Here is a 144,179-nt window from a genome sequence, read left to right on the forward strand (position 1 = left end):
GACATTCTTTGCCTCCAAGAGACCCATTCTCAAGCAAAGAACATTATCTATCTTATCTGGGGATCAAGTTAATGGTCAATATGATGACTGTTCAAATGGAATTACACTCCATTGATTCAGGGTTTTCAAGCCAATCTAAATAGATGGTCATCCTTGAAGCTATCTTGGCTCGGTAGGTTGCATGCAATAAAATTGGTGTCATTACCTCGCTTTCTTTATCTCTTTAGATCCCTTCCGGTTATGATACCAACCAGAACGTTTTCCCATATACACTCGATGGTGCCCAAATTCCTATGGCAAGGAGAAAAAAAAACAATTGCACAAAAAAACCACGTTCCTTCACAGGAAAGAAGGGAGAATATCCCTGCCTAATTTTGCACTTTACTATAAGTCTGCACAGATTGCTCAATTAATCAATACTTGATCATACAGCAATAAACCCAGAGAGGTTCTCTTAAGGGGGTTTTACTCATAGCGACATAGCGATATCGCTATAACATCACCGATTTTTTGACGTTATAGCGATATCGCTATGTGTGATACCTCCGACCGGCTCCCCCCGCTGTCCATCGCTGATCGCGCAAGATCGGCCGGCTCCATTTCTCATCGGGCGCTTCCTGCTGGCGCCGATGAGCGACTCGTGGACACGGACGGGAGGACGTCAGGATCGCCGCGTCTGAAAGGTAAGTATCATCCGCTGTATCGCTGTGAGATCTGCCTGTGTGACAGCTCACTAGCGATCATTTAGTGATGCACCAGCGATCCTGACCGGGTCGTATCGTGGTCTGGATCGCTGGTGCATCGCTAAATGTAAAAGGGCCTTTAAAATCCTTTCTAGGCCATCATCGCTATCAGGCCTAATGTGGTCTACAGAATGGCTTCTGCAGGGTCTGGTAGCTGTGGCGCCCTTTACAGTTCACTCATTACACCTCTGGTGGAAAGTGCGGTTTAAATATAAACGGAAATCTAATCCCTCCCCACTGACTACTATATTGCACAATCCTATGTTTCAACCGGGCCTCGAATCACAATTTTTTTTCATGGTGGACGCTGAAAAGAATTCTCAGCTCCCCATTTAATGTCTTACTTGATAGACAGGAATTTGTTCAAAAATATGAGTCCCCAGTCAAAGAAGCCATGCGTATAAATCAGATATTCCACTTTGCCAAGCAAATTCTCCCAAACAAAACCCCTCTCCAGGCAACGAGCTTTGGGAAAAAAAAGTGTTTGTTCCCCTTCCCAACGGGTCGTTTAATCTCACTGATTTATTCTATCATTAGCCCACCACATGCTGATAGGAAATTAAAATACATGTTACAATGGGAAGGGGATCTAGGATTTAACATGTCAATAGATGAATGGTACCGCAGTTGTGATACACTGTCAAAAGGAAGTCACCAAACGTCCCATGTAGAGACCTCCTTGAATTTTCTTCATGCAGCATACTACATTCCAGATAAAATTCATGGCATCTATGCAAGTGTTTCTGGTGAATGCTTTAGAGGACGCAGGGTACCTGGTGACATGAAACACATCTGGTGGTCTTGTACAGTTGTATCTGACCTATGGCATAAGAGCAAATGTTTGGTAGATAGATTGACTTAGAACCCTCTGCCTTTCTGTTGGGAACTAGACTGGCGATTTTCAAAAAACTCTCACAAACTTGTAAATTATTTGTGTATGGCCACCAAGATCCATATTGCGGCGAAGTGGAAAACTCCCACACTATCGATATCTTTAGTAAAGGAAAGAATGAACACTATCATGTTATATGAGCGAATAGAAGCAACTAGAACTGATATGTGGGACCCTTGGATTGGACTAAATTTAAACGCTCAATTGGACCTGGCTTTGCGGCTATCCCCTTAGCGATTCGAGGTCTGGAGATGGGTACACTCTGGATTAATATACAACCCCTTGCAAAAATTATGGAATCACCGGCCTTGGAGGATGTTCATTCAGTTGTTTAATTTTGTAGTAAAAAAAGCCGATCACAGACCTGGCACAAAACTAAAGTCAATTCAAACGGCAACTTTCTGGCTTTAAGAAACACTAAAAGAAATCAAGAACAACAATGTGGTAGTCAGTAATGGTTACTTTTTTAAACCAAGAATAGGGAAATATTATGGAATCCCTCAATTCTGAGTAAAAAATTATGGAATCATGAAAAGCAAACAAGCAAAAAAACGCTCCCAACACATCACTAGTATTTTGTTGCACCACCTCTGGCTTTTCTAACAGCTTGCAGTCTCTGAGGCATGGACTTAATGAGTGTCACACAGCACTCGTCATCAATATGGCTCCAACTTTCTCTGCTGTTGCCAGATCAGCTTTGTGGGTTGGAGCCTTGTCATGGACCATTTTCTTCAACTTCCACCAAAGACTTTCAATTGGATTGAGATCCAGACTATTTGGAGGCCATGACATTGACCTTATGTGTCTTTTTTCAAGGAAAGTCTTCACAGTTTTTGCTCTATGGCAGGATGCATTATCATCTTGAAAAATGATTTCATCATCCCCAAACAGCCTTTCAATTGATGGGATAAGAAAAGTGTCCAAAATATCAATCTACACTGTGTGCAGAATTATTAGGCAAATTAGTATTTTGATCACATCATCTTTTTTATACATGTTGTCCTACTCCAAGCTGTATAGGCTTGAAATCCAACTGCCAATTATGTAAATCAGGTGATTTGCAACTCTGTAATGAGGAGGGGTGTGGTCTAATGACATCAAAACCCTATATAAGGTGTGCTTAATTATTAGGCAACTTCCTTTCCTTTGGTAAAATGGGTCCAAAGAAAGATTTGACGGACTCTGAAAAGTCAAAAATTGTGAGATGTCTTGCAGAGGGATGCAGATGTCTTGCAGAGGGATGCAGCAGTCTTGAAATTGCCAAACTTTTGAAGTGTGATCACCAAACAATCAAGCGTTTCATGGCAAATATCTAACAGGGTCGCAAGAAGCGGGTTGATAAAAAAAGGCGCAAAATAACTGCCCATTAATTGAGGAAAATCAAGCGTGAAGCTGCCAAGATGTCATTTGCCACCAGTTTTGCCATATTTCAGAGCTGCAACATTACTGGAGTATCAAAAATCTCAAGGTGTGCCATACTCAGGGCCATGGCCAAGGTAAGGAAGGCTGAAAAACGACCACCTTTCAACAAGAAACATAAGATAAAACGTCAAGACTGGGCCAAGAAATATCTTAAGACTGATTTTTCTAAGGTTTTATGGACTGATGAAATGAGAGCGACTCTTGATTGGCCAGAAGGATGGGCCCGAGGCCGAATCAGTAAAGGGCAGAGAGCTCCACTCCGACTCGGACGCCAGCAAGGTGGAGGTGGGGTACTGGTATGGGCTGGTATCATCAAAGATGAACTTGTGGGACCTTTTCGGGTTGATTATGGAGTGAAGCTCAACTCCCAGACCTACTGCCAGTTTCTGGAAGACATCTTCTTCAAGCAGTGTTACAGGAAGAAGTCGGTATCGTTCAAGAAAAACATGATTTTCATGCAGGACAATGCTCCATTACATGCATCCAAATACTCCACAGCGTGGCTGCCCAGTAAAGGTCTAAAAGAAGAAAAAATAATGACATGGCCCCCTTGTTCACCTGATCTGAACCCCATAGAGAACTTGTGGTCCCTCATAAAATGTGAGATCTACAGGGAGGGAAAACAGCAAATAAAGGGGATATAGTGGGAAATTAGTCAATTTTAGTATAGTATGTTGCATATACCACCCAAGACTATATTATAGTAACTAAAGGACAGTCATAAACCAAAACTGGAATAAAACAAAAACACATGACCATAGTCCTATCATTAAAAATATTTTATTGATATACCATAATAATATAAAACCAAGGTTTAATTAAAAAAGCAGCAAAACATCAAATATATATATGATAATATGCATAAAAATTGACATAGAAATTGAAGGGTCAGCTAACCATAATCATAAGAGAAGGTTACACATATGTGTAGGGTCCCATGCCACAGAAAAATATGCAAATAGTGTTACATAACGAATATAAAAATATATGTAATAGCAGAAGAGCACAATATTCTCGAGAGTGACATCATTCCAGCTTCTATTAAGCCAAAATCTAAGAAATTTCCAGCTCTATCAACATGCCCCAATGTAGACTTATTTGTTAAGCTCGTATCTAAGGATTTGGAGTCTATACCAAGATATGCTAAAATGGATAACCTATCAGGTGAGGAACGTAGATCAATAGAGAAGATCCGGAGTTGGGATGATGTGGTGATCAAACCCTCAGACAAAGGTGGTAATATTGTCATCTGGCCATCTGAACAGTATGAGCAAGAGGTCTTTCGACAACTAAAGAACCAACAATATTATAAAAAATTAACATACAATCCTTCTAATAGTTTTGAAGCAGAATTGGAGAGAATATTGAAACAAGCTCACAGTGATGGGGTGATATCTAAAGAACTATATATGGCACTGAGGGTTTCTGAACCCATCATCCCCACTCTATATCTATTACCAAAAATCCATAAAGATAAAACATCACCACCTGGTAGACCCATTGTATCAGGGACAGGGAACTATTTGGAACTAATAAATCGGTTCATTGATGCCAAACTCCAGACATTGGTTGAATCCCTCCCATCATATGTAAAGGATACATCTGATATTTTGAAAAAGGTAGACGGGTTACACATTGGGAAAGATACCTTATTAGTGACATGTGACATTGAATCACTGTATACTAATATACGACATGATGATGGCATACGAGCAGTACAATTTTTTCTTGAGACCTCCAACTATGAAAATGGGATGGTAAAATTTATCCTACAGCTGTTGGAATTTTCTTTATCACATAACTTTTTTACATTTAAGGGGTCCTTCTTCCTGCAGCTCCAGGGCACTGCGATGGGCGCGGCCTTCGCGCCGGCCTACGCTAATTTGTTCCTGGGGCTGTGGGAGAGGGACCTGTTTTTGTCGGATCGTTTGTCGTCAATGGACCGCGTCCCTTTTTGGGCGCGGTACATTGACGACATCCTTTTGATCTGGCAGGGTACTCAGAACACCTTAGATTCCTTTATGCTAAGCCTTAATGATAATATGGTCAATATACATTTGACGTATTCAGCCCGAGTCGATTGTGTTGACTTTTTGGATGTCTCTATCACACGTGATTGTAATGATGTCTTACAAACAGACATCTTTCGTAAACCAACCGCAGTAAATTCCCTACTACATGCCACTTCAGCTCACCCACGATCTGTTATTAGATCAGTCCCCATTGGCCAATTCCTCCGTTTAAGGAGGATCTGTTCCTCAGATGCAGTCTTTGAAGATAGGGCACGAGATCTTAAGAGCAGATTCTATGCTAGAGGATATAGCCACCGGATGGTCAAAAAAGCTTATTTAAGAGCTAAACATTCAACAAGGAATTCGTTATTATATAATAGTAAAAAGGAGAATACATCTAACAAAGTGAGATTCTTCACAAAATTTAATGCCCAATCTGAGGCAATTAGAAGATGTTTGGAGAAGTCATGGCCAGTGTTATGTGCTGATCCGATATTAGCTAACTATTTGCAAGAAAAACCGCAGATTACATTTAGACGCTCTGACAATTTACGTGATATGCTGGTTAAGAGCCATTATGTACCTGTCCCTAAAAAAACCTTTTTAGACAATTTCCCAAGAAGTAATGTTGGCTGCTTTCCGTGTGGGGAATGTGTGGCCTGTACCAACATTGAACGTACAAATACGTTCTTTAATCAGGCGGGGGATCGTATATTTAAGATCAGACACCATATAACCTGTGCATCTAAAGCGGTGGTGTATTTTGCTGTATGTCCGTGTCAAAAAATATATGTAGGGATGACAACGAGACAACTTAAAGTCAGAGTTCGAGAACATGTTCTTGGCATTAGGGCAGCTGAGAAAGAGGATAATTTGAAAACTATTCCTCGACATTTTAAAATATACCACAACTGTGATAGTACACTATTAAGAGTTCGTGGTATAGATACTCTGATCACCAATATCAGAGGTTCGAAGGTTAGTCAGAAACTTGCACAATGTGAGACCAAATGGATATGGACACTCAACACAGTCCAGCCATTTGGTCTCAATGAGCATAACAGTTTTGCTCCATTTCTCTGAATTGTTTTTCTAATAATAGATCTTTTACTATATTTTATGTTTATGTACCAATATGACAATAATTGCTTTTTATCTTACATTTTTATTTATTTTTACAGTTTTTTTAGCACGTGGTTGTTTCTATATGAAATATTTGCCTGGAGGCTGGAACTATACATATATTATATAATATGAAGAATTCCATATAATCCAAATATTCACAACTGTCAACATGGACCTTGAGAACATCCTTGAAGTTTCTCAAGATGAATGAAATTTTTCTTTTTCCTTTATATTTTTTCTTTATATATAAGATGCAATCAACATGAATACCATTGTTTGTGTACTGCATATACATCAGTTGTGTCAGGTACGCGCGTGCTGCAATTGGGCATGCATGGGCCTCCGGTGTGTCGCGTCTTTCACCTCCCTTCTGCAACACGCTTTCAGTGGGGAGGCTGACGTGGCTCGTTGGCGTGTCCTGCTGTTCTTTGCGCCATGTGCGTCGATTACTGCCATCTACTGAGTAATGCAATATTTAATCCATGCTATGTCTGTGATTGACATTTTTACATGCATGTTTAGACTAGATGACTTTGGTTTCATAATAATCTCCTTTGGTATATGGTATTAAGAAATAAATGTATCAATTTAGCTAGGGTTGAGATATCCAGACACTGCGGTTTTGTATAGATATGCAATAACAGTTGGCCATTAAGTCTGTTTATACATATATATACATAATAATTTTTTTTTTTTTTTTAATACATCAATACAACTATTGATGCTTATTATAAGTTGATGTCTCTTCTATTGTGTGTCTACAGAAACTAAATTATTTCCATTGAGTATAACGGATACAGCTACTTGAAATGTGACAGGTTTCTTTCTGGGGGAGAGAAGTAGACATCCTATAGTATGACTTTATTGTGGCCTTTTTGTTTGAGCTCTGCACGATTTAAGTTATCATATAATGGCGGCGTTTATAAATTGCGTAGTTATATGCTATGTTGCGTCATTTGTGACTTTCATCCGCTGGCTGCAGTGACCATTAAATATTTATATGTGGCAGTTGTGGTATTATTTAAGCAATAAGTATCAATATAGTTTGGGATATGATATTTAGACACTGCGGCTTTGTAAAAATATGTAACAACCGCTGGTTATTAAGTCTATCCAGTCCTATACACTGCACATTATAACTATCGGTGTTAATTACCAACTAGATGGCGGTTTCTGTAAATTTCATAGCCTTGTATTATGTGGTGTCATTGTGATATTCATCTGCTGGTTGTTGTGATTATTAAGTATTTACGTATGCATCCGCATTTTTGTTCCAATGGAGACATCGTTCGTAGCGTCACGCCCTCTAGACTATGATTGGTCCATTTTTTGTTTGAAGGTCTATGATTGGCTGTCTGATACGCTACCAGTTATTGGTGCAATTTTGTACAGACTGAGTGACTATTTGAAGCACCACACCTCCTGGATGCTGATTGGCCCAATTTTTGTTTTACGGGCTATGATTGGCTGTTTGATACACAATGTCAGCCACCACATAAACTGCGATCTGTGCAGTGTCTTATACTTGATGGTTTTACATTATACCAGTATTTAATGTCTTAATGCTAGATGTGGCAGTTTCATTCAATTCAGGTCATGTGCATTATATGCATATGCTTTAATAATAATTGAAACACCACGCCTTTCTGACTGTGATTGGTCTAAATTTTGTTTAATGATTCTTGATTGGTTCTTTGGTACATAAATACCTATTGGCTTCTGCTAGTATCCACCCCCTGACGAAGGCAATTGGCCGAAACGCGCGTTGGGGAAGGGCAGCTACCTCTGGCGTGTAGGAGCATTTATAAATCCACAGGTATAACTATTTAACACTATAGTCTGGTTGTTGGCAGCAACCATTTCACTTTTCTGATTGGTTTACTACTACCTGTGGTGATTGTTTATCTCCTAACTGCGCCTTCATACACTCTCATTCGTTAAGAGATATACGTTCGTGGTCACAAAATCGCAATTTTATCTATGTGTAGCAACCCCTGCTGGACACTATTGCACTTTGCACTTTAGTGTTTATTATTCACACAAATTGTGTTTTTTGTTAGCACATATTTTGCACTTTAATCTAATTGTATGTCGTTTTGTTAATATATGTTTTTTATCACATACCTTTACGGCACTATTACATATATTTTTATATTCGTTATGTAACACTATTTGCATATTTTTCTGTGGCATGGGACCCTACACATATGTGTAACCTTCTCTTATGATTATGGTTAGCTGACCCTTCAATTTCTATGTCAATTTTTATGCATATTATCATATATATATATTTGATGTTTTGCTGCTTTTTTAATTAAACCTTGGTTTTATATTATTATGGTATATCAATAAAATATTTTTAATGATAGGACTATGGTCATGTGTTTTTGTTTTATTCCAGTTTTGGTTTATGACTGTCCTTTAGTTACTATAATATAGTCTTGGGTGGTATATGCAACATACTATACTAAAATTGACTAATTTCCCACTATATCCCCTTTATTTGCTAATTATTTGCTGTGTTTTGCACAGGTGTTTTGAAGGAGATGGACTATAAAGCCAGTGAACAAGCCTGGCTTGGAAAGATTAATCAGGTTTTTAATAATGGAGCAAATGCTCAATGTAATACAATTCAGAGAAATGTGGATTTTGGTAATTCTATTAAACAAATATTATCTAATAGAACACGACTCTGGTGGAATAAGACTTTTTTGGAAAATTATATTATTAAACAGATAATTCCCAGAGGTCTTCGGATTAAAGTAATTCCATCTTATCCTGTGGATGACGAAACCTTCATAAAAAATTGGGAGGAACTATGTAACAATACGTCGAAACGATTTATGGAGATGTTGATTGAGTCCAACAACAAAACATTGGTAGATTTGGATAATAAATTGCATGATCTACTTAAACAAGCAAAATCCGAGCTATCTGTGGAGCATTTTCAAGAAATGAATATACAAATTGATAAACATATTGAATTATTAGTCAAGAATATACAAGAATCCCAAACTACTAAATATAATCGTGATAGTAGAGACTTTCAAACAAATAATGTCTATAGATGGAGGAAACATAGAGTTGATTTTAAAAATCAGAGGAATCCGTCAGTATCATCTGGGACCTCAATGAGTGATGTCTCTGCCAATTCTTCAGCCTCTTTTAATATGATGACACGGTTTGGAGCAAGACCAAAACGCAATCGGGAACAGAGACACTTTTCATTCAAACGTAGGAATGAGGAGTCCCCTAATAAGGGGAAAAGAGATATGAAGGTAATCAACTTGAGTACACATGTATTGTCTGAAACAGATTTATGTGTCTTGTCTAAAGGGTTATCGTTTTCACCTAAAACTGACTTTCAACTATTTACTGTAATTAAAGATTTACACATTTTTGCCAGAGCATTAATATATAAAAAATATTTTCATGACCAAACCTTGTGCAATATGTTCCCTACAGAAAAGGAGCAGGAGGCTTTAAGGAATCTTGAAGAATTGGCAGAAGAGCACAATATTCTCGAGAGTGACATCATTCCAGCTTCTATTAAGCCAAAATCTAAGAAATTTCCAGCTCTATCAACATGCCCCAATGTAGACTTATTTGTTAAGCTCGTATCTAAGGATTTGGAGTCTATACCAAGATATGCTAAAATGGATAACCTATCAGGTGAGGAACGTAGATCAATAGAGAAGATCCGGAGTTGGGATGATGTGGTGATCAAACCCTCAGACAAAGGTGGTAATATTGTCATCTGGCCATCTGAACAGTATGAGCAAGAGGTCTTTCGACAACTAAAGAAGCAACAATATTATAAAAAATTAACATACAATCCTTCTAATAGTTTTGAAGCAGAATTGGAGAGAATATTGAAACAAGCTCACAGTGATGGGGTGATATCTAAAGAACTATATATGGCACTGAGGGTTTCTGAACCCATCATCCCCACTCTATATCTATTACCAAAAATCCATAAAGATAAAACATCACCACCTGGTAGACCCATTGTATCAGGGACAGGGAACTATTTGGAACTAATAAATCGGTTCATTGATGCCAAACTCCAGACATTGGTTGAATCCCTCCCATCATATGTAAAGGATACATCTGATATTTTGAAAAAGGTAGACGGGTTACACATTGGGAAAGATACCTTATTAGTGACATGTGACATTGAATCACTGTATACTAATATACGACATGTTGATGGCATACGAGCAGTACAATTTTTTCTTGAGACCTCCAACTATGAAAATGGGATGGTAAAATTTATCCTACAGCTGTTGGAATTTTCTTTATCACATAACTTTTTTACATTTAAGGGGTCCTTCTTCCTGTGGCATGGGACCCTACACATATGTGTAACCTTCTCTTATGATTATGGTTAGCTGACCCTTCAATTTCTATGTCAATTTTTATGCATATTATCATATATATATTTGATGTTTTGCTGCTTTTTTAATTAAACCTTGGTTTTATATTATTATGGTATATCAATAAAATATTTTTAATGATAGGACTATGGTCATGTGTTTTTGTTTTATTCCAGGGAGGGAAAACAGTACACCTCTCCGAACAGTGCCTGGGAGGCTGTGGTGGCTGCAGCACGCGATGTTGATCGTAAAGAGATCAAGCAACTGACAGAATCTATGGAAAGAAGGCTTTTGAGTGTCATCGTAAAGAAAGGTGGCTATATTGGTCACTTTTTTTTGTTTTGTTTTTAAATGTCAGAAATGTTTATTTCTACATTTTGTGTTGCTATATTGGTTTACCTGGTGAAAATAAACAAGTGAGATGGGTATATATTTGGTTTTAAGTTGCCTAATAATTATGCACAGTAATAGTTACATGCACAAACTGATATCCTCCTAAGATAGCCAAATCTAAAAAAAAACCCACTTCCAAAAATTTTAAGCTTTGATATCTAGGAGTCTTTTGGCTTGATTGAGAACATAGTTGTTATTCAATAATAAAAAGAATCCTCTCAAATACAACTTGCCTAATAATTCTGCACATGGTGCATTTATTGAAGATGTAATGACAGCCATCTCCCCAGTGCCTTTACTGACCTGCAGCCCCCATATCATCAATGACTGGAAATTTCCATGTTCCCTTCAGGCAGTCATCTTTATAAATCTCATTGAAACTGCACCAAACAAAAGTTCCAGCATCACCTTGCCCAATGCAGATTTGCGAGTCATCACTGAATATGACTTTCATCCAGTCATCCAGTGTCTACGATTGCTTTTCCTTAGCCCATTGTAACCTTGTTTTTTTTCTGTTTAGGTGTTACACTTAGCTTTTCTGTATGTAAATCCCATTTCCTTTAGGCGGTTTCTTACAGTTCAGTCACAGACATTGACTCCAGCTTCTTCCCATTTGTTCCTCATTTGTTTTGTTGTGCATTTCCTGTTTTGGAGACATATTGCTTTAAGTTTCCGGTCTTGACGCTTTGTCTTCCTTGGTCTACCAGTATGTTTCCCTTTAACAACCTTCCCATGTTGTTTGTATTTGGTCCAGATTTTAGACACAGCTGACTGTGAACAACCAACATCTTTTGCAACATTGCGTGATAATTTACCCTCTTTTAAGATTGATAATCCCCTCCTTTGTTTCAATTGACATCTCTCATGTTGGAGCCATGATTCATGTCAGTCCACTTGGTGCAACAGCTCTCCAAGGTGTGCTCACTCCTTTTTAGATGCAGACTAACGAGCAGTTCTAATTTGATGCAGGTGTTAGTTTTGGGAATTAAAATTTACAGGGTGATTCCATAATTTTTTCCCTATGCTTGATTTAAAAAAAAAAAAAGTAACCATTACTGACTACCACATTTTTTGCTCTTGATTTCTTTTAGTGTTTCCTAAAGCCAGAAAGTTGCCATTTGAATTGACTTTAGTTTTGTGCCATGTCTGTGATCTGCTTTTTTTTCTACAAAATTAAACAACTGAATTAACATTCTCTAAGGCCAGTGATTCCATAATTTTTTGCCAGGGGTTGTATATTAATCCAGAGTGTACCCATCTCCAGACCTCGAATCGCTAAGGTGATAGCCGCAAAGCCAGGTCCAATAGAGCGTTTAAATTTAGTCCAATCCAAGAATTGCCTATTCATATTCCTTGTGTCCTACCCTCCCTCTACCTTGGTCTTATCTTCCCTTTTGATAAACCGTGATTGATATTAGATCGCTGTGATAATATTATGTGCTCTGTTATGATGAGTCACCGAAGGAGGAAAAAACAAAATACCAGCTAAGTTCAGAAAAACCAGAGAGGTTGGCAGCTATCGGATTGCAGACCCCTGGACCTAACCACAACAACTAGCAGTAGCCGTGGGGGGTTCCTATGGTGCCCTAGACCCCTCGATCACAGCCGGAGAACTACATAGCCTAAAGACAGGGGAAAAACTAAACTGCCCCAGAGCAGACCCCAAAGCAATAGGCAGCCCCCAACATATAATGACGGTGAAGCAAGATGAAAACACTAACACAGATAGAAAGATAGGATGAGCAAATGATGGGGCCCAAGCTAACTACATAGGACAGGATAGGAAAGCTGCTGTCTGCCATCCGCAAAAACCCTATCAAAATGAGCCAACCGACTGATAGGAAAAACAGGCCCTGAAGTCGCTAGGCTTCAAAAGACTACATCAGCACTCAGGTATATTCTGAAGACAGAGCAAAAGATCAACAGATCAGAGACAAAAATGGAATTCAGCTCACCCCCGGCCGGGGATGGCAGAACTCCCAAAAAACAAGGCAAAACAAAAACAAAACTGAAGAGTACAAAGCAGAGCAGAAAAACTTAGCTTTGAGATGCAGAAATCAAACTGGTCTCCAAGAATCCAGCAGGAAATCACCAGCCAGGAAGAAGGGCGTCGGCAGCCTTATATCCAGTCCTCAATTCCAGCCACCCAGTCATCATCTAGCTGCCCAGGTGTTTGGTAATCAGCCTCACTACCTTCCTTCACCAGAGGAGGGAGTTCATCAGACCTCAATGGTGAAGGGAAAAATGAACTCACAACAGTGCTCCCTTGTATGGGAGAGTTATATTTCAAAAAAACTAAAAAAATGAAAACAAGATTTTATGCAACTGAGGACAGAGCTGGAGCCCTACTGACATGCAGAGTTAAAAAATACAAACCAGGATTGATCACCTTATAGACCCTCATGGAAAGCATGTTCGGAACCTCACTGAGAAAGCAGGCCTATTCGCCCTATACTATACCTAACTTTATAATTTACATAGAGACCCTCAAACTCCTCAACCATCTCAGTTGGAGATTGATCAATATTTACAAAATATTAATTTACCCCGAGTATCCCAAAACCAGCTAAACTGTCTTAACGCTCCCTTCACTGAGGAGGACATTGAGACTGCTATTAAATTGACGAAGAGTACTAAAGCCCCCGGACCAGACGGGTTGCCAAATGAATATTATCGCCATTTCCAAAATTTATCCCTATTTCTTTTGCGACTTTGTAAGCATTGGCAGGTAAAAGAATATGTGTCCACTTATAATCTGGAGGCTACGATTATGTGGCACCCCAGGAGTCCAGTTGCCGCAGTGGTATAGCCTCTCTCACAAGGTGTAATGTCATGGCCGGTGGCAATGAGAGGTCCCCTGACCAGATAGAACCAGCATCAAACACTTGTTCTAACTCCAGACCAAAAGGGGCAGAGCTTAAGGTAGTGACGGTGGGAGGAGTTAGTGCTGGGGTTGGGAGATTGTTCTGGAAGGAGTCAGTCAGAGAGGAGTGAGTGCTGATAGAGTCTGAGGAGAGTTGGGGAGGAAAGGAGAAATTTGGGGAATCTGGGAAGAGGAGCTGAGAGAAAGATCACCTAAACGCTGGAAAGAGGACGCCGGAGTCCGTGGCTGTGCGGGTAAAGAGATGCCAGATTTTAATCCTGAGGGCATGGGACTGCAGGCCTCCTGGCCCCATAAAACACTCAGCGGCACAGCAGCATAAGAGAGCCCGGAGCCGCCATGAAGGAGCGACATCTGTAAAAACGGCTCAAGCTGCCTGCCATACGGGCAAGTGCTTAAAGAAAAGCAGGAATAGAGGTCCAAGCACAGCTTTAGGCAGCAAGGACCTCAGAGGATAGCACAGTAGGGAGGCCTCCATATCCATCTGGCTCAGTGAATCCTAAACTGCTTCTAGGCTAACCGGATCTCCCTCACCATCTATGATCCCCTGGTCTGCACCCTGGACTGTCAAGTAAAGGTAAAAGGAAATTGCAACCCTGCTGTGTCTTCAGCTTTATTACTGCATCATCTACTCTGAATTACAACCATCACCACCATTTTTAAATAAAACAACTGCCCTGGGGCCTAGTTCTACCCGTGGAGAGCTGTAACATCTATGCTGCGTCACCAACTGCCCCAGTAGACTTGAACTGCAGCATCGGCCATCTTCTCATTGCTGAGTACCACTGGTGGCGTCACAAATTAATCCCCCATATTAACTATTCCCTTCATTATTTGATTGCTCGCCCAGGGCCACGGACCGGGTCACTGCTGCCGTGACACCCCCTGAAGTAATAGAACCGGCCCGGTACCGGGTACCCCGCGGGGTGCAGCAATTTTGGCATCACGAACAGGATTTCGTAGCCCGACATTATTGGGTACTATGTGCCAGAGAGTTTATTGAACTTTCAAATCGCCGCCATAACTGCGTCACACGGCGCACATGAGAAGAGAGGGGCGTGCAGTCATGGGCGGAGCCTGAAAAAGAGTGCAAAGGTTACCGCAGTACTCAGGGGAGCCCTACAAATTACATACCAGTAAGAGGCAGCATCCTTTCCCCAGACCCCTATTGAGACTGATACGCCAGCCCAAGAGGATGACTGCTGCAGACCTACGTCTCCAAGTCAAGGAACTGACAAAGTGTGGCTGCACTCACAAAAACTGTGCAGTCCATGTAAGTGGCTCCAAAGAAAAAGATCCAGCTAGCTTCCAGTTCCGATGACGTCCCATGGCGATGGCAGAGGAGAATCCCACCGACCAGAGGGAGAGACAGCGATCGTTATGACAAGGACGGACAGCCCATCTGTTGCCGCTGCAAAACAAAAGGATAGAAGAGTCCTTCATCAGGTTGAAATTGGCCCTCACGGGAGATGAGGTCCTGGCTTACCCTATGACCAACCATTTGTACTTTACACTGACGCCAGCAACATGGGATTGGGAGCAGTGCTGTCACAAATGCAGAAAGGCAGAGAGAGAGTGATTGCCTACGCCAGCAGGGAGCTTCGTCCCACTGTAAGGAACCCCGACAACTACAGTTCCTTTACACTGGAGTTCCTCGCCATAGTCTGGGCGGTAACAGAGCGCTTCAAGCACTACCTGGCTTCAGCGAAATCTCCCGTCTACACGGACAATAATCCGCTAACCCACCTTTTAACAGCAAAGCTGGGTGAATTAGAGCAGTGATGGATGGCCCGGCTGTCCAACTACGAGTTTACCATCAAGTACCGAGCAGGACATAAGAACGCTAATGCTGATGCGCTGTCCATGATGCCCAATTCACCAGATGGGGGAGAAGATCCTGGAGAACTAGAATAAATTGAGTTACCAGCCTTCCACCGCCCAATTGTGGCCCAGCGCTCCCAAGGGGTGAGGAACAAGCGCTATATCATACGAGAGGCCACATTGAACCCATTGCCCCATCATGAGTGGGCAGAGATGCAAGATAGCGACCCAGCTGGGTGACAACACTATGGAGGGTCGCTGCTCTCCGGCCTCCATGATAATTTGGAACAGCTAGCCTCTTCGTCCTTTGTTTAGGTAAGTAAAAATACATGTATGTATAGTCTAAGTAGCTGTCATGACACGTGTACCTACAAGTATGTGTATACATGTATATACAGTCAGCTGTCATGACACTTGGGGAAGTCATACCAGGGGGCTGTGTGGCTCTGTAGCCCTATAGCCCCTACAGCCCCACACAGCATGCAACAACCCCCACACAGGGCCCTACAGGGACCCACAGCCTCCTGCAGCCCCCTCCAGTGAGCCACAGCCTCCTCCAGCAGTAATGTAACCTTACATCAGGGGCTGTGCTGTTGTTATCGGCCAATTCCCTCGAGTCTGATATGAACAATAATAGAATTAATAGGATTTAGAATAAAAACAATTTTAAAATGCAAGAATGTCCTTATTAATTTTTTTTTTTAAATTATGTAAGAAAGCTTCGTGGAGACAATGAATCCTTGGGGCTTGGACTACAAGTTTCCCTAATGGGCAAAGTCACTATGGAGGGACGCTGCTCTCCGGCCTCCATGATAACGCGGCAAGGCCGGCCCCTTCATCCTTGACTTGGGTAACTAAAAATACTTGTATGTACAGTCTAAGGAGATGGGGGAATGCAAGAGCTTAGCCTATGGGGAGATGGGGCAAGGGCACAAGAGCTTACAGCGTGTAGGGAGATTGTAGTCATACACTGCAACAATGACCTCAGCCAGCTGACTGTGCCGTCATGGCACTTGGGGAAGTCACACCAGCTCGCTGTGTCTGTAGGGGGCTGTGTGGCTGTGCTACGAAAACACGTTCACGGATGAAGGTATATTTAGGCTACATTCACACACAGGATTATTGCTGCGTTTTTGAGGATCTGTTTTTGGTGCAGAAACTGCACCAAGAACTGATCCTCACAAAGGGCAGCTTTCTGTGTATGAATGCTGCTGCATTATTCTGCTGCGCTTACTCACCTCGCCGCTCTCCCCCAGTGATCTCCAGCGGTGTCCTGTCATCCCCAGCGGTGTCCTGTCATCCCCGGAGGCTGCAGCGAGCGCTGCCTCTGGGACCCTGCAGCCTGCGCATGTGACCGTTTGATGTCACTCAGTCACAGGGTGCAGTGCCAGGTGTTCCCGCTGTTCCTATGGCCTCGGTATGAAGGGAGAGATCACTGGGGGAGCATGGCCAGGTGAGTAAATAGCGCAGCTAAATAATGCCCAAGAATTGACATGTCAATTCTTTTTACGGATCTGCTTTTGAGCCCAAAAGTGGATCCGTACAAAACGCAGCATGTGAATTCCAAATAGTGAAATGCATTGATCTGGCTGGGACAGCAAATAGTGGATCCGAACAAAACTCTACATTAGCGGTTCATTAACGCACCGTGTGAATGTAGCCTAAATGTAATATAAATTTATGAGCTTATTGGCAGCAAAGGTGTCACTCAAATGAGCGATTTCTGAGAGTTGGGTAGTCCACTCAGAGTGTGTGTGTGTATACTTGTACGTGCTGTGCGGTTATCATATGATATACAGTCATATGTAAAAGTTTGGGCACCCCTATTAATGTTAACCTTTTTTCTTTATAACAATTTTGTTTTTTGCAACAGCTATTTCAGTTTCATATATCTAATAACTGATGGACTCAGTTATATTTCTGGATTCAAATGAGGTTTATTGTACTAACAGAAAATGTGCAATCTGCATTTAAACAAAATTTGACCGGTGCAAAAGTATGGGCACCCTTATTTTCTTGATTTGAACACTCCTAACTACTTTTTACTGACTTCCTGAAGCACTAAATTGGTTTTGTAACCTCATTGAGCTTTGAACTTCACAGCCAGGTGTATCAAATCATGAGAAAAGGTATTTAAGGTGGCCACTTGCAAGTAGTTCTCCTATTTGATTCTCCTATGAAGAGTGGCATCATGGGCTCCTCAAAACAACTCTCAAATGATCTGAAAACAAAGATTATTCAACATAGCTTTTCAGGGGAAGGATACAAAAAGTTGTCTCAGAGATTTAACCTGTCAGTTTCCACTGTGAGGAACATAGTAAGGAAATGGAAGAACACAGGTACAGTTCTTGTGAAGCCCAGAAGTGGCAGGCCAAGAAAAATATCAGAAAGGCAGAGAAGAAGAATGGTGAGAACAGTCAAGGACAATCCACAGACCACCTCCAAAGACCTGCAGCATCATCTTGCTGCAGATGGTGTCACTGTGCATCGGTCAACAATAGAGCGCATGCATAACGCCTTTTTGTATGACCAAACAACTCAATCTTTGTTTCATCAGTCCACAGGACCTTCTTCCAAAATGTAACTGGCTTGTCCCAATGTGCTTTTGCATACCTCAGGCGACTCTGTTTGTGGCGTGCTTGCAGAAACGGCTTCTTTCGCATCACTCTCCCATACAGCTTCTCCTTGTGCAAAGTGCGCTGTATTGTTGACCGATGCACAGTGACACCATCTGCAGCAAGATGATGCTGCAGGTCTTTGGAGGTGGTCTGTGGATTGTCCTTGACTGTTCTCACCATTCTTCTTCTCTGCCTTTCTGATATTTTTCTTGGCCTGCCACTTCTGGGCTTAACAAGAACTGTACCTGTGTTCTTCCATTTCCTTACTATGTTCCTCACAGTGGAAACTGACAGGTTAAATCTCTGAGACAACTTTTTGTATCCTTCCCCTGAAAAGCTATGTTGAATAATCTTTGTTTTCAGATCATTTGAGAGTTGTTTTGAGGAGCCCATGATGCCACTCTTCATAGGAGAATCTAATAGGAGAACTACTTGCAAGTGGCCACTTTAAATACCTTTTCTCATGATTTGATACACCTGGCTATGAAGTTCAAAGCTCAATGAGGTTACAAAACCAATTTAGTGCTTCAGGAAGTCAGTAAAAAGTAGTTAGGAGTGTTCAAATCAAGAAAATGATAAGGGTGCCCATACTTTTGCACCGGTCAAATTTTGTTTAAAAGCAGATTGCACATTTTCTGTTAGTACAATAAACCTCATTTGAATCCAGAAATATAACTGAGTCCATCAGTTATTAGATATATGAAACTGAAATAGCTGTTGCAAAAACCAAAATTGTTATAAAGAAAAAAGGTTAACATTAATAGGGGTGCCCAAACTTTTACATATGACTGTAGATATGCAGCAGTAATGTAAGTTTGCATCAGGGGCTGTTCTGTTATCAACCAACTCCCACTTGTCTGATATGAACACTAATAGAATAGGACTTGGAATAAAAACAAATTTTAAAATACAATAGTTTGTTTATTTTATTATTTTTTTTCCCAAATAGGTAACTAAGGTTCATGAAGACTTCAATGAGTCCTTGGGGCATGAACCATATGTTCCCCTAATGGAGGAAGTCACTAGGAGGGACGCTGCTCTCCGACCTCCATGATAAGGAAGATGGAAGAGGGGGATGGGGGGGTTGATGCAAGAGGTAAGGCACTGTCACACTTAGCGATGCACCAGTGATCCCGACCAGCGATATGACGCGGTCAGGATCGCTGGTGCATCGCTAAGTGGTCGCTAGTGAGCTGCCACTCAGGCAGATCTCACCAGCGACATCGCTGGGGACGGGGGTCGCTACTTACCTGTCAGACGAGGCGATCCAGACGTCCTCCCGCCCGGCTCCACAGGAAGCTGACGACGAGAAACAGTCCTGAACGTTCACGCGCGATCAGCGATAACCAGCGGGGGAGCGGGTTGTAGGTATCAGACACAGCGATATCGCTATAACGTCACAAGTTATAGCGATATTGCTAGCGATATCGCTTAGTGTGACAGGCCCTTTAGTCTGTGAGACATTAGCCAGTTTTAGTTTGTGCCCACTGGGCTTTTTTGTTGTAGAAATCGCCTGCATTTTTTTTTAGTGTCCTTGCAATTATCATGTGCTTTTTGGTGGGGGCCGCGTTTTTCCAGTTGACAGTCATTCTAATGAGCTGAAAAATGAAGCACAAAAAAAAAAAAAAACGCACCAGAAATGCATGGGTGCATTTTTGAAACATTTGTGTTTTTGTGGCTGAAAAAAATGCAGCGCAAAAAAATATGCACAGTGGGCACATAGTACAGAGGGGAGAGTGTAGACCGCTCTGCAGTCTTTATAAATTGCAATAGTTAAATGGAGTTAATTTATTTTGCCTATTAAGGGTTAACTTCTGTGACTCCACAGTCAGATGAGCTGCTGCTGGGTGTGTCAGGTGACCAGGCACCCAGCCTTTAAATATTCGCATTAACCCTCATCTGTTGACGGTGAAAGAGTTAATGCTCTGCAAAGACTGTGCTATGTAGACGCCATGTGCTGTTCTGCTGAAGCCGTGCTTGTAGCTTCATGGAGTTTGCCATCTGACTAGAGTTGCTGTGCCTATCCCGGGTCCCTGTGGGGAGTTTAGGGGGTTATAGACTAGGGCTGGTCAGCAGCAGGGGAAGGGTGGGCGGCCCAGACGTCCTCACCTTTAGAGGCAATTCTGGGAACAGGGTCAGCCAGGGAATCCCAGTCTACTGGGTCAGACTGGCTTCCCAGTCTTCCTTAGCCCACCACTGCCATCCTGTTACAAGTTTGTTCTCCAAAACTGGCTAATGGGACATTAGATGGGTATTAGCTAGTTATACACTCTCCCCTATGTACAGTTTTTCTCCAAAACTGTGTAATGGAACATTACATGGGACAGCTCATAGAATCTCATGGCTTTCTGTATCATCTCTACGCTGATGACACACAGATCTACATCTCTGGACCAGATATCACCTCCCTACTAACCAGAATCCCTCAATGTCTGTCCACTATTTCATCCTTCTTCTCCGCTAGATTTCTGAAACTCAACATGGACAAAACAGAATTCATCATCTTTCCCCCATCTCATGTGACCCCCCCTACGAACCTATCAATTACAGTAAATGACTGCCCACTCTCCCCTGTCCCACAAGCTCGCTGCCTCAGAGTAATCCTTGACGCTGATCTCTCCTTCAAACCACATATCCAAGCCCTTTCCACTTCCTGCCGACTTCAACTCAAAAATATTTCACGAATCCGTTCATTCCTCACCCAAGAATCTGCAAAAACCCTAGTCCATGCCCTCATCATCTCTCGCCTTGACTACTGCAACGTCCTGCTCTGTGGCCTCCCCTCAAACACTCTCGCACACCTCCAATCTATTCTAAACTCTGCTGCCCGACTAATCCACCTGTCCCCCCGCTATTCCCCAGCTTCTCCCCTCTGTCAATCCCTTCACTGGCTCCCCATTGCCCAGAGACTCCAGTACAAAACCCTAACCATGACATACAAAGCCATCCACAACCTGTCTCCTCCATACATCTGTGACCTCGTCTCCCGGTACTTTCCCGCACGCAACCTCCGATCCTCACAAGATCTCCTTCTCTACTCCCCTCTTATCTCCTCTTCCCACAATCGCATACAAGATTTCTCTCGCGCATCACCCCTACTCTGGAACTCTCTACCACAACATATCAAACTCTCACGTACCATCAACCTTCAAAAAGAGCCTGAAGACCCACCTCTTCCGACAAGCCTATAACCTGCAGTAACCACTGATCGACCAAACCGCTGCACGACCAGCTCTACCCTCGCCTACTGTATTCTCACCCGTCCCTTGTAGATTGTGAGCCCTCGCGGGCAGGGTCCTCTCTCCTCCTGTACCAGTTATGACTTGTATTAAGATTATTGTACTTGTTTTTATTATGTATACCCCTCCTTACATGTAAAGCGCCATGGAATAAATGGCGCTATAACAATAAATAATAATAATAATTACTCCAGCTAGAAGATGTGTCTGTGCGCGTGTGTGTGTTCTCCCTATATGTGTAGGTGACAGTATGAACGGACAACCCTGCTGTCACGGGTCCCTAACCAAAGTATGTGACTGCTCTAGGCAATTACTGGCTATGGAAGAAGGTCCCTTCTCTGGCCTGGATTGGCTGTGGCAGTCACGTGTTCTGGTCAGAAGCAACGAGGATGGGCAGATTAAGTTGAGAAGAAATTAAGTGTTAGTACAAACACTTATACAGTAAAATAACAGCTTTATTATAGAAAAAAAAAAAAAAACAGTGGATCAGAGGCATGAATAGAGCCCATGTAAAAAATTAAGTGTGAAGCCATGAACAATCCCCCTTTATTGAAAATCGTTTCTTCGGACTCTGTAATTAAAACACAGTTCTGTCCCTGGCTTCAGATCTCTCTTGGCAAAAAAGAGAATTGTTGGGGTCTCTCCACAATCCAGAACCTTTGGCTTGAGATTGTCAATCGTCCCCAAATGATTAATCATCCGTCCGAAAGTGGATGGCATGTCTGGGTGGCAATCACACGGTGCTTTGGTTGCATTAATGCACAATTTTTGTCCTTTATGTTCAAAAAAGTAGATATGTGACATTCCTGTCAGTGACCTGTGCAGTTCTTCCCCTTTTTTACAGCCCATAAGTTCTCCGTGATAATCACAGACCACCTCTCCTTTTTTAAAAGCGTGGGTGGTCTTCACGGTATGACCGCCTTTACTGTTGTCCTCTATTATAACTAGTCCTTTCCACTTCTGCGTCCTCACAAGATCTTTGATCTCCTCTGAAAAGTCGTTCTGTTTCCTTTTCCTGGGGGGTTTCCAAGCACGCGTCACTTCTACTATGGTCGGTACATTTGTTTTCCATCTCTGCCCTTTAACATAGTTTGACAACTGTTTTCTGCTGGGGGGGTTCCTGAAAGATTCTAAATAAAAAAAGAAAAAATTTAATCAGCACACATACCGTATTTTTCACTTTATAAGACGCACCCCAAGTTTGGTGAAAAAAGAAATTTTTTAATGTTAAATGGGGCCCATCTTATAATGCCAGTGTCTGGCTTATCAGTATATATGACCCTCATCCTTGTACATGACCCCCCCCATCCTGGTATATATGTCTGCTGTCCTGGTATATATGGCTACTGTCCTGGTATATATGACCCCCATCCTGGCATACATGGCTACTGTCCTGGCATACATGGCTACTGTCCTGGCATACATGGCCCCCGTCCTGGTATATATGTCTGCTGTCCTGGTATATATGGCTACTGTCCTGGCATATATGGCTACTGTCCTGGCATACATGGCCCCCATCCTGGTATATATGTCTGCTGTAAAGGTATATATGGCTACTGTCCTGGCATATATGGCTACTGTCCTGGCATATATGGCTACTGTCCTGGCATATATGGCTACTGTCCTGGCATATATGGCTATGACCTTAAAAAAGTCAACTACAAGAGACCAAAAGAAAAACAGATCAATGGATGGTTTGACAGAGAATGTAAAGTCGTACGGAAGACTCTGAGAACAGCCTCAAACAAGAAACACAGAGACCCCAACCACCCGGGTCTAAGGGAAGCCTATGAAACCATACAAAGGCAGTACAAAACCATCCTCAGGAGGAAGAAGCAGAGTTACATCTCCACCAAGCTTAACCAACTCCAAGACGCCCTCCAAGACAACTCCTTCTGGGAACTATGGAACCACATGGGCACAAAAGACAAGAACAACAACATCCACATCCAAAATGGCAGCATCTGGCTCCAGTACTTCAGAGACCTCTATAAAGACATTCCAAAGGAAGAACTAAGCCAAGAACAGGAAAGCATAATGGCAAAACTAAAAGCAATGGAGGAAAAAGTAAAAATTTCCAAAACCCGTGGATGCACCTATTACATTACAGGAAGTAGCAGAGAGAATCTCTTCCATAAGATGTAGAAAAGCCTGTGGCCTGGACGGAATCCTACCAGAAATGCAGGCTGCAATGGTTAAACTCTTCAATATTGTACTAAGTGCCGGCTACTTCCCTCGTACCTGGAATCAAGGCCTCATCACACCCATCCACAAGAATGGGGACAGGTATGACCCAGCCAACTACAAAGGCATGTGTCAGCAGCAACCTGGGAAAACTGTTCAACAGCATCCTGAACAAGAGGATCCTCAGTTTCCTCACCGAGCACAACGTCCTCAGCAAGAGCCAAGCAGGGTTCATGCCAAACCACCGCACTACTGACCACATCTACACCCTGCACAGCCTCATTCAGAGCCATGTGCACAATACAAAGAACGGGAATATATACCCCTGTTTCGCGGACTTTAAAAAGGCCTTTGATTCAGTGTGGCACCCAGGTTTATTCCTGAAACTGCTGGAGAGCGGAATAGGAGGAAAGACCTATGATATCAAAAGCTCCTACACCGAGAACCTCTGCAGTGTGAGTGTGAACGGCAGAAGAACGGCCTATTTCCAGCAGAGCCGGGGAGTCAGACAAGGCTGCAGCCTAAGCCCAACGCTCTTCAACATTTACATCAACGAGCTGGCTACCGCTTTGAATCTTCCACAGCACCAGGTCTCACCCTCCACGACGCGCAGGTGAAATTCCTGCTGTACACAGATGACCTGCTGCTTCTGTCACCAACCGAGAAAGGCCTCCAAGACAACCTGAAAATCTTAGAGAAATTCAGCTCCACCTGGGCATTTCCGGTAAACCTAAAGAAAACCAACATCATGGTGTTCCAGAAGAGAAAGAGAAAATCAGACCAGCACCCTTCATTTGTCCTCAACAACTGCGCCCTTACAGGAACGGACAAATATACCTATCTGGGCCTAGAGATTCACCGATCAGGGAGCTTCAAACAAGCCATAGAGACCCTGAAAGACAAGGCCTGCAAAACCTTCTATGCCATCCAAAGGAAACTACCATCTGAAGCCACCAGTGAGGGTCTGGTTAAAAATCTTCGATTCTATCATCGCCCCAATCCTCCTGAATGGCAGCGAAGTCTGAGGTCCTCACACCTACTAGGACTGGTCAAGGTGGGATTCAAGCCCAACAGAAATATTCCACCTGGAATTCTGCAAGCACCTTCTCCAAGTCCATCGGAGCACCTCCAACAGTGCTTGCCGGGCCGAGCTGGGCAGATTCCCTCTACACCTAACGGTTCTAAAGAGGGCACTGTCATTCCGGGCTCACCTAAATAGGAGCAATCCAAGCTCCCATCACCATAAAGCCCTGACACATGTAGGTGAAACAGAAAAACCAGGACCCTCGGAACAGCTCACCCAAACCCAACCTGACCAGAACACCAATCACAACAACCTGACAAAAGCCGGAATCAGGAAGATGGTAGACGAAAGCCAGGAGAGGTACGTAAGTGACTGGAAGAACGACATCATCAGCTCACAGAAACTGACAATGTACCAGAGTCTACATAGAGACTACAGACTGGCCCCATACCTGGAGAAACTCCCGGACCCCGAAGACAGCAAGATCCTGAGCCGGTATAGACTCAGTGCCCACAGTCTGGCCATCGAATCCGGCCGACACAGGCAGAGCTACAATCCCAAGGAGGAAAGACTGCCAATACTGTGACCAGGAGGCCCTGGAGGATGAGACCCACTTCCGGCTACACTGCTCCAAATACTCAGCAGTGAGGGACACTCACTTCAGGAGACTCCCACATCTCTTCCCGGATTTCATCACCATGAAGGAGGAAGAGAAAACATATATCCTGCTGGGGGAAGACGAGAGAGCAGTGGAGATAGCAGCGCAATATGTGAGCGAATGTCATAGACTGCGAGAAAGACAGTCATGATATGCCATGGAGTTCTATGGCCCCACCCTGGATCTGCCCCATCCCCCCATCCACCTTCCCTATGCCATGGACTTCTATGGCCCCATGCTGGATCTGCCCCATCCACCTTTCCTACAACCCCTACCCAACATCCCTACAGTCCCTAACCCCATTCCCTTCTGTACACTTGCTTTGGCAAAACTAATGTGTATTTAGTCCTGCCAATAAAGCTTCTTTGAATTGAATTGACTGTCCTGGTATATATATAGCTACTGTCCTGGCATATGTGGCTACTGTCCTGGCATATGTGGCCCCCTTCCTGGTATATATGTCTACTGTCCTGGTATATAAGGCTACTGTCCTGGTATATATATATATATATATATATATATATATATATATATGGCCGCCGTCCTGGCATATATGGCCACTGTCCTGGCATATATGGCCCCCATCCTGGCATATATGTCTACTGTCCTGGCATATATGGCCCCCATCCTGGCATATATGTCTACTGTCCTGGTACATAAATGGCTACTGTCCTGGCATATTTGGCCCCCATCCTGGCATACATGTCTACCGTCCTGGCATATATGGCCCCCATCCTGGCATACATGTCTACCGTCCTGGCATACATGTCTACCGTCCTGGCATATATGATCCCCCTCCTGATATATATGTCCCCATTCTGTTGTCTGTCCCCCATCCTGGTACATATATCCCCCATCCATGCACATAGCCCCCTATGGCTTACCAAGGGGGGTGTTGAGGGGGTGCATGCAGTGGCTTCTCGAGTCCACAGGGGGTGGGGGCAAAGCCCGGAGCTGCGTGGGGAGTTGCGGCACTTTCTGGTGGGTGCCGCCATTATCCATATCCTCTCGGCAATGCATGCTCTTGTGTTCAGACTGCCAGAAAATGGCCGCGGAGGCGGCGCATGCACAGTTTGCGATACGTGGCCATTTTTCCCCCCGTTTTCCCCCCCAATTTGGGCAAAACAAAAAAGTGCGTCTTAAAATACAAAAAAAAAATGTGAAGTTTCTCTATGCATAGGCCTGGAACACAGAGCTAGCTACTGCACACAGACTGGAAAAGAAAAGAAAGAAAGGGGGAAAAATCCCTTAAACTTACCAGCAGCATCTTTTACTCTTAATGTTTTCTGCATACCGATCCATTTATTTCGCAGATACTTGGCATGTTTCAGGTTTACTTCTTTACATAGCTTTATTGATGGTGGTGAAGTATTGATCCGTACAGGGCACTTATCCGTCAGCCTCTGGTACAAGAAATTACGTGGACCTTCCCTCTCCTCGTCGCTGCTGCTCTCTCCCTCGTCATTTTGGCGCTCTCTGCTCGGACAGTCACTGCTGGTCCTCGCCCTCTTGGCGACATTTCTGTGAAAATGAGAGGCAAGTTAAAGGGTTTTTCAAGGACTTTTAGGCTTGATGACCTACTTGAATGCCTCTCTCGGCATTAGCATATGGTGTATTTTCAAAATGAGCATGGTGGACATGTCCGGGAAATCACTGGAATGAACTCGAATACAGTTACTGCTCTAATCTGGTCCTATGGCAGGCGGTTGGTGGCGCTGTCTGTGCATTTGGTCAGTACTCTTACCCAGATGTTTCTCCTTCCTTGTTTGCCTTTATTTTCATCAATTTTTTCATTCCCTCAACCAAATCTGGGGTGGAAATCTCATGCTTAAGGTCCACATAATACACATATTTATCCGTGATGGATCTACTGTCCCTTGCCATCTCATCTGCCCAATGCTCATACGCAGACATTGCCATCTTCCATGTCACGAGGGGCAGGTTGAACCTGAGAAGAAGGAAATTGTTAGTGTGGGTAAAGGCCCCTTTACATGCAGAGAGAATTGTTCCAAGATTGTTCGGCAGATCTCTGGTCGCAGTGAAATCATGAACATATCGTTCCATTTGTACCTGGCCACAAACCTGGCACTGATGGTCCACAATTTATTGCACTCACAGATCTGCCCAACACGCTTTGAACAATGACCGGGCCAATGTTTACAACTCTGACCACTGTCCCTTTATGAGGTAATAACTCTGGAGCTTCCATGGATCCCGGTGATTGACGTTTTCTCGTGACATATTGTACTTCATGTTAGTGGTAACATTTCTTCGATATAACTTGCATTTATTTGTGAAAAAATGGAAATTTGGCAAGAATTTAGAAAATGTCGCAATTTTCCAACTTTGAATTTTCATGCCCTTAAATCAGAGATATGGCACCCAAAAGACTTAATAAGTAACATTTCCCACATGTTTACTTTACATCAGCACAATTTGGGAACCAAAATTTTTTTTGTTAGGAAGTTATAAGGCTTAAAATTTGACCAGCGATTTCTCATTTTTACAACACCATTTTATTTTTAGGGACCACATCACATTTGAAGTCACTTTGAGGGGTCTATATGATAGAAAATACCCAAAAGTGACACCATTCTAAAAACTGCACCCCTCAAGGTGCTCAAAACCACATTCAAGAAGTTTATTAACCCTTCAGGTGCTTCACAGGAATTTTTTGAAAGGTTAAACAATAAAATGAATATTTCACTTTTTCTCACCAAAAATTTACTCCAGATCCAATTTGTTTTATTTTCCCAAGGGTAACAGGAGAAACTGGACCCCAAAAATTATTGTGCAATTTGTCCTGAGTAGGCTGATACCCCATATGTGCAGGTAAACCACTATTTCGGCGCATGACAGAGCTCAGAAGGGAAGGAGCGCTGTTTGACTTTTTCAACACAGAATTGGCTGGAATTGAGATTGGACGTCATGTTGTGTTTGGAGAGCCCCTGATGTGCCTAAACAGTGGAAACCCCCCACAAGTGACCCCATTTTGGAAAGAGTCGGCAGAGCAGGGGAGAATGACGAAAGCTGTGTTCAGCACCTGGCGCCGGGTAAAAGCGCTTCCTTCAATGCTTCTTCCCTGGCGCCCGTCCTTGTGGTACTGATGTGGCAAAAACATGCCTCAGGTGTGCCGCAAGTATTACACACACGGACACTGACATCTCCAGTACCGGAAACATCAGGACGTGTGAAAGAGGCATTATAGCGGGTTTTTATGTTTGGCAGCTGTCACACTCTAAAGACGCTTTTTATTGCAAAAAATAGTTTTTCCATCACCACATTTTGAGAGCTATAATTTTTCCATATTTTGACTCAGTCATGTGAGGTCTTGTTTTTTTGCGGGACGAGTTGACGTTTTTATTGTTACCATTTTCAGGCACATGACATTTTTTTATTCCGATTTTTGTGACGCAGAATGAACAAAAACCAGCATTTCATGAATTTCTTTTGAAGGGGGTGCGTTTACACCGTTCGGCGCGTGGTAAAATTGATAAAGTGGTTTTATTCTTCGGATCAGTACGATTACAGCGATGCCTCATTTATCTTTTTTTATGTTTTGGCGCTTTTATACAATAAAAACTATTTTATATAAAAAAATTATTTTTGCATCGCTTTATTCTGAGAGCTATAACTTTATTTTTTCAATGCTGACGCTGTGTGGCGGCTCGTTTTTGGCGGGACTAGCTTAGTTACCAATAACGGTGTTTCTCTGAACCCATAACAGCACCACGGAGAGAGGGGATCCGCCCTTCAGGGACAAGAACCTACAGATAAAAAGGGCGGTACCTCTCCTCCGCCTTCAGTTGGTTATAGAGCATCAGAGGGTCTCCAGGTTCGTTAGATAACAGAAATATATACACAATGTTATAATACTGCTTATTTATCAAGAAGCACCGTGCCTAAACGGAAACACTCTACTAACAGTAAAAACGTGCTCACCACACTCGTGAAGGGGAGGGGAATAAGCGGGTGCTGTCATGGGTTCCGAGAAAACTGTTATCGGTAAGTAACTAAGCTATTCTCTCTCACCCATGACAGCACCACGGAGAGAATTACAGAGATTGGTAGCTTAGGGAGGGACCACCGCCTGAAGGACCCTTCTCCCGAAGGTCAGGTCAGACGTAGAGGCTAGATCTAATCTGTAGTGCCTGAAAGAGGTCGAACGTGATGACCAGGTGGCCGCCTTACAGATTTGTTCTATCGATACCTCAGATCTTTCAGCCCATGAGGTCGCCATTGCCCTTGTGGAATGGGCTCTCAGCCCTTCCGGGATGGTATTTCCACTGGATGAATATGCCAGGGCAATCGCATCCCTTATCCACCTTGCCAGGGTACTCTTGGATGCCTTGAGCCCCTTCCGAGGACCCTGGAAACACACAAAGAGAGCCTTCCTTCCTACATTTTTTGGTGGCCTCTAAGTACTGTACTAGGCACCTTTTTACATCTAAAGTGTGGAATCTGTCTTCTCCCTTATTTTTTGGATTTGGGCAGAAGGAAGGAAGGACTACCTCTTGGGACCTGTGGAAATGTGATGATACTTTAGGTAGATAGGCCGGGTCAGGTTTTAGGATGACTATACTCTAGAATTTTTGTAAAAGGTGGCCCTGCTGATAAGGCTTGAATATCGCTCACTCTTCGAGCTGACGTTAGTGCCACCAGAAGCACCGTTTTAAATGATAGGATTTTTAGGGATCCCGAGTGAATTGGTTCGAACGGAGAGCCTGTCAGTGTTGAAAGTACAAGATTCAGGTCCCATGACGGTAACCTTTGACTAGCTATTGGCCTAGATCTGGTTGCGGCCTTAATATACCGTGCTACCCAAGGGTCACCTGCCACATCATGGTTATAGAGGGCGCCTAACGCCGCTATTTGTACTTTTAATGTGTTTACCGCCGGACCCTGTTCTAGGCCCTTTTGTAGAAATTCTAGGATCTTATCAATCTGAACCCCGTCCTGAACCTTTGCCCTAGAAGCGGATAGGAATTTTTTCCATGTTCTGCCATAAGCTCTCATCGTAACCAGTTTCCTACTTTTTTGTAATGTAGTTATCAGGTTCTCTGAAAATCCCGTCCCTCATCAGCACCCTCTCAAATTCCATGCTGTTAAATGGAGGTTCGGTGCCCGAGGGTGTAACACTGGGCCATGCGATAGCAGGTCCGGGAGATCCGGTAGGATCCATGGGTCGGTTACTGAGAGCATTCTTAGCCAGGAAAACCAGGTTCTTTTGGGCCAGAAAGGGGCTATCAGTATCATTCTTGCCCCGTCCTCCCTGACTTTCCTTAGGACCGCTGGGGTGAGCATGATCGGGGGAAAGGCATATGTTAGACTCTGTGTCCATGGGAGCATAAACGCGTCCAGAGTTAAAGAATTCCCCCTGGGATCTAGGGAGCAGAAGGTTTTTACTTTTTTGTTTTTGAAATCGGCAAAACAGATCTATGTCCAGGGTCCCCCACATTTTTACAATCTGCCGAAAAATGGACCACTTTAGTACCCATTCCCCTTGTCGTAATAGGGTGCGGCTCACAAAGTCTGCCCTTTGATTCTCTGTACCCCGGATGTGTAGGGCTGATAGAGATAGCAGGTTTGCCTCCGCTAGTTTGAGGACTCTGGCGGATGTGTCCATTAGGGCTTGGGACCTGGTTCCCCCGATGATTTATATAGGCCACTGTGACTCGATTGTACGAAAGTATGCGGACATGGTGATTCTGGAGCAGGGGTAGGAAGTGTGTTAGTGCATAGCCTACCGCTAGAAGCTCTTTTTGGTTTGAGGAGGCTTTTAGTTCTTGACCTCCCCACACGTCCTGAGCCACCTCGTTGTTCATGTGTGCTCCCCATCCCGTGGGACTGGCATCCGTTGTCACTATGTGTGTTATCTTTGTTACCCAGGGGATCCCTTTGGACAGATTTTCCTGGTTTCCCCACCAAGCTAGGGAATGAATAGTTCTTGAATTTAGGGTAATACAACGCTCTAGGTGTCCCCCTATTGCTGCCTGGTTGGCTAATACGTCCCACTGGAGATCTCTTGTGTGTAACTGAGCCCATTGGACTGCTGGTAGGCAGGCGGATAGGGAACCCAGCAGTGACATAGCTTTCCTTAATGTCATAGAGGGATTTTGGATTGCTCTTGCTGTAATTTGAGCGATTTTCTCCTTCTTGTGGTCTGGGAGGCAAAACTCCTGAATGCCCTTATTGAGACGGCTAATCAGATATTTTCTGGAGTCTTTGCGGATAGGGACGTGATAATAGGCGTCGCTGAGATCTAAGCCCGTCATGTAGCAGTTTGGGAACAGGATTTTGGTGGTGGACCTGATCGACTCCATTTTGAAGCTCTGATTCCTGACGTATTCATTTAACTTTTTCAGATTTATGATCGTTCGAAAGGTGCCGTCCGGTTTGGTTACTAGAAAAAGAGAGGAGTAGAACCTGCCTATATCCTGCAGGGGAACCTCCTGGAGGACTCCTCTTTTTTACTAGGCCTAGGACCTCGCTTTCCAGAGCTTCCTGTTCTTGCGTACTGGATCTTAGCGGCGTTATTACATACTTTTGAGGTGGAAGAGAGAGAAAGTCTATTCTTAGGCCCTCCTGGATTAGGTTTACTATCCATGGGTTGTTTGAGAGTCTCCCCCAACGTGGGCGAACTGTCACTTGGAGGGCTTTTTGTCTCGGGATGAGTTACTAAAGAACCCTCTATCTCTTCTTTTGTCATCCCACTTTTGTTCCCTCGGTGGTCTCCTCTGAAAAAACCTCCTATTCCGAAAGGGCCTTTAAATGCTGCCGGCCCCAAATTTGGGAACCTTTTCTTCTTGTCCCCTGCTTTCTGGTGGATGTCATCTAACGTCTCCCCAAAAAGGAATTTTCCTTCACAGGGGATTGAACATAATTTCATTTTGGTCTGTAGGTCCCCTGGCCAACTTTTAAGCCATAGTGTTCTTCGGGCTGCAGTGCTGCTGTTTTGGACGATAGCTGGACTGAATCGGCCGATGAGTCCGCTAAGAAGGCAGCCGCTCCCCTTATTACTGGGATAGAATCTAAGATCTTATCCCTTGGTGTCCCTTCCCTCAGCTGTTTTTCAAGTTGGTCCACCCATACCATTAGGGCTCTTGAAGTACATGTCGCCGCTATGGCTCGCCTGAGGTTACCGCCTGCTGACTCCCATGCCCCTTTTAGAAAGGTATCTGCCTTTTTATCTAGGGGATCCCTGAGGGTGCCCATGTCCTCAAAAAGGAAGGGCGAATTTCTTTGAGGCCTTTGCGACTGCTACGTCGAGCTTCGGGGCTTTATCCCAAGACGTAGATGCCTCCTCCTCAAAAGGGATATTTTCTTTTAAGGGAAGGGACAGTAGTATTTTTCCTGTCTGGCTTGTCCCATTCTTTTTTGATTAGGCCCTTCGTTAAGCGGAAATACGCTCCGTTTTTTCTGGCCTAGTCCCCCGAACATTATGTCCTGGACTGTTTTATCCGGTTTAGGGTCCAATACCCCCATGGTATACCTTACAGCTTTTACTAGTCTGTCTACCTCATCTAGGGGAAAACAGTGACGCCTCCCCGTTTCCTCGTCTGAGGAACCGGATTCCAAGGTTCTAGACGTGATTTCTCCTGACGTGGAAGAGTCTGACTGGGAGGTTCCTATCGTGTCTTTCTTCCTCGCTTTGCCCCTATGCTTAAGGGATACAAGGGCACTCTGAACCTCTGATTTGATTGCGGCCCTTAGGTCAGATGCGAAATCCAGAGTCTCCTGACAAAGAATTTCTTTTGTGCAAGACTCACATAGTTTTTTCTCCCATGATACAGGTAGGGGTCTAGTGCAAGTGGGGCATTCCCTGTTCTTTTTCCCCTTCTTTCCCTAATAAGGGAGAGGAATTGTATTACAAGGGTGAACATTCACGAAGATCACTTACCCCCAAAGGTGCGCGGCTGCAGGTACCTGTTGTGAGTTCATTTTCCCCTTCACCATTGAGGTCTGAGGAACTCCCTCTTCTGGTGAAGGAAGGTAGTGAGGCTGATTACCAAGCACCTGGGCAGGATGATGATGACTGGGTGACGGGAATTACTGACTGGATATAAGGCAGCCGACGCCCTTCTGCCTTGCTGGTGATTAGAGTTGAGCGACTTTTGGTTTTTTGTTTTTTTAGGGTCGAGTTTCGTTTCGTGAAACCCGACTTTTCCAAAAGTCGGGTCGAGCAAGATCGGCCGATTATAGGGAAAAAAGTCGGGGTCGTCCCGAAACACGAAACCCAATGTAAGTCAATGGGGAATAAAAGTCGGCAGTGAGAGGAGGACAGGAAACACACCTACAGTGCCCATTTGAATGCCAAAAGCATCAATTCTTATTACTTAAGCTTGTCAACCTTAATTTACTTCATAATACTAGTTACGCACTGAAAAATGGGGGTTATTTGGCTAAAGTTGTGGGGGGGTAGGGCTGGCTCCAGATTTTCATGTGCCCTGGGCGAAAGAGCGCCCCTTTAACACATACCACAACTCATGATGCTCCGATACGGCAGAGAAATAGCGGTATAGTACAATGACAAATACTTCACTTTTTACATCTCATGACGAGGCCCATCTATTTCTCCATACAGAATCATTGGTCCCATATAATGTTTGAAACAGTATATGATGCGCTCCACATAATGCTACAGTATATGTTGGTCCCCATGGATGAAGCTCCACTGTCTTATGGGCCCAAATAATGCTCCAAACATAATGGGCCCCATTTCTAATGCTCTAGTGTATAATGGGCCCTGTAAATGTTGCTCCAGTGTCTGATGTCCACCTTTGGAATGTTCCAGTGTATGGTGGGCCCCATCTATCATTCTCCAGAGTATAGTGCTCCCCAAAAATTGCTGTCCCAACATTGAAAACAATCAAATAAGTCTCCTCGCTAGGGAATCCCTGTACTAGTCTGGACTCCTCGTCGTCCCCATCTTCCATCTCACTGCACAGTATTTCAACCTTGCAAGTGCTGTGATCCTGAGCAAGCAGGGGGGGCCCACTCATTGGCGACGGCACTGGCACAGGGCCCCTGATAGTACACTGGTGTGTCTGATGGCGGGTGGGCCGAACCTGCACTTTCATCTGCAGCTTCCTCTTTGTCACCGTGTAAGATGGAACTGTATATGGGAAGGGTAACCTGAGTTTCATCAGGGTCAGATTCAGGCCGGGTAGCGTGCGAGGGGAATGTAGTGGTCTGGGTCAATGTACCAGCAGATTCATTGAGCAGTGGCTGGGCATCAGTGCACTTGTGTCGCCCCCAGGAGTACGGTCGCCACAGTGGCATTACCTTCCTCCTAGGGAGTGTGATGTCATGCTTGGGAGCAACGAAGGATCTCTCTAGCAGGTTAACTGATTGGGTGGCGTTATTCCCACGAGTCATGACCCTCCAAACAGCGTTCATGAAGGCAAAGTGTTTGTTTTACGTGGGCAGTATGGTTGCAAAGCTGAACCTTAAAGGAATGTCCAGAAGGGCACCACCAGGAGTGGAGCCTACGGCGTAATTTGACTCAACACGGGCAACCTCAACCATGCCAGCTACAGAACAGATGCACACATTGCAAGCTTAATTCCGTTAACGAACGAGACTCCGTCATGCCCCGCGGTCCGAGTTCGGCTTACTAGAGGGACACGTGAGGCTCTGGCACATGAGATTGGCCAATAACTGGTGTGTCATGCCCTTACATGTCCGTGGCTGCATGTGCGCTACACTGAAAAGGCCAGCGTTTGTCGCTTACAGGTGCAGATAACCCGCTGAACAACGTTAGTGATGGGGATCTGTGATTACAATTATTACCCGCGAACGATGATTTCCCAGTAAGTGCAGGTCAAGGTTCCGGAATTAGGCCTAACCGTCATTCCTGAAAAAATGAAAAACTTACGTGTGCAAACCACAGGTGCTGTAGCTTGCTTAACAGCTCGCCAGCCGTTCTCATGCCCAGTATGGATTGCACGTGATTGCACAAAGGTTAGAAAGGGTACCGTATCCCCGGATAACATGTATGGATAGCGTACACATTCAAAATATATGTCTATACATCAGGAGGCAGGCTCAGACGGTGTTAGGCCCAGTATGGATTGCACGTGATTGCACAAAGGTTAGAAAGGGTACCGTATCCCCGGATAACATGTATGGATAGCGTACACATTCAAAATATATGTCTATACATCAGGAGGCAGGCTCAGAGGGTGTTAGGCCCAGTATGGATTGCACGTGATTGCACAAAGGTTAGAAAGGGTACCGTATCCCCGGACAACATGTATGGATAGCGTACACATTCAAAATATATGTCTATACATCAGGAGGCAGGCTCAGACGGTGTCAGGCACAGTATGGATTTGACGGCCCAGACTACACAGCGAAGGAGCAGGGAGAGGTAAAGATTGCAAATGCTGGGGCCCTGCCCAAGCAAGGGGGGCCCACTCGTGGGCGTCGGTACTGGCACTGGGCCCCTCATAGTACGGCGGTGTGTCTGACGGCGGGTGTGCACCACCACCGTCAGAGACACTTGATTGCACTATGAGGGACCCTGTGCCAGTGCCCGCGCCCAAGAGTCGGCCTACCCACCTGTCCAGGGCAACGGCACTCGCACGGTATCGTGCGCTAGGTGGTGACCCCGGCCATGGGGGGGGGGGGTCAGCACAGTTAGGGAGTTTTAAAAAGTGGCATATGTTGATGTTGGACAGCTGATGCAAAAGGTGAAATAGGTCAAGTCCCAGGAAGAGGTGGACCAAAGCAAGCCATTTTTCTGTCACCCTATGTGTCATCAGGGGAAGGTGGGACAAAATCCTTGGAAACCCATGCGTGGTTCATTTTAATGAAGGTTAGATCATCCACAGTTTGGGTTGACAGACGGGTCCTTTTTTCTGTCAGGATTGATCCAGCTGCACTGAAGACTCTTTCCGATAGCACACTTGCAGCTGGGCAAGCGAGCTCCTGTAAAGGCATATTGTGCCAATTCAGGCCAGGTGTCCAGTTTAGCGGCCCAATAGTCAAAGGGGAATGACCTGTGTGGTAGAACATCGATATGGGAGGGAAAGTAGTTTGTAACCATAGTTGACAACTGCTGTCTCCTGTCACTTTCCATCGATGCAGTATTACCAGTTGTGTGAGCGGTACTTGAAAAATCAGTCCACAACATTGTCATGAAACCCCTGTCTCCAACGCCACTTCTGCTGTGTGCACCACGAACACCTCTGCCAAGCTGCCCCCGGCCCGTACGGCTCGTGTGAGAACCATCACCGCTGCTGTGTGCTGGGAATGCCTCAAGCAACCGATTTACCAGAGTTGCTTGTTTATTAGCCAATATTAGGTCAAGGTTGTCCTGTGGCATGATGTTTTGTAATTTGCCTTTATAGCGTGGATCCAGGATGCTGGCCAACCAGTAGTCGTCATCGTTCATCATTTTGGCAATGTGGGGGTCCCTTTTTAGGATCTGCAAGGCATAATCTGACATGTGGGCCAATGTTCCCGGTGTCAATGATGCACTGTGAGTGCTGGTTGGAGGAGCACTTTCTGGCAAATCCACATCCCTCCAGTCACGCACAAACCCTGTACCAGACCTTGGCACACCAACATTTTCACTTGCCCCACGAGATGCATCCTCCTCCCCTAAGTAATCATCCCCATCATCCTCCTCCTCCTCCTCTTCTTCCTCCACCTCGTCCAGGAGAGGTCCCTGAGCAGACAATGGCTGAATGTCATCAAGGATTCCCTCCTCCTCTTCCTCCTCATCAACATTGGCTGCAGAAGCCTGCTCCTTAAGGTGCGTCAAAGTTTACATGAGCAGACGCATAAGTGGGATGCTCATGCTTAGGATGGCGTCGTCTGCGCTTACCAGCCGTGTGCATTCCTCAAAACACTGAAGGACTTAACAGAGGTCTTTCAGCTTCGACCACTGCACACCTGTCAACTCCATGTCTGCTTTCAAAGTGCCTGGCCGTGTATCCTCCCACAAATGCATTATGGCCTGCCTCTGCTCGCACAGCCGCTCCACCATGTGCAGGGTGGAGTTCCACCTTGTTGCAATGTCGATAATGAGGCGGTGGTTGGGAAGGTGGAGCAATCGCTGCAGCTTCTGCATACGAACGGAGTGTACAGGCGACTGGCGGATGCGCGCGCACAGTCTTCGCACTTTAGGGAGCAGGGCTGTTAACTCCGGATAATTTTTGAGGAAGCACTGCACCACCAGGTTCAAGGTGTGAGCCAAGCAAGGTATGTGGCTGAGTTTTGAAAGGGCTATGGCTGCCACAAAATTACGGCCGTTATCACTAACTACCTTGCCTGCCTCAAGATGTACACTGCCCAGCCATGACTCAGTTTGTCGCTTCAAGTACTCGGCCAGCACCTCGGCGGTGTGTCTGTCGCCCAAACACATCATCTGCAACACAGCCTGCTGACGCTCTCCACTAGCTGCTCAATAGGGGGACACATCGTGTGCAACAGTGGCAGCTGCAGATGGAGTGCTCGTACAACTGCGCTCTGTGGACGAGCTTTCGCTTCTGGAGGAGGAGGAGGGTCGAACGCCTACAGCCAACTGTTTCCTATACCGTGGGCTAGGCAGCACTGTCCCACCACCGCTGTCCCCTGTGGACCCTGCATCCACCACATTAACCCAGTGCGCAGTGATGGACATGTAACGGCCCTGGCCATGCCGACTGGACCATGCATCAGTTGTGAGGTGCACCTTTCCGCTCACTGACTGCTTGAGTGCATGGACAATGCGGTCTTTCACATGATGGTGGAGGGCTGGGATGGCTTTGCGAGAGAAGAAGTGGGGACTGGGTAGGTCATAGCGTGGTACTGCATAGGCCATGAGTTCGCGGAAAGCTGCGCTTTCCACCAACCGAAAGGGCATCATCTCAAACGAGATTAGTTTGGCAATGTGGGCGTTCAAACCCAGTGTACGAGGATGAGAGACTGAGTACTTTCTTGACCTACTCAGTGTCTGGGAGGGTGAGCTGGACTTGAGAGCTGCATATGGTGGAAGTAGCGGTGGACAGGGCGGACTGAGAGAGGGTTGATGATGGTGATGGAGTTGGTGTTGTTTCTGATGGCCTAGAATCAGTCTTTCGTTGATATAACAGTGGGATTCCCTGACTGCTGTGGCCTTGCAACGACACCTCAACATTTGCTGCTGTGCTAACCGGTGGGCTTACAGTGGGGGAAACAATGTAGCGTTGCTGACCACCTTCGTTGTGATCAGTTGCACATGAGGTTTGGTGTTGTGTCCACGCTTGCAAGTGCATGGTGGTTAAATGTCTAAGCATGCAACTGGTATTCAAATTTTTCAGATTTTTCCCTCGGCTAAAGGTCTTTGCGCACTTCTTACAGATAACCTTGGCCTGATCATGAGGATTTTGTTCAAAAAAGTGCCACACTGCACTCTTCCTACTTTGGCAGACATTTTGCGGCCTAGCACGCTGTGATCTTTTGACACTCTGGACAAGCTGTCCAGCAACTCTTTTGATTTTTGGAACCTGTCTTTGGAGTGCTTCAGGCCTGCCAGATAACAGCTGATGCGATGTAGATGTCTGCTGTGGATGCTCCTCATCTGAGCTATTGTAAGCAGCACCCTCTTCCCCCAATGGATGCCAATCTGGGTCAACAACTGGGTCATCCATCACCTCCTCTTCAATGTCATGTGCACCTTCCTCTGTGTCACAGTGTATGGTGGTATAGTGTGCGGGAAGGGGCACCTGAGTCTCATCAGGGTCAGAATCTGGCTCTGTACACTGCGAGGACAATGTAGTGCTCTGAGTGAATGTACCAGCAGAATCATCCATCAGCGGCTGTGCATCAGTGCACTCCATATCAGATTCATCTTGGCCTGGGTAATTCACCATTTCACTTGATAATCCAGGCATGGTATGTGAAAACAGCTCCATGGAGTAATCAGTAGTATGGCCTGTGTCATCCTTCAATCTTGGTTGGGGTGAAGGACACAAGGAAAGGTGTGGTTCATGAACATGAGCCTCCAATGACGACTCAGTGCTTTTACTTTTTACAACTGAAGAAGAGGAGGCGATAGAGCTGGAGGCTGAGTCAGCAATGTAAGACAAAACTTTTTCCTGATGCTCTGGCTTTAAAAGCGGTTTGCCAACTCCTAGAAAACTAAGCCTTCGAAGCCTTATGGAGCCAGACGATGACGCAGGCTCAACACCTCCTGCATTCGTTCCTATTTTGCTCTTGCCACTACCATCAGATCCACCACCAACACCATCATTACCAGCTGCCAACCCCCGCCCAATTCCACGGCCTCTTCCACCAGACTTCCTCATTTTTTGTAGAAATGTAGACAAAATCCAACAAACTATATAGTAATGTAAAACAAGGTACAAGGTGTCTATAGGACAGGGGAGATTTTGAATTTCTGCAGACACTTGTGGACACTGGACACTTTTGGATTGTGTGAGGCCCACTGATATCTGAGCGCTATGTCACAGGCTCGATGGCACAGCTGTGACAAAAGTGACTAGAGGATAAGGGAGATTTTGAATTTCTGCAGACACTTGTGGACACTGGACACTTTTGGATTGTGTGAGGCCCACTGATATCTGAGCGCTATGTCACAGGCTCGATGGCACAGCTGTGACAAAAGTGACGAGAGGATAAGGGAGATTTTGAATTTCTGCAGACACTTGTGGACACTGGACACTTTTGGATTGTGTGAGGCCCACTGATATCTGAGCGCTATGTCACAGGCTCGATGGCACAGCTGTGACAAAAGTGACTAGAGGATAAGGGAGATTTTGAATTTCTGCAGACACTTGTGGACACTGGACACTTTTGGATTGTGTGAGGCCCACTGATATCTGAGCGCTATGTCACAGGCTCGATGGCACAGCTGTGACAAAAGTGACGAGAGGATAAGGGAGATTTTGAATTTCTGCAGACACTTGTGGACACTGGACACTTTTGGATTGTGTGAGGCCCACTGATATCTGAGCGCTATGTCACAGGCTCGATGGCACAGCTGTGACAAAAGTGACTAGAGGATAAGGGAGATTTTGAATTTCTGCAGACACTTGTGGACACTGGACACTTTTGGATTGTGTGAGGCCCACTGATATCTGAGCGCTATGTCACAGGCTCGATGGCACAGCTGTGACAAAAGTGACTAGAGGATAAGGGAGATTTTGAATTTCTGCAGACACTGGACACTTTTGGATTGTGTGAGGCCCACTGATATCTGAGCGCTATGTCACAGGCTCGATGGCACAGCTGTGACAAAAGTGACGAGAGGATAAGTGAGATTTTGAATTTCTGCAGACACTGGACACTTTTGGATTGTGTGAGGCCCACTGATATCTGAGCGCTATGTCACAGGCTCGATGGCACAGCTGTGACAAAAGTGACGAGAGGATAAGGGAGATTGGATTGCTTTTAAAAAAGCAGTTTGCAGAGCAGTGGGTAAACAGCAATGCAGCGGTCAGGAAGCCTTAGAAGGCAGCCCAACAACCAACACCACTGATACACCACAATATAGCCTCCCCTTGCACTGCACACACAGTGACTGGTGTGTTGTACAGGCACAATCGCTAGCAGCAGAAGCAGTTTTTTTTTCTTCTTCCCTGCCTAACGCTCTCCCTACAGAATCAGCAGCAGCAACCTCTCCCTATGCTAAGATCGGCAGAAGTAAGATGGCGGTCGGCGTGCACGCCCTTTTATACCCCCTGTGACGCCCACCAAAGCAAGCCAATCACTTGCATGCCCTTCTGAAAGATGGTGGTGACCCGTGCCTATGTCATCACGTTGCCCACAGTGTCCGTGGATCCTGATTGGCTGAAAAAGAGCGCAAAACAAACTTTTGAAACGCGACTTTGGCGCCGACCTCGTGGCCGACCTCATCCTATGGTCGGGTTTCGTTTCATGAAACCCGACTTTGCCAAAAGTCGGCGACTTTTGAAATTTTTCGACCCGTTTCGCTCAAATCTACTGGTGATCTCTCTGAGGGATTCTAGGAGACCAGTCTGATTCCTGCTCCTCAAAAGCTAAGTTTTCTGTTCTACTTTTTGCATTTGTGTTTTGGTTTTGTTTTGCATTGTTTTCCTTGATTTCTGCCATTCCCTGCTGGGGTGAGCTGAATTCCTTTTCTGCTCTGTCTTCAGAAAATACCTGAGTACTGATATAGTCTTTTTGAAGCCTAGCGTCTTCAGGGCTTTTTTCCCTATCAGTCTGTTGGCTCTTGTTTTGAAAGGGTTTTGGCGGATTGCAGACAGCAGGCTTTTCTATCCTGTCCTATCTAGTTAGCATGAGCCCCATCACTTGCTCAGCCTATTTTTCTATCTGTGTGTTTTTTCATCGTGCTTCACCGTCATTATATGTTGGGGGCTGCCTATTGCTTTGGGGTCTGCTCTGGGGCAGTTTAGATTTCCCTTTCCCTTTTCAGTCTTTAGGCTATGTAGTTCTCCGGCTGTGATCGAGGGGTCTAGGGCACCGTAGGAACCCCCCACGGCTACTGCTAGTTGTTGTTCATAGGTTCAGGGGTCTGCAATCCGTAGCTGCCAACTTCTCTGGTTTACTGGACTTAGAATCATAGAATCGTAGAGTTGGAAGGGACCTCCTGGGCCATCTGGTCCAACCCCCTGCTCAAAGCAGGATTCGCTAAATCATCCCAGTCAGATGTCTGTCCAGCCTCTGTTTGAAGACTTCCATTGAAGGAGAACTCACCACTTCTCGTGGCAGCCTGTTCCACTCATTGATCACTATGTCAAAAAGTTTTTTTCTAATATCTAATCTGTCTCTCCTCCCATTCAGTTTCATCCCATTGCTTCTAGTCTTTCCTTGTGCAAATGAGAATAAAGCTGATCCTTCTACAATGTGACAGCCCTTTAGATATTTGTAGACAGCTATTAAGTCTCCTCTCAGTCTTCTCTTTTGCAAACTAAACATTCCCAAATCCTGCAACCTTTCCTCATAAGACAGGGTTTGCAGACCGGTCACCATTATGGTCGCTCTTTTCTGAACTTGCTCCAGTTTGTTGATGTCTTTTTTAAAATGTGGTGCCCAAAACTGGACACAATATTCCAGATGAGGTCTGACCAAAGAGTAGAGGGAAATAATGACTCCACGTGATCTAGACTGTATGCTTCTGTTAATACATCCTAGAATTGCATTTGCCTTTTTTGCTGCTGCATCACACTGTTGACTCATATTCAGTCTGTGATCTATTAGTATACCCAAGTCTGTAGATAGTATTTCTGTTTTTGCCTCCTACGGAGACTCATTCATAACAGGTACCGGTTCGGGAGATGGAGTCAGATCCTGTATAGGCTGATCTCCTGGTGGCGATTTGCTCCTTGCCGATGACGTACTGCGCCGCGTGGAGTGACTGCTGGAATGACCATCTCTGTTTCGTTCCTTTTGTCGGTGGTGGTGTTGGTGGTGCTGCTGCTTGAGCTGCTGCCTGGCATGCTGCTCCTGTTGCTGGTCGCTATCCCCCATTGTCAGGATCGCTTCCAGCCAGGAGTTCTGAATCCACCATCTTTAAATTTGCCGCCCCCGTGACGTCACCGCTCCCATCCTGCACCGCGCTGGCCGCGTAGAGTGCTTCTGCGCATGCGCCGGTTTCAGGGACCCGGAAGCCGCTCTCTACTTCCGGGGCAGCGGCCATCTTGGTACTCTCTGTACCATGGCGCTGCCTACACTTTTCACCGGGTCCCCGTGAGCCCGATCTCCTTTCCAGAGCGGCGGCTCCGACGTCTCCCCCCCGCTCACCCGGCAGCCCGCATCGGCCCCAGCGGTGGTGGCTTCGGGCACCGCACCTGTCACGACAGGGGCCTCCCTGATGCCATATACCGGACAGGTCGGCCCCGGACTCTTCTTCAATGCACAGGTACGCCGTACTGTGGGTCCCCCAGTCAGGGACAGGAACCCAACTGAAGGCGGAGGAGAGGTACCGCCCTTTTTATCTGTAGGTTCCTGTCACTGAAGGGCGGATCTCCTCTCTCCGTGGTGGTGTCATGGGTGAGAGAGAAAAGATGACGTTTTCAGCGGTGCCATTTTTATTTACATCCGTCTTTTTGATTGCGTGTTATTCCACTTTTTGTTTGGTGGTATGATAATAAAGCATTTTTTTTTGCCCTTTTTTATGGTGTTCACTAAAGGGGTTAACTAGCAGGATAGTTTTCTAGGTCAGGTCAATACGGCGATACCAAATATGTGTACTTTTATTGTTAAGGTTTTTTTCATTCAAATATTTATTAATAGAATAAATATTGATTTTTTTAAAAAATATTTTTACAATTAAATTTTTTTTACATTTATTCTGACTCTTACACTTTGTCCCATAGTGGGACAATCTTTTTTTGCAGGCTGATCGCTTCTATAGCATGCAGATGAAGCAGTATCCCCATGCTACAGAAGCTATCACCGTTGTGCTTACTGCACTGACCTGAGAGACTTCCTGATCATGACAGGGAATTTCTCAGCTTGGGTTACCATGACAGTGATTGGGACCCTGTGTCACATCGCAGGGTCTCTGATTCAAAGCCAGAGGGTCCGTCAGTCCTATGCCTGCTCCCGGAATGCTGTGATTGTGTTCAGTCTGTGACCGCTCCTGCCACTTAGTGCCGGGTGTCAGGTGTGAGAATCAGCTGACACCCAGCCAGAATCGCCTGCACACCTCCCATGTGCACGGCCGATCTCGATGACGTACTATACCGTCCATGGTCAGACAGGCCCAGGGCACATGGATGGGATAGTGCATCGGATGTCAGAGAGGGGTTAAAGGGCCTCTAACACTATATCGAAAATTTATCCATACAATCGAAAATAAAAATTGCCTGGAGCAACTAAGCACAGAACAACTTTACCTGAGCAATTTAAGACTGCAAAACTGTATTGTCCCCCCCCCCCCTCCGCTTTATTTTCAAAAACAAGGCCCTGCGTTTCCCCCCCTTTCCAGTTACTTGTTATGGAAGCGCTCCAGGTCTTTTGTGGGATTTTTAACTTCTTGGCCAGTTAAGGAAAGAAAAAACTGCAGCACAGTGGTTGATTGCGGTTTCTCAAGCGTTGGTCGTATCTTCTCGAAATACGTGCTGAAAAGCTGTTAGTGAGACATTGGGTTATAGATATGATTGTTCTGTGTAAACGCTGGAATCTATTCTCTTCATGTTTCTCCTAGGACTTCACTCACCTTCTCCTCCTCACTGTCCATTATAATTACATCCCGTCCTGTGTAAACGGCTGCGAAGGATCGGTCATCATTGTCTTGTACCTGCTTCCTTTGCAGCCATTCTTTTACCTATCGGATATGAACCAAACAAAATACATTATATATGACCCAGCGACCTATGCGTGAACAGCGGGATCACTGGAAGTAGCTTACTGTTAGCGTTTTTGGCACAGATGGTCTACGCCTGTGTCTTAAAATGAGGAGTGCCATGAGGTGGTATCCAACCAGAGCCTTGTCAGTGTCACTAAGTATTTGATCCGACCTCGCCTTCTCAAAGATGGCGGTCACATTTTTTTTAGACGCTTTTAGTATTTTGCAGCATTCTGCATTTGTGAGCGGCAGGAGACCCAACCTGTATGTGTCATGGAGAGAGAAAAAAAACGACAAGTTATAATAATATTTATCCATTTATATGGCGCTATTAATTCCATACATACATTTGCACATTCTGTATGAATACTTGGATAATTTGCAGAAAGCACAACGCAATGACTATCCAATGCTTACCCATTTTTCAGGCTTTTAGGTTTCTTCTCATTGAGTCCCTGTTCAATTTTTTTTAATCCCTCTAGAAAAGATTTTGCGTGGATTTTGGCTTCCTCATCCAGGTCACCAGTCAGAAACAAAACCAATTGGCGCACATTTCCGATATATTTTTTCATGGTTTTTTCACCTCTTTTGAGTTTTGACAGTGCATCAAAATAGGCCATGGTCTTATCAAGTTCCTTCATAAAATTTGGGGTGATTTCCCTAGGGCTGACATAAGAAAGAAATCTGGCCACATTGTCTACCTGAAATTAAGCACACGACATACATTAGGATTGGAGCATTCTTAGGCCTGTTTCACACTTCCATTTGTCTCCATCAGTCAAGATCCGCCGTTTGGCAAAAAAATGGATCCGCCGTTTTTCTTGGCGGATCCGTTTTTTTCCCCATAGACTTGTATTACCGATACCGTTGGATCCGTTTTTTTGCGGATCCGCCAAGATTTTGGCATCCGCTGACAAGACTGGACGGACAATGCAACGTTTTTCTGGCTGGCCGGATCCGCACTTTACACTGCGCATGCGCAGCAGAATCGCCTTTGGAGTAAATTTAACCCTAAATCCCGGTCTGGTGGCTGAGAAAAAATCTCTCTCCGACAGCGGTTCCTTTAAATTTCTTCCTTCGCCGGATCCGTCAAAAAAAACGGTCCGGTGCCACCCATTGATGTCTGTACGCAGGCGGATCCGTTTTCCGCCATTTTGGCGGATTACAACTGACAGTAAAAACTGATGTGTAAAACAGGCCTAAGGCGTATTAATCAGCTACACGCAGCCTGACGGCACATCAAACTTGCCATTCGCTCCACAGAAACCTCGGAATGGGTCTTCTGTAAAGATTCTTTAAAACTTGTCAACACCGGAGATGTTACATCGTGTTTCTGTCGCAACCTGGCCTGTGACAAATTTTTTCGCAGGTATAACCTGAAACAGATATAGGCACATTAGGGCACATAGTAGGTTTTCTTTGCTTAGAATTCTTGTTAAACATTCTTTTTTCTCCATCAGGGCCCATGAGCTTCAAGCTACGCCACTGATCAAGATCTGATTACACAGTCCATACGCAGAGCGTCACCGGAGACAAGGTGAGGACTTCCCATCCACCAAAGGCAGCCACCTTCTTTGGCCAGACCATCCCCATCACTACCCAAAAAAACACCATTTACCATGGTTCTGAGGTCCCAGGGACCGGCTGCATGCTCTTTTTTTTTTGTTCTGGTTGAGTCAAGAGTGTAGGCACACAATGCATGGAGACCCAGGAGAGATTTGCCTGCATGATGTATAACGCACATTGCGTGTATATGTCACACGACTCAACCAGGAAGAGGACACATGGCCGGCCCCCGGGACCACCCTGTATACCTGCTGGCAGTGATGATTGCCTAATGCATGCAACATACATTAGGAGTTGGCATGTATATATTCACCAGATACTGAGATGATCCAGACAGCGTCCGTGTACCCTGCTATCCGATTAAAGGGAATCGGTCACCCATATTTAGTGATATCATGTAAAGATATCACTAAATTGTGTGTCCCATAAGGATTCTATGAGGGCTTTTGTCTCCCCCCGACCCCGCACCTTTGAGGCATAAATACCTTTTTAAGCTCGTTGGGGATGCATGCAAATCGCCGCGGCCCGGTCCGATGGGCGTGGGTTAGTGGTCTTCTCCCCCCCCACCACCTCCTCGGCTTGCTTCACGTAATATTCGTCTGTGAATACCACAGACGCTGTTGGTTTCCGCGCTTCCACAATGTAAAGGCCCCCGGCGCATGTGTGGACACACTTCCGGGGCATAGACCGCGCTGGAAAATACCGGCGCTTGCGCAGTAGCGCTTATAGGCATCGCCCACAGTTGGGCAAAGCATACTGCGCAGGCGCCGGGGGCCTTTACATTGCACAAGCGCGGAAACCAACGGCGTCTGTGGTATTCACAGACGAAGAGTACGTGAAGCAAGCCGAGGATGTGTGTGTGTGTGGGGGGGGGGGGGGGAGACTACTAAGCCACGCCCATCGGACCGGGGCGATTTGCATGCATCCCCAACAAGCTAAAAAGGTATTTATGCCTCAAAGGTGCGGGGTCGGGGGGAGTCAAAAGCCCGAATAGAATCCTTATGGGACGCACAATTTAGTGATATCTTTACATGATATCACTAAATATGGGTGACAGATTCACTTTAAATAACTTATGTACACAAAGATATATCTGCACATGCCTACTTATAATAATTCATCTGTTACACAGTACAGAAGCCTAATGGTAAATGGAACTTACTGAGAGGTTTCACCGCTGACGCCGGCTGCGTCACAATCTGGGGTCCTAAGGAGATGAAGGTAAATCTGCATTGGTACTTTGTAAAGACTTTCATATCCGCCACTTACCTTTCCACCCGGCATCTCACCTCTGAAGATCCCACCCAGCTTTACATTAACTTCGTGCTATAGGACAGGTTACCTGTCATGGGGCACTAAGACATCATTGGCTTGTCTGTTGACAAGCTGATTTTACAAAAAGTGGTCGCGTCACCCGTAGCTGGGTGCACAAATCCGTGTCTTTATGCAAAGAAATTGGAAGCAACTTTTGAATGTTCCCTGGCGCAGATTGAGTCATAAAATGCAATGTGATCGTACCCTAACAAACTCAATACACTAAACCCTATTATTTTAAATTGAAGGTATGTCCACACTGCTTTTTAGTGCCCTAATCTGTGCTGAAGAACACTAAAAATGCAGTTTATTCAGTTGAATGCACAGATTTGCCGCATTGGAAAACAAATAGGCGACTCCCCGTGGATCATGCATCTACAGCTGCTGCCCAGATCTCCACCTTCTTCTGGCACACATGTATCTGCCACCCAGCTTTCCATAAGGGTAGAAGGAGCTGTATATTTACCTTATTGAGGGCCTATTGAAGACCGTGCATCCACGGCCCTCCAAAAAATCTGCAAAAAATTCCTTGGGATCTTCAAACTTGCTCTTCTTGAAATCGAGGGAGTTATATGGAACTGCAGATAAATATTTAATGATATTGTTCTGTTTCCTCTTTGCTTCCTTCAAAACGTTGTTGCGCTCCTCTTCAGAAGCCGTTTTCATGCAGGTCTTGCACAGATGCCTAGATAAGTTGCGCTGTAAAGTCTTGCACATCTTGCAAAAAAGTTGTTTGAACTGCCTTTTAGACATCATTCGGTCTAGAAGTCGCACCGGACCACAAGACGCACCTAGGTTTTAGAGGAGGAAGTTAGGAACAAAAAATTGAAGCAAAAAATGTGGTCAATTCTGTACTTTACCCCTTTCTGCCATATGACGTACTATCCCGTCCATGTGCCCTGGGCCTTAATGCCCATGGACGGTATAGTATGTCATATGTGATCAGCGGCGCTCATGGGGGGAGCGCAGCTGATCGTGACCGGGTGTCAGCTGATTATCACAGCTGACACCCGGCACTATATGCCAGGCACATTAACCCCTGGCACACTGCGGGGGCAAAGAGAAGAATCGCACAGGGGGGGCTCCCTGCGTGCTTCCCTGAGACCCTCGGAGCAACGCGATGTGCTCGCGCTGCTCCAAGGGCCTCCTCCCTGCAAGCCCCCGGATCCAGTATGGCCGCGGGGGCCTTCGAGGTCCTGCAGGGAGGCGGCTTTCTCAGTGCCAGCTGCGAGCAGGCGCTGAGAAAGCCTCCAGCAGTGCCTGTCAGATCGCTGATCTGACAGAGTGCACTGCAAAGTGTCAGATCAGCATCTGACACTATACAGTGATGTCCCCACCTGGCACACAAGGCAAAAAACAATGCTTTATCATCATACCGCCGAACAAAAAGTGCAATAACACGCGATCAAAAAGACGGATATAAATATCCATGGTACCGCTGAAAATGTCATCTTGTCCCGCAAAAAACGAGCCGCCACACAGCGTCATCAGCGAAAAAATAGAAAAGTTATAGCTCGCAGAATAAAGCGAAGCAAAATAATTTTTTATATAAAATTGTTTTTATTGTATAAAAGCGCCAAAACATAAAAGACGACATAAATGAGGTATCGCTGTAACCGTCCTGACCCCAAGAATAAAAGCGCTTTATCAATTTTACCACACGCGGAATGGTGTAAACGCCCCCCCAAAAGAAATTCACGAAACGCTGGTTTTTGTTCATTCTGCGTCCCAAAAATCTGAATAAACAGCGATCAAAAAATGTCACGTACCCAAAAATGGTACCAATAAAAACGTCAACTCGTCCCGCAAAAAATAAGACCTCACATGACTCGGTGGGTCAAAATATGGAAAAATTATAGCTCTCAAAATGTGGTGATGCAAAAACTATTTTTACAATAAAAAGCATCTTTTAGCGTGTGACAGCTGCCAAAAATAAAAACCGGCATAAATAGTAAATCAAACCCCCCGTTATCACCCCCTTAGTTAGGGAAAAATAATAAAATAAAAAGAAAAAATATTTATTTCCATTTTCCCATTAGGGTTAGGGCTAGGGCTGAGATTAGGGTTAGGGGTGTGTTGGGTTAGGGTTGGAGTTAGAATTGGGGGGTTTCCACTGTTTGGGCACATCAGGGGCTCTCCAAACGCGACATGGCGTCTGATCTCAATTCCAGTCAATTCTGCTTTGAAAAAGTCAAACGACGCTCCTTCCCTTCCAAGCTCTGCCATGCGCCCAAACAGTGGTTTACCCCACATATGTGGTATCAACGTACTCAGGACAAATTGCACAACAACTTTTGGGGTCCAATTTCTCCTGTTACCCTTAGGAAAAAAAAAATTGGGGGCAAAAATATCATTTTTGTGGGAAAAAAATATGATTTTTTTATTTTTATCGCTCTACGTTATAAATTTCTGTGAAGCACTTGGGGGTTCAAAGTGCTCACCACACATCTAGATAAATTCCTTGGGGGGGTTTCCACTGTTCAGGCACATCAGGGGCTCTCCAAACGCAACATGGCGCCCGATCTCAATTCCTGCCAATTTTGCGTCAAACGGCGCTCCCATGCGCCCAAACAGCGGTTTATCCCGACATATAGGGTTTTAGGGTGCTCAGGAAAAATTGCACAACAAGTTTTGGGGTCCTGTTTCCCTTGGGAAAACAATTGGGGGTGAAAAGATCATTTTTGTTGGAAAAAATGATTTTTTTTTTTTTTTTTAATTGTACGGCTGTACGTTATAAACTTATGTGAAGCCTTTGGGGGTTCAAAGTTCTCACCACATATCTAGATAAGTTCCTTGGGGGTCTAGTTTCCAAAATGGGGTCACTTGTGGGGGGTTTCCACTGTTTAGGAACATCAGGGGCTCTCCAAACGTGACATGGCGTCTGATCTGAATTCCAGCCAATTTTGCGCAGAAAAAGTCAAACGGGGCTCTTTCCCTTCTGAGCTCTGCCATGCGCCGAAACTGGTTCCCTCCCACATATCAGATATCAGCGTAGTAAGGACAAATTGCACAATAACTTTTGTAGTCCAATTTCTCCTGTTACCCTTGGTAAAATAAAAAAAATATTGGACCTGAAGTATTTTGTGAAAAAAAGTTAAATGTTCATTTTTTTTAAACATTCAAAAAATTCCTGTGAAGCACCTGAAGGGTCAATAAACTTGTATGTTTAAATTTTTACTTCAGATCCAATTTGTTTTATTTTTCCCAAGGGTAACAGGCGATATTGGACCCCAAAAGTTGTACATTTTGTCCTGAGTACGCCGATACCTGATATGTGGGGGTAAACCAGTGTTTGGGCGCATGGCAGAGCTTGGAAGGGAAGGAGCGCCATTTGACTTTTTCAACGCAAAATTGGATGGAATTGAGATCAGCATTTCGTGTTTGGAGAGCACCTGATCTGCCCAAACAGTGGAAACCCCCAATTCTAACTCTAACCCTAACCCCAACAGACCCCTAACCCTAATCTCAGCCCTAACCCTAATGGGAAAAAGAAAATACTTTTTTTTTAATTTTATTATTTTTCCCTAAATAAGGGGTTGATAAAGGGGGGTTTGATTTACTATTTATAGCTTGTTTTTATGTTTGGCAGCTGTCACACGCTAAGACACGCTTTTTATTGCAAAAAATATTTTTTGCGTCACCACATTTTGAGAGCTATAATTTTTCCATATTTTGACCCACAGAGTCATGTGAGGTCTTGTTTTTTGCGGGAAGAGTTAACTGTTTTATTGGTACCATTTTTGGGCACGTGACATTTTTTGATCGCTTTTTATTCCGATTTTTGGGAGGCAGAATGAACAAAAACCAGCACTTCATGAATTTCTTTTGGGGGGGGCCTTTACACCGTTCCGCGTATGGTAAAATTGATAAAGCCGTTTTATTCTTCGGGTCAGTACGATTACAGCGATACCTCATTTGTATAATTGTTTTATGTTTTTGCATTTTTACACAATAAAAACTATTTTATAGAAAAAATTATTTTTGCATCGCTTTATTCTGCGAGCTATATATTTTTTTTTTTGCTGATGACGCTGTGTGGCGGCTTGTTTTTTTGTGGGACAAGATGACGTTTTCAGCGGTACCATGTTTATTTATATTCATCTTTTTTATCACGTTTTATTGCACTTTTTGTTTGGCGGTATGATGATAAAGCATTGTTTTTTGTCTAGTTTTTAATTTATGTTTTTACGGTGTTCAGTGAAGGGATTAACTAGTGAGATAGTTTTATAGGGAGAGTCGTTGTGGGTGCGGCAATACCAAATATGTGTACTTATATTGTTTTTTTAGTTACTGAATCATAGAATGGTAGAGTTGGAAGGGACCTCCTGGGCCATCTGGTCCAACCCCCTGCTCAAAGCAGGATTCGCTAAATCATCCTAGTTAGATGTCTGTCCAGCCTCTGTTTGAAGACTTCCATTGAAGGAGAACTCACCACTTCTCATGGCAGCCTGTTCCACTCATTGATCACTCTAACTGTCAAAAAGATTTTTCTAATATCTAATCTGTGTCTCCTCCCATTCAGCTTCATCCCATTGCTTCTAGTCTTTCCTTGTGCAAATGAGAATAAAGTTGATCCTTCTACAATGTGACAGCCCTTTAGATATTTGTAGACAGCTATTAAGTCTCCTCTCAGTCTTCTCTTTTGCAAACTAAACATTCCCAAATCCTGCAACCTTTCCTCATAAGACAGGGTTTGCAGACCGGTCACCATTCTGGTCGCTCTTTTCTGAACTTGCTCCAGTTTGTTGATGTCTTTTTTAAAATGTGGTGCCCAAAATTGGACACAATATTCCAGATGAGGTCTGACCAAAGAGGAGTAGAGGGAAATAATTACTTCACGTGATCTAGACTGTATGCTTCTGTTAATACATCCTAGAATTGCATTTGCCTTTTTTGCTGCTGCATCACACTGTTGACTCATATTCAGTCTGTGATCTATTAGTATACCCAAGTCTTTCACATGTGCTGTCACTTAGCCCTATTCCTCCCATTCTATATATGCTTTTTTCATTTTTATTGCCCAGATGTAGTACTTTGCATTTCTCCCTGTTAAAAACCATTCTGTTAGTTGCTGCCCACTTCTCCAGTTTATTTAAAATCTTTATGAATCCTCTCTCTCTCTTCTCTAGTATTAGCTATCCCTCCTAGCTTTGTGTCATCAGCAAATTTAATCAGTTTACCCTCAATTCCTTCATCTAAATCGTTGATAAAGATGTTGAACAATACAGGGCCCAGGACAGAGCCCTGTGGTACCCCACTTGAGACATTCTTCCAACTGGATGTGCAGGCATTTACGACCACTCTTTGGGTCCGATCACTAAGCCAGTTATGAATCCACCTAACAGTTGCCTTGTCCATTCCATACTTAGTCATTTTTTCAATAAGGATTGTATGAGAGACTTTGTCAAATGCTTTGCTGAAGTCAAGATATACTATATCTACAGCATTTCCTTGATCCACCCAATCAGTAATACCGTCATAGAAGGAAATTAAATTAGTCTGACATGACTTATTAGTTACAAACCCATGCTGACTCTGTTTAATCACTTCATTCTTATCCAGGTATTGACATACATGTTGTTTAATAATTTGTTCAAAGATCTTTCCTGGTATAGAAGTCAGACTCACCGGCCTATAGTTGCCTGGGTCCACCTTCTTCCCCTTTTTGAAGATAGGAACAACATTTGCTCTTCTCCAGTCTTCTGGCACTTCTCCTGTTCTCCAAGAATTTTCAAAGATTATGGAGAGGGGTTCAAAAATTTCTTCTGCTATCTCCTTCAGTACTCTGGGGTGTAATTCATCTGGACCTGGAGACTTGAATTCATTTAGGTTAGCTAAGTGTTTCCTCACTATCTTTCTGTTTATAGATATCCTGGATTCTTCTATTCCCTTAATAGGACAGTGAATAACAGTTGATGTTACATTTCCTTTCTGAGAGAAAACAGATGCAAAATAGGAATTTAAAAGTTCAGCCTTCTCAACATCCTGTCTTACCATTTCATCATTTTCATCCTGTAAAAATCCTATAGCATCTTTGACTTTTCTTTTACTTTTGACATATCCCCAAAATCCTTTATTATTGCTTTTGACATCTCTTGCAAGCCTCAATTCATTTTCAGCTTTAGCTAATCTGATTTGTGCCCTGCAGGTTCTGCAGACAGCATTATATTCTTCTTTAGATATGCCTCCCTCTTTCCATTTTATAAACATTTTTTTCTTCCTTTTTAGCATGTGCTTAAGTTCTGTGTTCATCCATCCTGGTTTCCTTAAATGCTTCCTATTCTTCCCTCTTTTCGGAATTGTTAACAACTGTGCTTTGAGAATTTCATTTTTCAAGATTTCCCATCCTTCCTGGACATTTTTGTCTTTAAGGATATCCAGCCATTGGATCCCTCCAATTCTCTTTCTGAATCCCTTAAAATCTGCCTTTCTGAAATCTAACCTTGACGTCTGAGTCTTCACAGGTCTTCCGCCTCTAGTTATCCAAAATTCTAAAATAGCATGGTCGCTACCTCCTACGGTCCCAGCCACTTTTACCTCCTCAACCATTTCCTCCCTGTTTATAAGGATTAGATCCAAGGTAGCAGTTCCCCTTGTTTTCTCCCCTACCTTTTGGAAGATAAAGTTGTCAGCAAGAGAGGATAAGAATTTCCTTGACCTGTTAGTTTTGCCTGAGAGAGATTCCCAACAAATGTCTGGATAGTTGAAATCTCCCGTGACAACTATGTCATATTTTTTGGAGAACTTGGCCATTTGATGCATAAAGAGTTCATCTATATCTTCGGCTTGCACAGGCGGCCTGTAGTAAATGCCTACAATGGTGTCCTTTCCATTGTTCTGTCCTTGTATTCTTACCCAAACAGTTTCCACAGAACTCCCAGTCTCTGAAGCTTCAATCTCTGTGCAGATATACGCATTTCTAACATACAATGCGACACCCCCTCCTCGTTTATCAAGTCTGTTTCTTGCAAATAAGTTGTATCCTTCTAGTCTTGTATTCCAATCATGTGTATTGTCCCACCAAGTTTCAGTGATTCCAATGACATCATATTTCTTTTCCTGTGTTAGTAGTTCCAATTCTCCTTGTTTGTTGCCCATGCTTTGTGCATTAGTATAGAAACATTTTAGTTTGTGATTGGTTTCTCTTTCTCCAATATTTTTATTAATTAGATTCTTTCGTCTTTGTTCTTCCTTTCCACTTCTAATAGCAGAGTTCTCAATAGCATTTGTCAGGTGTATGGCTTTTTCTGGTCTTTTGCTTCCCTTCCCATGTTGTTCTAGTTTAAAGCTCTCCTTACAAGTGTAGCAAGGCGACTTCCAAATACCTGCTTTCCAGTCTTCGTAAGGTGCACCCCATCTCTAGCAAGTAGTCCATCTTATAAGTAGTTCACTCCGTGATCCAGAAATCCAAATCGTTGCTGACGGCACCATCGACGTAGCCAGTTGTTCACCTGCAGAATCTTATTCCACCTCCTTGTTCCATGGCCATCCACTGGGAGGATGGAAGAGAAGACCACCTGCGCTCCCAGTTCTTTCACTTTCTTGCCTAAGTCTTCAAAGTCTCTGCAGATGGTTTCCAGGTCGTTTCTTGCGGTGTCATTTGTCCCCACATGTAGTAGCAGGAATGGGTAGTCATCTGTAGGTCTGAAGAGTCCTGATATCCTGTCAGACACATCTTTAATTTTTGCACCTGGAAGACAGCACATTTCTCTTGAAGTTATATCCGGTCTGCAGATAGCGGCCTCTGTTCCTCTCAACAGGGAATCCCCCATGACCACCACTCTCCGTTTCTTCTTCACAACATTTTTCTTTCTCCATCCAGGAGGACTCTGAAGGCGTACAAGGTTGCTGTTTGTTGGCAAAGTCTTATCCTGATGTATTTCTTCATCGTTTTCCTGCGTGAGAGCCTGGTACTGGTTTCTGAGCAGTATGGGTGCTGACTGCCTCCTGATCCTCCTGCTTCTCTGGGTCACATGTCTCCATTCCTCTGTTTCTTCAGGTGCACTTCGAATTTCTTCTCTTTCTGTATCATGAAGAGATAATTCTGCTCTGTCCAAGAACTCTTCACCTTCCTTAATGATCTTCAACGTAGCTAACCTCTCTTCGAGATTTTGCAACTTTTCCTCCAACAGGGTCACAAGCTTGCATTTGTGGCATGTGAAGTTTGGCTTTTCCACTGGTAAATCTGTGAACATGTAGCAAGAAATGCAGCTCACCAAATGGCTCCTGGCCTCTTCCATCTTGAGATTTCTTAAAAACGATGAAAGATGAGCCAAAATTCGCGCGCCTATCGGCGCGCGGTTTTTCCGATTTCCTCTTTTCAGCTGCAACGGCCAAAACCCAGTGATCGTTGAGCTCGCGGAGACTCTTCACTTATCCCAGAAGGCACTGGGAATATGCAAATGATCTCCTCAAGACTCTTCCCCTGGTTTTCCGATTTCCTCTTTTCAGCTGCAACGGCCAAAACCCAGTGATCGTTGAGCTCGCGTACTCGTGTATAAGCAGAGATTTTCAGCCCATCTTTTTGGGCTGAAAGTCCCCCTCTCGGCTTATACACGAGTCATATACCTGGGGGGGGTCGGTGGGGGAGGAGGAGCGGGGGTGTCAGAGATCATACTTACCGCTCCTGGTGCGGTCTCCGCAGCCCCCCCGCTTCTCCCACGGTCTCCCTTCCTGCCTTCAGCGGTCACGTGGTACCGCTCATTACACTCATGAATATGCGCATATTCATGAGTGTAATGAGCGGTACGACGTGACCGCTGAAGGCAGACCGTGGGAGAAGCGGGGCTGCAGAGACCGCACCAGGAGGGGGTAAAGTATATCCAATGTCCATCGCTGCTCATTGCTGTCTGCTGCGTCCTGTGTCAGTGACGTTTAGGCAGCAAAGGGCACGGTGACGTGGTTAGTGCGCGCCGCGCCCTCTGCTGGCTGAACAGTCACTGACACAGGAAGCGGCGAGCAACGATGGACCCAGGAGAGCTGAATATCTCAGGTGCTGGGTCCTGAGCAGGAGAGGAGAGTATGGCTTTTTTTTTGCAGCAGCAGCATATGGAGGCATAACATATGAAGCATCTTATTGGGGTAGCATATGGGGGCATATTCTATGGAGCAGCATATGGGGGCATATTCTATGGAGCAGCATATGGGGGCATATTCTATGGAGCAGCATATGGGGGCATATTCTATGGAGAAGGATATGGGGGCATATTCTATGGAGCAGCATATGCGGGCATATTCTATGGAGCAGCATATGCGGGCATATTCTATGGAGCAGCATATGCGGGCATATTCTATGGAGCAGCATATGCGGGCATATTCTATGGAGCAGCATATGCGGGCATATTCTATGGAGCAGCATATGAGGGCATATTCTATGGAGCAGCATATGAGGGCATAATCTATGGAGTATCATATGAGGGCATAATATATGGAGCATCTTATGGGGGCATAACCTTTATGGAACATTATATGGGGCATATTATTCTGTAGAGCATCTTATGGGGGCATTATTAACCTTTATGGAGCATTACATGGGGTGTATTTTGTATGGAGCATCTTATGGGGGAATAATCTATGGAGCATCTTATGGGGAATAATCTATGGAGCATTTTATGGGGGCATAATCTATGGAGCATCTTATGGGGGCATAATATATGGAGCATCTTATGGGGGCATAACCTTTATGGAGCATCTTATGGGGCATACTATTCTATGGAGCATCTTATGGGGCCATTATTAACCTTTGTACAGCATTATATGGGGTGTATTTAGTATGGAGCATCTTATGGGGCCATCATGAACTGTATGGAGCATTATATGGGGCTCCTGATTCAATATGGATATTCAAAAACATTTAACCTACTGATGTCTCAATTAATTTTACTTTTATTGGTATCTATTTTTATTTTTGAAATTTACCAGTAGCTGCTGCATTTTCCAGACTAGGCTTATACGCGAGTCAATAAGTTTTCCCAGTTTTTTGTGGCAAAATTAGGGGGGGGGGGGGTCATTTTATACACGAGTATATAGAGTACATAAATGTATTTATTGGTAAAATATTTAATTTTTTCATTTTTAACTTTATTACATTGTCGCAGGGTGAGACATGACTATATAAAGTCAGATCGTTGATCTGACACTTTGCACAGCACAGCGTCAGATCAGCAAACTGACAGGCAGTGAAGGAAGCTTGCCGGCGCCTACTTTCAGCAGGCGCTCGCAAGCCACCTCACTGAAGGACCTGGAAGGACCCTGCGGCCATCTTGGAGCTGGGGGGGGGGGGGTCTCCATGGAGACCTCCAGAACAACGCGATCGCATCGCGTTGTTCCGGTGGGAGCACGCAGGGAGCCCCCTCCCTGCGTGATGCTTCTCTACGTCGCTGTCAGTACTGACAGCGGCATCAGAGGGGTTAAATGCCCACGATCGGTGCTAGAACCGATCGTGGGCGTTGCTGCGGGGTGTCAGCTGTCACATACAGATGACACCTGCACCCGATCACCGCGGCCTCACACAGTACTAGTACTGCTGCGGGCAGAAATGCAGTTCCCGCAGAGCACAACTAGTATGGCAGTAAGGTCAGGAAGGGGTTAAGGAACACCCAACACTCTGGTCCACAATTCTTACTTGGCGTAGGGTTCGAAAACTATGTGGGCTTGATATCTACTCTTCCCTATTTCAGCCATTCGTGGGTCATCCTCGATTTCTGGGAGGGAAACCTTCTTTGATATACAAAGTACTAGAGACACAGGGTTGTACTAAAGTAGAAAATTTAATGAATGACGACTTCTCGCTGCTCACTTTCGACAGGGCGTCACAAAGGTTTTCAGCACTTATGGGCAAACCCTTTATCTTTCTACAGGCGCGTAGCCTGGCGCAGGTGGTTAGCACGAAGAGTTCAGAACCCAAATTAGGGAGGCATCTAGACACCTTTATTTAATGGAACTTTATCCCAAATTTCATCCACAACCAAAATCTACTCAATAATAAGGATGCGAGGGTTTTGGGAAGGGAAATTGAAGGGTCCAGGCAAGTGAAGAGAGGATATGCCAGGGTCTAAAATGGAAGACTTTCTAAAAGCCAAACTGACCCAAAAGAAAATGATCCCTTATAATAGCTGCACTGACATGGCTTTGCTGATATTCTATAGGGCATACAGTGCCTTGTGAAATTATTCGGCCCCCTGGAACTTTTCAACCTTTTCCCACATATCATGCTTCATCACTCTGAACACACCATCCCCACTGTCAAACGTGGTGGTGGCAGCATCATGGTTTGGGCCTGCTTTTCTTCAGCAGGGACAGGGAAGATGGTTAAATTTGAGGGGAAGATGGATGGGGTCAAATGCAGGACCATTCTTGAAGAAAACCTGTTGGAGTCTGCAAAAGACCCGAGACTGGGACGGAGATTTGTCTTCCAACAAGACAAAGATCCCAAACATAAAGCAAAATCTACAATGGAATGGTTCACAAATAAACGTATCCAGTTGTTAGAATGGCCAAGTCAAAGTCCAGACCAAAATCCAATCGAGAATCTGTGGAAAGAGCTGAAAACTGCTGTTCACAAACGATCTCCATCCAACCTCACTGAGCTCGAGCTGTTTGCCAAGGAAGAATGGGCAAGAATTTCAGTCTCTCGATGTACAAAACTGATAGAGACATCCCCCAAGCGACTTGCAGCTGTAACCGCAGCAAAAGGTGGCGCAACAAAGTATTACCGTATTTTCCGCTTTGTAAGACGCACTTTTTTTCCCCCAAATTTGAGGGGAAAATGAGGGTGCGTCTTACAGAGAGGATATACCTTTCTGTGCTGCCGCGGCGCTGTCCCCCGGTTCTTACCGCCACGCTGTCACCCGGTGGTTGCCGCCACCGCCGCGCTCTCATCTCCCGAGATTTCAGTGCCGAGATCTCCATCTGGGCATGCGCGGCGGCCATTTTCCAGGAAGAAATCCACAGGAAAGCAGGCATGAAGCGGCAGAGACTCCCCACGCTGAACGGGACAGAGAGCGGCGGTGGCGGCAACCATCGGGGGACAGAGCGCGGCGGTGGCGGTAAGAACCGGGGGACAGCGCCGCAGCAAGTACTGGACACCCCCACGCTGAATGGGACAGAGCACGGCGGTGGTGGCAAGCACTGAGGGACAGCAAGCATCAGGGGACAAAGGGCGGCGGCAGTATCAGACACCGGCAGCTGCACATCAAAACACCCCCTCATCCCAGCAGCAATGTTCCACTCCGGCCTCCTCCAGCACCACCCCCAGTAAGCAATAATACGCATGGATTATAAGATGCACCACCATTTTATTAAAAAAAAAGTTTTTTTCCTATTTTTCTCCTCAAAATTTGGGGTGCGTCTTATAATCCGGAGCGTCTTATAAAGCGAAAAATACGGTAAGTTAAAGGGGCTGAATAATATTGCACGCCCCACTTTTCAGTATTTTAATTTCCACAAAAATTTAAAATAACAATAAATTTATTTCGTCACAATTGTGTTACACTTGTTGATTCTTCACCAAAAAATTTACATTTGGTATCTTTATGTTTGAAGCATGATATGTGGGAAAAGGTTGAAAAGTTACAGGGGGCCGAATACTTTCGCAGGGCACTGTATATAACCCCTTACATACAATCAAAGATGTCTCCAGGGACTACCTACTCATGCTCCAAATGTGGTTCAGCTAATACAGATATACTCCATCACTTGTGGGCAGGGCCGGTTTAAGGCAAAGTGGGGCCCTAGGCAAAGTTTAAAATGGGGCCCCAAATGCTACTGTAACATATTGCACATCACACAGAAGCATTTCGGTTGTAGTTACATGCGCTGAGTTCAGGCCGCTAAATGAGTGTGATCGACAATATTGAAGTCATTCAACGCTTGTTTCCCGGCCTCTTTCCCCCATCTGAGAGAGAATGATGGGGACAGAATCATCACTAATGGATCACCACACAGTAACATGTTATCAGCAGCACATCTACAGTTTACACCCCATAGTCCTCCATACAGTATAATACACTCCTCAGTCCTCCATATAGTATAATACACTACCCATAGTCCTCCATATATTAAAATACACTGCTCAGTCCTCCATATAGTATAATACACTCCTCATAGTCCTCCATATAGTTTAATGCACCGCCATAGTCATCCATGTAGTACAATTCACCCCATAGTTATTCATATAATGTATTCCCCATAGTACTCGATACAGTATAACGCAGCCCACATATAGTATAATGCAGCCACCCCATAAAGCATAATGCAGCCCCGCCATACAATATAATGTAACCCCCCCATAGAATATAATGCAGCCCCCCAAAATAGTATAATGCAGCCCCTCCATAGAATATATGCAACCCCCTCAGAGTATAATGCAGCCCCTTATATAGTATAATGTAGCCCCTCCATAAAATACAATGTAGCCCTCCTCATATACAGTATAATGCAGCCCCTACAGAATATAATGTAGCCCCCTCATAGTATAATGAAGCCCCCATACAATATAATGCAGCCCCCCATAGAATACAATGTAGCCTCCTCATATAGTATAATGTAGCCCCCTCAGAGTATGATGCAATCACCCCAATAGAATAAATATAATACAGCCCCCCATAGAATATAATGTAGCCCCCCATATTATATAACCGCCTCCCCCATAGAATATAATGAAAAATGTACCCCCCATGGTATATAACACAGCCGCATATTATATAGCCCAGCACCACATGGTATACAGCCCAGCATGGTATACAGCCCAGCATGGTATATAACATGATATACAGCCCAGCATGGTACAAAGCCCAGCATGGTACACAGCCCAGCATGGTACACAGCCCAGCATGGTACACAGCGTGGTATATAGCCCAGCATGGTACACAGCGTGGTATAGAGCCCAGCATGGTACACAGCGTGGTATAGAGCCCAGCATGGTACACAGCGTGGTATAGAGCCCAGCATGGTACACAGCGTGGTATAGAGCCCAGCATGGTATATAGCGTGGTATACAGCCCAGCATGGTATATAGCGTGGTATACAGCCCAGCATGGTATATAGCGTAGTATACAGCCCAGCATGGTATATAGCGTGGTATAGAGCCAAGCATGGTATATAGCGTGGTATACAGCCCAGCATGGTATATAGCGTGGTATACAGCATAGTATACAGCCCAGCATGGTATATAGCGTGGTATAGAAACCGGCATGGTATATAGCGTGGTATAGAGCCCAGCGTAGTATACAGCCCAGCTTGGTATAGAGTATCCGCCATCATTGGTTAAACCCAGTGTCACCACCACTAACGCTTCAAATCCAAAATTTTTTGCTTAAAATGGATTGGGTAGAGACACACTAGCAAAGAAAGAAAGACCGGGAAACTCTTCGAAAGACGGGAGTCGTTCATTCCCACATTACCAGACAACACTAAAGATAGATTGAGGAAACAACTGGAACGCACCTCATGGTACTTACCTGAGACAGTTCATAATCAGGTTCGAATACCATAGTCATTGACGTTATGTGAGAGTTCAGTTCGCACACGGTGGGGATGGGAGGGAGGGTTTTTTTTTCTTTTTTTTGGTTAAGTATTACATTTATGGTATTTGTTGGATATCATTGCCTGTATGTACTACTATGCATTTAATAAACAGAGTTTAAAGAAAAAAAAAAATCTACAAAACACGTGATTCAGATGACACCGCCAAGGAATCCATTCCCTATAATGAGGCAGCAGAGTTACTCTGGTCTCTATCTGGCCTCTGTTCAGAGGTGTCCTTTTCAGAGCTACGAAAAACTGTGGTCGGCCATCCTTTTTTGCAGGTTTAAAATTGACGGTCATTGCCGAATCATAGAACAGAGAGTGTCCACAGTGCCTCCATCTGCCTCAATATAATGAATCTTCAGCCAGAGGTTCTGTCTGAATCACAAGCTCAGACATTTATATGGCAGCACGGGACTTGTGTAAGAAAAATATGAAAGCAAAGGATGGAATATTAACAAATGTATAATTAGAAAAATTAAATATGCGCTTCCTAAATCATTACTAAGAGGTGTGAAGGCGGCCCCGTTATTCATCGGTGCACCGCCGGACTCTGTACAGGAGCAGTCGCGCCATCACAGGAAACTTCTGTAGTGAGCAGTGAATAAAGCCACTGCACTGGAGACTTCACACGATATCACACACCGGATCATCATCGTCACGCACAAGTCATTATTACAGACTGGACATTATGACATACCTGTGGAAACATCTCCCGGAATCTCCTCTATCCTATCACTCTCCTCTATCCTATCACTCACACACGGCTGATCCCCCCTCGTCATCGCTTCTTCTGTCTCATGCTCCCCTTTCTTCTTAGTCGGATCTTCCCCCTGATATATCAGATGTAACAATCAGCACAATACGAGAAACCACAAAAATCTGTGACACCTATGACCTTGATCAGAAATGTCCCCCCATATACAGATCCAGTACAGGGCTCAGCGCCGTCTACCTGATGCTCCTCCGGGATGTTGCGATTCTCCTCTGGACAGTCCGGGGGACACAGAGGACGGGGACATCTATCTGGTGGATTTATCCTCCTGGATCCATCTGTAGGAAACACAGAGTGATGGAATACAGCGGCATGTTAAAGTTTGGGCTCTCCTGCAAAAAATTACTGATATTGTGAACAATTAAGCAAGTTGAAGACAAAAAGATCTCTAAAGGCTTAAGTTAAACATGACAAATTTCCTTAGTATTTTAGGCAAAATAAAATAAAAAAAAAAATTCTCCGCACTGGCATCTTCTTCCTGTGCTCAGCGGTCGCGTGGTACCTCTCATTAAGGTAATGAATATGCACGTGTCTCCACTCCCATAGGCGTGGAGCGCATATTCATTATTTTAATGAGAGGTAACCACGTGACCGCTCAGCACAGGAAGATGGCCGCTACCATCGGAGATGCAGGGACCGTGCGAGTAGGGTGAGTAGGATGGCGGCGGGGAGGGGGGGGGTGTGAGCCAGTCAAGCCATGCATACAAGGATTGGGTGGGGTGAGACCAGCCATACATACAAGGTTGGGGGGGGGGGGGGGGGGTGTGCCCAGCCGTGCATACGAGGATGGGGGGGTGAGCCCAGTCAAGCATACGATAGGGGGGGTGAGCCCAGCCACGCATACAAGGATGGGGGGTGAGCCCAGCCACGCATACAAGGATGGGGGGGGTGAGCCCGGCCATGCATACAAGGATGGGGGGGGGGGTGAGCCTAGCCACGCATACAAGGATGGGGGGGGGTGAGCCTAGCCACGCATACAAGGATGGGGGGGTGGTGAGCCTAGCCACGCATACAAGGATGGGGGGGTGAGCCAAGCCATGCATACAAGGATGGGGGGGGGGTGAGCCCAGCCGTGCATACAAGGATGGGGGAGGTGAGCCCAGCCGTGCATACAAGGATGGGGGGGGGGGGGGTGAGCCCAGCTGTGCATACAAGGATGGGGGGGGGGAATGAGCCCAGCCGTGCATACGATAGGGGGGTGAGCCCAGCCACGCACACAAGGATGGGGGGGTGAGCCCAGCCATGCATACAAGGATGGGGGGGTGGGGGGTGAGCCCAGCCATGCATACAAGGATGGGGGGGTGAGCCCAGCCGTGCATACGATAGGGGGGGTTGAGCCCAGCCATGCATACGATAGGGGGGGTGAGCCCAGCCACGCACACAAGGATGGGGGGGTGAGCCCAGCCATGCATACAAGGATGGGGGGGTGGGGGGTGAGCCCAGCCATGCATACAAGGATGGGGGGGTGGGGGGTGAGCCCAGCCAGGCATACAAGGATGGGGGGGTGAGCCCAGCCACGCATACAAGGATGGGGGGGGGGGGGTGAGCCCAGCCACGCATACAAGGATGGGGGGGGGTGAGCCCAGCCACGCATACAAGGATGGGGGGGGGTGAGCCCAGCCACGCATACAAGGATGGGGGGGGGGGTGAGCCCAGCCACGCATACAAGGATGGGGGGGTGAGCCCAGCCGTGCATACAAGGATGGGGGGGGTGAGCCCAGCCATGCATACAAGGATGGGGGGGGTGAGCCCAGCCATGCATACAAGGATGGGGGGGTGGGGGGTGAGCCCAGCCATGCATACAAGGATGGGGGGGTGAGCCCAGCCATGCATACAAGGATGGGGGGTTGAGCGCAGTCATGCATACAAGGATGGGGGGGTGAGCCCAGCCATGCATACAAGGATGGGGGGGGTGAGCCCAGCCGTGCATACAAGGATGGGGGGGGTGAGCCCAGCCGTGCATACAAGGATGGGGGGGGTGAGCCCAGCCGTGCATACAAGGATGGGGGGGTGAGCCCAGCCGTGCATACAAGGATGGGGGGTGAGCCCAGCCGTGCATACAAGGATGGGGGGGGTGAGCCCAGCCGTGCATACAAGGATGGGGGGGTGAGCCCAGCCGTGCATACAAGGATGGGGGGGGTGAGCCCAGCCGTGCATACAAGGATGGGATGGGGGGGTGAGCCCAGCCATGCATACAAGGATGGGGGGGGTGAGCCCAGCCATGCATACAAGGATTGGGGGAAGGGGGTGAGCCCAGCCATGCATACAAGGATTGGGGGGAGGGGGTGAGCCCAGCCATGCATACAAGGATTGGGGGAAGGGGGTGAGCCCAGCCATGCATATAAGGATTGGGGGAAGGGGGTGAGCCCAGCCATGCATATAAGGATTGGGGGGAGGGGTTGAGCCCAGCCATGAATACAAGGATTGGGGGAAGGTGGTGAACCCAGCCATGCATACAAGGATTGGGGAGAGGGGGTGAGCCAAGCCATGCGTACAAGGATTGGGGGGAGGGGGTGAGCGCAGCCATGCATATAAGGATTGGGGGGAGGGGGTGAGCCCAGCCATGCATACAAGGATTGGGGGGAGGGGGTGAGCCCAGCCATGCATACAAGGATTGGGGGGAGGGGGTGAGCTCAGCCATGCATACAAGGATTGGGGGGAGGGGGTGATCCCAGCCATGCATACAAGGATTGGGGGGAGGGGGTGATCCCAGCCATGCATACAAGGATTGGGGGGAGGGGGTGATCCCAGCCATGCATACAAGGATTGGGGGGAGGGGATGATCCCAGCCATGCATACAAGGATTGGGGGGAGGGGGTGAGCCCAGCCATGCATACAAAGATTGGGGGGAGGGAGTGGGCCCAGCCATGCATACAAGGAAGGATTGGGGGGGGGGGGAAAGCCCAGCCATGCATACAAGGATGGGGGGGGGGGTGAACCCAGCCATGCATACAATGGGGGGACAGGGAGAGCCACACATACCAGGACAGGATGGGGGAGCCACATATACCAGGACAGGGATGAGGGGACAATGCATACCCAGCTTATACTCGAGTCAATAAGCTTACCCAGTTTTCCGTGGTAAAATTAGGTGCCTCGGCTTATTCTTGGGTTGGCTTATACTCGCATATATACACTGTATATATATTTTATCATCTTTACATTTTAAATTTTTCAAAAAGGAAAAGGGGTAGATGCAAAAGTTTTGGCACTCTGTATTGTTAGTACCAAGTAGCACCACCTTTTACAAGCATCACAGCTTGTAAACAGTTTTTGTAGTATTTTCATCCATTCTTCCTTGGAGAATTCCTCCCGTTCGGTGAGATTCCTGGGGCGTCTTCCATCCTCTGCTATTTTGAGGTGTCGCCACAGATTTTTAATGATGCTCAGATCAGGGGACTGTGAGGGCCATTGTAAAGCCTTCAGCTTGCGCCTTTTTGAGATTTTCTATTGTGGATTGTGACGTGTGTTTAGGGTCATTATCCATTTGTAGAAGCCATCCTCTTCCTCTTTTCACCTTCAGCTTTTTTACAGATGGTGTTATGTTTACATCAAGAATTTGTTGATATTTTATTGAGTCTATTCTTCCCTCTACCTGTGAAATGTTCCCTGTGCCATTGGCTGAAGCACAAACCCCAAAGCTTGATTGATCCACCCCCATGCTTAATGGCTGGCGAGATGTTCTTTTCCTAAAATTCTGTGCTTTTTTTCCCACACATACCTTTGATCATTGTGGCCACAGAGTTCTATTTTAACATAATCTGTTCGCATGACTTGTTTCCAAAATGTATCAGGCTTATTTAGATATTCTTTTGCATACTTCTGACGCTGAATATTATGGTGAGGACGCAGGAGAGGTTTTCTTCTGATGAATATTCCATGAAGGCCATATTTTTACAGGTGTCTCTGAACAGTAGAACAATGTACCACAACTCGAGTCTGATAAATCTTTCTGAAGGTCTTTTGCAGTCAAGCGGGGGTTCTGATTTGACTCTCTAGCAATCCTATGAGAAGCCCTCACTGAAATTTTGCATGGTCTTCCAGACCTTATCTTGACCTCCACTGTTCCTGCTGCCATTTCTTAATTACATTTCTAACAGAGGTAAGGACCACATTGAAAAAAGCTTTGATATCTTCTTAAAGCTTTCTCCTGTTTTGTGGGCCTCCACCATTTTCAGAGTGCTAGGCAACGGCTTAGAAGAACCCATGGCTGCTGTTTTTTGGCACAAGGTTAGAGGAGGCTGGGTTTTTATAAAGCTGGGAATTTGCATCCCCGGACCTTTCCTAACAATGATACTGAATGAGCCATAACCCTAACAGGCTAATTAAGGTCTGAAACCTTGGTTAAAGTTATCTGAGCATACCAATCTCCAAGGGTGCCCAAACTTTTGCATTGGCGCATTTTCCCTTCTGTAATTTATTACATTTAAAAAGTGATAAAATATATATATTTTTTTTACCAAAAATACAAAGAAAAATGTGACATCTTTAATTTTAGGCATTTTAGAGATCACTTCACCATTTCATTTGCTTAACCGTTCACAATAACAGTAATTTTGACCAGGGGTGCTCAAACTTTTACATGACACTATAGATTGTCATGTGATGAGATGATGGGAGTAGCAGTAGGTGACCACAGAACAGACATGACAGTCTCACCCTGCTGATCGGCACATATTGCGATCGCCTCTTGTGCTCCATGTATAACCGCAACCTTAATATTAATCAGATCTTCACCCTAAAAAGTAAAATGTAAGATGAGCTCAGGTCCCATCACTTCATGGTCAGATGTTGTGGGGTCTTCAGTGTCATCTACCTGATGATCCTCCAGGATGTTGTCATTCTCCTCTGGACAGTCCTGGTGACACAGAGGACGGGGACATCTCTCTGGTGGATTTCTCCTCCTGGATCCATCTGTGGAGACACACAGACTGAATACATGACCTGCCGTGTATCTGTCTATGTATGAGACACGTCTCTCAGAACCGGTAATTCTAGGTTTATGCATCAGGGAATAAATTACATTGTTGTGGTCCTCACCACCGGTACCGAGGACCCAGCACATTGTGGCCCCAAGTATGAAGTGATAATCAGTGAGGCCAAAGCCTAATGCTCTCTGCTCTGCACTCGGAGGATGAGGACCCTGAGGAGAGGGACAGAGAAGACCCTCGTCAGTCAGATGGAGGAGCCGCACTAAGAAACACAACTTCTCCAAGTTTCCGCTCCACCAGGGATGGAACGACCGAGGACCTGGAGAAAACTCCACATTTCTATCCAGCGGTTTCTTCTCTCCTGATTCACATTATGGAGATTGGGGGGGAAGGACGGTTACTATTTACCAGGATTGTTTTCTGAGAGCTCATGAGATCACCATGAGGACACGGCCTCCCTCCTGTACAGGATTCTCTGGGATCACTAAGATGAGAGAACCTGACATCCTCTTATTAAAAGACGAGTTACTGCGTTTTTATTCTTCTTTAAACAGAGATAAATCTCAACATTCGCCTCGATATAAACACTAAAATAGGCAGCAAGTGCGCGGAAAGTTCCGAGTTTGACTCTTAAGGAGGAAAGTGCCTATCAATGTGTAGGAAGGACACTAGAGAGCAGACACCGGGGTCATGGGCGCTGACTGATGTACACGAGGAGCCAAGGAGAGATTGTCTGCTCAGATTCCACAGAAAAGCCCCATAACATATATTCTACTGAACGAACAACCCTTTACTGGAGACTTACACTGATTATTACCATCATTGTGCGGCCCGATGTCCCTGCAGGGCCAACACCTGCGTCACCATCCCACTTAAGTAGTTTGGAGAAGACATTCTGATCAGACCCCATGAAGAGGAAGAGCGGAGCGCCTAAAATCTTGCTGTCATTCAACTCTTGAGGCTAGGACCGCCGTCCCGTGCATTCTGACGTCATGTTATAAGACTCGTTAACCCCTTCCTTATATTTTGGGTTCACGCATGGAGCATGACAGATGCGCGTATGTGGAGCGAGGTCCGATTGCTGCCATTTAACCACTTCACTGCTGCTGATAGCACTATTTAAAGGGAACTTGTTAAGTAAAACAATGCTATTAATCTGCAGATATGGGGATAATCTGCAAGTTAATAGCATTTTAAACCTGCCCGATGTCAGCACTGAGAGCCCCGCTGATGGGAGGAACTGAACCTTATTCCACGTGGCAGCGTTTGGCTTTCAGTCAGAGTTGCAGGCAGTGCAGCTAGTCACGGCTCAGTGTATAGAGAGCGGCAGCTGTTACCGTGCCCCCAGCACTGACTGACAGCCGGCTCAGCGTTAGGGCTCCGCATTAGAGCCGGCTGTCAGTCAGTGCCAGAGCGCAGATTCAGCTGCTGATCACTGTACACTGAGGGGTCGGTCACTGAAGCCACACCGGCCGAACCTCTATGGCTGGAAGCCGAACGCTGCCGGGGGGAATAAAGTTAATTTCCTCCTGGCAGAGGGGCTCTCAGTGCAGGAGCCAGGCAAGTTCAAAAGATTATTAACCTGCATGTCTGAAGGTTAATGTTACTTTACATGACATGTTCCCTTTATGTGGTTGGGTGTCCCATTCTCCTGCCAATCAGTCACTAAATCACAGCATTCCATTCCAACAAAGGTTTGCCGTCACCGCCGGGAGCCTGCAGAAGACCCCTGTCTCTGCCGCCAAGGCTTTCCTATGAAGCCCGGTATGAATAAGATCTCAGGTTGAAGTCCCCATTAGTTTTACTTCGTCTCCCAAAATGAGAACAAAAAAAAAAAAAAGTATCAAACATATTTGTCATTGTCACATAAATGCCATAAGAAAGAAAATTCAGAACATGAAGAACACCTCCCCAAAAATGCAATAAAACCACAACCACCAAAAAGGTCACAGATGCCCCAAAATGGCACCAATAAGAGGTCAGTGCGCCATTCAAGAAGAGAAACCGTCAGACAGCTCGGATAACGGAAGATAAAGTGATGGGTCTCAGGGAAAGGGCTGAATATTATAAATCATAAAATATATTCTAAAAATATTCCACAAGTTTGGAATCGCAGTGACTGCACTGACCTGGAAAATCGCAGCGAGGTCGCTCTTAGTGCCCTATAAATGCCGAGAAACAGAACCCAAATATAAACGTGGAAATTAGGTGGAACTTTTTCATGTTTATCAGCACATTAAACGGTAAAATGCACAATTCGTCCCACAAAAAAAGATTTCTAACATCTGTGTAAGGAAAATAACAATGTTCTCACTTATTGAGGAAGGGGAGGAAACAATGGAAAAATGGAAATTAGCCCCATCAGGATGGGACTGAAACATTGATATTAACTACTAGGATTGCTGGGTCCTACATCTCGCGCTAAAGACCCATTCTCTGTGAAGAGGAAATTTGCATATCTTATGTCCCATGGGGAATTGCATGGCTTATAACTCTCTGTACTAAGAATTGTCGCTCTCCTCAAGGAGAAACATTACCCCCTATAGAGAGCAGTGCGCGGTGATCCAACCTCCTCCAGTTCGGAGAGTTCTGTGCTTCTACGCCTGCAGAGCGAGGGGTGAATAGACGCGGGGCCGGAGAACGGCTGGAAAGCCTCCATGTCAGACTGACGGGTGATCGGCTCCACCACGTTCTATCCTTATGTCAGGACAGCGACTCGTGTCCCGAGGTCTGAGGGACGGTCCGGGGCCGATATTTATCCAGGACTTTGTGCACAGAACGGAGAAAGTGATTTGTCACAAAGGAGAAGAGAGAGAATGAAGGAGTCCAAGGAAGGTGACACAAGTGTCAGCCAAGAGGGAGGAGCCAGACGCCGACCACGACTGATGACGACATTGAGCCTACACCGATTCTGAGGGACGGACAAGCGACACCGGATTAGGGGGAAAATCACCAGTAAATTAACCCCGACTCTGCTGAGTAACAATCCACAACAGACTAGAGACCGAAAGAACTCACAGGAGAGAACGGACAGAAGGACGAGACATCTGCAGAGAAAATGTGACCGATGCTCTAAGGAAGGAGAAAGATTCTGAAAGAAGAGAACGAAGACTCAAGACTGATGAAGACGAGACGACAGAGGAGAAACCGCGACTCACAGATCAGAAGAAAATAATCAGGGAAATGAAAGCTGTTGTCAGACGGAGAAAACGTAGAGAAAACCAGAGGAAGTCTGGAGAAAACTCATCTATTATAGGACGCCGGAGAGACGTCATCACATCCACCGGAGCCAACAAGGAGCCTCGCTGCTCACCTCGTGGTGTAAGAGGCCGGCGCTCCTCCATCATCACGGCCTGGTACCGATCCTGGTGTCCTTCTAGATACTCCCACTCCTCCATGGAGAGATAGACAGCGACGTCCTGACACCTTATAGGAACCTGACAACAACGACACCGTCACCACCCAGAATCCTCCAGTATAATGTCCCAGCAGTCACCTCTCCGCTCATCACCCAGAATCCTCCAGTGCCGTCCTGTATAATGTCCCAGCAGTCACCTCTCCGCTCATCACCCAGAATCCTCCAGTGCCCTCCTGTATAATGTCCCAGCAGTCACCTCTCCGCTCATCACCCAGAATTCTCCAGTACCGCCCTGTATGATGTCCCAGCAGTCACCTCTCCGCTCATCACCCAGAATCCTCCAGTGCCGTCCTGTATAATGACCCAGAAGTCACCTCTCATCACCCAGAATCCTCCAGTGCTGTCCTGTATAATGTCCCAGCAGTCACCTCTCCGCTCATCACCCAGAATCCTCCAGTGCCGTCCTGTATAATGTCTCAGCAGTCACCTCTCCGCTCAACACCCAGAATCCTCCAGTGCCATTCTGTATAATATCCCAGCAGTCACCTCTCCGCTCATCACCCAGAATCCTCCAGTGCCATCCTGCATAATGTCCCAGCAGTCACCTCTCCTCTCATCACCCATAATCCTCCAGTGCTGTCATGTATAATGTCCCAGCAGTCACCTCTCCGCTCATCACCCAGAATCCTCCAGTGCCATCCTGCATAATGTCCCAGCAGTCACCTCTCCTCTCATCACCCATAATCCTCCAGTGCTGTCATGTATAATGTCCCAGCAGTCACCTCTCCTCTCATCACCCAGAATCCTCCAGTCCTGTATAATGTCCCAGCAGTCACCTCTCCGCTCAGCAGCTCGATCATCTTGTTGCTGAGCTCCAGGATCTTCTTGTTCCTCTCATGTATCAGGGAGTGCGGGGGAGGCTCTGTGATGGAGCCCAGGCTCCGCCCTCCTGACTCCTGGAGATGGATGATGGGAGTCACACAGTCCCCCGGTGTCTTCCTCACTATTGTGTAGTCCTGTGTATGGAGAGAGACACTTAGGGAGAAGAATTCCTTCCCGACTCCAGATCTGACTATCAGTAGAAATCCCGGGATCAATAACCGTCTCCAGTAATCTGGGGCCATAACCGGGAATATTATTACACTCCGGACAGACATCCCGGCCCCTCTACAGCTCTTATAGGGAATCCCCATGACAACTCCTCCGGGCAGAGAGCTCCACAGAATCCCTGCTCTTACAGTAAAGAATCCTTCTCTCCTATTCTGGATTTCCTCTTCCCAATGTCGGACTCGTCACATCTACTATATAATTGCCAATCGGCTCTATCACAGCTTCCGGCGATTGTGTCGCTATCCCACAATCCACCGCGGCCAGAAGCTGTGACAGAGCCGACCGCCATATTGGAACACCTAAGTTATGGGTATTCCGATATGGTGGCCGGGATTCATATCCCTCGCCGGCTGAGTCAATGAGCGTTGACGTGCGGGATTTGAATCCCCCCCACCAAGCTGCGTCCCTGGCCTCAGCCAAAGAGCGGCGCGGGATTACTTACATATTTACCTGACCGGGAGGAGCGTTGCCACAGCGCTTCTCTTCTCACCGGAGACCAGGGCAGGAGTGCGGTGTCGGAATTGCGCATGCGCATAGCACTATCCGGCGCCATTTTACTGAAGACACATTTAAAGTGTGGCTTCAGCAATATGGCCGGACAGCGCGGTATGGGCATGTGCCTACTCCGGAACTCCTTCCCCGTCCTCCGGCAGAACGGAACAGCGCTGGAGCACAGGGAAGAAAGGTGAGTATGCATGTTCTTTTTTTTTTGTATGTGTGCAGTTTAATGGGGGTGAGGGGACCGCGCGCACACCAGGATTGGGGGGGGTGAGGGGACCGCGCGTACACCAGGATTGGGGGGGGTGAGGGGACCGCGCGCACACCAGGATTGGGGGGGGGGTGAGGGGACCGCGCGCACACCAGGATTGGGGGGGGGGTGAGGGGACCGCGCGCACACCAGGATTGGGGGGGGGGTGAGGGGACCGCGCGCACACCAGGATTGGGGGGGGGGTGAGGGGACCGCGCGCACACCAGGATTGGGGGGGGTGAGGGGACCGCGCGCACACCAGGATTGGGGGGGTGAGGGGACCGCGCGCACACCAGGATTGGGGGGGGGTGAGGGGACCGCGCGCACACCAGGATTGGGGGGGGTGAGGGGACCACGCGCACACCAGGATTGGGGGGTGAGGGGACCGCGCATACCAGGATTGGGGGGGGGGGGTGAGGGGACCGCGCATACCAGGATTGGGGGGGGGTGAGGGGACCGCGCGCGCACCAGGATTGGGGGGGGGGGTGAGGGGACCACGCATACCAGGATTGGGGGGGTGAGGGGACCACGCATACCAGGATTGGGGGGTGAGGGGACCACGCATACCAGGATTGGGGGGTGAGGGGACCACGCATACCAGGATTGGGGGGTGAGGGGACCACGCATGCATTCAAATTCCGCACGGCACCGCTCAGCCGGCAGGGGATTTGAATCCCCCGCCAAAGCAAAGCTGCACAGCTCATTGGCTGAGCCGCCCGCCGGCGGATGTTCATTTCACCGCACTCCCGATGCAATAGCATCGGGCCTATTTCTAGTAACACAATAAAGCTGATAGAAATGTAGAGGAGTTACCTCTCCGCTCAGCAGGGAGATGATCTCCAGGGCGCAGTGGAATAATCTCCTGGTGGTCTCATCCCTGTCCTCGTCCATCCTCGGGGGTCATTCAGGAGGAGGAGGGATGAGCACTGGATCAGCTGGAGGGATCTCGTCCTGCCGGCGTCTTCATGATGAAGGAGAAGATGGAAATCACAGGGGACGAGAGAACGACAATCACTAAATTCTGCCCAAATATCAACATTTATCAGGAAGAATCTGGAGGAAAAGCCACAAAACTCCACCGTGGCCTCCTCCGCCGATCTGACCGCTCATCATCAGCCTCGTAGGCGGAGGACGGTCGCCGCGATAACTACACCTCCAGCGGGGGACGGTCACCGTGGTAACTCCACCTCCAGCGGGGGACGGTCACCGTGGTAACTCCACCTCCAGCGGGGGACGGTCACCGTGGTAACTCCACCTCCAGCGGGGGACGGTCACCGTGGTAACTCCACCTCCAGCGGGGGACGGTCACCGTGGTAACTCCACCTCCAGCGGGGGACGGTCACCGTGGTAACTCCACCTCCAGCGGGGGACGGTCACCGTGGTAACTCCACCTCCAGCGGGGCACGGTCACCGTGGTAACTCCACCTCCAGCGGGGCACGGTCACCGTGGTAACTCCACCTCCAGCGGGGGACGGTCACCGTGGTAACTCCACCTCCAGTGGGGGACGGTCACCGCGGTAACTACACCTCCAGCGGGGGACGGTCACCGTGGTAACTACACCTCCAGCGGGGGCCGTGAGGGGAGGAGGAGACGCTGCACATCCCCCATACAATGCTGCCCGTCCCCAACACTGAGGAGCCGCAGTCACATGGAGCAGGAGCCTCCACAGGAACAGCTCTGATCTCCCCCCACACTCTCCTCTCACAGATTCACCACAAACCCTCCTGTCATCTCACCGGAATGGCGGGAACCGGAAATCTGCTGCTGGCTGACCCCAGAGAACACGAGCTGCGCACACCCGGGACGGAGCGGCTGCACTGAGGGTAGATGCTAGACTGGATGGGCTCCTTGCAGGTGTGACGTCAGCTCTGGGGGCGTGTCACACCGGGAGGGGGCGTGTTCTGACAGTAAAGGCAGGAAGAGAAGCCGCCATTACACGCTGGCTCAGCTGTCTCTCTGGTGCCGGCGGCTGTGAGCAGTGTGGAGGAGGTGAGCGGCGTCAGTGACCGGCAGGAGGTTTAGTAACAGGTTGGTGTCTTCTTAGATGTTTGGTTGATGGGGCTGATACTTGGGGCTAACTACTGGGATTTGGGTCATCTGGGAGCTGTTGGGCTCCCGGAGGGGAGGGGGGTTAATGCACACACTTGTGGGGTCTGGTTGGGTACCGGCGGTGGGACGGTTAATGCGCGCTTGTGGTGTCTGGTAGTCCCGGGGGGAGGGGTTAGTGCGCGCTTGTGGTGTCTGGTAGTCCCGGGGGGAGGGGTTAATGCGCGCTTGTGGTGTCTGGTAGTCCCGGGGGGAGGGGTTAGTGCGCGCTTGTGGGTTCAGCTTGGGCTCACAGGGGGGGTTAATGCTGGCTTGTGGGGCAGGGTTGTGGAGTCGGTGAGCAAAACCTGTGACTCCGACTCCTCAATTTCCCTTACACCGACTCCACGAATCCGACTCCCACATACATTGCTTATATTTAAGTGAAAAATTTATTGTAGTACAATGTGAACATCAGACATTTAATCATTTTTATGATCAAATAAGATATTTAGGTAGAACCTATTTACTTTGTACCGTTGTCTGTAGAGGAGTAGCTTCACTGGTGCTGGAGTGCAGCACTGACTTAGCTAAGACAAAGCCTAAGTCCGCAGGCTACATTCACACCATGGGCGTAGCCGGGATCAAACCTTGGGGGGGGGGCAGAACATCATACTGCACACCTCAGCTGCTGCAGAACCTCATACTGCACACCCCTACACTTGAAAATAAAGCCTGCACCTTAAGATGTGGTGAATGCAGTCTATTTATTCCAACTATCAATTGATGTTACTGAAGACGAGCAATGCCTGTCCTGGGCGTCCTTTTGGGCAGCTATGAGGTGTACCTGACTGTTGCTAAAAAAAAGGAGTGTTAGTCTGTGTGCTATCCGGCTTTCATTCTTTTTGGTACAGATTAGATATGGATAGAGAAGATTTCTAATCTGCTATTGAAAACATTATGAGCTTATAAACCTTTTAGGTGATGCGGTTTTTTTAAAAAGCTGATCGGCTTTTGCAGCTGAAAAACGTATCCTCAAAAAACGCAGCAAAAACGCTGTGTGTGAATGTAGCCTTAGATCAGGCATAGAACAGCCATTTATAGGACACTAGCTGAAGAGCCCGGCGTTGCCTGGGCATAGTAACTAACTACAGATATATGTGCAGAGCCCCGCCCACACCGCATAGCCACATGCACTATAATATCCCACATCATCCTGTCAGCCAGAGCCACCGGACTACTACCCCTAATATCCCACATCATCCCGTCAGCCAGAGCCACCGGACTACTACCCCTAATATCCCACATCATCCCGTCAGCCAGAGCCACCGGACTACTACCCCTAATATCCCACATCATCCCGTCAGCCAGAGCTACCAGACTACTACCCCTAATATCCCACATCATCCCGTCAGCCAGAGCTACCAGACTACTACCCCTTATATCCCACATCATCCCGTCAGCCAGAGCCACCGGACAATTACCCCTAATATCCCACATCATCCCGTCAGCCACAACCACCGGACTACTCCTCCTAATATCCAACATCATCCCGTCAGCCAGAGTCACCGGACTACTACCCCTAATATCCCACATCATCCCGTCAGCCAGAGCCACCGGACTACTACCCCTAATATCCCACATCATCCCGTCAGCCAGAGCCACCGGACTACTCCTCCTAATATCCAACATCATCCCGTCAGCCAGAGTCACCGGACTACTACCCCTAATATCCCACATCATCCCGTCAGCCAGAGCCACCGGACTACTACCCCTAATATCCCACATCATCCCGTCAGCCAGAGCCACCGGACTACTACCCCTAATATCCCACATCATCCCGTCAGCCAGAGCCACCGGACTACTACCCCTAATATCCCACATCATCCCGTCAGCCAGAGCCACCGGACTACTACCCCTAATATCCCACATCATCCCGTCAGCCAGAGTCACCGGACTACTACCCCTAATATCCCACATCATCCCGTCAGCCAGAGTCACCGGACTACTACCCTTAATATCCCACATCATCCCGTCAGCCAGAGCTACCGGACTACTACCCCTAATATCCCACATCATCCCGTCAGCCAGAGCCACCGGACTACTACCCCTAATATCCCACATCATCCCGTCAGCCAGAGCCACCGGACTACTACCCCTAATATCCCACATCATCCCGTCAGCCAGAGCCACCGGACTACTACCCCTAATATCCCACATCATCCCGTCAGCCAGAGCCACCGGACTACTACCCCTAATATCCCACATCATCCCGTCAGCCAGAGCCACCGGACTACTACCCCTAATATCCCACATCATCCCGTCAGCCAGAGCCACCGGACTACTACCCCTAATATCCCACATCATCCCGTCAGCCAGAGTCACCGGACTACTACCCCTAATATCCCACATCATCCCGTCAGCCAGAGCCACCGGACTACTACCCCTAATATCCCACATCATCCCGTCAGCCAGAGCTACCGGACTACTACCCCTAATATCCCACATCATCCCGTCAGCCAGAGCCACCGGACTACTACCCCTAATATCCCACATCATCCCGTCAGCATGGGGTCAGAACTAGAGTGCTGAGTGGAACGGTCCTAACTTCCATACCGGGGATCCCTTTAAGAGAGGCCTGGCGTCAGGACCAGAGCGCTGAGTGGATTTGCCCTGACTTCCATACCAGTGATCCCTTTAATAAAAGCCTGGGGTGAGAGTCAGAGCGCTGAGGGATTTACCCTGACTTCCATACTGGGGATCCATTTAAGAGAGCCTGGGATCAGAACCAGAGTGCTGAGTGGATTTGCCCTAACTTCCATACAGGAGATCCCTTTAAGAATGCCTGGGGTCAGTACCAAAGCATTTGAAGGCAATTGCTCTGACTTCCATACCGGAGATCCCTTTTATGAAAGGCCTGGGTTCAGTACCAAAGCGCAGTGTGGATTTGCCCTAACTTCCACACCAATGATCCCTTTAAGAGACCCTGGGGTCAGAACCACAGAGCTGAGTGGATCGGTCCTGACTTCCATTACGGGGATCCCTTTAGGAGAGGCCTGGGGTCAGAACCAGAGCGCTTGGTGGAATTGCGCTAACTTCCATACCATTGATCCCTTTAAGAGAGGCCTGGGGTCAGAACCAGAGCGCTGAGGGATTTGCTCTTGACTACCATACCAATGATCCCTTTAAGAGGGAAGATGTGCCTATGGGGTGGAGGATGTGTGATTGGTATTTGGGAACGTGAGGGGGTTTCATTTCTGTCATGTGCTCTCTGCTCCTTTCAGGGGGGCAGACAATGGCTGGGAGCTTATGTTCCTGGGGATGCTAGATTTCTCCCACCATGTCAGTGTCTGCTGAGGTGTTGTCAAGTGGGAAAACTTGCTCATAGCAACCAGTCACAGCTCACCTTCTTTTAACCAGCTCTGGTGAATTGAAAGATGCTTCATGATTGGTTGGTGATACACACATACATACATTCAGTTTTATATATAGAGATTTCATAACTTTCCCAAATTCCTATGAAAAAATATTCGGCATATTCTGCATTGAACTACTGTATCCAAATTCAGGAGTCGGTCCATTTTATACCGACCACCAAAATGAGCACCAGGTCCGACTCCACAGCCCTGTTGCGGGGTCTGTTTGGGTCAGGGGGGGGGGTTAATGCATGCTTGTGGGGTCTGGTTGGGTCCTGGGGGGGGGTTAATGCATGTCTGCGGGTTCTGGTTGAGTCTGGGGGGGTATTAATGCACGCTCGTGGGGTCTGGCTGGGTACCGGGGGGGTTAATGCACGCTTGTGTCTGGTAGTCCCGGGAGGGGGGTTAATGCACGCTTATGGGGTCTGCTTGGGCTCCCGGGGGGGGTAATGCTGGCTTGTGGGGTCTGTTTGGGTCGGGGGTTAATGCACGCTTGCGGGGTCTGGTTGGGTACTGGGGGGGTTAATGCACGTCTGCAGGGTCTGATTGGGTATTGGAGGGGGGGTTAGTTGGTGCACGCTCGCGGGGTCTGGCTGGGTACCGGGGGGTTAATGCACACTTCTGTCTGGTAGTCCCGGGAGGGGGGGGTTAATGTACGCTTGTGGGTTCTGGTTGGGTTCCTGGGGGATTAATGCATGCTTGTGGGTGGGTTCTGGTTGGATCCCAGGGGTGGTTAATGCACGCTTGTGGGTTCTGTTTGGGCTTTTGGGGGGGGTTAATGCACACTTGTGTCTGGTAGAGTCCCGGGAGGGGGGGTTAATGCATGCTTCTGGTTGGATCCCAGGGGTGGTTAATGCACGCTTGTGGGTTCTGTTTGGGCTTTTGGGGGGTTTAATGCACACTTGTGGTGTCTGGTAGAGTCCCGGGAGGGGGGGTTAATGCATGCTTATGGGTGGCTTCTGGTTGGATCCCAGGGGTGGTTAATGCACGCTTGTGGGTTCTGTTTGGGCTTCCGGCGGGATTAATGCATGCTTGCGGGGTCGATGGGCTCCTCACTGTGGGGGGGATTAGTGCATGCTTTTGGAGTTTGGTTGGGCTCCAGGGGGGGTTAATGCATGCTTTTGGGGTCTAGTTGGGCCCCGGTGGGGTCAATGCACGTCTGCGGGGCCTGGATGGACCCTGCATTAGCCCACCCCAGGAGCCAACCAGACCCCCCCCCCCCCCCCCAGAAGCCCACCAGATCCCACAAGCACAGATGGGCTAATGCACACTATTGTGTCTATTTGGGCTCATGGGGAGGGAGGTTAATGCATGCTTTTGTGGTCTGGTGGGCTCCTTGGGGGTCTACTACAGGGCCCAACCAGACCTTGCAAGCGTGCATTAACCCTCCCCCGGGGCCCTACCAGACCCCACAAACATGCGTTAATTGACCCCCAGAAGCCCAATCCAGACCCCACAAGCGTGCATTATCCCCAGTAGGGCCCGACCAGACCCCACAAACGTGCATTAACACACACACCCTCCCCTGGAGACAAACAGACCCCAAAAGCATGTATTACCTTCCCCTGGTCTGGTTGGGATCTTGGGGTGGGAGATTTAATGCACAATTGTGGTGTCTGAGTGTCTTGGGGACTTGATGCTTGGGCAACTGGGCCTATGCTCAGGGCGGGCCTGTCTGCATCTGTTGTGACTTGATTGATTTTGGGGTAGGCGCTCGACTGTTAGGGCTTTTTATTTGGGGAAGAGGTGCCATGTGGTGGGGGTTTATACTTGGGGGGGACATCTGACGGGGGTTTATGCTGGGGAAGCTGGACATCCGATGGGACTTATGCTGGGAGGGGGTGGACGTCCGATGGGGGTTTATGCTTAAGGGGGGGTGGACGTCCGATGAGGTTTATGCTGGGGAGGGGTCAGGGGTGAACGTCCGATGAGGTTTTATGCGGGGGGGGGGGTGGATGTCCAGTGAGGGCTTTATGCTGGGAATGGCATCCGATAGGGGTTTATGCATAAGTGGGGTGGATGTCCCATGGGGGTTTCTGTTGGGGGCATGTGGACATCCGATGGGGGGCTTATGCTTGGGGGCATGTGGACGTCCGATGGGGGTTTATACCTGGGGGGGGGGGGGGTTGGACGTCCGATGGGGGTTTATGCCTGGGGGGGGGTTGGACGTCCGATGGGGGTTTATGCCTGGGGGGGGGGTTGGACGTCCGATGGGGGTTTATGCCTGGGGGGGGGTTGGACGTCCGATGGGGGTTTATGCCTGGGGGGGGGGTTGGACGTCCGATGGGGGTTTATGCCTGGGGGGGGGGTTGGACGTCCGATGGGGGTTTATGCCTGGGGGGGGGGTTGGACGTCCGATGGGGGTTTATGCCTGGGGGGGGGGGGTTGGACGTCCGATGGGGGTTTATGCCTGGGGGGGGGGGGTTGGACGTCCGATGGGGGTTTATGCCTGGGGGGGGGGGGTTGGACGTCCGATGGGGGTTTATGCCTGGGGGGGGGGGTTGGACGTCCGATGGGGGTTTATGCCTGGGGGGGGGGGGTTGGACGTCCGATGGGGGTTTATGCCTGGGGGGGGGGGGTTGGACGTCCGATGGGGGTTTATGCCTGGGGGGGGGGGGTTGGACGTCCGATGGGGGTTTATGCCTGGGGGGGGGGGTTGGACGTCCGATGGGGGTTTATGCCTGGGGGGGGGGGGGGTTGGACGTCCGATGGGGGTTTATGCCTGGGGGGGGGGGTTGGACGTCCGATGGGGGTTTATGCCTGGGGGGGGGGGGGTTGGACGTCCGATGGGGGTTTATGCCTGGGGGGGGGGGGTTGGACGTCCGATGGGGGTTTATGCCTGGGGGGGGGGGGTTGGACGTCCGATGGGGGTTTATGCCTGGGGGGGGGGGGTTGGACGTCCGATGGGGGTTTATGCCGGGGGGGGGGTTGGACGGCCGATGGGGGTTTAATGCTGGGAGTGGCATCCGATAGGGGCTTATGTTTAAGGGGGATGGACGTTCGATGAGGGTTTATGCTGGGGGGTGGACGTTCATTGAGGGTTTATGCTTGGGGCGTGTGGACGTTCGATAGGGGTTTATGCCGGGGGGGTGGACATCCGATGGGGGTTTATGCTGGGAGTGGCATTCGATGGGGGCTTATGCTTAAGGGGGATGGACGTCCAATGAGGATTTGTGCTGGGGGGGTGGCTGTCCGGTAGGGGCTTATGCTTAAGGCGGGTGGACGTCCGAGGAGGGTTTCTGTTGGGGGATGGACATTCGATGTGGGTTTATGCTGGATGGTGGACGTCCGATGAGGGCTTATTCTTGGGGGCGTGTGGACGTCTAATGGGGGTTTATGCTTGGGGGTTGGATGTTCGATGGGGTTAATGCTGTAGTGGAGGGGCGTCCAATGTGGGGTTTAAGCTGGGGTGGCATCCGTTGAGGGGTTTTGCTTGGGGGTGGAGGGTGCTTGAGGGGGCGTCTGATGGGGATTTATGCTTGGGGGTAGGGGGCATTTGGGCTTTGTTGGGTTGATGCTGTGGGGTCCACTGATTTGTGTGAGGTGGAGATTTTGATTGGACAGAAGGGGTTACCCTGTGTGGCCCTCTGGTTGGTGTGCGGGATGGTTAATGCTTCATTGGGGCACACAAAAAACTATGGTTGTATGCTGCTTATGCTAGGAGGATCCACCACCAACTGGCATGAAGCTAATCCGTTTTAGCTTAGTGTCAGGAGGCAGACATGGGTCCGGACCACCCAGGCTGGTTTCTGCCTTAGGGTGTGTGCACAAGCTGCGGAATGATCGGCGGATCTCGCAAAATCCGCAGGTAAATATGCAGGTCAAAAGACCTGTTGTTTATCTGCGGATTAGCCTGTGGTTTTGCCCTGCGGTTTGCCACCTCTGCCATGGAGCAGGTGGCAAACCGCAGCGGAATCCGCAGAAAGAATTGACATGTCAATTCTTTCTGCGGATTTGAAACCGCAGCAAGTCTGCTCGGAAAAATCCGCACCGTCTGCACTGCGGTTTTCTTTTTCCATAGATTATAATGGTACTGTACACAGCAGCAAAAACTGCATCCGCAGGACCAAAACCGAGGCAGTGCTCTAACAGTCCTTGTCACTAATCCCCTAACCTCTCGCCCCCCAGAGCCAGATACAGTAGGTAGGGAAGACATATCCGTTACCTGCCTGTCACCCGAAAGTCTGTGTTCAGGTTATTCCATACCCATCTTCATCACCAGTCTGCAAAGAAGGATTTGAAATCTTCAGGACAGGTATATCCTACCAGGCAGTGAGGGGGCTCCATTAAAAAAATGAAGTGACAAGACAAATATGTCCTTGTTTTCCCCCTGAGCAATATGGACATCTCCTGGGGAAACCTTCCTGTTCATGCGGCCTCCACGTTTGACAGAGGCTTCTGCAACCCTACTCTTAAAAAAAAAAAAAAAAATAATCCAGGCTCTCGTCTAGCCTCTGGTGGCCGGGCCACACTGCCAGCGCCCTGAGCAATCATGCACGCCAACTTTCTAGTGCTTCCTGCCCTCTACCTATCAAGGTAAGAATACTTTTCTTCTACAACAGAGGACTCTGCTTCCCAAGAGGTGCACAGTCCAATTGTTTCTGAAATGTTCATTCCAAAAAGCAACCAACAGGACAACTCTCCTACCCGCCAGGAAGAGACCTTCAGGCCCAACCCCCTCCTGGCGTCCACAAACTCATCAGCGCTGGTCTGGTAGGCCTGGATCTAGATTAATTGCATGCTAGTGACAAATTGTCATCCCATCAAACATAATGAAGCAATAATAGGGAAAACACATAGGGATAATATGACCTATCGCATACTAAGACACAGAAAAACATGAGCAAAGCTCCAAAAAAAGCGATGAAAGGTCCACACATGATATCATAAAATGTAAATTTATTAATATGATTAATTACACATCACAAAAAAGAAAAGAAAAATATGGACAGATAGGGATACAGGGCCGTGTAGTGTCACAACCATACCAAATGGGCACAGCAGAAAAGGGGCTGGAAACTGGAGAGCCAGTCAAAGGTGGTAAACTAGTAATGTCTTCATAAATACACAAATCACCAATGTCCTCAATTAGAAATAGCTGGCAAATATGGCACACATTCCCATAATTGTGCGGATATACCATAGATGGCGCCACGACGATGATAAAGACCAATTCAAAATGTACCTGAGGACAACACCCAGCGGCTCCCAGAGTCCAAGCACCCACCCCCGGAGCAGAGACAGTCACAGGGCCCCATAGTGTAGAGGGAAGGCCCGGGGCGGCGCTTTCTAGTGTGATCAGGGCTATAAGGCCACACAATCATTTTTTTTGTCCAGAGCTTCATTTTTTAATATTACATTAAAGGGGTCCTCTAGGCATATATTAATTGATGACCTATCACATACCCCTTTAATTAACCCTGTTATGTCTGCACGCTCCGTTATTACTGTGACCATTAAGGGTTATTAATTCCACAGAGTTGTAAAATCATTCAGAGGCAGCAGTTATTTATTTCCTTTTGTTGGCCACTTTATACAGAGCATTTAATGAGCGCAGCACTTACAGTAAAGCGCTGCTTCGCCAGTAACGGTGATCACTGACAAACGGACCTGTTTGTGATCGATGTTGCATATGACGCCTGTACGGGAGCATTTCAATTAAAATCAAGATCTTTCTTAGTTTTTATTTTTTTTTTCTTGAAACATTACATTACATTACATTACATTACATGAAACAAGCAAAAGTTTTCAATGCAAATTTCTATATGTTAGTATGTTATTTAGCCAATATTTCTGTAAGTAAAAGTCTGAGATTTCTGTGGGAAATCTTAATTTGTTCCTCTTAAACTGGTTCTGAATGTAAATAAAACATTGCTCTGATTTATAAGTCTCCAAGTTGTAATTTAGCCTTATATTTCATGCATGGGGCATGACAATCCCATGATGCATCTGTGTAACATGTAGGGTACAGTAATAACAGGGTGAGACAGGTAAACTACTTTTGAAACAGTGAAGTTCACTTGTACAAGCTGCATAGATGTAAACCTGCCAAACGGGATCCGGTCACCAGGATTCCCCATAAAGAACGATACAAACTGGTGTGTATGGAGAGTGTAAGCGCACGTTCACATTGGCCACTGAACAGAAAAAAACAAACATGATTGAATGCCCTGCAGTAAATGGCATAGTGCATGAGAATAATATAGGGGATTTAGTTAACATGTTCTTAAAAAAAAAAAAAAAAAAAGCCATCCCACCGCTTCACGGTGACTTAATTGGGACAGTCCTAAGGCTATGTGCACACGTAGCAGAAAATTTCTGCTGAAAAACCTGACTCCCCAGAAACCGCAGTTTTTTTCTGCGCAAAAATGTGCGGTTTTTTACGCGCGTTTTCAAGACGCATAGAAATAGCCAGAAACGTGGAAAAATCCGCGAAATTAATGAGCATGCTGCGTTTTCTACCACGAAGCGGTTTTTTCGCAGTAAAAAACGCATCAGTATGCACAAAAAGTGCAAAATGCATAGAAATGAATGGGAAGCTTATTTTTAGCGGTTTTATTGGAAAATCTGCTAAATACAGCTAAAGCGCTGTGTGTGAACACAGCCTAACTCTAATATTAAAAACATTTGGCGCTTTGTCCTGTGACTTGCATGTGGATAGCTGCTCTTTGTTTTACTGAGACCTGGTTGAATGAGACCATCCCTGATTGTAGTCTGGATCTACCTGGTTTTGTTATCTACAGAGCTGACCGTGATTGTGTAGCTTCAGGTAAACAAAGGGGGGGTGGGGTATGTCTCTACATCAATACTAGCTGGTGCTGTGTTGTTAACATACTGGGAAAAGGTTGCTCTCCAGATCTAGAGTACCTTGCACTCAATTGTAGACCATTTTACTCTCCAAGAGAGTTTTCATCTATGGTTCTGGTTGCAGTATATATTCCCCCTCAAGCATCTGTTAAAGCTGCTATTGGTGAATTAGCTTGCAAAATATCAGAATGGGAGAAAGGATCTCCAGAAGCATTTGTGATCGTAATGGGGGACTTTAACAAAGGAAAACTCAACCTGGATCTCCCCAAATTTACTCAACATATAAACTGCTTCACGAGAGAGAACAATACACTTGATCACTGCTATACAGTCATAAAAGGGGCCTACAGGGCAGTGAGGAGAGCAGCAGTGGGCTTTTCAGATCATTGGCTAATTCATTTAATTCCAGCCTACAGGCAAAGGTTGAAAACATCCAAACCTACAGTTTATACAAAGAAGACATGGTCTGAGGAGGCAAAATTGCAACTACAAGTATGCTTTGAATGCACGGACTGGGAGGTATTCCAGGAAACATGCTCGGGTCTGGATGAATGGGTTGATGCAGTGTCCTCATATATCCATTTTTGTGAAGACACGTTTATTCCATCCAAATCTGTCCACTTTCAGGGAAACAAGCCGTGGTTTACAAATAAAGTCAGGTTGATCCGTAAGAGAAAAGAGGAGGCTTATAAAGCAGGCGATATTACTGAATTCAAGATACCTAGGAACTCGCTATCTAAAGAGAGCAAGTTAGCCAAACACGAGTATGCAAAGATTCTGGAGGAAAGGTTCTCATCAAAAGATACTAGATCTGCATGGAGAGGATTAAGAGAGGTCACCAATTATAAAAGCCACCCCACTATAGTGAACCCCAGAAGTCTGGCAGCAGAGTTAAATGAATTCTACTGCAGATTTGAGGCAAGCTCTACACACAGTGGCTATTCATCTCTAAGCTCCTCAGTCTGTTCATATAAAGATCATTCATTGTGCAACACCCAAGTAGTGATCTCCGAGGCAGAGGTGATACGCATCCTGAAGGGACTTAAGGTCAAAAAGGCACCTGGCCCTGATGGTGTATCTCCAATGTGTCTGAAAGTATGTGCTACCCAGCTTGCCCCTATACTGACAAATATATACAATGTGTCACTGAAAGAGTGCGTTGTACCTCAGTGTTGGAAAAGTTCCACAATTATCCCTGTCCCCAAGAAAGTGGGATCCTCTGAGTTGAACGACTATAGACCAGTAGCGCTCACATCTGTAGCTATGAAAGTCTTCGAAAGAATTATTATATCCCACCTGATAAAATTCACGCAGAAGCTATGGGACCCGCTTCAGTTTGCCTATAAGGGGAATCGTTCGGCAAACGACACTGTCAATCTGGCACTGAAGTACATTTTGGATCATACAGATGAACTGCACTCATATGTCCGGATTCTTTTCATGGACTTTAGCTCAGCGTTCAATACCATTGATCCGAATTCACTTCATAAGAAAATGGTAGCTCTTGGAGTCCCTCTCAACTTATGCTTGTGGATTTATAACTTCCTGACAGCCAGGATACAGAGTGTAAAAGTTGGACCATTCACTTAGGACACCTTGGTCACAAACATCGGGGCACCTCAGGGGTGTGTTTTGTCCCCATTACTGTTTTCTCTCTATACGAATGATTGCATCTCTTCAGCAGACTCAGTAAAAATCTTGAAATTTGCCGATGATATGACACTGATTGGTCTCATCAGGGGAAATGCTGAAGACTTGTATCGGAGTGAGGTGAAAAGAATATGTGACTGGTGTAAAGCCAATAATCTTGTACTCAACACTAAAAAAAAACTAAAGAAGAAGCGATCCAGCTGAGTGCTCTGGTGATTTATTGAATGCTGTTCAAACAACAGAACGTTGTTTACGCGTTTCTGGCTAGACGCCCTTAATCATAAGGTTATGATTAAGGGCGTCTAGCCAGAAATGCGTAAACAACGTTCTGTTTGAACAGCATTCAATAAATCACCAGAGCACTAAGCTGGATCGCTTCTTTCATTATTGCTGTGTGGCCAGGGCAGGGCCGGATCCAAGTCTGAGGTGCGGTGGGTGAGCTGGACTTCTATACAAACTAAAAAAAACTGCTGAGATGGTTGTGGATTTTAGGAGAGATCAACATGATACTTCCAATCTACATCCATGACGAAGTGGTTCTTAGGGTCACAGAGACCAAATTCCTTGGTGTTATCATTTCTCATGATCTTAAATGGGGGGAAAAACGTGGATGCTGTTATAAGAAAAGCACAACAGAGGATGTTCTTCCTGCGTCAGCTGAAAAGATATGGTTTGTCTAAGAATCTGCTGATCTTATTCTTTAATGCTGTCATCCGATCTGTGATTTGTTCCTCTCTTATAGTCTGGTATGGGGGAGCCACTGCGCATGACAAACTCCGCTTACAAAGGACTTTCAGAACAGCAGAGAATTATAGGTTCCCCCCTGCCTAAAATCCAGGATCTTTATGATAAGAGTATTCGATCCCACGCATTGAAAATTTCATCCGATCCCTCTCACCCGGGACACTCCTCATTCCAACTACTCCCTTCAGGACGTCGCTTCAGAGTCCCCAAATGCAGCACCAACCGCCATATGAACAGCTTCTATCCACTCTCTGTTCAACAATTAAATCGTCATGTGTAGACTATATACTGTATCTGTCTTGTTAGATGTTACTTGTTCTATCTGTTATGTATTATGTTGCCTCTTTGCCACAAAGAATTCCTTGTATATATGTAATATGTACTTGGCGATAATAAATTTGATTGATAAGGACTGAGAAGGATTAGGCCCAAATAGTGGACACACAGGAATGGGAAACCACATCAATATATAAAGGTTTTTAATATTAGGACTGCTGTCCCAATTAGGGTCACTGTGAAGTGGTAGATGGCTTATGGCTTTTGCATTTTTTTTTTTTAAAAATCAAACGTGCTAACCAAGTACCTTATATTTTCATGCATTATTGCTGTTTATTTAGTACAGGGTATTCAATCATTTATGTCCCCTACGCCCCCCCCCAAAAAATAAAGCACTACCACTACCTGTATGTCGCCACATGCAGCATTCTAGTATGCTGTATATATAGTACGACCACTACCTGTATACCCTCCGTATACAGCATTTCATAAAGCACGACCACTATCTGAATGCACTTATATATACACAACATTCTAGAATGCCAATCTGGATAACTTTTTTTATTAGACTTGCCTGCGGGGCAGTCCCATCCAATGGGCTTCGCTAGTCAATCTGGTGCCTCCTCCTCTTCTATCACTGTCCTTCTTTGAATCGATGACGTGTCCTAAGTCCATCCACAGAGTGTCTTCCATCGCGCTCCGGTGCAGGCTTACTTCTGCGCTTTGCAATACTTTGCTTTGTGATCGGCAGGGCAGAGACGTGTTCCTGCACAGAAGCGTGATGGGGGAAGTTGTGTGGATGATGTAGGATGCATCCATGGGAAGGAGGACTGTGCTGGAAGAACAGTGACAAACATAATACCAGACCGCCCCGTAGGTGAGTATAAGACGTTTTTCTCACTTGCCTCAGAGCACACGTGAGGACGTTACCAGACTGTGCCTCAGAGCACACGTGAGGACGTTACCACGTTGTGCCTGCCATGCCTCAAAGTGGCACAAAAAGCAGAGTAGAAAGTTGGTCATTGTATTTTAAGTCGCTACTTGTGGGGGATCATTACTGTATATACAGATGTGGGTACATACTGCATATAATTATGTGTGGGCCCGGTAGTGTACAGTGATGTGAAATACTTTTTGCCCACCCCTCCTGATTTTTTAGGCTATGTACCCACATATGCAGAAATTCCTGACTAAAAACCGGACTCCTTCCCAGGAAACGTGTGTTTTTTATGTGTTTTTTCCAGAGCATCCTCCTGCTCATAGAATATAGTTAGAAATGCGGATTTTTCCATGAAATATGAGCATGCTGCGTTTATTACTGCAATTTTTTGCGGTAAAAAACGCATCAATATGCACAAAAAGTGCAGAATTCATTAAAATGAATGGGATGCTTGTAAGCGGTTTTTAAGCGTTTTTGCCGTTAAAAATGCGAAAAAACGCTTACGTGGGTACAAGGCCTCTTTCACACATCAGGTTTTCGCCGTCAGGCGCGATCCGGCGCTTTTGACAGAAACCGGATCCGGCGAAATGCAATGCCGGATCCGTTTTCCCCCCCATTGACTTGCATTTGCGCCGGATCGCGCCGGATGGCCATGCGTTTCATCCGGTTTTCGCCGGATCCGGCAATGTGTCGCGATCCGGCGTCTGGAAAAAACGGTGACTGTAACGTTTTTTGTCTCCGTCGAAAAAGCCGGACACGCCGGATCCGGCGCATCCGGCTTTTTCACACAATGAAAGCCTATGAGCGCCGCAATGCGCCGGATCCGGCGAAAGCCGGATCCGGTTTTTTGGTCTGAGCATGCTCAGTAGCTCTGCCCACAAGACATATATAAAAGCAAGACAGTGGGACCCACAGCCACACCCAACATGCCACCCAAGACAGCAACCAGGCGCAGGAGACCACTGCAGCACCATCCGCACCACCACTACCCCAAATGGAGCAGCAAATAGAACATGCTGAGGAGGGGAGGCCAGCAGCAGATGAGAGACGGTAATTATCAAATCCCCCATTCCTCCAAACTAGGGCTATTGAATATCAAGATATTCATTGGCCCTTTGTTTCTCTTTATTCAACAGCCGCCCAAGAGATGCAGCAGCAGCACTGGCTTCACTGGCAGCAGCTGTAACACCACCCACAGCCATGGAGTCTGGCCAGCAAGAGGACAGCACATCTTCTGGGAGCCCTCCCTCGCATCGTCAGCGTTTGACGGTAAGTTTTTATTTCCAAAATCCATCTTCTCTGTAATATATGTCTATTCATTGCCTTTTATTTCAAAACAGGAATCACAAGATGAAGAGGAGCTCCCAGAAGAAGAAGGAAGGGGTGGACAGACACCTGGAGTGGGCTCACAATTGGTAAGTTTTTTGCATCAAACGCAGAAACACAACATCACACTACACACAACACATAGAAAACAATGTTCTGCAGACCACACACAGCAAACAAATGCCTACATCCAAAGACATAACTTTTTTTGTTTTCTTCTCTAGTCTTCCCAATCTGGTGCTTGGCCAAGAGGTCCTCGCAGTGCCTCCCAGGGTCGTCGGCGACAGCAACGCGGCGGTCACCAGCGTGTAAGTATAAATATTTTTGCTTTGTTTTTTTGCACTTTTTATTTCATTTCTTTTGTGGAGGCTAATTATGTTATTTTTGTCTTTTTCTTTAACAGCCTTCACAGCGTGCTCCCGACTCTGACGGTGAGGATGGAGGGATTGATGTGGACCGCCTCATCGATCTCGTCAGAGAAAGGGAGCCGCTCTGGAATATGGCTGACCGCCGCCACGCTGACCTGATTGTTACCCGACGACTCTGGGAGGAAATCTGTTCTCTCCTTGTGGGCCGCTGGGAGGACCTCGAAGCTCGGGCCCAGATTAAAGAGCGTAAGTATATACAGTACCGGTTGCTTGATGTAAACCAGTGTTTCCCGAACTCCAGTCCTCGTGGTCCCCACGGATCATGTGTTCAGGATTTCTATTTACTATAGAAATCATGAAAACATGACCCCTGGGGACCATGAGGACTGGAGTTTGGGAAACACTGATGTTGTATACTAACCACTCCTTTCTTGTTTCAGGGAACAGAATTGTGAATCGGTGGCGGTCTGTGAGGGATCGTTTCAAGAAGGAGTTCAATAAAGAGATGCGGGCCCCGAGTGGATCTGGAGGACGCAGGAGCAAGTACAAGTACGCAGAAGCCCTGTCGTTCCTCCGGGAAACAATGTTCACCAGAAGGTAAATATTACACACCACATGTGAAAAAAAATGTTATATGTAAAAAATTTTTTCAGCCAGGGCCATACCATGTCAGTATTTTAATTGTTTTTTTTTCTCTTTATTCCACAGCACGGTGAGCAGCACTCGGGAGCCGGCACGATTGGACCCTTCTGAGGCGATCCCTGAGGAGACCGGCACCGAGGGACACTTCGACCGCCCCGGTACATCTGCGCCTTCCCACACATTCGACCCATCTGTCCCATCCACCAGCACAGGAGCATCGTGGCCGCCTACATTACATGAAGCTGCTGGTGAGGAGATCGCTTTCCCTTTACCCCACCCTTCTGCCCCTGCCACCTCTAGTACACCTGCGGGTACTGGGCGGCAGCGGCAGAGGGGTCAGGAAAAGACTTATGCGCCAGAGTTCTTGCATCTGAATGCATCTTTCCAGAACTGTCTCAAAGTCTTGTCAGAGCAAATATCCGCAGGCTATCAGCAGATCAACTCCAGCATTCTGGAGGTGAAGACACTTCTGCAAACCATGCATTCAGAAGCAAGATCTTCGCCAAACCACACCTTTTTCAGGTCTGTTGTGGAGCGCATGGAAACGCTCTCTCCTGCCCAGCAGATGCATGTAATGCATTCATGCCACGCTGCTCTCCAGCAAGTTACCTCCCAACCTCCTCCTCCTCCCACCACAGTAGTTCCACCAGCCACTTTCCATCCTCCCCCTCCTATTACATCTACACCCCCTCCAGCCACTTTCCATCCTCCCCCTCCTATTACATCTACACCCCCTCCAGCCACTTTCCATCCTCCCCCTCCTATTACATACCATCCACTTTCCATCCTCCCCCTCCTATTACATACCATCCACCTCCCCAGCACCTGCAAACTCCCCAGTACCAGACATCTCCCCACTTCCAGCAACCTGCCCCGTACCAGACATCTCCCCACTTCCAGCAACCTGCCCCGTACCAGACATCTCCCCACTTCCAGCAACCTGCCCCGTACCAGACATCTCCCCACTTCCAGCAACCTGCCCCGTACCAGACATCTCCCCACTTCCAGCAACCTGCCCTGTACCAGACATCTCCCCACTTCCAGCAACCTGCCCCGTGCCAGACATCTCCCCACTTCCAGCAACCTGCCCCGTACCAGACATCTCCCCACTTCCAGCAACCTGCCCCGTACCAGACTCCTTCCCCATACAACTTGCCATCAACATCATCTGCTCCTACAGTCCCTGCCCAACCCTCCACTCCACCACCCACCACCTCTTCTGCTTCCCACATGTCCACCCATTCTGTAGTTTTTTCCACACCTTCACCTCTAACTGTTCCTTCCCCACCACGATCCCAGTCCTCTCTCCACACTCCCAGTGTCGAAGTGTCCCGCAGCCCCTACAGCAGTATTTCCACCACACACTACACAGAATTATAATGTGTGTATTTAAATAAAAATGACCAGTTTTATGGTTTCAGTTTTATAGTTTCAAAGTTTTATTAAACAAGTTTATTAAAATTTTAAAAAAGTTTACTAAAAAAAACATTTTTCAATAAAAGTTAAATTATTTTACACTGGTTGTCTGTCATTTCTTTCTGCGGCGAAAAAGGTTAAATACAGGGTATTTAAAAGGTGAAATGGTATTCAAAACTAGGTATATAACTGTGGGTAAATTTTAGCTTTTTGCCACAGTTGTGTTCCTGGTTGTGTTTGAAGCAAAGTATTTCACCTAAAAAGTTGTGTTTATTGTTGGTGATTTCCTAACAATGTACACAACTTTTGTTAAAAGGTGAAATACTTTGCATAAAACACAACCAGGTACACACCTGTGGCCTAAAGCTAAAAATAGAGACCATGACAAGATAGCCAACTTTGGTTGGCAAAGGTATATACTGTTGGTCCAGAAGGTACACAAGTTTGGTTAGGGCACAAATCTTTCACACTCTGTCATCCTGCCAGTGTACTCTGCCTTGAGGTGACATAAAGTATAGTGCAAAATTGTCCCTCATTACTGAAACTGTCACAGAACTTCTAGTGGTAATGTCATGGTAATCTTGCAAGGTGGTTTCTTCAGAGGTGTCCTCAATGGAAATGGGTTCCTTGCAGATAACAAAATTGTGGAGTACCACGCACGCTTTGATCACCTCGTCCACAGTTTCTGTCTTGAGGTTGATCGCAGTCAATAGGACCCGCCATTTGGCTGTCAGAATACCAAAGGTACATTCAACCATTCTTCTTGCTCTTGTGAGGCGGTAATTAAAAATGCGTTTTGGTCTTGTCAATCCTCTGCTAGAGTACGGTTTCAAAAGGTGTTCTGACAGCTGGAAGGCTTCATCCCCTACACAGACAAATGGCATAGGTGGACCAGATGTTTGCGGCAGCGGTCTAGGTGGTGGGAACTGGAAGGTGTTTCCATACAGTTTACGCCCCATGGCAGACAGTTTGAAAACTTGAGAGTCATTGGAGCGGCCATAGGCCCCAATATCAACCGCAATAAATTTGTATTCCGCGTCAGCGATGGCCATGAGGACAATTGAAAAATATTTCTTGTAATTGAAATATTCAGATCCCGATCCAGCTGGCTTTACAACGCGGATATGTTTCCCGTCCACAGCGCCCAAGCAGTTTGGAAACTGACATATCTGTTGAAACTTGTCAGCAATTTCAATCCACCTCTCTGTTGTGGGCTCTGGTAAAAACTCTTCAGCTAAGGAGTCCCACAGTGCACGGCATGTGTACTTCACAATTCCAGATATGGTGGAAATCCCGAGTCTGTACTGGAAATGCAGTGACGAAAGGGATTCTCCAGTTGCAAGAAATCTGTGGGGAATTAAAAAACAATAAATTAGTTTTAAATCACAGCATTACATACCAAAACTGACCTATAACACTTGGAGATACAAATTACCACCAACAAGATTGCAGTGAAAGTGTCCTCTGATGCGATCACATCCAATAAATGTGGCTTACCTTAAAGTCACCATCAGACGCTCTGCGGGTGAAACAGAGAAGCGGCAATAGGTGTCCGCTTTTCTTATGAGGTGTGCAATGCGCTCCACCAAGTAATCAAAATTCTCCATTTTCATCCTAACATATCCAAAAAATTTATCCGGGTTTCGTCGAAGGTCCATGCATAGTGTAGAATAGACCCCACGCGTCATTCTCTTGGCTGTGATGGGGTGGATCCACAAACGTCGTCTACGATGCCTGATGCGCTGCTGTCTCGCTCTCTCCTTCTCCAGAACAATCACCCTCAAACGATTCGCCTCCGCTGTAAAATCCGCCAAATTCTTCAAAATATTTCCAATCACAACATCCATCTTCGCCAGTAACTTGCTCTTCTCTCCAACCTGCACTTTCTCCTCTACAACCTGTCAAAGAAGGGCTGTAGGAACACGCTATATATAGTTTTCCAGTAGCCAATCCCGTTCGGAAGGCCACAAGGGTCAATTTTAAAAACCGGATCCGGCGTAATCCGTCGAAAAAACGGATGAACCGGATGAGACGGATCCGGTTTTGTTTGTCCAGAAAAAGACGGATCCGGCAGAAAACCGGATCCGTCACATCCGGTTTTCAGAAACATTTGCCGGATCCGGCGTTCCGGCACGACGCCGGATCGCGCCTGACGCCGAAAACCTGAAGTGTGAAAGTAGCCTTACTCTCTTGCATGTTTGTCATACTTAAATGTTTCCGAGTAACAAATTAAAATATTTGACAAAGCACAAGTAAACACAAAATTCAATTTGTAAATGAAGGTCTTTGTTATTAATGGGGAAGAAAATACAGGGCCCTGTGGGAAAGTTATTGCCCCCTACTTTGTTTTAACTGGTTTGTCACATCTTTGAAAAGCAAAGTTCAGGTTCCCTAGCCCCATCTAGGCCTGATTACTGCCACACCTTTCCTCAATCAAAAAATCACTTAAATAGGACCTGCCTGACAAAGTGAAGTAGACAAAAAGATCCTCAAAAGGTAGACATCATGCTGCGATCCGAAGAAATGCATGAACAAATGAGATGGAAAGTAATTCAGATCTATCAGTCTGGAAAAGGTTATAAAGCCATTTCTAAAGCTTTGATATTCCAGCGAACCACCGTGAGACCCGTTATCCACAAATGGAGAAAACATGGTACAGTGGTGAAACTTCCCAGGAGTGGTCTGGTCATTAAAGTTAAAAAATAGTGGGGGGGAAGGAAGGAAAGGCTATTGAAATTGGCATTTTTTTAAAAAGTTTACTCTATATGATATCCCATCCCTAACCCACCTTTTCAACCTATCACTAACGTCTGGTACCTTCCCTTCTGCTTTCAAGCATGCCACAATCACGCCTATTCTTAAAAAGCCAACCCTCGACCCAACATCTATGTCCAGCTATCGCCCAATATCATTGCTTCCATTCGCTTCCAAACTCCTGGAACAGCACGTCCACGCTGAACTTTCCTCCCACCTATCATCTAACTTGCTCTTTGACAATCTACAATCTGGTTTCCGCCCCCATCACTCCACAGCCCTGACCAAAATTACTAACGACCTACTTACAGCCAAATCAAATGGACAATACTCTATACTCCTGCTTCTAGACCTGTCCTCTGCATTTGACACAGTTGACCACTGCCTCCTACTACAGATCCTCTCCTTTGGCATCAAAGGCCTTGCCCTATCCTGGATCTCATACCTTTCCAACCGCACATTCAGCGCCTCCCACTCCCACACCACCTCCTCATCCCACCCTCTCTCTGTTGGAGTCCTCCAAGGCTCTGTTTTAGGACCTCTACTCTTCTCAATCTATACACTTGGTCTGGGGCAACTCAAAGTCCCACAGATTCCACTACCACCTTTATGCTGATGACACAGATCTACCGCTCTGGCCCAGACGTCACCTCTCTGCTGTCCAGAATCCCAGAGTGTCTATCAGCCATATCCTCTCGCTTCCTCAAACTCAATGTAGTCAAATCTGAACTCCATCTTTCCTCCATCTCACAGATCTTTACCTGACCTAGCTATAACAATTAATGACATCACACTTTCCCCAGTACCAGAAGTCCGCTGCCTCGGAGTAACCTTTGGCTCTGCCCTGTCCTTCAAACCGCACATCCAAGCTCTTTCTACCTCCTGTCGCCTCCAGCTCAAAAATATTTCCAGAATCTGACCTTTCCTCAACCCTCAATCTACTAAAATGCTTGTGCATGCCCTCATCTCCCGCCTCGACTACTGCAACATCCTTATCTGTGGTCTCCCTGCTAGCACCCTCCAGTCCATCCTTAACTCTGCCACCCGACTAATTCATCTCTCTCCTCCCTACTCCTCCCCTTCTCCCCTCTGCAAATCTCTTCACTGGCTCCCATTCCCTCAGCGTATCCAGTTCAAATTACTAATACTGACCTACAAGGCCATCTATAATCTGTCTCCCCATATGTCTCTGAACTAATCTCCCGATACCTTCCCTCACGTAATCTCCGGTCCTCCCAAGACCTGTCCTCCACACTTATTGGCTCCTCACCCAGCCGCCTCCAAGACTTCTCCCAAATAGCCCCTATTCTCTGGAATTCTTTGCCCCAACAAGTTCGACTATCAACCACATTTGGATCCTTCAGACGGAACCTGAAAACCCACCTCTTCAAGAAAGCCTACAGCCTGCAATGACCCCGCTACCTCCTCTCAGGACTACCAGTGATATCACCTCAACCAACAGGGGAACTGCTGCAACCCACCAACCTACTGTCTCCTTCCCATCCTGTAGCATGTAAGCCCGAAAGGGCAGGGTCCTCTCCACTCTGTATCAGTCTGTCATTGTTAGTTTGTTTACTGTAAGTGATATCTGTAATTTGTATGTAACCTCATGTACAGCACCATGGAATCAATGGTGCTATATCAATAAATAATATGAAAAAAATATTTTCTTCAACTATACAATATAGGAACATAGAGAAATTGTACATAGCAATGTATCTCTGTACTTATATCCTCTGCTTCTGAACTCACAACCTGCAATACAGTTCACTATTGACAAATGTTGCAATATTTTTTCAGTGTGGGCAGTAGGTCACTGATAGAGCTGTTAACTGTGGGTGTTATTTTTCATGATTTTAATGTTTTGAATAAAGTTTTTAGTTTTTCTATTTTTTTTAATGGTGATGCAGTTTTTTTTCTCTCTTTAAATATATATTCCATTCCGATGTCATCACTGATACAATTGTGCTCAAAAGTTTACATACCGCCATAGAACTCTTGCTTTCTTGGCCTTTTGTCAGAGAATATGAATGATAACATCAAAACTTTTTGGTGGTCAGAGTGGTCAGCTTTACCATCTGAGAAAATAAAGAACCTTATCCATAACTACCACAAGCGACTTCAAGCAGTCAATTGATATTAGAGGGGGCAATACATGGTGTTAAAAAAATGTGGTATGTAAACTATGATAAGGGTGATTTGGATGTTTTGGGTTGTCATTATAATTAAAAAAGAAAACGGTAGTATGACAATAAATGGCTTCACCCAAACACTAACCATGAGTTGAGAAAAAGTTTTGATGTTATCATTCATATTCTCTAAAAAAAAAAAAAAAAAAAAAGGCCAAGAAAGCAATAATTCTGCCAGGGTATGTAAACTTTTGAGCACAACTATATACCTGACAGGCCCATACATTCTGATATCATCACTAATATATACCTGACAGGGGCTCATACATTCTGTATACCATAATATATACCTGACAGGAGCCCGTACAGTCTACAGTGGGGCAAAAAAGTATTTAGTCAGTCAGCAATAGTGCAAGTTCCACCACTTAAAAAGATGAGAGGCGTCTGTAATTTACATCATAGGTAGACCTCAACTATGGGAGACAAACTGAGAAAAAAAAATCCAGAAAATCACTGTCTGTTTTTTTTTCATTTTATTTGCATATTATGGTGGAAAATAAGTATTTGGTCAGAAACAAAATTTCATCTCAATACTTTGTGATATATCCTTTGTTGGCAATGACAGAGGTCAAACGTTTTCTGTAAGTCTTCACAAGGTTGCCACACACTGTTGGTATGTTGGCTCATTCCTCCATGCAGATCTCCTCTAGAGCAGTGATGTTTTTGGCTTTTCGCTTGGCAACACGGACTTTCAACTCCCTCCAAAGGTTTTCTATAGGGTTGAGATCTGGAGACTGGCTAGGCCACTCCAGGACCTTGAAATGCTTCTTACGAAGCCACTCCTTCGTTGCCCTGACGGTGTGCTTTGGATCATTGTCATGTTGAAAGACCCAGCCACGTTTCATCTTCAATGCCCTTGCTGATGGAAGGAGGTTTGCACTCAAAATCTCACGATACATGGCCCCATTCATTCTTTCATGTACCCGGATCAGTCGTCCTGGCCCCTTTGCAGAGAAACAGCCCCAAAGCATGATGTTTCCACCACCATGCTTTACAGTAGGTATGGTGTTTGATGGATGCAACTCAGTATTCTTTTTCCTCCAAACACGACAAGTTGTGTTTATACCAAACAGTTCCAGTTTGGTTTCATTAGACCATAGGACATTCTCCCAAAACTCCTCTGGATCATCCAAATGCTCTAGCAAACTTCAGACGGGCCCGGACATGTACAGGCTTAAGCAGTGGGACACGTCTGGCACTGCAGGATCTGAGTCCATGGTGGCGTAGTGTTTCTTATGGTAGGCCTTGTTACATTGGTCCCAGCTCTCTGCAGTTCATTCACTAGGTCCCCCCGCATGGTTTTGGGATTTTTGCTCACCGTTCTTGTGATCATTCTGACCCCACGGGGTGGGATTTTGCGTGGAGCACCAGATCGAGGGAGATTATCAGTGGTCTTGTATGTCTTCCATTTTCTAATTATTGCTCCCACAGTTGATTTCTTCACTCCAAGCTGGTTGGCTATTGCAGATTCAGTCTTCCCAGCCTGGTGCAGGGCTACAATTTTGTTTCTGGTGTCCTTTGACAGCTCTTTGGTCTTCACCATAGTGGAGTTTGGAGTCAGACTGTTTGAGGGTGTGCACAGGTGTCTTTTTATACTGATAATAAGTTTAAACAGGTGCCATTACTACAGGTAATGAGTGGAGGAAAGAGGAGACTCTTAAAGAAGAAGTTACAGGTCTGTAAGAGCCAGAAATCTTGATTGCTTGTTTCTGACCAAATACTTATTTTCCACCATAATATGCAAATAAAATGAAAAAAAAAACAGACAATGTGATTTTCTGGATTTTTTTTTTCTCAGTTTGTCTCCCATAGTTGAGGTCTACCTATGATGTAAATTACAGACGCCTCTCATCTTTTTAAGTGGTGGAACTTGCACTATTGCTGACTGACTAAATACTTTTTTGCCCCACTGTATATCTACCATAATATATATCTGACAGGAGCCCGTACAGTCTATACCATAATATACCTGACAGGAGCCCGTACAGTCTATCTACCATAATATATACCTGACAGGAGCCCATACAGTGTATCTACAATAATATTGCGTTGATCCAGGGAGCTAGTCTGATTGCCGTATGTGGAGTCGGGAAGGAATTTTTTTCCCCAATGTGAAGCTTACTGTTTGCCACGTGGTTTTTGCCTTCCTCTGGATCAACATGTTAGGGCAAATTAGGATAGGATATGGGTTGAACTAGATGGACTTAAAGTCTCCTTTCAACCTTAATAACTGTTACTGTTACTAATATATACCTGACAGGAGCCTGTACAGTCTGTATCTACAATAATATATCTGACAGGAGCCCGTACAGTCTGTATCTACAATAATATATCTGACAGGAGCCCGTACAGTCTATCTACAATATATACCTGGATTAAAAACATGTGACATGCACAAATGTGAACAAGTCTGTTAGACAATGTTCAGACCACCCACTGACCGAAACACAAACAAAAAGCACAGAATAACAAATGTGCAGACATACCTTGCAGTAAGACATATGACAGTAGTCAGCAAGTGCTGATAAACGGTAACAACAAATACAGGGTATTTAGTCGATACATTTTTTTTGCAAAAAAATGTATGCCAAGCTGCTCCACCTCGTCAATTTAACCCGTATTGAAGCAGTCCCTATCTAATGTATTTAAAACCTGAACATATGAACAGTGTCTAAATGAGCAGGATTAAGACAGGCGCTTTCTAGTATGGGCACGTGGTGTAAGACAGCTCCTTATGTGCATGTCAAACAAGAGGGGTGGAGTCTCATGCATAAGCACGAAAAAAACTGGATTAAAAACACATGTGACATGCACAAATGTGAACAAGTCTGTTGGACAATGTTCAGACCACCCACTGACCGAAACACAAACAAAAAGCACAGAATAACAAATGTGCAGACATACCTTGCAGTAAGACATATGACAGTAGTCAGCAAGTGCTGATAAACGGTAACAACAAATACAGGGTATTTAGTCGATACTTTTTTTGCAAAAAAATGTATGCCAAGCTGCTCCACCTCGTCAATTTAACCCGTATTGAAGCAGTCCCTATCTAATGTATTTAAAACCTGAACATATGAACAGTGTCTAAATGAGCAGGATTAAGACAGGCGCTTTCTAGTATGGGCACGTGGTGTAAGACAGCTCTTTATGTGCATGTCACACAAGAGGGGTGGAGTCTCTCATATTATGCATAAGCACGAAAAAAACTGGATTAAAAACACATGTGACATGCACAAATGTGAACAAGTCTGTTGGACAATGTTCAGACCACCCACTGACCGAAACACAAACAAAAAGCACAGAATAACAAATGTGCAGAAATACCTTGCAGTAAGACATATGACAGTAGTCAGCAAGTGCTGATAAAAGGTAACAAATACAGGGAATTTAGTCGATACGTTTTTTTGCAAAAAAATGTATGCCAAGCTGCCCCACCTCGTCAAGGTAACCGGTATTGAAGCTGTCCCTATCTAATGTATTTAAAACCTGAACATATGAACAGTGTCTAAATGAGCAGGATTAAGACAGGCGCTTTCTAGTATGGGCACGTGGTGTAAGACAGCTCCCTATGTGCATGTCACACAAGAGCGAGGTGGGGTCTCTCAAATCATGCATAAGCACGAAAAAAACTGGATTAAAAACACATGTGACATGCACAAATGTAAACAAGTCTGTTGGACAATGTTCACACCACCCACTGACTGAAACACAAACAAAAAGCACAGAATAACAAATGTGCAGAAATACATTGTATTAAGACATATAGTGATGGGAGCTTGGATTGCTCCTTTGTAGGTGAGCCTGGAATGACAGTGCCCTCTTCAGAACCATTAGGTGTAGAGGGAATCTGCCCAGCTTGGCCCGGCAAGCAATGTTGGAGGTACTCCGATGGACTTGGAGAAGGTGCTTGCAGAATTCCAGGTGGAATATTTCTGTTGGGCTGGAATCCCACCTTGACCAGTCTGGGTAGGTGTGAGGGCCCCAGACTTCGCTGCCATACGGGAAGATTGGGGCGATGATAGTCGAAGATTTTTAACCAGACCCTCACTGGTGGCTTTAGATGGTAGAGTTTCCTTCGGATGCCATAGAAGGTTTTGCAGGCCTTGTCTTTCAGGGTCTCTGGCTTGTTTGAAGCTCCCTGACCGGTGAATCTAGGCCCAGGTAGGTATATTTGTCCGTTCCTGTAAGGGTACAGTTGTTGAGGACAAATGAAGGGTGCTGGTCAGATTTTCTCTTTCTCTTCTGGAACACCATGATGTTGGTTTTCTTTAGGTTGACCGGTAGTGCCCAGGTGGAGCTGAATTTCTCTAAGATTTTCAGGTTTTCTTGAAGGCCTTTCTCGGTTGGTGACAGAAGCAGTCTATATCTACAATAATATGTACCTGACAGGGGCCCATACAGTCTATATCTACAATAATATATACATGACAGGAGCCCATACAGTCTATACCTACAATAATATATACCTGACAGGAGCCCGTACAGTCTATCTACAATAACATATACCTGACTGGAGCCCGTACAGTCTGTATCTATAATAATATATGACAGGAGCCCATACAGTCTATATCTACAATAATATATACATGACAGGAGCCCATACAGTCTATCTACAATAATATATACCTGACTGGAGCCCGTACAGTGTGTATCTATAATAATATATACCTGACAGGGACCCATGCAGTCTATATCTACAATAATATATACCTGACAGGAGCCTGTACAGTCAATCTACAATAATATATACCTGACAGGGGCCCATACAGTCTATATCTACATTAATATATACCTGACAGGAGCCCGTACAGTCTGTATCTACAATAATATATACCTGACAGGAGCCCGTACAGTCTATATCTACAATAATATATACCTGACAGGAGCCCGTACAGTCTATCTACAATAATATACCTGACAGCAGCCATACAGTCTGTATCTATAATAACACATACTTGGAAGGAGCCCATACAGTCTAGTGTCTTCACCAGTGAGCCGGCTAGACTGTATGGGCTGCAGTCAGGACCTGGCAGGAGCCCATATGTTCTGCTGGCTTTAATAATTTATACCTTGAAGGAGCACATACATTCTAGTGTCATGTATGGGCTGCAGTCAGGACCAGGCAGCAGCCCATAAAGTCTGCTATCTTCAAGAATATATACCTGGAAGGATCCCATACAGTCTAGCATCTTCAGGAGTGAGCCGGCTAGACTATGGGCTGCAGTCAGGACCTGGAAGGAGCCCATACAGTCTAGGCTCAACCTAGACTGTATGGGCTCCTTCTAGGTGTGATGTCAGTTCCGGAGGCGTGTCATACCGGGAGGGAGCTGCTGCACTGAGAGTGGAAGGACCTTTGGTGAGGTCACCGTCATGTGATAAGGGGGCGGAGCTCAGGAGAGAAGTGAAGACGGCTCAGCAGTGACGGGAGGAGATTCCGGCAGCTCCGGTGTAGACGGCTCAGCGGTGACGAGGAGAATGGAGATTCCGGCTGCTCCGGTGTAGACAGCTCAGCGGTGACGGGAGGAGAATGGAGGAGATTCCGGCAGCTCCGGTGTAAACGGCTCAGCGGTGACGGGAGAATGGAGGAGATTCCGGCAGCTCCGGTGTAGACAGCTCAGCGGTGACGGGAGGAGAATGGAGGATATTCCGGCAGCTCCGATGTAGATGGCTCGGCGGTGACGGGAGGAGAATAGAGGAGATTCCGGTGGCTCCGGTGTAAATGGCTCAGCGGTGCCGGGAGGAGAATGGAGATTCCGGCAGCTCCGGTGTAGATGGCTCAGCGGTGACGGGAAGGAGGGCGCCATAGATCTGCAAGTTCCTAACTGGAACTAGAAAGTGGAATATGATAAATCCCTGACAACTGGGGGCAGCCACACCACTCCCAGTTAATGACGAGTTTTTTCTTTTCTCCATTCTCTTGTATAGTAATTCTACATAATATACACATTATAGATGGTGCACACTTCATTCTTGTATGGCACGTATCCTTTCTGTTGTGGACATACGTATGATCATCCAAAGGGGTAATTTAGACATATCGCGCATGTCCATTGAACAGACCTACCTTTCACTGGTTTAAACGTTCATGTTTAATTTTCTGTTGGGTTATATTGGTAATGGGTTTATTTACCAGAGAAACTACAAAATATCAGGGAAATGTGGGAAGTAGCTACATAATATGCAGGATAGTACATTTGAGAGTTATATTGTCAGTTATCACAGCATCCATTGGAATGGCGATTAAATATAGCATTGTGCATACCTCCCAACCATCCCGGATCTAGCGGGACTGTCACGATTTTGACTGCCTGCCCCGCCGTCCCGCCTGGGAGCTTATTTTTCCCGCATTGCACTGAGCCGCCATGCCCCCCCTTGCACCGACCCCAAACAGACCCACCGGCCACCGCAGCCCCTCATTGATAAATCCCAGCAATGACGTCGCTGGGCTGCTCTGCGCACGGAACTTGTGATGAGGTCTCAGGAGGGGAGGAGTCACAAGATCAGTGGCCTCGGTGTATGCAGGACTCTGCTGTGCTGTGGTCATTGTGCTGGATGAGGGAAGTATGTGTTGGGTCAGGGGGGTTACAGGGTGGATGAAGCAGAGCCATGTGTGTACGAGGTATACGGAGCGGAGCCACGTGTGTACGAAGTGTACGGAGTGGAGCCGCGTGTGTTCGTAGGTGTATGGAACGGAGCCCTGTGTGTACAAAGTGTACGGAGCAGAGCCGTGTGGTTACAGAGCGGAGCAGAGCCGTGTGTGTACGAGGTGTATGGAGCGGAGTAGCGTGTGTACGGGGTGTACGTTGCAGAGCCACGTGTGTATGAGGTGTACGGAGAGGAGCCGCGTGTGTACAAGGTGTACGGAGCGGAACTGCATGTGTACGAGGTGTACGGAGCGGAACTGCATGTGTACGAGGTGTATGGAGCAAGGCCGCATGTGTACAAGGTGTACGGAGCAGAGCCGCATGTGTACGAGGTTTACGGAGTGGAGCCATGTGTGTACTGAGTGGAGCCGTGTGTGTGTGCGAGGTGTACGGAGTGGAGCCATGTGTGTACGAGGCATACAAAGTGGAACCGTGTGTGTATGAGGTGTGTGGAGCCATGCGTGTACAAGGTGTATGGTGGGGATCATTCATACCTCCCAATCATCCCAGATCCAGTGGGAGAGTCCCGATTTTGACAGTCTGCCCCACTGCCCCAGCCGGGAGCTTACTTTTCCCGTGGACACAGGAGTACATGGCAGAGCCCCGAGGAGCACTTTAAAATTTGCACATGATGTTCCAATGGAAGTGACGTGCTAGAAGCTGACCGGAAATGAGGTAATTTTCTTTCTTTCCCCTCTTTCTTTTTTTCTCTCTCTGTTCTTTTTTTCTGTCCCCTCTTTCTCTCTCCTTTCTTTCTCTGTTTCTTTCTTCTTTCTCTCTGTTCTTTCTTTCCCCTCTTTCTTTCTCTCTCTGTTTTCTTTTTTCCCTCTCTCTGGTCTCTCTTTCTTTTCCTCAGTACCAGTCAGTGAGCCCACAGCACCAGCTACTGTGCCCATAATGCCAGCCACTGAACCCCTCAGTACCAGTCAGTGTGATCAGCAGTGCTAAATGGGTGTGGTTGGGCATGGACATGGGTGTGACTAATTGTGAAATGGGTGTGACCTGGGTGTGGCCCACAATTTGCCACAGCCTTTGTCACTCTTTCCCTTCAAAAGTTGGGAGGTATGACATTGTGGCATATAATATCAGAGGATTGGGGGTCAAAATAGGGTGATGTGTGACTGACAAGATCAGCCTGGTATATTCTGCATTTCAGAAGCACTTGACAAAGGACAGATTATATCAGATTACATCATTGGGGCAGCACGGTGCCTCAGTGGTTAGCGCTGGGTCCTGGGTTCGAATCCCACCAAGGACAACATCTGCAAGGAGTTTGTATGTTTTCCCAGTGTTTGCGTGGGTTTTCTCCGGGTACTCCGGTTTCCTCCCACACTCCAGAGACATACTGATAGGGAATTTAGATTGTGAGTCCCATCGGGGACAGTGATGAAAATATGTGCAAATTGTAAAGCGCTGCGGAATATGTTAGCGCTATATAAAAATAAAGATTATTAAATAAAGATTATTATCTAATCAAGAGGATATGGGTGGGGGAAGGACTTCATTCAGTCTAGTTCTAAGTGTCCTAATACGTAATATTCCATTTATAAGCTAGGTCTTACATGACATAGATATATAGAAGGGTAAAACTAAAAGGTTAACTGGCAAAAAAACCCTTATAAAATATAACTTTGATAAGTTTTCTTTAACCCCTTTACCCCCAAGGGTGGTTTGCACGTTCATGACCGGGCCAATTTTTAGAATTCTGACCACTGTCCCTTTATGAGGAAATAACTCTGGAACGCTTCCATGGATCCCGGTGATTCTGACATTGTTTTCTCATGACATATTGTACTTCATGTTAGTTGTAAAATTTAATTCATATAACTTGCGTTCATTGGTAAAAAAATAGAAATTTGGCTAAAATTTTGAAAATTTCGCAATTTTCCAACTTTGAATTTTCGTGCCCTTAAATCACAGAGATATGGCACACATAAACCTTAATAAATAACATTTCCCACATGTTTACTTTACATCAACACAATTTGGGAACCAACATTTTTTTTTGTTAGGAAGTTATAAGGGTTAAAAGTTGACCAGCGATTTCTCATTTTTACACCATATTTTTAGGGACCACATCACATTTGAAGTCACTTTGAGGGGTCTATATGATAGAAAATACCCAAAAGTGACACCATTCTAAAAACTGCACCCCTGACAATACTCAAAACCACATTCAAGAAGCTTATTAACACTTCAGGTGCTTCACAGGAATTTTTTGAATGTTTAAAAAAATGAAGATTTCACTTTTCACAAAAAAATTACTTCAGGTCCAATTTTTTTTTCTTTTACCAAGGGTAACAGGAGAAATTGGACTGCAAAAGTTATTGTGCAATTTGTCCTGAGTACACTAATACCTGATATGTGGGGGGAACCACTGTTTTGGCGCATTGCAGAGCTCAGAAGGGAAGGAGCGCCGTTTGACTTTTTCACTGCAAAATTGGCTGGAATTCAGATCGGACGCCATGTCACGTTGGGATAGCCCCTGATGTGCCTAAACAATGGAAACCCCCCACAAGTGACCCCATTTTGGAAACTAGACACCCAAGGAACTTATCTAGATGTGTGGTGAGAACTTTGAACTCCCAAGTGCTTCACAGAAGTTTATAACGTACAGCCGTACAATTTAAAATATTTTTTCCAGAAAAATTATCTTTTTACCCCCAATTCTTATTTTCCCAAGGGTATCAGGACCCCAAAGGTTATTGTGCAATTTGTCCTGAGTACGCTGATACCCCATATGTGGGGGTAAACCACTATTTGGGCGCATGGCAGAGCTTGGAAGGGAAGCAGCGCCATTTGACTTTTTTTGGCTGGAATTGAGATCGGACACCATGTCGCGTTTGGAAAGCCCCTGATGTGCCAAAACAGTGGAACCCCCCCACAAATGACACCATTTTGGAAACTAGACCCCGCAAGGAACTTATCTAGATGTGTGGTGAGCACTTTAATCCCCCAAGTGCTTCACAGAAGTTTATAACACCCGGGCGTGAAAATAAAAAAATCATATTATTTTTCCACAAAAATTATATTTTTGCCCCCAATTTTTTATTTTCCCAAGGGTAACAGGAGAAATTGGACCACAAAAGTTGTTGTGCAACTTGTCCTGAGTAGGCTGATACCCCATATGTGGGGGTATACCTCTGGGCGCATGGCAGAGCTTGGAAGGGAAGGAGCACCATTTGACTTTTTCAATGCAGAATTGACTGTAATGGAGATCAGACGCCATGTTGCGTTTGGACAGCACCTGATGTGCCCAAACAGTGGAAACTGTTTAGCCACATCAATTCTAAGTCCAACCAATTCTAAGTCCAACCCTAAGCCAACACACCCCTAACCTTAATCTCAGCCCTAACCCTAGCCCTAACACTAGCCCTAACCCTAGAAACCACTCAGCCCGTCAAAGATCGCATTTCCAAACACAAATCCACCATCCGCTGTAAAAACCTTTTATTAACAATCCCCCATCTCATTACCCACAACCATAAAATCTCTCAACTCCGTTTTCAAGTAATTGAACAGGTCCCACTTCCAAGACGAGGGGGTGATCACATAAAAAGATTGAAAGAACGTGAAGCCTTCTGGATTCACAGATTGGTTACCCTACACCCGAGAGGCTTAAATAGGGACTACGATTTGGGATTATTCATTTAATCCCTTGGACACACCCCTTTGTATGTGACTACGGTTCAATTTGAATTATGTTAAATGACTTTAGATCTGGCATTCATGATTCCCACTGATTTATGTTGCCTTATACTATGTGCTGATGTATCATTTGTGCAATTCTACTGGACATAGGCGATGTTTATTGCCATTCCTATGTATCGATTATATGCAACTAATTCTATGTCCTTATTTTTTGAGCCGGTTATATTGACCTCTTCCGTCTCCATTCTTCCCTTGGATTGGCACTGAACCTCTTTCTCACCATCACCACTCTATATCAGCTATAATAAGAGGGATACAATAGTGTAATATCACTTTAATAGATTCCTATGGTGGAACGCAAACAGAATGGCCACTGGAACACAGAAGGCGGGCACCTCCTGTTGATGTCACTTCCTCCTTCCACAGAGAGGCTTGAGACGCACAAGCAGGAGCTTCCTGCCTCCTCCCACCACCTCTTCACAGCGATAGGCTGATTACACACCAGCTTATCCCACCTACAATCCATTTATACTTTTTTCACTGCTTCCTGGACGAGCTGTGTCTTTCTCCAGGCATGTATACACATCCAGGTCCCTTGGTAAGTCTCACAGCGCACCACCTGCCCTGTTAGCGCTAATCTTTAAGTGACAAACTGAATGGCACATTGCTTTACAGTTTGTTTGTTTTTTAAATACGCCACAAGGCTTTTTTACCATTGGGATTTTCCTCTTTTACCGCCGCATACTCTTGTGAAAGTGACCATACTGGTAGGCATTCTTACATATTACTCTCCCACTATAGGGACTTTGTCCCTTATTCACCATATAATAGAAATTATATCTGTTTTCCACCATAGAGACGTGCCTCACTGAATATCCACAGGATTCCCACGAATCCCTGACACTCCTGTATAGTTTGGTATGTTTCTTCCTCTTTCCTCCTTTAACTGATATAATGAGATATAAAGTTGAGCATTGTATTTTGGACCTCTATACGTTGGTACTATTATATTTATCTGACTTGGCCCAATATTACCCACCTTTGTATATACTTTATTTTTGCTCTTATTATGAATTTAATAAAGACTATTTATTATTTTTTCTGTTCTGTAGTAATTAATTGATAGAGGCCGAATGCGGCCGAAACGTTTTTCCTTGACTACATTAAAAGGCCAAAAAAATTCATCTTAAAGTTGAGTGCCTAGTTTATTTTTATAAATGGCTAACGACCCACCTATAAGCACACCCATTAGCCAGTTCTGGGGGAACCTTAAAGAGGGGAGTCTAGAACTGGCTAACGACCCACCTAAATGTACAGGCCGTTAGCCAGTTAGAGAAACACAATTTTTGAGCGATGTCACTCAGTGGTAATAACCATGCGTGCGGATACACTACCAGTCAGTGCATTGTGCCCAGTTTTACGTTCACTGGGTGATTTGTGATGCAAAAAACGTAAACTTTATTTTTCTGTCGCAATATTTCTTTGCGTGGTCAATATATAACCGCACACTTGCGGACACAGTCCCATAACCATAGCATCTGTTTTCACGCTCCTTCGGTGATTTGCTTCATCAAAACGTAAAATATGCTGGAGGAAATAGCGAATCTTTGTTTGAGTCTAGAACTCACCTAACTGTATGGATATTAGCCAGTTATAGAGAAACAGTTTGTAGACTTAGAACATTTCTGAGCTGTGACTTGTATCTGTTGTTATATATTATGTTGCCTCTTTGCCACAAAGAATTCCTTGTATATATGTAATATGTACTTGGCGATAATAAATTTGATTGATTGACAGACTTCCATGAAGGGGAGCCGCTCAGGCGGTGAACCCAAAACACTTCCAAGAGCCCGAGTTGCATTTTTAGAAAGAGTCATTGGGACTTAGTCGATTTTTCAGATTTTTTGGACTTAGTCTCATTTTTGATATTTTTTGAAAAATTAAAATTTCCCCTTCTTCCACCTCAGGGGGCATCAATATGTTGTGGGGCAGCCAGAGAGAGTCCCCAAAGTGGGGGTAAAGTTTGTGGTTCATGGGTGGAAAAGTGAATTTTTGGGCAAAAAACGTTTTTTGGACTTGGAATATTTCTGAGCTGTGACAGACTTCCAGGCAGGGGAGCCGCTCAGGAGGTGTACCGAAGACACTTCCCGGAGCCTGGGTACACTAATCAGAAAGAGTCCTTGGCACTTAGCCGATTTTTCAGGATTTCTGGACTTAGCCTAATTTTTGAGATTTTCTCAAAATTTCAAATTTCCCCTTCTTCCACCACGGGGGCTTCAGTATGTTGTGGGACACCCAGAGAGTCTCCCAAGTGGGGGTAAAGTTTGTGGTTTATGGGTGGACCCACCTAAATGTACGGGCTGTTAGCCAGTTATAGAGAAAAACCTTTTTTGAGCGATATTGTCACGCGGTGGTAATAACCGTGCGTGTGGATACAGTCCCGGTCGCTGCAGCGCGCCCGGTTTTACGCTCACTGGGTGATTTGTGGTGTAAAAAGCGTAAACTTTACTTTTCTGGCGCAATCTTTCTTTGCGCTGTCACTATATACAGTATATATAGAACCGTACACTTGCGGTCGCAGTCCCGTCACCGCAGCATCCGTTTTCACGCTCGTTCGTTACTGGGCCCTCGACCTTGCAATTTCAATGGAACCGGGAGTGCTTGTGCTGTAATAAATCGAAAATGACTAACGCTATGCAGAAAAAAAGCACGCCATTGTGTTTCTGGTGAAATTATCTATGATTGACATATCACACGGGTGGGGAAGACGTTTTATACCCCCCACAATTTCAAAATGGCCGACATTTTCACCTTTTGCTGGATAATTCCGTAGCCTAAGCTCACAGCCGCAAGCCATTTTGGGGGGTGAAAACCAACGGAATTCCCCAGATTTTAAGACCTGTTTCACCTGGCTGCGACTTGCGGTTTCAGATAGATGAGGCCACGGCCGTGAGCTCCCCTTCTATGCCAATTGTCATGTTGAGAGCTCTTCCAGCCTCTGACAGCCTGCCTCCAGACTCCAGCAGCCTCTGACAACCTGCCACCAGGCATTTTTTTCAATGCTAAATCGTACACTTAAACCTAAAGGGGTTTAGTCTAGAACTGGCTAATGACCCACCTTTAAGCATACCCATTAGCCAGTTCTGGGGGAACCCTAAAGAGGGGAGTCTATAACTGGCTAGTGACCAACCTAAATGTACGGGTCGTTAGCCAGTTATAGAAAAACACCTTTTGAGCGATATCGTCACGCGGTGGTATTAACCGTGCAAGTGGATACACTCCCGGTCGCTGCAGGGCACCCAGTTTTATGCTCACTGGGTGATTTGCGGTGTAAAAAACTTAAACTTTACTTTTCTGGCGCAATCTTTCTTTGCGCGGTCAATATATATAACTGTACACTTGCGGACGCAGTCCCGTCACCGCAGCATCCGTTTTCATGCTCGTTCTTCACCGGGCCCTCGACCTTGCAATTTCAATGGAACCGGGAGTGCTGCAATAAATTGAAAATGACTAATGTTATGCAGGAAAAAAACACACTATTGTGTTTCTGGTGAAATTCTCTATATGGCTGACATATCACACGGGTGGGGAAAATGTTTTATACCCCCACACAATTTCAAAATGGCTGACGTTTTCAACTTTTTGCTGGATAACTCCGTAGCCTATGCTCACAGCCGCAAGTCATTTTGGGGGTGAAAACCAAGAGAATTCCCGAGATTTTAAGACCAGTTTCGCCTGGCTGCGACTTGCAGTTTCGGGTAGATGAGGCTGCGACTTTCCCTTCAATGCCAATTGTCATGTTGAGTGCTCTGCAAGCCTCTGACAGCCTGCCTCCAGGTTCCAGCAGCCGCTGGCACCATGTGATAGAAATCAGCAAGCTAGTCTTGCCCTAACAATTTATCGCAGGGGGGTTATTTTGGGTGTCCCACCACTGTCAACAATACTTCACGAAACTTTTCAGTTCCACTTTGGAACTCGCAGCTCTCTGGTGCCCCCTTACCCTCAGGTCAGTCAGGGAACTACACCTGGGATAATTGGTCGCTGGCCGGCTGCTTCAATGAGGTCTGGCCACTCGGCACGCTGCAGTGAGGGAATTATAAATACTCTGGCCACAGCCACCCAATTTCGCTTATAAAATCCCTTCCGTCACTCTCAGCAGTGCCCAGGGCCCAGACCACACTTCGCCGCCACCAGCTCCAGATTTCTCTGATTAGTTTATCAACTTAATAGAGGGGTTCGAAGCCAACCCAATTCAGTAGCGTAATTATCTTAAAGGCACATAAATTCATCTTAGAGCATGGAGACAGACTAATAAAGTTATAATTTATTCCCCAAAAGGGGGCAGTAATTACAGAGATAAAAGATCTTACAAAGTTGAGACATTAGATATGTACAATGCAAATATAAAATAAATGGGATTAAATTAGAGATTAACACTTAAATGTGCTTAGATGGTCTTAGGCTAACCGTGTGAGGAGGCGGGGCCAGACGTCTCCCTGCATCTGGGATCCTAGCAGCACAGGATCCCCAGCCAGAATGACCAATTTTAGGGAGGGAATACCTTATAGCCTAGGGTCGGTGACATCACTAAAGGGGCAGTCTGGTGAGGGTCCTCCCCCTGCTCTTGGAGTTACAATTCTGACTACAGAACTTATAATAACTATATCTCGCAGAGGGTACCTCGTATAAACACGCACATAGTATCATTTTCTGTAGCCTGTCGAAGGGCATAATTCAAAACCAAACATGCAGTAATTATGTCACACCGTTTAGGAGAAATCCATTTCTCGGATTCAGTCGGGGCTAGACTTTAGCAAGAACCACCGTAGTGAAGCCCGATCAGTGCATGTTGCCAATATGTAGTTTTCATCTCTCTGTCGCGAACGGGGTCTGAGCTATGGTTTCGCTAATATCTCCCATACTTGAATTCGCTGTATGGTGGAGGACAAAGACATTCTTTCCACTAGCTAATTACGTTCTGTTGGGAGGGGGAAGAGAGCAGGAAATGGCTGGTGTAGTATTACCAGCTGCAGGCACAGAGCTGCAATGTGTGTGTGTGAGCTGTGGGGGGAAGGAGGAGGGGCTGCAGCTGCTGACAGGCAAATTCTCATCTGTAGTGTAATAATCAGGGAACCTTAGGTCATACCTTACAGTATCATTACACAGTGATTAGGGCCCAATGCCATCACATCGGGCGGGTTCTGTGGCACTGGCCACCTCAACTAACCCCTGAGGGCAGTTTCTCTCTCCTTCCCATCCCCCTTGTGGGCCATCTCTCATACCTCTATGGTATACAAAGATGGCGGCAGAGTGAGTAAGTGTGCATGCACATTTATAGATCAGTGGGGGTGTAGAATTTGTTTGTCAATTTTGGCACCACTGTCAGTACTGCACAATGGGATAGTACTGCCAGCGAGCGCCATAGTTGTCCAGCTGAAACAAATGAGGCAGCGTACAGGACACTTTGACCTACCGTTAGTAGGGCAGAGACAGCCAGACAAGCATCGCTGCAGCAGATGTGTGCGGGAGGATATCCCTGTAGTATCCTTGATGCTAAATTGCAGCATCTGTGTTCAGGATAGTGCATCTTCCTAACAATACATCTTGGAGGCTCCTGCTGCCACATGCATTTATTATCAGTGGTGACAGATATCTTCAGATGCTAAATATGTCCTAATATATTCTATAAACACTACACCCCATCACTATACTAGAGAGGCAAACAAAATCACGTCAAACTTTTACAACATTTTATTTGTGGAAAAAGTGATGAGGCCGAGGCAAAATACATTTAGTACAAAAACAAAATACAAGGGAAAAAAAGAAGAGATTGGCATTGGTTACATTTTGAAGCATTCAACCTGTGGAGAGACAAAAAAATAAAAAAATATTGGACAATGCAATATATTATAAAGGTAGACTTCTGCACTTGCATTGACCTGCAACAAAGCTGCAGCAATCCAAAAGATCTGCGGTTTTGCTGCGGGTGAAACGCTGCAGATCGGGAGAGGGGAAGAGTGTGGGCGGTGACTGGGTGTGTATGTGTGTGCGAGAGTCTGCGGGGCTCATTGGGCTGTCCAGGGCTCTGTGCAGGGGGTTAGCGGGGCTCATCGGGCTGTCAGGGGGTCTGTGCGGGGGTGATTGGGCCTCTGCAGGGGGCTCTGCGGTGGTGTGTGTATGTATGCAGGCATATGTGTGTGTGTATGCAGCCATCGTCCAATGGGACTACAAGTCCCATCGGGCTATGCCTGCTACACTGTCAGTGAGTGACACATTAGCTAATGATGGGACAGTAGTAGTCCCATCATCTGGCTAATGTGTTGCATGTAAAAAAACATATAGAACATACATATAACATTCAACACATAACATAGAGTGCATACCGTACACACCTAATTCCCCAAAGCCATCAATCTCCTGTAATAAACATAAAATAATAAACCAACCTATACTTACCTCTCCGCCGTAGTCCAGATAATAACGAGGGTCCCACGACGATCTCCCGTGGAGAACAGCAGCATCAGCTGATGCAACTGCTCTCCAGGGGCTCCAGCACTGAAATGACAGGCGGAGGTAATCCTCCGCTGTGTATCCCTCCGCCGGGAAAGAGGTCCCCTGACCCTAGCCCTAACCCTAATTCTCACGCAGCAGTGCTGTAAAGTGAGACTCTGAACTCAGGAAACCTCAGTGATGGACTGCAGGAGGCATTGTCTCCTGTCAGTTCATCACTGGGAGGCCCCATAGAGCAGTGACATCACCTGATGTTACTGTTCTATAGGGGAGATCATCGTGGGACCCTCGTTATTAATTGGACTGCGTCAGACAGGGAGTATACGGTTGGTTTCTTATTTTTCGTTTTTTTCTAGGAGACGAGGGCGTCGCTTGGGTCTGAGCATGCAATAAAAATATGAAAACTGTCGTGTTTTATTTAATTAAAAGACTTTATTCTTATGTGTGTGTTTTTTTTAACAGTACCAAAAGATTAATAATGGATCGGTGTCTTATTGACGCCTCTCCATTATTAACCGGGCTTAATGTCACCTTCCAATAGCAAGGTGACTTTAACCCCTTATTACCCCATATCCCACCGCTACACAGGAGTTGGAAGAGAGGGGCCAAGTGCCAGAATTGTCACATCTTATAGATGCACCATTTCTGGGGTGGCTGCGGGATGGTATTTGTAGCCAGGTGGGCCAATATCCATGGCCCCTTCCTAGGCTATGAATATCAACCCGCAGCTGTCTGCGTAGCCTTTCTGGCTATAAAATATAGGGGGACCCCACATCATTTTTTTGGGGGTACCCCTATTTTAATAGCCAGTAAAGGCTACGCAGACAGCTGCGGGCTGATATTCATAGCCTGGGAAGGGGCAATGGGTATTACCCCCTTCCCAGGCTACAAATATTGGCCCCCAGCCGTCGGCTTTCCCCCTCTGGCGCAGAAAATTGCGTGGGAGCCCACACCATTTTTTAAAATTTATATGGCTAAATATATCTATAGATATATCTATGGCTAAATCTATAGATTTATCTATGGATATATCTATAGATAGATAGGATAGATAGATTTATCCATATATCTATCCATCCTTCTATCTATCCTATCTATCAATATATCTATCTATCTGTGTGGACTGTGGGTTGGACCAATGTAAATGAGGAGGTTGGACAGAAATGACATCACAAATCATTTTTGACACCCTGCCCCCAGGCTCCGACAGCCTCTGCAAAGTCCCCCCTGCACAAAACTGTCCGAGCCACGCTTTCCTGGCGCCTGCACCGCCATCTGCTGGTCGTTTGCAGCTCATACGCTTGCTTGACGGGGTCACCCCCCTTAACATACACATGCATGTGCTTGATGGAGGTCAAGATTTTTGGTCGAACACAGCCATCTGCTGGTCGTTTGCTGCATGGCAGCAAAGTTCCAGTTTTGATTTCTGGCGTCCGGATGCCATCTGTCTGCGGTGGGCAGATCTGCGAACCACGGGCAGTCACGGCGTACAAAGTCCGGAAATTTCACTTTTGCGCAGAGGCGTACGACCGGCAGCGCCTCGTCCGGCCCGGCGGAGGCCGCCGAGGCGGTCCTGTGCCCCCCGGGGCAACTGGATAGCCGCGGCGGGCCGGGAAAGCCTGGGGGAGGGCGGGGCGAAGGTGGCGAAAGCGACCCCCGTATCCGGCTTGGGGGCCCGAGGGGACGCTGGGCCCTGATTCATGGGGTGATCTGGGGAAAAAGCCCCCCAAACAGAGTAATCTTGTTGAGCCTGACGTTGAGAAAGATATCTAGCAGATCTAAGAAATTCCAGGTTGCGATGATCTGTGAGCACAATAACTTGTTCTGCCCCTGCAGATGGTGCCTCCATTCCTTAGGAATGGCTAGAAGCTCTTTATCTCCCACATCATACTTCTCTGCAGCAGAAAGTCTACGAGAGAAAAAGGCACACAGATGTAACAGACCTTTCTCTCCTGTTCTTTGTGAGAGGATGGCCACCAGAGCACAATCCGAAGCATCCACTTCCACGATGAAAGGATGTGCTGGGTTAGGATGAATCAACACAGGTGCAGAGGTGAAACTGGACTTAAGACAATCAAAAGCCTCTTGTACCTGTGTAGACCACAAGAAAGTCTTCTACTTCTTAGTTAGTTGCGTAATAGGTCGAACAATCTCAGAGAAAATACAAATAAACCGTCTATAAAAGTTAGCAAACCCAATAAAACGTTGTCCCTCCTTGACATTCTTTGGTGCCGGCCAATCAAGAATAGCCTGGATCTTACTTGCCTCCATGTTAAGTCCCTGTGGCGAGATGACATAACCCAGAAATTGAATATCTGTGCGATGGAACTCACTTTTCTCAGGCTTGATGTAGAGATGATACTCTTTCAGGTGTCTTAACATACTCTTGATGTTCCTGCAATGAATCAGAAAAAATCAAAATATTGTCATGAAATGGTGGTGTGTAGTTGCCCCCAGTTGTCAGGGATTTATTATATCCCACTTTCCAGTTCCGGTCTAGGAACTTGTAGCTCTCTGGTGCTCCCCCTACCCACAGGTCAGTCAGAGAACTACACCTAGGATAAGTAGTCACCAGAAAGTGAGGGCAGTATGTATATCCCCAGTCTCAGGCAAGAAATACACGCATAAAACTTCCGTTCTATCACTGCCAGTCTCACAAATACCCCAGAATACTTTACTGCCACCAGCTCGTCGTTCTATTTTAAAACCAATATCGGGTCAGGAGTCCACCCAAAAGGTAGTGTAATTAGCATGGAGGTCATGGCAGTACGTTTATAGAGCATGGAAAATCAAAACTAGTAAATTTTATAGATTTACTCCAGAAAATATAGGTGGTGTTTACAAAAAGATAAAAGATACAAAAGAGACAAGATACAGTATATACAGGCAATTACAAAATAAAAAGTATTAAAATAAGAACTTACACATATCAGTTAATGGCATGCCATGTGGAGGAGGGGGGAGGAGAACCATCCCAGAGTAACAAGTCAAAATGCACAGCTTCCCATAGCTGATTCCCCAGGCAAAAAGACAACTTCCTAATCGAGCATCCTAGTCTTATGCCTTTCCCTGGCTGACTTCACTGGGTGGGTGGAGCTATGGAATGTATTTTGAAAGTTACTAAAAAATCTTCTATGTGTCATATCTCGGGCTGCGAGGCTCACAGAGTGATGACAGTAGTATTATATGTTTTCTGAAAAAATTAGCTTTCATTTAAGTCCAAACAGGCCGTGTCTGTGTGGTACGGACAGGCCGAAATCCGTTTCTTGATTTCTGGTGGTAGCAGAAGTCGCCAAACGTTGCTGTGTGTAGCTTTAAGGATGTAGATTCAAAAAATATAAGTTTCCTGCCTCTATTATTATTCTGTGTCATTTATATATTTATATTCGAAGAAATAACTGAAAAACAGCCATAAGGTACCATTAAAATGTTAACACTTTATTGAATACAAAATATAAAAAATGGGTAATAAGTAATGATAGGGGCAGGGAATATTGTACACACCAGGTGGTCACACATGAAATATGGGTGTTGTGGCAGGGCTAAGGGTCGTGTAATTGATGGGAGATTTGTGCCTCATAAATGGCTTGTCTCTATAATGTAAGGCATAAGTAAAGCGTACCAGATATTATTATTATTGTTGTTTGAAGGACCTGTGGTGAGGTCACAGTCAGGTGACCATTCAGCTGCTGGATTCGTGGGTGTGGCTACAGCCTTATAATGTGGCCTGCTCCTGAACCAGGGAGTTGTGTGTGGGGAGGACTAAGCCTCCCATGTGTGCTGAGACTCCTGCTCTGAGTCTACAACTACGGACATTTTGTGTTATTTTGCCTGAGCTAAAAGGCTATTTTTTGGTGTTACGTTGCCTTGTGCGTTTATGACGTGAATAAACCGCAAGCACTATTGAAGAACCTGTCTCATGTTTGTCTCCCGCTGCACCTAAGCGAGCCACATCCCCACAATTGGTGGTACACGTGCGGGCAGCGGTCCCAGCAGAGACTTGAGACAGTTGCTGCATGTCCTGGGTGAAGTTTGCAGCGGGGCAACAAGCACTGCCAGGAATCATGGAGGACCTGCTGAAACACCTGGTCCAGTCCCAGGCACTGCAGCAGGAAACCAACAAGCTGTTGTTACAGCAGATCCAGCAAGGCCAGCAGGAGCAGCGGCAGCAGTTCCAGCAGAGCCAGCAGGAACAACGGCAGCAGGTGCAGCTTCTGGCAACCGCCATCCAGGAGGGCAGGACGAGCGCCCCAACCCCAGGTCGGGCTGATGCCACCGACGTCGAGAAGGCGGTAAGATGCGCATTACAGAAAATGACCCCTGAGGATGATGTTGAGGCCTTCCTGACGGTGTTTGAAAGGGTGGCTGAGAGGGAAAAACTTCAGCCAGAGCGGTGGGCGGAGGTACTGGCCCCATACCTAACGGGGGAGCCCCAGAAGGCGTACTTTGACCTGACGGTACAAGATGCCAGAGAGTATCCCAAATTAAAAGCGGAAATTCTCGCTCGCTTGGGGGTAACAATGACTACCAGGGCACAGAGAGTGCATCGTTGGGCCTATCACCGGGACAAACCCCCACGTTCCCAAATGTTTGACCTGTTGCACCTGGTCCAGAAATGGCTGCAGCCAGAGTCGGCTTCCCCCGGCACAGATGGTAGAGCGAGTTGTGATGGATCGGTTTGTGCATTCTCTGCCGAGACCTCTACAGACTTGGGTTGCCCAGGGTGACCCCCAAAATGCTGATGAACTGGTTGGGCTGGTCGAGAGATACCAGGGGATGGAAGGTTCCTTGGGGAAGCAGCCCATTCCGTATTGGGGGTTCCAACAGGGGGCGGAGTCACAAAAAGGCGTGGTGCGTCCAAGGTCAAAAGGGGTGGGGGAGGCGGTGCCCAAGGTCCCCTCGGGTGTTATTTGCTGGAAATGTCATGAGCCAGGACATATAGCGGCCCGTTGTCCCCAGACCACCGAGCAGATGGACTGCAGCATGGGACGCCGTAGTTCATACTACGCATATCCAGCTTGCAGTGTGAACTCGCTACCTAACAATGGGCCACAAGCGTGTCCCGTGAAGGTGAACGGTCGAGCAGCAATGGCGCTTCTGGACTCCGGGAGCTTGGTGACCCTTGTGAGGGCCAGTTTTCCTCTAAACATACTCCCGGGTAAAAAGATTGGTGTTCGGTGCATACATGGCGATGCAAAGGACTACCCTATGGCTAGGGTGAAGATTGAAACGGCGCATGGCACCGAGTCGCATGAAGTTGGTGTTGTTCGAGACTTGTTGCATCCCATAATTATTGGCCGGGATTTCTGTCTGTTTTGGGATCTGTGGGGGAGGGGTTCTGAGTGTGCTAGCAAGAGCAGGGAACCAATCCAACCCACTGAGGTATCGCCACCACCAGAGGCAGATGACTTTCCTTTATGTGTCCTTGTTGGGGATGAAGAGGAAGGGTCCCCTGTACCTGACATCCCGGAGTTAGGGGTGGCCGGGGAGAATTTTGGGACTGCCCAACATAGGGACCCCACACTAAGGGAAGCCTTTAACAATGTCACCATCATTAATGGGGTTGCACAAGAGCCAGGAGCAGACACAAGGTTTCCCCATTTTATGTTGAGTGGGGAATTGTTGTACCGGGTCACGAAAATAAGGGAGGAGGTGGCAGAGCAGTTAATAGTACCAGGCCCCTATAGACGAAAAGTGTTGGACATGGCCCATTCACACATCTTGGGGGGACACCTGGGGGTGGAAAAAACCCAGGAACGGGTTGTACAGAGGTTCTATTGGCCTGGGTGTCACCGGGAAATAGTAAACTATTGCAGGTCCTGCCCGACATGTCAGTTAACTGCCCCCACATCTCATTTTCGGAACCCTCTTGTGCCACTGCCCATTATTGAGGTGCCATTTGAGAGAATTGCCATGGACTTGGTCGGTCCCTTAGTTAAATCAGCTTGGGGCATCAGTATATATTAGTCATCCTGGACTATGCCACACGCTATCCTGAGGCCATTCCCCTGAGAAACTCCTCCGCGAAGAGTATAGCCCGTGAGCTGGTCCATGTGTTTTCCCGGACGGGTTTGCCGAAGGAGATCCTGACCGACCAGGGGACACCTTTTATGAGCAAAGTGATGAGAGAATTGTGCAGAGTCTTGCAAATTTCCCAGTTGAGGACTTCAGTGTATCATCCGCAGTCAGATGGCCTTGTTGAGAGGTTTAACAAGACCCTGAAGAGCATGCTGAGAAAAGTCATAGAGGAAGATGGTAGAGACTGGGATTGTCTTTTACCGTATTTACTGTTTTCTATCCGTGAAGTTCCCCAGGCCTCCACGGCGTTCTCCCCCTTCGAGCTTCTATACGGCCGGCATCCGCGAGGTCTCCTAGATATAGCCAAGGAAACCTGGGAAGCCGAAGTCACGCCCCACAGAAGCGTCATTGAGCATGTGGCACTGATGCAGCAGAGGGTTGCGAAGGTGATGCCCATTGTTAAAGAACATCTCCGCCAGGCACAAGAGGCTCAGGCCAGGGTCTACAACCGGTCAGCCAGAGTGAGACAGTTCAATCCGGGAGACCGAGTTCTCGTGCTAATCCCGACGGTGGAAAGTAAGTTCTTGGCCAAGTGGCAAGGGCCATATGAGGTGGTGGAGAAGCTGGGAGACGTAAACTACAAGATCCACCAACCCGGAAGACGGAAGCCATACCAGGTTTACCATGTTAACCTTATCAAGCCGTGGCAAGATAGAGAGCCAGCGGTAACTCCGTGCTTGCTGGGCAACCTAGAAGGGGAGGTTGGAGCCGTTACCATAGCGGAGACTCTATCGAAGGCCCAGAAGCAGCAGTGCCGGGAGTTACTCCAGAAAAACCGCGACCTGTTCTCAGAGTTGCCGGGGTGCACGAAAGTGGTGGAGCACGAAATTCTGACCGAGCCACAAGTGCGGGTGAACGTGAAACCATATCGTATTCCTGAGGCCCGGCGAGAGGTAATCTCCAAGGAGGTGCAGCGTATGTTGACGCTCTGGGTCATTGAGGAATCCAAGAGCGGCTGGTCGAGCCCGATTGTCCTGGTCCCAAAACCTGATGGTGAATGGAGGTTCTGCAACGATTACCGGAAGCTGAATGAGGTCTCCAAGTTCGACGCTTATCCCATGCCACGCGTTGATGAGCTCATCGAGAGACTTGGACCTGCCAGGTACATAACCACTTTGGATCTGACCAAGGGATATTGGCAGATCCCCATGGCACAGGAAGCCAAGGAGAAGACGGCATTCTCCACACCAGATGGGTGCTTCCAGTATGTCCGGATGCCGTTTGGCCTACAGGGAGCTCCAGCAACCTTCCAGAGGGCGATGGATAGAATCCTTGCACCTCATAAGCTATACGCTGCCGCATACCTGGATGATATCGTCATCTTTACCCCGGACTGGGAGACTCACCTGGAAAAGGTCCAAGCAGTCTTTGACGCTCTAAGAGAGGCGGGGTTTACAATAAACCCGAAGAAGTGTGCTTTGGGGAGAGAAGAAGCCAAGTACCTCGGATATGTAGTGGGGCGTGGCGAGATCAAACCCCAAATCAATAAAGTGGAGGCAATTCAAACATGGCCGAGACCGCTGTCAAAGAAGCAAGTTAAAGCCTTCCTGGGGATTGTGGGATATTACAGGAGGTTCATCCCAAACTTCGCCACAATGGCTACACCTCTAACTGATCTGCTTAAAGGGACAAAGTCAGTGATGGTCAGCTGGTCCGAAGAAGCAGAGTCCGCCTTCCAAGAAATGAAGGGAGCTCTTTGTAAGCAACCCATTTTGGTGGCCCCAGACTTTAAACGTGAATTTGTCCTCCAGACAGATGCCTCAGATGTCGGGGTAGGAGCTGTCCTTTCCCAAGAGATACGTGGGGAGGAGCATCCTGTTCTCTACTTGAGTAGGAAGTTGACTTCTTGTGAGAGAAATTACTCAGTTGTAGAGAAGGAGTGTTTGGCCATAAAATGGGCAGTGGACACATTACGGTACTACCTGGTGGGACGGAAGTTTAGGTTAATATCTGACCATGCCCCACTCAGGTGGATGAGGGAAACAAAGGGCAAGAATGCTAGGGTCACCCGCTGGTTCTTAGCCCTACAAGACTTCAGCTTCCATGTAGAGCATAGGGCCGGGAAGCTACATGGGAATGCCGATGCCCTCTCCAGAATCCCTTGCCTGGTAGGTGAAAGTGCCAAGCCCCACGGCTTTAGGCAGAGGGGGGAGGTATGTGGCAGGGCTAAGGGTCGTGTAATTGATGGGAGATATGTGCCTCATAAATGGCTTGTCTCTATAATGTAAGGCATAAGTAAAGCGTACCAGATATTATTATTATTGTTGTTTGAAGGACATGTGGTGAGGTCACAGTCAGATGACCAGTCAGCTGCTGGATTCGTGGGTGTGGCTACAGCCTTATAATGTGGCCTGCTCCTGAACCAGGGAGTTGTGTGTGGGGAGGACTAAGCCTCCCATGTGTGCTGAGACTCCTGCTCTGAGTCTACAACTACGGACATTTTGTGTTATTTTGCCTGAGCTAAAAGGCTATTTTTTGGTGTTACGTTGCCTTGTGCGTTTATGACGTGAATAAACCGCAAGCACTATTGAAGAACCTGTCTCATGTTTGTCTCCCGCTGCACCTAAGCGAGCCACATCCCCACAGTGTCCAGACCGAACACCTCTGCAACTATGTATACCACAGAATACAACAGAACATGATGCAGGCTATACTATAATAAGAGCAAGTGCTCATGTGGCGCAGACAGAGATTTTTTGCACAGAAAGCAACCCTGTATCATACTAATATACAGAATATGTATGTGTAGGCTGCAATAAATTAAGAGCAAGTGCTCATATGACAGAGAAATAGTAGTTACATACTACAAAATGCAGCCATACATTACAAGGATATATATACAGGCTGCAGTGCACTCTGAGCAAATGCTCATATGGCATAAAAAGGGTTACTGACACAAAAAGCGGCCATGCATTACAATAGAGCGATACCTGGATGTAGCAGGGGGTTTTGCAGAGAAGGACCGTCAGCCCTCCCCGACGCACGTTTCGGAGCACAAAGCTCCTTCCTCAGGGAGCATGGAGAAAGACAGAGACCACCATATCTATATATGGTGCTGGCCAGAAGTGCCCTTTCATCACTGCACCGCCCGCAATCAGTGTCACAACCAACGCCTCCCACAGACGCTGACACAGGAAACACGCAGGGCCCCACGTGACCCGATGCCAGAAATCAGGAGGAAGGACGCCGGACACAGCAAAGGAGACAGACGGCGCATGTGCAGTAGAGCCTGCAGTTTAAAGCAGTCATTATGAAAAGGGGCAGGAGAAAGGGCAGCCGAATACCGGTGAATAAAGAAGAAAGTATAAATCCAAGCGTGTTGCAACCGCGCTAGCCATATAATAGGATATAGATGGATACAAGTAGTTAAAACACTTTATACAGTTAATACTTACTATAACTAGTCAAATTATATAAGATAACTATAGGGCATATATTAGGAAATGGCAGAATGCCTGGAGAAACCTTAAATCCACATAATCATATGCAAAAAGCAATGCAATCAATCCAATCCAATATATTTTTTCGCTTTTTTCTATTCTATTCACCGCATAAATAATATAATATTATAACAACAGCAATAAATGTAAATGAAGTCTTGCTAAAGTAGATGGAATGTTATGCAGGTAGACAGCTTGCTCAATTCAGGGCTCTCTCCACATTATATTCCAGATTCCGGTGTTGTTCTTCTTTATAGGTACTGGTAAAATATTATCTGCCAGACTAGAAAATAAAAACAATCAAAATCACATAAAAAACCAGCAATGTGCGATCAAACAGTTGTGCCCAATGCGCAAGCAGGTGGGGATCACAAAAACGGGGCGAAGGACATGTTCTCATTAAGTCCATTCGGGTGGATGGTCCTGAGTGTCCAAATCCACCTCGTTTCAAGCTGGGCCAGGCGTTTGGATAGACCACTTCCCCTGATGTTTATATTGAGGGAGTCAATGCCCCGTACCCGTAGCAAAGAGCCATTACATTGATGGAACTCTCTAAAGTGTCGAGGCAGAGTCTTTAGGGTGGAAGTGTCCGTGCAGTTTGAAAGAACAAAGGAGACGTGCTTCAAACAAAGCCTGATTTAGCTGGTCATAGACCACATTTCCAAGGGAGGGGGAACTGCAGCGATGTGAGGGGGATGTCTGTGAGCTGAGCCCCTACATGAGGGCTCAGAGCTGCACGGCACAAACTTATTGGGGGAGGGACAGTGTTTCATTAAAAAACCAAGGAGCTTCAGCCAATAGCTCTGTATGTGTAACCGTAACCATGGAAAATGATTAATATTTTCCTGACACCTCCCCTTTTGGACTGCACTACGGTGGCAGGACCTCTTGATACTCATGCATGCGCACCTCGGCAGCCTCACCCCGGCAGGACCACCCATTGAAATTACCATGCTCGCTGCCCTTTTTGCGGGTCACGGTGAAGTCGTACTGATGAAGGGCAAGGCTCCAGCGTAGCAACCTTCTGTCAGAGACACCGCACTACACTTGCTCATAGAGCCAGTGCGCGTGTCCTGAGTACAGAAGCAGTGCTAAGAGTTACCTGGGGAGCAGGGCAGCAGAGGTGACCAGGCGTGCTTAAACTATTAGTGTCAGGGTCCAGTCAGCGCTGGAAAGTAAAGAGGCACGGGACCTGCGGACACTGAAAATGAACAAGCTTGCACGGGACCTATGGTCATGTGACTGCAAGGGGGCGGGGCTTAGCGTCCTGCTTTCAGATATGACAGTACAACTCAGAGTCAGGCAAAACGGAGGTCACAACAGTACGGGCAAATGGAGTACAGGAGGGACAAACAGACGGGAGGTCAGACAAAGCCAAAGGTCATACACAGGATCACAGTACAGTACCAGGGATGAGACAGAGCGGATAATCAGGGCCAAGCAGAGATCAAAACCAAACAGACATAGGAGGTACCAGGCAGAATCCAAAGCGATATCCAGAGAACAGACCGAGTCATACACAGAGAATCAAGTAACCAGAACACAGCACAAACACACTCAGGGGTCACCACACAATGCCAAGGGCGAAAGTATAACTGACAGGGATGGGAGCATCCTGAGGCTATAAGAAGCCTCCCCAGAACCAGGGAGAGGCCACAATCATAGCCCCAGGTGTGCAGGTAAGCCTGCATCAGGATCACAACCTTTAACCCCAGAAATGCCAGTCATCAGCACTGGTTCCAAACATTAACCCCACGTGTGCGAGTCAAACCCGCACTGAGATCATGACACCTTCCGTTGGTACCAGACGCGGTGTGCAGACAACTTGGGGGGTTGTGGTAGGTCACCACGGTGATGGTGTGCCCGTACAGGTAGGGCTACAAACGTTGCAAGGCCCAAACAATGGCCATGCACTCCTCTATGGTGGAATAGGCCACTTCCCTCGGCAGAAGCTTCCGGCTCAGGTACAACACGGGGTGCACTTGGTTCTCTGAGTGAACCTGGCTAAGCACAGCACTGAGGCTAAACTCACTGGCGTCGTTCTGTTCTCAGAGTGGCGGACTGCTGTCGACTTCCCTTAGCACAGGAGAGCTGCTCAGGGCTGTTTTCAAAGCCCTAAAGGCCACCTTATAGTCATCTGTCCAGTTGGCTTTATGGGGTAGCTTTTTCCTGATGAGGTTCGTCAAGGGCTTCGCAAGGCTGCTATAGTTTTGTACAAAGCGCCTATAGTACCCTGCAGTGCCCAGGAAGGACATCACCTGCTTCTTGTTCCTGGGGTGGGCCAGGACGCGATAGCGTCCACTTTCCCAGGCTCTGGCCTCATAGAACCCCAGGTGCCCAAGGTAGTGGACCTCTCTCATGCCGATCTGGCACTTTCCTGGCTTGATGGTCAGGCCTGCTTGGTGGATGTGCCTGAGCACCTCCTAGAGATGTTGATGGTGTTGCTCCCAGGTGGAACTGAAGACGGCAATGTCATCCAGGTACGCCACAGCACACCTTTCCAGTCCCTGAAGCAGGTGGCTGATCATCCGCTGGAATGTGGCAGGGTCATTCTTCATGCCAAAAGGCATGACCGTGGACTCGTATAGTCTGAAAGGAGTGATAAAGGAGAACTTCTCATGTGCCACGGGGTTCAGGGGAATCTGCCAATATCCCCAACTCAGATCCATAAAGGATAGATAGTGCGCCAGCTAACCGCTCAAGCAGCTCCTCGATGAGTGGCATTGGGTGGGCATCCGAGGCTGTTATGGCGTTGAACTCCCTGCAGTCCACACAGAACCAGGTGGTCTGATCCTTCTTTGGCACCAGGACTACTGGTGAGGCCCACGTGCTCTTGGACCGTTGAATCACCCCCAGCTGCAACATCTCATCGATCTCCTGGTGCATGACGCACTGCACCTCATGAGATAGAATCATAGAATCGTAGAGTTGGAAGGGACCTCCTGGGCCATCTGGTCCAACCCCCTGCTCAAAGCAGGATTCGCTAAATCATCCCAGTCAGATGTCTGTCCAGCCTCTGTTTGAAGACTTCCATTGAAGGAGAACTCACCACTTCTCGTGGCAGCCTGTTCCACTCATTGATCACTCTAACTGTCAAAAAGTTTTTTCTAATATCTAATCTGTGTCTCCTCCCATTCAGTTTCATCCCATTGCTTCTAGTCTTTCTTTGTGCAAATGAGAATAAAGATGATCCTTCTACAATGTGACAGCCCTCTAGATATTTGTAGACAGCTATTAAGTCTCCTCTCAGTCTTCTCTTTTGCAAACTAAACATTCCCAAATCCTGCAACCTTTCCTCATAAGACAGGGTTTGCAAACCGGTCACCATTCTGGTCGCTCTTTTCTGAACTTGCTCCAGTTTGTTGATGTCTTTTTTAAAATGTGGTGCCCAAAACTGGACACAATATTCCAGATGAGGTCTGACCAAAGAGGAGTAGAGGGAAATAATGACTTCACGTGATCTAGACTGTATGCTTCTGTTAATACATCCTAGAATTGCATTTACCTTTTTTGCTGCTGCATCACACTGTAGACTCATATTCAGTCTGTGATCTATTAGTATACCCAAGTCTTTTTCACATGTGCTGTTGCTTAGCCCTATTCCTCCCATTCTGTATATGCTTTATTCATTTTTATTGCCCAGATGTAGTACTTTGCATTTTTCCCTGTTAAAAACCATTCTGTTAGTTGCTGCCCACTGCTCCAGTTTATTTATATCTTTTTGAATCCTCTCTCTCTTCTCTAGTATTAGCTCTCCCTCCTAGCTTTGTGTCATCAGCAAATTTAATCAGCTTACCCTCAATTCCTTCATCTAAATCATTGATAAAGATGTTGAACAATACAGGGCCCAGGACAGAGCCCTGTGGTACCCCACTTGAGACATTCTTCCAACTGGATGCGCAGCCATTTACGACCACTCTTTGGGTCCGATCACTAAGCCAGTTATGAATCCACCTAACAGTTGCCTTGTCCATTCCATACTTAGTCAGTTTTTCAATAAGGATTGTATGAGATACTTTGTCAAATGCTTTGCTGAAGTCAAGATATACTATATCTACAGCATTTCCTTGATCCACCCAATCAGTGATTCCGTCATAGAAGGAAATTAAATTAGTCTGACATGACTTATTAGTTACAAAACCATGCTGACTCTGTTTAATCACTTCATTCTTATCCAGGTACTGACATACATGTTGATTAATAATTTGTTCAAAGATCTTTCCTGGTATAGAAGTCAGACTCACCGGCCTATAGTTGCCTGGGTCCACCTTCTTCCCTTTTGTGAAGATAGGAACATTTGCTCTTCTCCAGTCTTCTGGGACTTCTCCGATAGGGTGTCTGCCGCAGGGGGCATGATTTCGGGTGTCCACTTTGTGGACCACTACCTCAGTCCTTCTGGGTTGGTTGGTAAACACAGCCCGGAAGGGTTCCAGAGTGGCTCGCAGCTGCGACCGCAGGGGTGCGGATAGCAAGGCGCTTACCTCCACATCCTCTATGGACCCGACAGCCTTATCTTGGGCTAACAAGTCCAGGAGGGGGTTTTCCTCCCTGTCCTCGGGCATGTTGCAGACCCATAGGACACAGGCTTCACGTTCTTGATGAGCTTTCATCATATTAACATGGAAGGCCATGCTGCTAATGTGAGTGTGGTCCACATAGGTGACTGGGTTGAGCTGTTGGTGTACAAAGTATGGACCTTCCCAGGCCACCTGAAGCTTATCCTTTGGTACGGGGACCAGCACCCACACCTTCTGACCCACCTGATAGGTCCACCTGGGCGTTTTTGTCATACCAGTGCTTCTGGTCAGCCAGAGCCTGCGCCATGTTGTCATGCACCAATTGCATCAAGGTCAGCATCTTGTCACGGAAGTGCATGACATACTCCATGATGGACACTTCTGAAGGGCTCGGCTCTTCTTCCCAGGATTCTCTTACCAACCCAAGGGGTCCCCAGACTCGCCTGCCGTACAGGAGCTCGAAGAGAGGATACCCCGTTGAGGCCTGCGGAACCTCTCAGTAAGCGAATAGCAGGTGTGGGAAGTACCACTCCCAGTTGCATCCTTGGGTCTCAACCAGCATTTTTAGCATCTGTTTGAGGGTACCGTTGAAGTGCTCACACAAAGGACTGGTTTGGGGGTGATACATGCTCGATACCAGACGTTTCACCTGCATTTTCTCACAGAGAGCCTCTATTAGGCGAGACACAAATTGAGTCCCCTGGTCGGTAAGCATCTCCCTGGGAAATCCTACTCTTGAAATGATGGCTAACAGGGCATCCACCACCTTATCCGCCCTAGTTGAGGACAGAGCCACTGCTTCCGGGTACAGGGTAGCATATTCTACCACAGTAAGGATGTAATGCTTTCCAGAGCTGCTGGGTATGGCCAGTGGTCTTACAATGTTCACTGCAATCCTCTGGAAAGGCTCCTCTATCAATGGCAGATAGATCAGGGGAGCCTTGGGAACAGACCCTGACCTCCCCACTCTTTGACAGGTGATACAGGATTGGCAGCAGTTTGTCACATCTGTCCTCAATTTGGGCCAATAGAAGTGATGAGACAACTGGGCCTTAGTCTTCCTGATCCCCAAGTGTCCAGCGAGTGGAATCTCATGGGCGATCCATAACAACTCACCCCTAAATTGGTAGCGCATGACCAGCTGTCTTTCACTCAACCACTCCTTTTATGACTTACCGGGAACTGTCTCCTGGTACAACCTCCCTCGTTCCCAGAACACCCTCTCCTTATCAGTCTCGGAGGTGGGCATCTCGGCGCAGTGTCTCAATTTCTCCAGGCTCACATCTGAGTGCAGAGCAACCTGGAACTCCTGGCTGGAGGCAGCCAGAAGTTACGTCAAGGTCCCTTTCTCACAGGAAGCCTCTGGGACCTGCTCTGGGCCTGTCTGGTTCAGTCAATCCTCTGAATGAGGAGCATCCAGAAGGCAGAGCGTTATCTGCATTCCGAGCACTCTGACTGTGGGTGACAGCGGCTACATAAGCTGTCTCAGCCGGCGTTGCTATGGGTACTACCTCCCCATCCACCTCCATTACCTCAGGAACAGTGCTACAGTGCCTTGCGAAAGTATTCGGCCCCCTGGAACTTTTCAATCTTTTCCCACATATCATGCTTCAAACATAAAGATACCAAATGTAAATTTTTGTTGAAGAATCAACAACAAGTGGAACACAATTGTGAAGTTGAACGAAATTTATTGGTTATTTTAAATTTTTGTGGAAATTAAAATACTGAAAAGTGGGGCGTGCAATATTATTCGGTCCCTTTACTTTCAGTGCAGCAAACTCACTCCAGAAGTTCATTGTGGATCTCTGAATGATCCAATGTTGTCCTAAAAGACTAATGATGATAAATATAATCCACCTGTGTGTAATCAAGTCTCCGTATAAATGCACCTGCTCTGTGATAGTCTCAGGGTTCTGTTTGATGCACAGAGAGCATCATGAAGACCAAGGAACACAACAGGCAGGTCCGTGATACTGTTGTGGAGACGTTTAAAGCTGGATTTGGATACAAAATGATTTCCAAAACTTTAAACATCCCAAGGAGCACTGTGCAAGCGATCATATTGAAATGGAGGGCGTATCATACCACTGCAAATCTACCAAGACCCGGCCGTCCCTCTAAACTTTCATCTCAAACAAGGAGAAGACTGATCAGAGATGCAGCCAAGAGGCCCATGATCACTCTGGATGAACTGCAGAGATCTACAGCTGAGGTGGGACAGTCTGCCATAGGACAACAACCAGTCATACACTGCACAAATCTGGCCTTTATGGAAGAGTGGCAAGAAGAAAGCCATTTCTCAAAGATATCCATAAAAAGTGTCATTTAAAACTTGCAACAAGCCACCTGGGAGACACACCAAACATGTGGAAGAAGGTGCTCTGGTCAGATGAAACCAAAATCAAACTTTTTGGCAACAATGCCAAACGATATGTTTGGCGTAAAGGCAACACAGCTCATCACCCTGAACACACCATCCCCACTGTCAAACATGGTGGTGGCAGCATCATGGTTTGGGCCTGCTTTTCTTCAGCAGGGACAGGGAAGATGGTTAAAATTGATGGGAAGATGGATGAAGCCAAATACAGGACCATTCTTGAAGAAAACCTGTTGGAGTCTGCAAAAGACGTGAGACTCGGATGGAGATTTGTCTTCCAACAAGACAATGATCCCAAACATAAAGCAAAATCTACAATGGAATGGTTCACAAATAAATGTATCCAGGTGTTAGAATGGCCAAGTCAAAGTCCAGACCTGAATCCAATCGGGAATCTGTGGAAAGAGCTGAAAACTGCTGTTCACAAACAATCTCCATCAAACTTCACTGAGCTTGAGCTGTTTGCCAAGGAAGAATGGGCAAGAATTTCAGTCTCTCAATGTACAAAACTGATAGAGACATACCCCAAGCGACTTGCAGTTGTCATCACAGCAAAAGGTGGCACAGCAAAGTATTAAGTTAAAGGTGCCGCATAATATTGCACGCCCCACTTTTCAGCTTTTGAATTTCCACAAAAATTTAAAATAACCAATAAATTTCGTTCAACTTCACAATTGTGTCCCACTTGTTGATTCTTCACCAAAAATTTATATTTGGTATCTTTATGTTTGAATCATGATTTGTGGGAAAAGGTTGAAAAGTTCCATGGGGCCGAATACTTTTGCAAGGCACTGTATATATAGGGCAGTTACTTTCCCCTGTGGCACTGGTCAGTTGCACGGCATCACCTTCCTCATGGTTCCTGTGCCTTTCCCCACTTTTCTTAGAACTGTTGCTTGCTCCTGTTAGGGGTTCCTCAGCCATTTCACCCCGCAGCGTGACGTGGCTGAGTACTCCTGCACCTTCAGATACATAATCATTATCAGGTAAATCACTGTCAGGTAAAGCATGCATATTCACACCATTATCATTAGCATTACCCTTGGTATCAGATTGATGAGGGGTGTCTGGGACATAATACACGAATATCCTCCCCAAACTAGTCCCCAACAAAATGCCGGTGGGCAAGTTTTTGGACAACCCCACTTCCTTCACCCTGCTCCCTGCACCCCAATATATAAAAAGCCAGGTCATCAGCAAGGGACTCACTCCTTCCTAGACCCTTCACAGTCCGGCTTCCGCCCCCTACATTTGACTGAAACTGGTTTAAGGAACTGAATATTGCTGCACTCACTGCTGGGCTGGGAAGACCTTTGCCCTTGGATTTGGGCTAACTCCAGCTGGTGCTGTCTCTCTTGGTATTGCTAGATCAGCTGCAGCCATCTCTCACAATCATCTGCGTGGAGTTGTTCCAAGCAAGGCCGAAATCAGGGCATTACTGCCCTGACTGGCGTATGGGGCCTGATCAGCAGAGGGGGCCCGCATCAGCAATAGTTAAAGCCACCAGCCAATCGGAGGTGACATCAGCGCGCACGTCGCCGGCGTATGACGTCATTGTCATTCACTGGCAAGTGCGCGCTTGAAACGCCTGGAGCCGATCATCGTCGCAGGAGTGCAGCCAGGTAAAGAGAAAGTTTTTTTTATTTTTTTATTTTTATTGAAAGCGGCAAGCCGCAATATGCTTCAAAGGCAGGATGGAGGCACATGGACCATGTGTCTCCATCCTACCTGGGGCAGAATGGAGACATGGGCAGGATGGGAGACATGGGAGCAGGATTTGAGACACGAGGGCAGGATAGGAGACATGGGGCAGGATGGAGATGTGGCAGGAGACATGGGGGCAGGATGGGAGACATGGGGGGCAGGATGGGAGACATGGGGGAAGGATAGGAGACACGGGGGCAGGATGGAGACGTGTCAGAATGGAGACACGGGGGTAGGATGGAGACACGGGAGCAGGATGGAGACAAGGGGGCCGGATAGAGACACAGGCGGCAGGATGGACACATGGGGCAGGATGGAGACACATAGTGCAGGATCATGGGGCAGGATGGAGTCATATGGCGCAGGATTATGGGGCAGGATGGAGATGGTGCAAGATCATGGGGCAGGATGGAGACAGATGGTGCAGGATCATGGGGCAGGATGGATATGATGGGGACAGATGGGGCAGGATCATGGGACAGATGGAGCAGGATCATGGGACAGATGGGGCAGGATGGGGAGATCATATGGGGGCAGGATGGGAGAACATATGGCTGGAGCCAGGAATGAGACACACGGGGCCAGGATGGGGGATATTATTACCATAGGGGCTAATTAAGGGATATTGTTACTGCAGTGATGTATTTATTTTATTTTTTAAGGGTACTGTTTTAAATGGGGGAGGCAGTCCTGTTACTGTGCAGAGCAACACTGTTGCCTTTTTTTCTTCATCTGGTGTAGTTTAGAATTTGGGAAAAAAGTAAGTAATGTGTTCTGCAAGCATTGCTCTAGATATCTGTATTATTTCCTGCAGAGACAAGCACTTCATCTGGAATATTGTGTCCAGTTTTGGGCACCACATTTTAAAAAAGACATCAACAAACTGGAACAAGTTTAGAAAAGTGCAACCAGAATGGTGACCGGTCTGCAAACCCTGTCTTATGAGGAAAGGTTGCAGGATTTGGGATTGTTTAGTTTGCAAAAGAGAAGACTGAGAGGAGACTTAATAGCTGTCTACAAATATCTAAAGGGCTGTCACATTGTAGAAGGATCAACTTTATTCTCATTTGCACAAGGAAAGACTAGAAGCAATGGGATGAAACTGAATGGGAGGAGACACAGATTAGATATTAGAAAAAACTTTTTGACAGTTAGAGTGATCAATGAGTGGAACAAGCTGCCACGAGAAGTGGTGAGTTCTCCTTCAATGGAAGTCTTCAAACAGAGGCTGGACAGACATCTGTCTGGGATGATTTAGCGAATCCTGCTTTGAGCAGGGGGTTGGATCAGATGGCCCAGGAGGTCCCTTCTGTGATGTACCATGTCTGCAAGATATGTTTTCTGTTGCAATGTGCTAACAAATCCTCCATCCTAGGACATTGTAAACTCTCAGTAGTAGGAATTCCTTCCCCCCAGGTTTTATCAACCCTGCCACTTCCTCTGGAAGAGCAGGAATGTTAATTAGCTAGACCATCTTCCTCACACCATTTGCCTTCTCTCCTCTTCAGAGCGGGAAAAACTTCTTTGTTTGAAACGAATAAAACTATGAGAGACTATACCATAAGAACCAAATACCCTAGAGATATGAAAATCATATTTTTGTAACCTGAGCGGTCCCAGCTTCGAGACCGCGTATGTTTCGAAGTTCTACCCTGTCCAGAACATGAGATAGGATTTGCGCCCAAATGGACGGTCATATCGCATAGATGTTTGATGTTTTCTTGATGGGCTCATTACGCTGGGAAACATGATACCACTGATGAGTCCATACCAGCTTCTCCCATAAAGTTATAGCTAATCTAAGTTTTGTAGCCAAAACATAACTTGGATAAGAGAGGTGGGATCAACCCAGAATGCACCTCTCTGTGATGTCACATAGGAAAGTCTATAAGGCATTTCCTGGGCAAACCAGCTCAGAACAGCTCAAGTCGTGCTAGAAGGACCCCAATGAGCGGAGAAGTGCAGCTCCGCCTCCACCCACCTTAGCCGCATGGTCTGCCTAAGGAACAATATGGAACTGTGAGTGTAATCTCTTTGTTTTCTCCACTTTTATTTTATACCTGTACTGTACATATTTTATGTCTCAATTTTATAGCAACTTTTATCTGTAATCACTGTCCTCTTTCGGAAAATAAATGAAATTATTTAGATCTGTCTCCATGCTCTAAGAATCGAACTATACGCCTTTGATAGATAATCGCTACTAATTCAAGGGGTTTGCCACGGACCCTCTTAATTTAACACTGTGAATTAAGTAACCGTGACTGGTGGCAGCGCGTTGTGTACGGCTATTACGGCTTGCTGGCAGTCTAGAAGGGTCTTATATTGCTGAGTAAGGGGCTTCAGCCACAGCATTGATAATTCCCTTACTGCAGAAGCCTAATTGCCGGTTCACAACAGGCAGCCCGTCCGGCGACTAATTATCCTAGGTGCAGTTCCCTGACTGACCTGAGGGTAAGGGGGGCGCCGGAGAGCTGCGAGTTCCAAAGTGGAACTGAGCAAGTGGGATATACATAAATCCCCGCAGTACTTGGAAGATTGATAGCAGTGGTGGGGCATCCAAATTAAACTCCCCCTGCGGCAAATTGTAGAGCGAGATTAGCTTGCTGGATATTTTTGGTCACATGGTGCCAGTGTTGGGATAACTAAGATAAGCCCCACTGCGCCTGTGATAGCCGTGTGCCGGCATTGTGTCACGCCCCTCCGTCCGCTGATACACCCGTGTCAGTGGTGGGACTGTGACATAGTGGTGACACAGGGTCCGCTGTCCGTCGCGTTTTGGTGGCAGCGGGACTCCCGTTAGTGTCGCCCGTAAGTGGACGAACGGCGGTGGGCTGTTCGTCACATATTGGTGGCAGCGCGGTGGGATAATCCTAGAGCATTAGTGATTTGGTTTGAGCAATCATTCCTCTCACTAAAAACCTGCACGGTTCCTGCGGGAATCCTGCATCATAGGTTTTGGAGAACAGACTCAGTGGTTACTAGTCCTGAGACATTAGTGTGTACTTGCAAGTATCCCCCTCCCGTTTCTTCGTTTTTCTTTTTCTATCTTTTATTTGGCAACCATGGCGGCAAAAGGAGAACCTTGGTACACCCGGCAGACAAAGGAAGTTCTTGCTGCGTTATGCACGTACCAAGGCCTTGACGCCACGAACAAAAACAGAGCTCAAATGATCGCGGCTCTAGTGCAGCTGGACAACGACCAGAATCCAGCGAGCGCAGAAGTTGGCCCAAGTTGCAATGGGGCTGCAGCAGAGGCTCCACTCCTGAGCGCTGGCCCCACATTCAACCAGAACGGGGTGGACCCCTATCTGCAAATGGCCTTGGACGAACTCCCCGCCGAAGACAGTGATGGGCGGGTGAGGCTGATCCAGCAAGCTCGAGAGAGAGCAGAGCAGCGAGCCGAGCGCCAGGCGGAGAGAGCTGAGCGCCAAGCTGAGGCTGAGAGAGCCGAGCGCCAGGCGCAGAGGGCCCATGAACTGGAGGTACTCCAGCGGGGTGGGAATGCCCTCACAGCCCGAAGCCGTGAGCCCAGCAGCGTCCAGACTCCTAAACCCCGGCCAGAGCATTTTCCCGTGATGGAAAAGGACGGGGACTTGGACACATTTCTGCGAGCCTTTGAGAAAGCCTGCAGACAGTACCAGCTGCCTAGAGACCAATGGGCAAGGTACTTGACCCCAGGGCTAAAAGGCAAAGCCCTGGAGGCATTTGCTTCTCTTCCGCCAGAAGCCGATGATGACTATGACGCCATAAAGCAGGCGCTGATCGCCAAATACCGGCTGACACCTGAGGTATACCGAAAGAAGTTCCGACACCTCCAACGTGGCCCACACGATAGCTACAGTGATGTGGTGCAAGGACTCAGGACCCACTTTAACCAGTGGATCCATGGACTGTCCGTTGAAACCTTTGAGCAGCTACGGGACCTGATGATCAAAGACCAGTTCCTGCATCTCTGCCCAGCTGAGGTCCGACAGTTCATCCTGGACCGCGAACCAACGAACGCGGACAAAGCGGCGCAGATCGCCGACAACCACGAGGCCAACCGGAAGCCCGAGACGCGGAGGCCAGTCGCCACCAGCTGGAAAGGGGGTAAGCCAGCAACCAACCCCAATGCCCCAGCTAGCCGTCCCTCCGGAGGCCCTGTCCCTGTTGCCAACAACAGGCCGGCTACTGACAGTCGCCTGTGTCACCACTGCCAGCGGCCTGGTCACTTCTTTTACACCTGTCCGAACAGGCCGAAGAACCCCCCAGCCAAGGCCCCCGGGCCCAATGCCTCTGTTCTTTTGGTGGGAGGTGTGGTTGGGAGGGCTGACGACAACGTTCAACCTGTTCAGGTGGGGGCCCGTCTTGCTACAGGCCTCAAGGACACCGGGGCTGAACGAACCCTCATCCGTCCTGGACTGGCGGCCCCTGAAGAGTTTGTTGAGGGGAAAACCCTGACTGTCACCGGGATTGGAGGCACCCGTTGTCCCTTGCCAGTGGCACGAGTTTTTCTTGACTGGGGTGCCGGGAGCGGGTTGAGGGAGGTGGGAGTGTCTGAAAATTTGCCCACTGATGTTTTATTGGGGACTGACTTGGGGAGGATGGTTGCATACTATGTCCCTGACACCCTTCCCCAAACTGATAATAAGGGTAACGTTAACCCTGATGATGTTGATGATGGGAAACTGAATGTGTTACCTGCTAATGCCTTGATGAGTAATGATGCAACTAACAACCATTCTTTCCCCAGGTACGATGCTGATGCTGATGTGAATGTACCAAAGCAAACTGATAACCATTCTTCTCCTAGGAAGGATGATGATGATGTTGATGTATCTGTGCCGACTGAACCCGTTAACCCTTTCTTTGAAGCGGTAGATGTGTCCACAGGTACCGAAGTGCTCAGCCCCGTCACTCTGCGGAGTGAGACGGCTGAGGAACCCCTGGCAGGAGTAAGCAACGGTGCTCAAGGAAATGGGGAGGTGCATGGGGACCATGAGGAAGGTAATGCCATGCAGCTGACCAGTGCCACCGAGGAAGGTAACTGGCCCATAAGTAGCACTGCTCCTGAAGTGTTGGGGGTGGATGGGGAGGTAGAGCCCAGGGCAGCACCAGCTGGTGGGTCTGCAGAAATCCCCAGGGAGACAGCATACATAGCAGCTGTCACACGCAGTCAGAGTGCCCAGATCGCAGGTAACGCACTGTCTTCTGGACCCTCTGCTGCTACAGGAGAGACTGAACCAGAGGTGAACCCAGAGCCGGTTCCAGAGGGTCCCAGTAAAGAGGGGACCCTGACGTCACTTCTGGCAGCCTCCAGCATGGAGTTCCAGGCTGCTCTGCACTCAGATGCCAGCCTGGAGAAATTGAGAGGTCTCGCCGAGACGCCCACCTCCAAGTCTGATAAGGAGAGGGTGTTCTGGGAACGAGGAAGGTTGTACCGGGAGACAGTACCCGGAGATCCTAAAAAGGAGTGGTTGAGGGAAAGACAGCTGGTCGTCCCCTATCAGTTCAGAACTGAGTTGTTGCAGATTGCCCATGAGATTCCACTCGCTGGACACTTGGGGATCAGCAAAACAAAGGCACGGCTGTCTCAACACTTCTATTGGCCCAAGATGGGGACAGATGTAACACACTACTGCCGCTCCTGTGCCACCTGTCAAAAAGTGGGTAAGGCGGGGCCTGCTCTTAAGGCTCCCCTTATTCCTTTGCCGGTGATAGAGGAGCCTTTCCAGAGAATCGCGGTGGACATTGTAGGACCGCTGTCCGTCCCCAGCAGCTCCGGAAAGCGATACATTCTCACCGTGGTAGACTACGCTACCCGGTACCCAGAGGCAGTAGCTCTGTCTTCAACCAGGGCAGATAAGGTGGCTGACGCACTGGTGACCATCTTTTCAAGAGTAGGATTTCCCAGGGAGATGCTTACCGATCAAGGGCCCCAATTCATGTCTCGCCTAATGGAGGCTCTCTGTGAGAAAATGTAGGTGACGCAGCTGGTATCGAGTCCGTATCACCCACAGACTAATGGTTTGTGTGAACGTTTCAACGGTACCCTCAAACAGATGCTCCGCATACTGGTTGAGACCCAAGGGCGCGACTGGGAGCGGTACCTCCCACACCTGCTGTTCGCTTACAGAGAAGTTCCGCAGGCCTCGACCGGGTTCTCCCCCTTCGAGCTCCTGTATGGCAGGCGAGTCCGGGGACCCCTTGGGTTGATAAGAGAATCCTGGGAAGATGAGCCAAACCCCACAGAAGTGTCCATCGTGGATTATGTCATGCGCTTCCGTGACAAGATGCAGACCTTGACGCAGTTGGTGCATGACAACATGACGCAGGCTCAGGCTGACCAGAAGCACTGGTACGACCAGAACGCCCGGGAGCGGACCTACCAGGTGGGTCAAAAGGTGTGGGCGCTGGTCCCTGTACCAACGGATAAGCTTCAGGCAGCCTGGGAAGGCCCGTACGTCGTCCACCAACAGCTCAACCCGGTCACCTACGTGGTAACGCTTGACCATGCTCGGGGTAGGCGCAAGGCCTTTCACGTCAACATGCTGAAGGCGCACTACGAACGTGAAGCTTGCATCCTACCGGTCTGCAATCTGCCAGAGGATGGGGAGGAAGATTCCCTCCTGGACATGCTGGCCCAGGCCAAGGCCAATGGGTCCATTGAGGACATGGAGATAAGTGGTTCGCTCACCGTGTCCCAGCGGTTGCAGTTGATGGCCACCCTGGAACTCTTCCGGCCCGTGTTCACCAACCGTCCTGGGAGGACGGAGTTAGCGGTTCATGAGGTGGACACCGGGAATCATGCCCCATTACGGCGAACACCTTATCGGATCTCTGAAACGGTGCAACAAGTCATGCGCCAAGAGGTCGATGAGATGTTAAGGCTGGGAGTGATTCGACGGTCAAAAGGTGCGTGGGCTTCACCTGTAGTCCTCGTGCCTAAAAAGGATCGAACCACCCGGTTCTGCGTGGACTACAGGGGGCTCAACGCCATCACAACCTCTGATGCCCACCCGATGCCGCGCATCGAGGATCTGCTCGAGCGGTTGACAAACGCCAACTACATATCCATCATGGATTTGAGTCGGGGATACTGGCAGATTCCCCTGAGCCCTGAGGCACAGGAGAAATCCGCCTTTATCACCCCCTTTGGACTGTACGAGTCCACGGTCATGCCCTTCGGCATGAAGAATGCCCCTGCCACTTTCCAGCGGATGGTCAACCACCTGCTTCGGGGACTGGAGGAGTACGCAGTGGCGTACTTAGACGATATTGCCGTCTTCAGTTCCACCTGGGAGGAACACCTTCAGCACTTCCAGGAGGTGCTCAAGCGTCTTCACCAGGCAGGCCTGACCATCAAGCCGGGGAAGTGCCAGATAGGCATGCGCGAGGTCCACTACCTGGGGCACCGGGTAGGCGGGGGTTCCATGAGTCCGGAGCCAGAAAAAGTGGACGCAATCGTGTCCTGGCCCACCCCCAGGACCAAGAAACAGGTGAAGTCCTTCTTGGGCACTGCAGGGTACTATAGGCGGTTCGTACAGGACTATAGCGCCCTTGCCAAACCCTTGACTGACCTCACCAAGCAGAGGCTACCCCAAACAGTCAACTGGACAGATGACTGTGAGGCGGCTTTCCAAGCTTTGAAAGCAGCCCTGTGCAACTCTCCAGTGTTGAGAGCAGTCGACAGCAGTCGCCCGTTTCTGGTACAGACCGACGCCAGCGAGTTTGGCCTCGGTGCTGTGCTTAGCCAGGTCGACTCGGGGGACCAAGAGCACCCCGTGTTGTACCTGAGCCGGAAACTTTTGCCGAGGGAAGTGGCATACTCGACCATCGAGAAGGAGTGTCTGGCCATGGTGTGGGCACTGCAGCGTTTGCAGCCCTACCTGTATGGGCGCGCCTTCACGGTGGTAACCGACCACAACCCACTGAGCTGGTTGCACACCGTGTCGGGAACCAATGGAAGATTGCTCCGCTGGAGCCTTGCCCTTCAACAGTACGATTTTACTGTAAAACACAGGAAGGGCAGTGAAAACGGCAATGCCGATGGGTTGTCCCGCCGGGGCGAACCCGCTGAGGTGCGCATGGCCGATTACCGAGAGGTAATGCCTCCTTAGCGCCCTCTTAAGGGGGGAGGTGTGATGTACCATGTCTGCAAGATATGTTTTCTGTTGCAATGTGCTAACAAATCCTCCATCCTAGGACATTGTAAACTCTCAGTAGTAGGAATTCCTTCCCCCCAGGTTTTATCAACCCTGCCACTTCCTCTGGAAGAGCAGGAATGTTAATTAGCTAGACCATCTTCCTCACACCATTTGCCTTCTCTCCTCTTCAGAGCGGGAAAAACTTCTTTGTTTGAAACGAATAAAACTATGAGAGACTATACCATAAGAACCAAATACCCTAGAGATATGAAAATCATATTTTTGTAACCTGAGCGGTCCCAGCTTCGAGACCGCGTATGTTTCGAAGTTCTACCCTGTCCAGAACATGAGATAGGATTTGCGCCCAAATGGACGGTCATATCGCATAGATGTTTGATGTTTTCTTGATGGGCTCATTACGCTGGGAAACATGATACCACTGATGAGTCCATACCAGCTTCTCCCATAAAGTTATAGCTAATCTAAGTTTTGTAGCCAAAACATAACTTGGATAAGAGAGGTGGGATCAACCCAGAATGCACCTCTCTGTGATGTCACATAGGAAAGTCTATAAGGCATTTCCTGGGCAAACCAGCTCAGAACAGCTCAAGTCGTCGTGCTAGAAGGACCCCAATGAGCGGAGAAGTGCAGCTCCGCCTCCACCCACCTTAGCCGCATGGTCTGCCTAAGGAACAATATGGAACTGTGAGTGTAATCTCTTTGTTTTCTCCACTTTTATTTTATACCTGTACTGTACATATTTTATGTCTCAATTTTATAGCAACTTTTATCTGTAATCACTGTCCTCTTTCGGAAAATAAATGAAATTATTTAGATCTGTCTCCATGCTCTAAGAATCGAACTATACGCCTTTGATAGATAATCGCTACTAATTCAAGGGGTTTGCCACGGACCCTCTTAATTTAACACTGTGAATTAAGTAACCGTGACTGGTGGCAGCGCGTTGTGTACGGCTATTACGGCTTGCTGGCAGTCTAGAAGGGTCTTATATTGCTGAGTAAGGGGCTTCAGCCACAGCATTGATAATTCCCTTACTGCAGAAGCCTAATTGCCGGTTCACAACAGGCAGCCCGTCCGGCGACTAATTATCCTAGGTGCAGTTCCCTGACTGACCTGAGGGTAAGGGGGGCGCCGGAGAGCTGCGAGTTCCAAAGTGGAACTGAGAAAGTGGGATATACATAAATCCCCGCAGTACTTGGAAGATTGATAGCAGTGGTGGGGCATCCAAATTAAACTCCCCCTGCGGCAAATTGTAGAGCGAGATTAGCTTGCTGGATATTTTTGGTCACATGGTGCCAGTGTTGGGATAACTAAGATAAGCCCCACTGCGCCTGTGATAGCCGTGTGCCGGCATTGTGTCACGCCCCTCCGTCCGCTGATACACCCGTGTCAGTGGTGGGACTGTGACATAGTGGTGACACAGGGTCCGCTGTCCGTCGCGTTTTGGTGGCAGCGGGACTCCCGTTAGTGTCGCCCGTAAGTGGACGAACGGCGGTGGGCTGTTCGTCACACCTTCCAACTCTACGATTCTACGATTCTATGATTCTATGATTCTATGAAGTGACGGCGGGCTGTGCTGGATGAAGACGAAAAGCGAAGATGAAGGACTTCACCTAGAGACATCACTGGTGAGTCAGTGTGTTACCTGTACACTGTCTCTATACACTGTATACTATATACAGTGGTCCTGTGTACAATGTCACCAGTGATCACTGTATTACCTTTACACTATACACAGAGCTCCTGTGTATAATGTCACCGGTGATCACTGTATTACCTGTACACTGACACTATATACAGAGCTCCTGTGTATTATGTCACCAGTGATTAGTGTATTACCTGTACACAGACACTGCATGCTAAGTACAGATCTCCTGTGTATAATGGCACTTATGGTGATATTAGTATTGTTTTTTTATTATTGATCAGTATTGTAGTATTCAATCACTATGTTGTCCGGCCATGGTGTGGCGGTATTTGTTCCTTGCATGTGCTATTATTTGGTCACTATGTGGTGGTAATATGTGGTCTGGACAATATGTGGCCTGCGCACTGCAGTACTTTGCTCTGTCCTCAAAAGGACAGATAAAGTACGCCTGCGCAGGAGCCACAACAGGCAGCAAGGAGGAGGACGTCATCGCTGGAAGATGGGAGGGATCGGACCCGGATCATGACACCCATCGGACCCGGACTGCAACAGACCGCCCATGGGTGAGTATAATCTAACTTGTTTTTCTTCTCTTTCAGGTTACTTTGGGGGCTTATCTACAGCATTCTGTAATGCATCTTTTAGATGAAAAAATAGGTGACAGATTCCCTTTAAGCCTTTCCCTGACTGACCTCAATGGATGGGCGGAGCTATGTAATGTACTTCCCTTTTGAAAGTTACTAAAAAACTTCTATTTGTCATATCTCAGGCTGCGAGGCCCACAGAGTGATGACAGAAGTATTATATGTTTTCTGACAAAAATAGCTTTCGTTTAAGTCCAAACAGGCCGTGTTTGACGTACAGACGGGCTGAAATCCGTTTCTCGATTTCTGGTGGTCGCAGAAGTCACCAAATGTTGCTGTGTACAGCTTTAAGGATGTAGATTCCTAAAACATGTTTCCTGCCTCTATGATTATTCTGTGTCATTATATTTGAGTTTGAATGAACAAAGGAGACGTGCTTCAAACAAAGCCTGATTTAGCTGGTCATAGTCCACATTCGCAAGGGAGGGGGAACTGCAGCGATGTGAGGGGGCATGTCTGTGAGCTGAGCATGAAAAAGAGGACTAAGTGCTGCACGGTACAAACATAATGGGGGAGGGGCAGCGTGTCATTAAAAAAACAAGGAGCTGCAGCCGATAGCCCTGTATGTGTAATAAAAACCCTGGAAAATTATTCATATTTTCCTGACAATCGTCCAGATACATTACGACTAGAGTTGAGCGACTTTGGTTGGATCGGGTTTCGTGAAACCCGAATGAAACAAAATTTGAGTCCAGTTTCATCCGACTCAAATTTTGTTTAATTCGGGTTTCACGAAACCCGATCCGACCAAAGTCGCTCAACTCAAATTACGACAAAATGAACTAACAAATCTCTAAAAATGTCATTAGTCAAGTGTTGGAAGGTTGCTAGAGCGTTGCAGAGACCAAAAGGCATCACAGGGTACTCGAAGTGCCCATAACGACATCTAAATGCTGTCTTCCATTCATCCTCAGAACGGATCCGAATCAAGTTCCAAGCTCCTCGAAGATCCAACTTAGAGAAGATTTTAGCGTGCCGTACTCTTTCAAGCAGTTCATGAATTAATGGCAAAGGATAACGGTTCCAAATGGTCACCTCGTTGAGCTCCCAGTAATCAATACAGGGTCTGAGAATTCCATCCTTCTTTTTTACGAAAAAGATGGCTGCTCCTGCCGGTGATGAGGAGAGGCGAATGAAATCCTTAGCTGCTAGTGGGTAGACATTCTTAAATGGAATAGCCGCCCCCGGAAGTAGTTCAATAGGACAATCATAAGGTCTATGAGAAGAAAGCTTTTCTGCCATTTTCTTATCACAAATGTCAAAAAATTCATTATAC

General features: G+C 46.8%; 2 protein-coding genes across 2 annotated transcripts; one reads left to right on the forward strand and one right to left on the reverse strand.

Moving 5' to 3' along the window:
- The first annotated feature begins 8,673 nt into the window (after positions 1-8,673).
- On the forward strand, positions 8,674-11,908 carry LOC141073097 (uncharacterized). The gene is made up of 2 exons (XM_073560435.1): positions 8,674-9,866; positions 10,747-11,908. The coding sequence occupies exons 1-2, from the start codon at positions 8,741-8,743 to the stop codon at positions 10,836-10,838; spliced, it is 1,218 nt and encodes a 405-aa protein (XP_073416536.1). The 5' UTR covers positions 8,674-8,740; the 3' UTR covers positions 10,839-11,908.
- A 10,048-nt stretch (positions 11,909-21,956) lies between these two features.
- On the reverse strand, positions 21,957-74,961 carry LOC141073062 (uncharacterized). The gene is made up of 18 exons (XM_073560378.1): positions 74,718-74,961; positions 73,794-73,941; positions 71,959-72,138; positions 71,078-71,201; positions 67,650-67,747; positions 67,493-67,571; positions 63,014-63,111; positions 62,759-62,891; positions 47,999-48,323; positions 47,381-47,425; positions 45,902-46,028; positions 45,070-45,353; positions 44,716-44,914; positions 44,524-44,631; positions 44,297-44,433; positions 27,133-27,336; positions 26,647-26,909; positions 21,957-22,652 (listed from the first exon to the last, which is right to left on the reverse strand). Exons 2-18 carry the CDS (start codon positions 73,869-73,871, stop codon positions 22,069-22,071), a joined length of 3,066 nt encoding a protein of 1,021 aa, XP_073416479.1. The 5' UTR covers positions 73,872-73,941; positions 74,718-74,961; the 3' UTR covers positions 21,957-22,068.
- Positions 74,962-144,179: the final 69,218 nt, after the last annotated feature.

The sequence above is a fragment of the Dendrobates tinctorius genome, unplaced genomic scaffold (assembly GCF_039654945.1).
Source record: "Dendrobates tinctorius isolate UK_male_01 unplaced genomic scaffold, ASM3965494v1 ptg000296l, whole genome shotgun sequence".
NCBI classification, from domain to species: Eukaryota; Metazoa; Chordata; class Amphibia; order Anura; family Dendrobatidae; genus Dendrobates; species Dendrobates tinctorius.

What these genes read in the sequence shown, in the direction of transcription:
- LOC141073097 (XM_073560435.1), top strand. Translation starts at nt 8,741, where the DNA reads ATGGACTATAAAGCCAGTGAACAAGCCTGGCTTGGAAAGATTAATCAG. An exon ending in TAAAATGGATAACCTATCAG is followed by an intron (nt 9,867 to 10,746) that starts GTGAGGAACGTA and finishes GTTTTATTCCAG; the next exon opens with GGAGGGAAAACAGTACACCT.
- LOC141073062 (XM_073560378.1), bottom strand. Translation starts at nt 73,871, where the DNA reads ATGGACGAGGACAGGGATGAGACCACCAGGAGATTATTCCACTGCGCC. An exon ending in TTCAATAGGCCCTCAATAAG is followed by an intron (nt 47,426 to 47,998) that starts GTAAATATACAG and finishes TCATCTCCTTAG; the next exon opens with GACCCCAGATTGTGACGCAG. An exon ending in TGGACAGTGAGGAGGAGAAG is followed by an intron (nt 44,434 to 44,523) that starts GTGAGTGAAGTC and finishes TCTCACTAACAG; the next exon opens with CTTTTCAGCACGTATTTCGA.